Below are 144,179 nucleotides of genomic sequence, written 5' to 3'. Positions count from 1 at the left end.
TTTCCTAGGGCTCTGAGGGTATGAGAGAACAAAAGAAACAGTCTCTTCCGGTCTGAGAGGCTGAGTCCTGAAGTCAGTCTGATGCTCCCACCCATGGGAGGAATTGGGTGTCAGGCCTCTGGGGTCCACTGCCAGAACACCCAACCTAGGGTTAGGGTTTGGTTCTGGGAGAATGGCAGGCCTATGTGACAATGCGAACTTAGGCTTTCCGGAGGACTGAGTTAAGGGCATTGCTCCTGTGGCCCATCAGCTCCGGGATTTTGGTGTGGGGGTCCTCGGAAGGTGTGGGTGACTTTAGGGAGCATGGAGGTTTCTTCCCCTAAGAGGGTTCTGCACAGGGCCACGTGGTCCAGTTTCCTTGTGGGTGGCATCCAGAGTCCTGCGTTGGGAATACGGGGACCCCAGTCTGGAGGGCTAGGGAGCCAGGCCTCTGGGGATGTAATCCTGACACCCAACCTAGGTTTAGGGTTAAGTCTTAGGCGCATGGCAACCCCGATATGCTGGCGCTGTGGTGACACATCCTGAAGCCTGAGTTGAGGGTGCGTGTCTGCAGGATCATGAAAATCCTGGTTCTTGGTCCTTGGAGGTGCTGCAAGTGGGGTGGCCTCAGGGAGGCATGCAGGTTTCTCCTGCTCTGCTGGTTCAACACATTTCTAAATGGCAGGTTTTCCTCCTGTAATCAGGTGCAATTATGGGGTCCAGCTCAGGGGTCTCCATCTGGAGGTTTGGGGGACCAGGCTATGGAGGAGGGATGCCTGAACACACAACCTTGGCTAGGGTTAGTATCAGTGTTACAGTCAGACTTAGCGTTAGTGTTATGTTTTAGGGAGAAGGCATGTTGGATCTGCCAGGACACATATCGGTTCCTCCAAGGGCTGAGTTGAAGGCGGGAATCTGGAGGCACCTCTGGCCTGAGTTTTTGGCCTGGAGGGACAAAGATGGCGGGAATGGCCACAGGGGAGCATGGCCAGTTCCTATGGCTCTGAGGATGTTAGAGTACACCAAATGAAACGATCTCCTCATTGAGAGGCTGAGTCCTGCCATCAGTTTGATGCTCCCATTCATGGGAGGAATTGGGTGTCAGGCCTGTGGGGTCCAGAGCCTAAAGGCCCAACCTAGGGTTAGGGTTTTTCCTGGGATAATGGCAGGCCTGATGTGAAAGTGTGGACTCAGACTCTCCGGGTAGCTGAGTTGAAGGCATCACTCTGTGGGGGAACGAATATATCTCTTGCTCGAAGGCTGGTACACAGATGCAAAAGGCACCATTGGTGCCGGGATGGTCGGGGGACTCATGGCGCGGGATTCAGGGTTCCCCAGTTGAAGGCCCCAAGGGACAGAACCCTGGAAATGGAAGGCTGAGAAAGCAGGTGAGGGTCCGTGCCTGGTTTTCGGCCCCATCTGCCAGCACCAGGGAGAGAAACCCCAGAGGCTGAGGAGCAGGAGGCATTGACATCGCCAGTGCGTGACTCACGGAGGTCTTTCTGGCGGTGTTCGGAACCAAACACTCCCAATCCCGGGCGAGGCCCAGGGGGCTACCTGTGGACTGGGGCACCCGAAGCGAGTGCGTCTGGTCTTTTCCGGCCAAATCTCATGAGCCTTCTGCCCAAATCAGGATATATTTGGGCAGAACACTCGAGAGAATTGGCAGCATTGGGCAGCAGTGGAGACTGCCCTGTTCCCCGTGGCTGAGGGCCTTTCTCGCTCAGGGCATGTCACAACCCCCTGGAAAATGCGCTGAGAGGATGTGGCCCAGCGGAGGGCCACGGCGCAGGGGATATTTCCCAAAGCAGAGTTGATTGAGAGCTTGTGTCTGGGCATCTGCCTCCGACTTTTCAGGCGGCTGAGGTACTCAGGGATGGGGCTGGCCTCTGTAGGGGAATGAATGTATCTCTCCCATGAAGGCTGGTACACAGCTGTGAAAGGCACCGTTTGCGCCGGGACGGTCGGGGGACTCGTGGCGTGGGACTCAAGGTTCCCCAGTTGGAGGCCCCAAGGTGAGCAAGCAGGCGAGGGTCCGTGCCCGGGTTTCGGGGCAGGCCCGGCCCCATCTCCCAGTGCCAGGGAGGGGACCCCCAGAGGCTGAGGAGCAGGAGGCGTTGGCCTCGCCAACACCTGACTCATGGAGGTCTTTCTGGCGGTGGTCGGATGCGACCACTCGGGATCCCAGGCCAGGCCAAGGGGGGCGGTCCTGCAGACGTGTGGCGCCCAAAGCGAGTTTGCTGGGCATTTCCCAGCCAATTATCACGAGCATTCTGCCCAAATTGATCCCGATTTGGGCAGAAAGCTTGTGAGAATAGCCGGCGTTGGGCAGTCCTGGGGACTGCCCTGTTCCCCGGGGCCCAGGGCTCTTTTCGCTTGTGTATGTCACGGCCACCTGGAAAATGCGCCGAGAGGACACGGGCCAGCCGATGGCCCCAGCGCAGAGGAGCTTTCCCAGAGCAGTGTTAAGCTATTTATTGTGGCCTGGTGTCCGTCTCCAATATTTTGGACCTCTGGAGTGCAGGTATTTGTGGCTGACCTCTGTTGGGTCATGTATTTTTCTCTCGTTGTCAGTCTTTTCCTATGCTCTGAAAGGCACCGCTTCCGCTTGGTTGGTCCGTGGACTCGTGGGTTTGGCCTGGAAGTCCCAATCTGCAGGGACATTGTCAATTGGCTTTAGACACCTGGAAGGTTTGGGTAGCTGCAAGAGAAATCTGTAGAAGGCTCGGCAGTGCCGGCTCAAGCCACTGGAGGGCATGGTGAGCTGTGGTGAGCTGTGGTGCCTAAGAGCATGGTTGGGTGCAATGCTGCTTGCCACCACTGGGGGCAGAAGCGAGCTGCCGTGGCAAACACCAGAAGAGGAGCCTGTGCAGCCTGCTGGCTCTGAGAGCCTTGGAGAGGTGCTGGGTGAAAGACCCGGAAACGTGAGGCACTGCACTTGTTTTTCCAGGACAGAATGGTGAGCTGAAGACTTTGTTTCCCCAGGCTCAACAGTTCTGGTAAGAATGGCTGGAGCCGGTCCCCCACTCAGTTGGCACTGTGCCCCATTTCCCCAGGTTGGATGGGAATGTGCTGTCAGGATGGTTCAGGAGGGTCCTCCCGGTGGGGGTCTGGAGATGGGGGACCCAAATTCAACCCATGGTGCCTTTGGAACTGAGGAGTTGAGTGTCTGTTTGGAAGAGTCTATTTGCTTCTCCAGAAAGGACAAGGCGGGCGCCTGGGTGACTCAGTTGGTTAAGCGACTGCCTTCAGCTCAGTTCATGATCTCAGAGTCCTGGGGTTGAGTCCCACATTGCGCTCCCTGCTTCTTGGAGAGTCTGCTTCTCCCTCTGACTTTCTCCCCTCTCATGCTCTCTCTCACTGTCTCTCTCTCAAATAAATAAAATCTTTTTTTATTTTTTTTAATTTTTATTTATTTATTTGACAGAGAGAAATCACAAGAGAGGCAGACAGAGAGAGAGGATGGGAAGCAGGCTCCCCGCTGAGCAGAGAGCCCGATGTGGGACTCGATCCCAGGACCCTGAGATCATGACCTGAGCTGAAGGCAGCAGCTTAACCCACTGAGCCACCCAGGCGCCCAATAAAATCTTTTTTTTTAAAAAAAAGGACAAGGGCATTGCTGGGCTTGAGAAAGAAGTAAATGATCATTTAAGAAACAAGCATGTGCCTCTCCTTCTCCCAGGATTGGAGCAGGTGTGTAGGCTTTAGTTGGGAGGTGCCTACTTAACCGCACCTGACAACACTTCTTCCCTCTGGCTCCAGGAGACCTGAAGTTTGGAAATCAGCATCTGAATCCGTCATGCAGCTTATCCCAGGACGTCGGCATTCAGAGAAAACAGCAGGTCCGTGGGGCACAGTGGCACATACATGCCAGCATAGGAGGTAAAACTCTTTCACCCCAACATCCTGGGTTTTCTCTCATCTCCACTGGAGCCAAAAAGTTACACAAACACAGCTGTCAGCCATGGAGAGTGGGTGCTAGGGTTCCTGAGTTTCCTTGCAGGGAGCACCTGGCAGGGATCTCATTTTCTCACTTCCGTCTAGCTCACTGAGATATTTGGAACATCTCTTTCGTAGGCATCCTTTGAATTGGAAAAGGAAGATGAGATGGACTCGTTGTGTGTTTGGGACCTAGGATGCATTCCTTCCTCGAACAGTGTTGATTCCATGGGTCCTCGGCTCTGGTGGAACGACCCGTATCTAGAGTGAGGTGGCTGTTTGCGGTCAGATAGAGGCCTGGAGGATGGATTCTCCTTTGTCCAAGGGGATGGATCCTAATGGATTCCCCTTTTTTATTCAAAGAGTTCTGATGAGGGCAGAGGGAACATTCTAAAGGATTCCAAGGAGCCTTGGACAATTGAAAAGGGAAGCTTGACTTTCTAGTGTCCCTCAGTTGGACATGTCATTTGTTCTCTGTAGTTTCATGGGTGGTGAAGTCAGAAGGAGAGTCTTTGGGAATTCCCCTGGATAGAGGCATTCTGATGTCTTCCCAGGGCATGGCATCAGGAACGCTAGGGTGAACTTCTGGGGCTGCTTGCCGGACACTGTCTGAGTCATGTTATCTCCCAGGTTTTCTGTTTCCTCCTCAGGAAATTGCTGGCAGGGAATGTTCTTCTACCAGCGGAACCCTCCTGCACTGTCGGTGGGCATGCGGGTTGTTGCAGTTACTCTGGAAAAGAGCATGGTGGTTCCTCTGAAAGCTAAGAACTGAACAACCCTAGGATGCAGCAGTTTCCCTCCAAGGAATTTCCCTAAAGGGCACAAAAAGGCACATTCAATGGGGTACAAGCACCGTGATATGGACAGCAGCACTATCAACCAAAGCAAAACAATGGAGGGAGTCCCAATGTCCATTTGCTGATGCACGTGATATAGATATAAATATAGATATCTATATACATACACATATGTGTATGTGTGTATATATCTATATATCTCTCTCTCTATATATATATAAACGTAGATATCTAATATCCCACATATTCTCGATGGAATAGGATCCAGGTTCAGAACGAATGAGATCTTACAATTTGCAAAGATGTGGATGGATCTAGAGTGGATTTAGCTAAGCAAAATGAGTAAGAAAAGACCAAGAGTATGTAATTTGACTTCTATGGAATTTCAGAAAGAATACATGAATGTAGTGAGGGGAGAAAGATAGGTCAAAGAGGAAAAAGACTCCAATGTAGAGCACCAACCGCGGGTGGCTAGAGAGCAGGGGTGTGGAGGGGAAGGGTTCAATGGGTGACGGCTACTAGGGAGCACACTCGTTGTGATGAGCTCTGGGTATTCTGTGCAGGCAAGGAATCACAAAATCATACCCCTGAAGCAAAGGCATGAACACTGCATGGAAACTAATTGGAATGGAGGTCAAGGAAGGAAAGAAGGAGACCATGTTCTACTTCATGATGAGTGAGGTAAAAAATGGAGTGATTTTCGCTCTCTTGTTCTCTTGATGATCATTTGCATACACACCGTGGTACACTACACGACTTTCGGTTTGCCATGAAGATTCAGATGTCAGAGCATGTCTATATTCCATGGATATGTTGCTCCAGTCTGCCCAGGTACAAAGGTAAGTGGAGAGAAATAAGGCAGAAGAAGAAAGAAGTGTGAAGCAGTCAGGAGGTAGCCTTCCCCAATTGTCAAGAAATCCTTGGGCTGATGTCCATCGAAAAGAAGGAGAGGGGCTCCCAGAGCTTTTAGGCAGGCAGGGGAGGTCCACTTCTGCCTAGAGCTGACAGGAGTCCCTGAGGCGAGCTGAGGTACAGGTGTGGCATGCCCGAACTGCAGGTCTGGAGGTTGGTTCCCTGAAGAGCTGAGTTGAGAATGGCAGTCAAGCAGCTCATTGTGATCCGGGGGGCAGCAGAAATTAGGGGACCACTCATGGGGACATGCAATTTTTCACTGGCTCTGATGTCCCTGTGCAGCTCCAAAGAGAATGGTTACCTGCTAGGTAGGAGGAGGACTCCTACAGTGTGACTTCAGGGCTCCTGAAGCCAGAGAGTTGGCGGGACAGACCCCTGTACAAGGAAGCATGAAAACACAATGTAGCGTTAGGTTTATGGCCTTGGGAAAGGCCGCTCCAATCTGCCAGTGCCAAGCAGGCTCCCCTAGGCGTTGTGTTGAGGAAATGGGTCTCATAGTGTGGCAGAATCTGGTATTCTGGCCAGGAAGAACAATGATGGTGGGAGAGGTTTAAAAACGAGACAAGGATAAGCTGAGACCACATGGCCTGGCCGGGGTCCCAGCGCAGGGGAGCTTTCCTGAAGCAGAGTTTATGGAGGGGTTGTGGCTGGGTGTCCACCTCTGGGTGGCCAAGCAGCCAGGGATGGGGCTGGCCTCTGGCGGGGAACGAAGGGATCTCGAGCTCTTGGCTTGGATGCTGCTGGGAAAGGCACCGTTTGCGCCAGGACGGTTGGAGCACGCGTGGCGCGGGACTCAGGTTTCCCCAGGGGGAGGCCACCGAGCACAGGACCCTGGCAATGGAAGGCTGAGCAATCTAGCATGGGCCCAGGCCTGGCTTTTGGGGCAGGCCCAGCCCCATATGCTAACGCCAGGGAGGGGACCCCCGGAGGCTGAGGAGCGGGAGGGGAGACAAAGATACTTCCGCTCCAAAATCGGGATCAACGTGAAGAGAAAGCTCGGGAGAATTGGCCTGCATTGTGTAGCCCTATAGACCGCCCTGTTCCCCATGGCCGAGGGCCCTTTCTCACTCGGGGCATGTTGCGGCCACCTGGAAAACACGCTGAGATGACGTGGCCCAGCCAGGGGCCCCGGCGAAGGAGAGCGTTCCCAAAGCCGAGTTGATGAAGGGGTTGTGGTCGGGCATCTGCCTTTTTGGTCGGTCAGGGCACCCGGTGCTGGGGCTTGCCTCTGTGGGGGAACCAATGTATCTCTCGCACAACCGCTGGGATGCAGCAGTGAAAGGCACCATTTGCGCCGGGATGGTCAGGTGACTCGTGTCGCAGGACTCAGGGTTCCCCAGGTGGGGACCCCCAGGGGCAGGACCCTGGAAACGAAGGCTGAGGAAGCGGGCCAGTGTCCCGGCCCGGCTTTTCAGGGCAGGCTGGGCCCCATCTGCCAGCACCAGGGAGGGGACCCCCAGAGGCTAAGGAGTAGGAGGTGTCGGCCTTGCCATCGCCTGACTCACAGCGGTCTCCTGGCGGATCTGGGACATGACTCCTCGGGATCCCGGTCCAGGCCCAGGGGGGCGACCCTGCATATGTGCGGCGGCCGAAGTGAGTTCGCCGGGCGTTTTCCGGCCAATTCTCATGAGCGTTCTGCCCAAATTGGGATTGATTTGGGCAGAACGCTCATGAGAATTGACTGAGTTGGGCAGGCCTGGGGACTGCCTCTTGTTCTTTTTTTTGTGGTAATTTTTTCCGCCTTGTCATTTGTCAGGATAAGAGGATATGAAGGATCAAATAAAATACTAAAAGGGTGACAAAGATCCCAGAAAACTGCACTGTAACCAAATCAGAAGAGACCCCAAATTGTGGGCGTGGCGGGAGAAAGGGGATAAAAAGAGGTTCAGGAAAAAAAAAAAAGCAAAAATTTAAAAAATAAAATAAATAGAGAAAAAATAGAAAAAAAGACAGAAAACATATATATTTTAGGTAAACTAGTCAAACAACGTTAAGAAAAGGGTAAAAGTTTTAAAAAAATTAGCAAAAGAAAAAAGAAAGAAAAAAATTTGAAAAAATAATTGAATTAACCGCAAGACTAAAGAATCATGGGGAGAAAGCCATGAGTTTCGTGCTTTGCTTTCTCCTCCTCTGGAATTCCTCTGCTGTCTTAGGTATTGAACCTACTTTCCTTGATAGATGAACTTCATCCTGGCTGGATATTTTGTTGATCTTCTGGGGGAGGGGCCTGTTGTAGTGACTCTCAAGTGTCTTTGACCGAGGCGGAATTGCACCGCTCTTACCGGGGGCCAGACTAAGTAATCCCCTCAGGTTCGCTTTTGGGAGCTTCTGTTCCCTGAATGCTTTCTGTAGAGTTCCGGAGGACGGGAATGAAAATGGCGGCCTCCCAGTCTCCGGCCCAGAGGAGCCGAGAGCCCAGGGCCCCACTCCTCAGTGCACCCCCAAAGAACAGCACCCAATCACTCCCGTATCCCCAGCCTCCAGCTGCGCTCTGAGGTCACCCAGTCCGCGACCAGTTCAAGGTAACCCCGAGCTGAGAGTTCAGTCCTCGGCTCTGTCTCTGCAGCCGGCTTCTCCGTTCTAATACCTGCGAGCTCTGTGACACTCTGACACCCCCGATCCTTCTGTGACCCCGCGTGGGCTTCACCCCCAGTTTAGCCTCTGGAGCAATGTCCCTCAGTGGAACAGACTTTTAAAAGTCCTGATTTTGTGCTCTGTTGCTCTGCCGCTTGTCGGGAGCCAGCCCCTCCCGCCGTGGTCTATCTTCCCATCATTTTAGATTCACTTCTCTGCCAGTCCTACCTTTCAGAAAGTGGTTTATTTTCTGTTTCTAGTATTGCTGTTCTTCTCTTTGATCTCCTATTGGATTTATAGGTGTTTGCAATGTTTATATAAGCTATCGAGCTGATCTCCTCCTACCTGATGTAGTCTCAGCCTGCTACTTCTCAGCCATCTTGACTCCTCCCTCCTGGTTGAGGGTTTTTAATTAATAATGGATTCTTGGGGTGCCTGAGTGGCTCAGTGGATTAAGCCTCTGCCTTCAGCTCAGGTCATGATCCCAGGGTCCTGGGAACAAGCCCCACATCGGGCTCTCTGCTCAGCATGGAGCCTGTTTCCTCCTCTCTCTCTGCCTGCCTGTGATCTCTCTCTCTGTCAAATAAATAAATAAAATCTTAAAAAATAGAAAGGATTCTCTAATTCGTCCAATGTGTTGTGTACCTCTATTGACAGGATTATATGCTTCTCCTTTCTTTTATTAATATGGTGTATGATGTTGACCGATCTGTGAATATTGAACTATCCCTGCATCTCAGGAATAAATCCCACTTCATCTTGGTGAATAATTCTTTTAACGTATTGTTGAATTTGATTTCCTAGTACTTTATTGAGAATTTTTGCACTGGTGTTCATCAGTGATATGATGTTTAATACCATTTAACAGGGTCTATCTCTGCTTCTGGTATCAACGTAATGCTGGCTTAATTGAATGAGTTTGGGAGTTTTCTTTCCATTTCTGTCCCTTAGAGCAGTTGGAGAAGAATAGTTAACTCTTATTTAAACATCTGGTAGAATTCCCTTGAGAAGACATTCAGTTCTGGACTTTTGTTTATTGGGAGATTTTTGATCACTGATTCAATTCCTTTGCTTGTTATGGGTCTGTTCCAATTTTCTATTTCTTCTTGGTTCAATTTTTTGTAGGTTGCAGGTTTCTGGGAATTTGTCTGTTTCTTCTAGGTTTCCCAGTTAGTTGACATAATTTTTCATAGTATTCTCTTATGATCGTTTATATTTCTGTGGCGTTTATTGCCATATCTCCTCTTTCGTTAGTGGTTTTATTCCTTCTTTTTCCTGTTCTCTTTTTTATAAGTATGGCTGAGGGTTACAGATTTTATTAATTCTTTAAAAGAACTAATTCTTCGTTTTGTTAATCTGTTCTATTGTTCCTTGTGTTGTTTTGTTTGCTTCTGTATCATTTATTTCTGCTCTGGCTATATTTTTCCCTTCTTCTAGCTTTAGGCTTTATTTGCCATTCTTTTCCTTATTCCTTTAGGTATAAAGTAAGGCTGTGTGTTTAAGACCTTTCTAAATTCTTGAGGTAGGCCAGTATTGCAATATACTTCCTTTTTACAACTGCTTTGCTGCATACTAAAATTTTTGGACTTTGTGTTTTCATTTTCATTTGCTTCAATTTTTTTTTTATTTCTTCACTAATTTCCTGGTTAGCCCATTCATTCTTTAATAAGATATTCTTTAACCTCCATGTATTTGTGGTTTTGCAATTTTTTTCATGTGGTAAATCTAGGTTTCACAGTGTTGTGATCTTAGAAAATGCATGGTACATCTCAACATTTTGTATATATTGAGGGCTAATTTGTGACCCAGTTTGTGATCTATATTAGAGAATGTTTCATGTGACCTCAAAAAGAATGTATAATCTGCTGTTTTAGGATGTGATGTACTGAATATACCTGTCAAGTCCATCTGGTCCAGTGTGTCATTCAGAGCCATTTTTTTCTTATTGATTTTCTGCATAGATGATCTTTTCGTTGCTGTAAGGGGGTGTTAATATCCCCCACTGTTATCATATTATTATTAGTGAATTTGTTTTTAATTACATTTGATTGATTTATATCCTTGGGTCCAAAAATATTTACAATTGTTAGAACTTCTTGTTAGATAAATCACATAATTATGATATAATACCCTTCTTCATCTCAGTTGCAGTGTTTGGTTTAAAGTCTATTTTGTCTGGTATAAGTATGGTTATTCCAGGTTTCTTTTGATATCCATCATCATGACAAATTATTCTCCATCCCATTACTTTCAACCTGAAATTGTATATACACAGATGTGTGTGTGTGTACACACTATGGATTATTACTCCCCTATAAAAAATGAAATCTTACCTTTTGCAATGACATAGATGTTATGTTAAGTTAAATAAGTCAATCAGAGAATGAGAATTATCCTATGATTTCATTTATATGTGGAAATTAAGAATCAAAATAATGTGTCATAGGGGATGAGAAAGAAAAATAAAATAAGATCAAAACAGAGATGGACATAAACCATAAGAGACTCTTACCTACAGGAAACAAACTGAAGTATGATGTAGAGGAAGTGTGTGGGTGATGGGGTAACTGGATGATGAGCATTAAGGAGGGCACATGATGTAATGAGCACTGGGTGGTATATATAACGAATGAATAACTGAACTATACCTCTGAAACTTATGATACACTATGTTAATTAATTGAATTTAAATATAATAAAAATAAAATATAAAATAAAAAGAATCTCTTCTGGGCAGTATATTCTGACATTCTGTCTTTGGATAATTATTTCATTTACATTCAAAATTAGTATTGATAGGTATGAATTTAGTTCTATTTTGTATTCTGTAGAGTTGGGATTTCTGGTGGTGTTCTCTGGTCCTTTCTTGTCTTCATTCTTGTTTCATTTTGTTTTCTGCCACTCAACTCAAAAAGTCACCTATAAAATTTTTGCTGGTCTACTTTAGTGGTCATGATTTCCTTTAGTATTTTATTGTTTGGGAAACTTTATCTCTCTATTATGAATGACTGCCTTACTGGTAAACAATTCTTAGCTGACATTCAGCATATTGAATATTTCTTCCACTATTTTCAAGGCCTGCCATATTTCTGTGGATAGATCTGCTGCCAACCTGATACTTCTTCCCTGGAAAGCTATTGACTTTTTCATTTGCTGCTTTCAGCATTCTTTCCTTGTCTGTATATCTTGCAAATTTGAATGTGAGGTGCCTTGGTGATGGTCAGCTTGATTTAATGGGCATTCTCAGATTTCGATGTCTGTGTTTTCTCAAGATTAGGGAAGTATCCAGCTATAATTTGTTTAAATAAACTTTCTACCACTTTTTCTCTCTCTTCATCTTCTGAGACACCTATGATATTATATTACTACATTTTAATAAGTCATTGAATTCCCTAAGTTCACCTTTGTGTTCCATGACTTTTGCTTTCCTCTTCTTTTCAGCTTCATTATTTTCCATAATTTTCTCTTCTAGTTTACTGAGTCACCCCTCTGTTTCGTCTATCTTCATTTTTATGGCCTCCACTTGGGATTGAAAGTTAGATATAGCATTTTTAATTTCAGCTTGACTGGATTTTAGTTCTTTTCTCTTTGTAGTAGGAGATTTTATAGTGTCTTCTATGCTTTTCCAAGCCCAACTAGTATACTTATAGTCATTGTTTTAAATTCTATATCAGACAGCTTACTTATATCTGTATTGATTAAATCTCTGGCCATGAGTTCTGCTTCCTCTTCTTTCTTTTGGTAGGAATTTTTCTCTGTCATCATTTGGTCCAGAAAAGAAAATAATAAAGAAATTAAAAGGAAACAAAACCAAAACAACAACAACAACAAAAACAATGGGGAAAATATCTATGTCCTTGGTATGTTTTTATATGTTTGTTAAAAAACTCTAGATCCTGGGGCGCTTGGGTGGCTCAGGGGGTTGAAGCCTCTGCCTCTGGCTCAGGTCCTGAGATGAAGCCCTGCATCGGGCTCTCTGCTCAGCAGGGAGCCTGCTTCCCTTCCTCTCTCTCTGCATGCCTCTCTGCCTACTTGTGATCTCTCTCTGTGTCAAATAAATAAATAAAATCTTTAAAAAATTAGAAAATCTCTATATCCTAACATAAATAATAATGATGATGATGATGTAATAATAAGAAAGTAAATGTAAACAAAAATGCATATATATTCAAAGTGTATATATATATAAATAAAAATAAAGTGAATTTTTAAGAATTTGAAAATAAAAAAATAATACTGAAAAATAAAAAAATAAAAGTAAAATGGCACCTAGATGCTATTTTCCCCTAGAGCTAAAGCTTTGCAGCAATTTATGATAAGTAATCTTCTTGTGAGCAAGTTGTCTGTTGTGGTCTTCAGTAGGAAAGTTCTGCTGTACTGATTCTCATTGGATTTGACCTAATGGAAAAGAACCTCTAGGGCAGAGGGGGTCAGGGCTTGGTGTAAGCATCTCTGGTCTCCACTATGTGGTGCTCTTTTTGTTTGTTTGTTTTTGTTTTTGTTTTGTTTTTGTTTTTCCCTGTTTAATACTGATGGGTGGAATGAATATTGTGGTGCCTTGCTCTTTAGCTTTGTAGATGAAAGTTTGTGCTCCCCCATTCTTCAGAGAGCCCCACATAAGAGCAATCAATCATTACTGTGTTCTCAGTTTCCATTAGAACCCCATGATCACATTGCCTGTGACAGGTTTTTATCTCAGGCATGTGAGTAGGGACTGGCATCATGTGGACCAGTGTTGATCCTTCAGGAGAGGGTTTTTGCCATGATTTTGCTGTTTGTTGAGTTGTCTCAGGAGAAGTGGTCACACCATTGTGTAGCTTCACAGTTTATGACAAAACAGCAGAAATCCAACATAAACACTTACTGTTCTCAGTTGGCTTCCACTCTCTTTTCTATAGGAACATTGCAGTACTCAGGAGCCACCCATTCTTGTAATCCAGGGGATCCTCAGACCATAGTGTCACACCTGTGAGTCCACGTGACTTTGACACCTAAGAACCCATAAGCAGGACACATACCCCACTGCAGTAACCTTATAAAAGTTCAGATTTTGCCCTCCACTGTTTCTAATACTTTTCTATAGCCTCCATAATTAGGATACCTCCTCACTGACTTATCCACAGCTATATCTCTGGTCATTTTTCTACTGGTAGACTTGCAGGGTTTGTTCTTTCAGACCTTCAATTGATTAATTCAGTGTTCAGAATGATTTGACAACTACATAGCTGTGTTCAAGGGATGAGATAAGCTTAAAGTCCCCCTAATTCTCCATCATGGTAAGTCCTCCTTCTACTTGTTTAATATTATGTTAACTGAGTTTTATGACAGAGGAGTGATACATATATTTGCTGAACTTACATTTATTTAGAATGAAAAGAGTTTTAAATACACAGAAACAAAGAAAAAAGGAATAAGTAAAAAAGATGTGTCATAACATGGTGCATAGTATGATGTAACTATTTGGAAGGAGATGGACAGAATGCACATCTTTTTTCAAAGACCTTAACAGTCATGGAAGTTACAAAAAATTAAAGAATAAGTTCTCATGAAAAGGGTTCACTTAAACTAATGTTTTTGGATGTTGTGTGAGAAGGAAGAATAAAATTGTTTTGTGAAAATTGTATTTGGCAAAAATAATTCATTGTATATTTCTGCAGACAAAAGGAGGAAAAACTGATACTTGTTAAAAAGCATGATTTGGGAGCATTTTTGTGCAGAAATCAAAGGACATGAATGAATATCTGCAATAGGACTTCATAGACTACTATAATTTCAGAGATATTGGGCTTAATTATTAAACAAAATTCCTCTCAGAGTCATAAAATGTATTCAAATGAGTCTGTAATTTAATTCATTTATTTTTATTTATAATGCCTACATTTAAAGTGTAACTTCTGACTTTGGTAACAGTTAAATTTATGTAGGAAAATAAAATATACATATCTTATAAAGGCATTATAAAATGCATAATTCTCACAAATTTACAGATTCCTATAAAATAGTTTTTATTTTTTTCTTAAAGATTTTATTTATTTATTTGACAGACAGAGATCACAAGTAGTCAGAGAGGCAGGCAGAGAGAGAGGGGGAAGCAGGCTCCCTACTGAGCAGAAATCCTGAAGCAGGGCTCAATCCCAGGACCCTGGGATCATGCCCTGAGCCGAAGGCAGAGCTTTTAACCCACTGAGCCACCCAGGCGTCCCTATAAAATAGTTTTTAAATATTTAGATATAAATGTCTGCCTCATAAAATTTTATCTATAAGGAAAAAATGTGTTTTTTTTTCAAAATAAGTGTTAACTATTGTTTTTAGATTTTTTTTTTAAAGTACTCATTTGAGAGAGGGAATGAGAGTGCAAGAGGAGAGGGAGGGTCAGCAGAAGAGGGAGAAGAAGACTCTGCACTGATAAAGGAGCCCAATGTGAAGCTTGATCACAGGACCTTGGATCACAACCTGAGCCAAAAGCAGCCTCTTAGCAGACTGAGCCATCTGGGCACCCCGATTATTATTACTATTTTATGTTGCTGTGTATTCTGAATAAATCACAGTGTAATTAAAATAACGAATTAATACGAGTTTATTTTTTACACTTTATATGTGTCTGTCTTTAGGGGAAACTAAATCAATGTCCTGTGGAATGTAATAACCAAGCTTCTACGGATTTCTTCTTATTGGGGTTGTTTCCACCATCAAGAATTGGCTTGTTCTTCTTCATTCTCATTGTTCGTATTTTTTTACTGGCTCTTTTTGGCAACCTGTCCATGATCATCCTCATCCTTATGGATACTCATCTCCACACACCAATGTATTTTCTACTTAGCTCTCCCTCATGGACCTGAACTTCCTCTCCACCATTGCCCAAGATGGCTTTTAATTATCTCTTTGGGAAGAGATTTTATTGGGTGTGGGGTTCACAGCTTATTCTTCCTGACTTTAGTGGGTAGAGAGGGATTATTTTTGGCCTCAATGGCCTATAATCGCTATGTGGCTGTTTGCTTTCCTCTCTACTATCCCATTAATATGAGTAAAACAAACATGTGCTCTGATGTTAATAAGATGTTGGATAATGAGCTCATTCAACTCCTGTGCCCACACTGTATATGCCCTCAATATACCATACAGTCGATCTAGGACCATCAACCATTTCTTCTGTGATGTCCCTGCCATGTTGAATCTGGCCTGTATGGACACCTGGGTCTATGAATACACAGTGTTTAAGAACACCACCCTCTTCCTTGTGTTTCCTTTCATTGGCATTGCAAGTTCCTATGTTTGGGTTCTCCTTATCATTTGCCACGTGTGGTCAACAGAGGGGAGGAAGAAGTCGCATTTAACCTGCACCCACCTAACTGTAGTGATTTCTACCAAGCACCATTTGCTTACATTTATTTATGCCCAAGATCCTTCTGATCTCCCAAAGAGGATAAGGACTTGGCTGTCTTCTACACCATCCTGACCCCAATGCTCAATTCCATCATCTACAGCCTGAGAAACAAGGAGGTAATAGGGGCCCTGAGAAGAGTGATTCAGAGGATGTGCTCTGTACAAATGTAGAGGAAGTTCTCATTAGTCCTGTGGCCTCAGAAGTAGGTTGCTTGCACCTTGTATACCCCTTAGCAATATTATTCCAGGATTGAAGGCAGGGACAAAAATAATTTAGAAGTTTAAAATAATTGAGATTTGAAAAAATGTATATTCTTATCACTCTTCTTGTTTTCATTGTGATAATTTTTGAGTAAACGAAGAGGTTATTATTTCCTCCTAACTTGTGGGAAAAAAGGTTTTGCTAACATGTAGAAGTGATAATGGAAATAATCCAGCTTGATGGTATTATCCAGTATATTACTTTTAATATACATAGTATATATCCTCAAAATAGTTAAAAGAGAACAATGGTATACATGGAATACCATTGCGAGATTGCAATAAAGAAAAATAATATATCTTCTTTATACTTATCAAAATTGATAGAAGAATATTTGTTTTATTTCTATTAAAGTTTATTCTTAAATAGTGAGCACTGGTTCTCCTGATTACCAGTTTTCAGGGAAAATGATAGATATACAGATTAAGGATAAAATTTTTCATAAATTTAGATTATGAGAGGGACCCTGGGGGAATCTAGATGATTCATAAAAAAACAACTTATTACAGGTGCATGAAAATATAAATGATTAGGATTGGGTAGATACAAAATGGATTATTCAAGAATAAGAATCATTGTAAGAAAGGATTGATAGAAGTTACATACAATATAGTGCTGAGTAATTAATCAGAGCCACTTCCAAAACATTCCTTTAAAAACTCAAATTTTACATCCCCCAAAGACATTATTAGCCTTTGTTTAAGAAATTGAAGAAGACACAAAAAGATGGAAGACCCTTCCATGCTCTTGGATCAGAAGAATAAACATTGTTAAAATGTCTATACTGCCTAGAGCAATCTATACTTTTAATGCCGTTCTGATCAAAATTCCACAAGTATTTTTTCAAAGAGCTGGAGCAAATAATCCTAAAATTTGTATGGAATCAGAAGAGACCTCAAATTTCTAAGGAAATTTTGAAAAACAAAAACAAAACTGACAGCACCATGTTACCTGATTTCAAGCTTCACTACAAAGCTGTGATCACCAAGACAGCATGGTACTGGCATAAAAACAGACACAAAGACCAGTGGAACAGAGTGGAGAGCCCAGATATGGACACTCAACTCTATCATCAAATAATCTTGGACAAAATAGGAAAAAATATACATTGGAAAAAAGACAGTCTCTTCAATACATGGTGCTGGGAAAATTGGACAGCTCTATATAGAAGAATGAAACTCAACAATTCTCTTACACTGTACAGAAAGATAAACACGACATGGATAATAGACCTCAGTGTGAGACAGGAATTCATCAATATCCTAGAGGAGAACATAGGTAGTAACTTCTTCGATATCAGCCACAGGAACTTCTTTCAAGATATGTCTCCAAAGGACAAGGAAACAAAAGCAAAAATGAACTTTTGGGACTTGATCAATATCAAAAGCTTCTGCACAGCAAAGGAAAGAGTCAACAAAACAAAGAGGCATCCCACGGAATGGGAGAGGATATTTGCAATTGACGGTAGAGACAAAAGGATGATATCCAGGATCGATAAAGAACTTCTCAAACTCAACACACACAAAACAGATAATCATATCAAAAAATGGGCAGAAGATATGAACAGACACTTCTCCAGTGAAGACATACAAATGGCTATCAGACACATGAAAAAATGTTCATCATCACTAGCCATCAGGGAGATTCAAATTAAAACCACATTGAGATACCACCTGACACCAGTTAGAATGGCCAAAATTAGCAAGAGAGGAAAGAAAATGTGTTGGAGAGGATGTGGAGGAAGGGGAACCCTTTTAGACTGTTGGTGGGAATGCAAGCTGGTGCAGCCACTCTGGAGAACAGTGTAGAGATTCCTCAAGAAATTACAAATAGAGCTTCCCTATGACCCTGCAATTGCACTGCTGGGTATTTACCCCAAAGATACAGATGTAATGGAAAGAAGAGCCATCTGTACTCCAATGTTTATAGCAGCAATGGCTACGGTCGCCATACTGTGGAAAGAACCAAGATGCCCTTCAATGGACGCATGGATAAGGAAGATGTGGTACATATACACGATGGAGTATTATGCCTCCATCAGAAAGGATGAATACCCAACTTTTGTATCAGCATGGATGGAACTGGAGGAGATTATTCTGAGTGAAACAAGCCAAGCAGAGAGAGTCAAGTATCACACGGTTTCACTTATTTGTGGAGCATAACAAATAACATGGAGGACATGGGGAGATGGAGAGGAGAAGGGAGTTGAGGGAAATTGGAAGGGGAGAGGAATCATGAGAGACTATGGACTCTGAAAAACAACCTGAAGGTTTTGAATGTGCGGGGATGGGAGGTTGGGGGAACCAGGTAGTGGGTAATAGGGAGGGCATGTATTTCATGGAGCACTGGGTGTGGTGCACAAACAATGAATACTGTTATTCTGAAAAGAAATAAAAAAAAACACAGGAACATTTAAAATTTAAAAAAAAAGTTGTTACAGATAGTTCATTAGACATTTTATATTCTCATAACTCTAGTCAAAGAGAACTGGGATTATGATTTGGGTCAATCCTTCTGTACCACAATTTTATATATTTTCATTTATATATTAATAAATAAATATAGTTATCTTTATATTTATATGAATGACCATCACTCCTTATGGGATAATTCTGCTATATTCTCTATTTTCTGAGGGAGATATAAATAAGGAAGGTAGAATAAAAATGTAAAAAGCCCTGTATTATCCGAAGCATGACAGCAATTTATGACTAATTCTTTCAAATTGGAAATAAGTATGGAAGATCCACAGTCTACAATGTATATATAATTTTGGATATTTTTATACTAAAACTAAGTGAGCATTTATGAATTTATAAACTATTAACTGATTATGATTTTGATTTGGGAATGGTTTAAGTATGAATTTTTCTAAAATATATAATGGGAAATAGTCTCATCACAAGAAACTATATGATAATATAGTAATATATTTAAAAGTAAGCATTTAGTTAAGATGGAAGACAATTCTTATCACATAGCATAATATTCAAATATGTAAAAAGAAGATATTCACTGCTTAATAACAGGGACCAAATGCTCATTAAAAATTTACAAACAAGATTTTTCAATTAAATTAATTTCGGATTTGAAATACATTTATCAAAACAATGAATTATGTTACGCTGAAAAGAAATTTAAAAAAAAACTTTAAATGGGAAAAAAAAGAAATACGGTTATCTAAGCTTCTTAACTAAAGTGAATTCATTTTTTTTGTTTGTTTGACAGATCACACGTAGGCAGAAAGGCAGGCAGAGAGAGAGGGGGAAACAGGCTCCCTGCTTAGCAGAGAGCCTAATGTGGGGCTTGATCCCAGGACCCTGCGACCATGACCTGAGCCGAAAGCATAGGATTAACCCACTGAGCCACCCAGGCGTCCTGTGAATTCATTTTTTAACAAAAATAAATTCAGTCCAACTTAAGAATAAAATACTATATTAAAAAAGAGTTAAAGATGAGGAGATCAGATGGCACTATAGTAAGAGATCCTAAGTTCACCTATTCTTTGAACACAACTAGGAATCTATCAAATCATCCTGAATACCCTAGAAATTGACTTGAGGACTGACAGAACAAATTTCACAAATAGAAGAAGAGGCCATATTGAGGAAGGTAGGGAGAGCAGAGTTGTGGTTTGGAGGGGAAATGGATAATGAGTGCTATGGAAAGGAGGAAGCCCTGGTCACAGAGAAAAGACAGAGAGGGGGGTACACAGGGAATTGTTCAAGGAAAAGACTTCCCCAAAACCATTACCTGATTAAAGGAGAGGGTTTGAGTTTTTGCCATCAGCTAGGGTTTGAAGACTAAAGTTTAAAGATCTGCAAACTTGGCTGAGACAGAGCCATGCAGGTGCTATTCTACTCATGCAGAGAAGGCAGGCAAACAGGCAGAGGCAGAGATAAAGATCTGAGGACAACCTAGGGCACACGGGGGGAATATTATTCATTCCTAGAAAATCTTCATGAAAGGTAACTTTCATGGAGACACCACTCCGGGGACAAAGGAGCCATCAGGCAACACTTTCCTCCCCTGACCTTCAGCATAAATGCAGAGTCACCTGAACAGGACAGCTCCACCCCAAAACTGGCTGCTGAACCTGCTAGCTCCAAATCTCATGTCCCTGCACTCTGGAACAACTGAACTTCTAAGTCAAACCTGACTCAATCCCATCATAGGAAGACCCTCTCACAGAAAAATACCACAGGTCCCGGCTCATATTGTATTCCTAAAGCCTGTATTTTTGTTTGTTTGCTTTGTTTTGTTTTAACTTATTTATTTTATTTAGAGAGGGAGAAAAAAAGTGAGAAAGATAAAGCAGGGGAGGGGCACAGGAAGAGGGAGAAGCAGCCTTCCCACTGAGCAGAGAGCCTGATGCAGGGCTCAGTCTTGAGACCTGGAGATCATAACCCTAGCCAAAATCAGGAGTCAGAGGATTAATTGATTGATCCAAGTTTTAAAAGTCAGCAAGCTTGGGGAATTGATAAAGAAGATGTGATATATGTATATGTGTGTGGAGATTATCGATGATAGATAGATAGATAGATAGATGATAGATAGATACTACTCAGCCATCAATAAATGAAATCTTTCCATTTGCAATGCTGTTGATGGAAATAGAGGGTATTATGCTAAGAGAAATAAGTCAATAGGGAACAGGAATTATATGATCTCACTGATATGTGGAATTGAAGAAACAGAACAGAGGATCATAGGGGAAGAGAGGAAAAACAAAACAAGACAAAATCAGAGAAAGAGGTAAACTACAAGAGACTCTTAAACATAGGAAACAAAATGAGGGTTGCTGGAGGGGAGGGGATTGGAGGGATAGGGTTCCTGGGTGATGGACATTAAGGAGACATATGATGTAAGGACTAATGGGTATTATGTAAGGCTGAGGGATCATTGACCCCTACCTCTAAACTAATAATATATTATATGCTAATTAATTAAATTTAAATTTAAAAAAATCAGCAAGCTTAACTGAGATAGAGCCTTGAGAGCACTGTGCTGATCATGGAGGGAAGGGACATAAATAAACCAGAGTCGGAGAAGAAGAAATCAGTGATTGAAAAAGTTCTGGGATGCACAAAGGAGAGAAATTTCACTCTTTTAGGAGTACTTCCCTGAGAGCAGCAAACATGGAGACCCCTCTCCCAAGGAAAAGGAGATGGCTGGAACAATTTCCGTACTCCACTCCTGGGGTAGACAACTGAAGGTAAAAACCACAGAGACTGCATTGGCTACCTAACCTGTTTACATTGGGTCCCACATCTCTGCATTCTGGTGATACTACACTTCCTGGTCAAAATAGCCTTGGTCCCAGCATGGCAAACCCCTTTCACACAAAACCAGTGGAGGAACCTGCCCACACAAGGTCTCCTGACCATAGAACTCTTCTACGCTCCAGCTCTAATAGTAATAATACCAGGTCTCATTCAACAATCAGACCAGATCACACCTAGTTAAATTCCCACACTCTGACCAAGGACCAAACTGTCCACTGCAGGCAAGGGCAGCCTCTTCAGATGACTGGCTCAAAGTATACAGCCGCAAAAACACTCCAATAGAGTGCATGGCAGCACACACCAAAAGCACCCCCTGAAGTACCAGATCATGGATACTACATAATTTCTTTATCATAAAGCCATTATTCTCAGGGACAGAAATCAGAACAGGGGGCACTTGGGTGGCTCAGTGGGTTAAGAAACTGCCTTCAGCTCAGGTCATAATCCAGGAATCCTGAGATTGAGTCCCGCATCAGGCTTCCAGCTCCATAAGGAGTCTGCTTCTTTTTTTTTCTTTTAATCTTTTTAAAAAATATTTTATTTATTTAACAGAGAGAAATCACAACTAGGCAGAGAAGCAGGCAGAGAGAGAGGAGGAAGCAGGCTCCCTGCAGAGCAGAGAGCCTGATGTGGGGCTCAATCCCAGGACCCTGGGATCATGACCTGAGCCGAAGGCAGAGGCTTTAACCCACTGAGCCACCCAGGCACCCCGAGGAGTCTGCTTCTTCCTCTGACCTTCTCCTCTGTCGTTCTCTCTCTCACTCTCTGTCAAATAAATAAATAAATCTTAAAAAAAAGAACAGGGTTTTCTAACACAGAGATGAAGACAGAGACATTTACAAAATGCCAAGATAGTGGAATTAATTGCAAATGAAACAATGCAAGGTGAGATACCTGAATGAAACTATGTAAGTAATAAGCCTGATGAAGAATTTAAAGCAACGACCATAAGGACACTCACTGTGTTTGAGAAAAGAATGGAAGGGAGGCCCTTACTGCAGAGATAAAATAGTTAAAAACAAACAAACAATCAAACAGTCAGAAATCAAACTGGGGCACCTGGGTGGCTCTGTAGGTTAAATGTTCAACTCTTGATTTTGTCTCGGGTCACCATTTCAGGGTCCTGAGATCAAGTCCATGCAGGTATTCACAGTCAGTGTGGTATTTGTTTTTCTCTATCTCCCTCTAACTTTCTCCCTGCTTGTGCTCTTCCTCTCTAAAATAAATAATTATATTGAAAAAGAATGAAATAAAAACTGCAATAAGTGAGTTTCAAAACATACTGAATGCAATGAACAGAAGTATGGAAGAAGGAGAGGAATGAATAACTTAAAAATAAAAATAAAATACTAGTAATGAAGCTTAATAACAGAGAGAAAGAAGAATTATAGAACTTGAGAACAGACTTAGGGAACTCAATGTCTCCATCAAGTATAATAGCATTCATAATATAGGAGTCTCAGAGGAAATTAGGGAAAAGGGGTCAGATATTTACTGAGGAAAGTATGGCTGAAAACTTCCCTAATTTGAGGAAGGAAACAGATATCCAGATCCAGAAGGCACAAAGAGCTCCCCTCCAAAAAGCAAGAAAAACAAGCCAAGCCAACACATGCTGTAGTTAAATTTGTGAGATACAATGATAAAGAAAAAAGTGCTAAAACAAAACAAAACAAAACAAAACAAACAAACAAACAAAAAAACAAGTCTCCACCTTACAAGAGAAGACACATACAACTAGCTCTGGATCTCTGAACAGAAACTTGGCAAGCCAGAAAGGAGTGACATGATATAATCATCATGCTGAATGAGTAAAATCTGTAGCCAAGAATATTCTATCCAGGAAGGCTGGATAAATAGGAGTGATAAAGAGTTTACAAGACACACAGTAAACAAATGAGTTTGTAACCACTAAATCAGTCCCACAAGAAATAGCACAGGGAACTCTGAATGGAAAGGCAAGACCGAAAGTGATAAAGACTATATGGAGAAAACCTGCAGAAAAAAGAATGACAAGGCAAATAATAAAATGGCACTAAATATACAACCATCAATAACCACTCTAAATGTAAATGGATTAAGCACTCTAATAAAAAGACAGTGTGTCTTTTCATAATATCCATAAAACAAAACAAAACAAAAATATTGATCTATATGCTGCCTACAAAAGGCTCATTTTAGATCTAAAGACACCTGTGAGATTGAAAGTGAGTGGATGAAAAAAAAATTATTATCATGTAATGGATATATTAAAAAAACAGATTTGCAATACTTCTATCAGATAATCTACATACTAAGCAAAAGACTGTAATAAGATATGAATAAGAACACAATCATAATAAAGTAATTATTCAAGAAGATCTAACAGCCATAAATGTTTATACCCCAAACACGGGGACACCCAAATATATAAAACATTAACAAACATAAACATTGATAATAAAATAATAGTAAGGGACATTCACACCCCGCTTACCTCAATGGACATATCAGCTAAAGAGAAAATCAACATAGTAACAATGACTTAGAAAACAAAGAGGATCAGATAGTCCTAACAGATATATGCAGAACATCAAATCCTCAGGCAGTGGAATACACGTCTTTTCAAATGCATATGAGAAATTCTCCAGAAAAGAATACTAGGTTACAAATCAGACCACAACAAGGAAAAAAAAAAAGTTAGGATCATACAATGCATATTTTCTAACCACAAGGAAATGAAACTTGAAGTCAAGCCCCCCAAAAATAAATTTTGAAAAGTTCATAAATACATGGTGGTTAAACAATATGCTACTAAACAATGAATGGAACAACCAGGAATTCAAAGAAGAAATTAAAAAAAAATACGTAGAAACACATGAAAATAAAAACAATAGTCCAAAAACTTGGGATGCAGCCAAAGTGTCCAGAAGAGGGAATTGTATAGCAATGCAGGCTTAACTCAAAGAGCAACAATAATCTCAAATAAACAACCTTTCTTTACATTTAAAGGAACTAGGATAGGTATAATAAAGTCTAAATCTAGCAGAATATGAGAAATAATAAAGATTACAGCAAAACAAATTGATAAGTTCTTAGCCAGACATATTAAAGGAAGAGAAAAAAGACCAAATAAAGTCACAAATGAGACAGAAGAAATAGCCACCAACACCACCAAAATACAAATGATTATAAAAGAATATTAGGAAACCCTCTACACAAAACAACTGGACAATCTGGAAGAAATGGATAAATTCCTACATACATATCAACTGCCAAAACTGAAGTAAAAAGAAATAGAAAATTTGAAAAAAACTGATAACTAGCAAAGAAAATGAAAGAGTAATCAAAACTCCCCAGAAACAGAAATCTAGGGTCAGATGGCTTTACACAATTCTACCAAACATTTAAAGAAAAGTTAATACCTATCCTCAAATTATTCCAAAAAATCAAAATGGAAGGAAAACTTCCAAATTCATTCTACGAGGTCAGCATTATCTCAGCATTGCCCTGATAATAAAACCACATAGACTCCAGTAACAAAGAGAATGATAGCCCAATATCTCTGATAAATATGGATGCAAAAATTCTCAGTAAAATACTACCAAATATAATCCAACAGTACATTAAAAGAATCGTTCACCATGTGCAAGTGAGATTTATTCCTGGGCTGCAAGGGTGGTTCAATATTGACAAATATGTAAACATAATGCACCACATTAATAAAAGAAAGTATAAGAAACGTATGATCCTTTCAACAAATGCAGAAGAAGCATTTGACAAAGTACAACATCCATTCCTGGCGGGAAAATTGGATGGCCATGTGGAGAGGAATGAAACTGGACCATTTTCTTACACCACACAATGAAAGTGGATCAAAGATCACAATTTGAGACAGAAATCAGCAAAATCTTAGAGAGGAGAGACAGCACCCTCTTTTACCTTAGCCACTGTAACTTCTTGCTAGACACATATCCAAAGGCAAGGGAAACCAAAGCAAATTGAACTATTGGGACTTCATCAAGACATAAAGCTTTTCACAATAAAGAAAACAGTCAACAAAACTAAAACACAATCTACAGAATTGGAAAAGATATTTTCAAATGACATCAGATAAAGGGCTTGTATCCAAAATCTACAAAGAACTTCTCAAATTCAACATCCAAAAACAAAAACAAACAAACAAATAATCCAGTGAAGAAATGGACAGAATGCGTGAACAGACATTTCTTCAAAGAAGACATACAAATGGTCAACAGACACTTGAAAAAATGTTCCACATCACTTAGGATCAGGGAAATACAAATTAAAACCACAAGGAGATACCACCCATCCAGTCAGAATGGCTAAAATTGACAACAAATGTTGGGAAAGATGCGGAGAAAGGAGAACCCTCTTACACTGTTGGTAGGAATGCAACCTGGTGCATCCACTGTGGAAAACAGTATGGTGGCAACACAAAAAGTTAAAAAATAGAACTAGTCTATGACCCAGCAATTTCACTGGTGAGTCCTTATGCAAAGGATACAAAATTTGTGATTTGATGGAGCACAAGCACCCCAATACTTATGGCAGCACTGTCCACAATAGCCAAAATGTGGAAAGAGCCCAGATGTCCATCAAGGGATGAATGGAGAAAGATGTTGTGTATAGACAATCGATTATTATTCAACTCTAAAAAATAATATTGTTATTTGCAACAAAGCAGATGGAAATAGAGGACATTATGCTAAACAAAATAAGTCATTAAAAGACAAATACCATATGATTTCACTGTTATGTTCAACTTAAGAAACAAAACTGGTGAACATAAGGAAAAAGAAGTAAAAATAAAATAGGATAAAATAGAATTAAAAAAAAAAAAACAGAGGGAGAGGGCACCACTGATAAAAAGACCATTTTCATAGAGAAGGGTCAGCACAAACAAGTTTCAGGAGTGTTGGGATCTCACAAAAGAAATAATGAATTTCCCTGGAGACACAGTAAGGGAGACTCAGAGTATAGATAACATGGGTCAAGGCACTGAGAAGTGTGCCCAGCCAAGTGCTAGTAACCATGGAAGCACAGACTGCAGGACACATGAGAACTGCATAATGGAGGGGGTGGCATATAGCTACATAGCGATCATAAGTCATTACTGCCAGAAGAAGACACTCTGCTTGCATAAGAGTCATGAAGAGGAAATGCTGAATTCCATAACCGATATACGAAATGCTGTTTCTTCCAGACAAAAAGTCAATGGCTATCTTGGGAACAAAAGTAGAGCTATAAAATAGATCCATTAGAGCTGACTGAGAAGGAAATACATAGGAGTATGGAGGAGAGAATCAAACCAAATAAGAATCATCAACATAACATTGCCACCAAGGGTTGCAAGGAAAATCAGGAAGATGAGAGTGAAGAGAAACTTGGGGGTCTGAATGTGATGAAACAGCCCCAGAAGAACAAAGTCAGTTCCAGTAGTCCTATTGATCCATCTTTACATTTTATCTTGAATTCATTACCCTGGGTAGAGTTTACAAATATATTTAGACCTACTTTTTATCCATTTTGGTACCATCCTCAGTTTACAATGTGCCAATTTCATTTTATCCCTTAGTCTAGCAATATCAAATATATTCATATAAAACAATTTAAACATGGTCTTTCCCAGTTTTACTTCTGCTGTTATTGAATATTTCCAAAGAATATATGGCATCAGGCACGTGATAAATATATAAATTTGGTAATTAAAATTATTTCTCAATTTTACTACTATATATACTGAATTAAATATGGAAATATGTAATTTTGTAACTTTACTTTCCATTGTGTTGCAAATGCAAGGCTGGTGATGTTGAACAGGATAACTATTCATCTAATCCAAACAGTATTTTGATCATCATAAAGCCTAATATTTAATTAAATTTTTAATATCAAATAAAACTTTTTTCAAATAGTATATAGAAATGATTACCTGTTATTATTTTTTCCTCAAGGTATCACCAGGAAACTATTTACATGAATGGAAGCATTATGCATAAAAGTATCCAGAGTGTTTCAAATTTCCTTGATGTCAGGGCCATACATTACCAACAAATTAAGGAGGTTAAATAGTAACACAAAATCTCTTTACCAAACAGACTTGTGACAATTTAAAATTCTACCTGCACTCCCTTCAGAGTAAATGTCCCTTGTATGCCTCTTTGTTCCCGTAGGTACACAGTAGCACAAGTATTTCATGTTCCATCAAATGCCCCAATTCAACAAGTATGTTCCCTTCAAAATGAACACAAATATAATTCAGTTGCATAAGCATTTATTTATCTGCACCAGATTGAGAATTTAACAGTTGCTGTAGTGAAATTTCAGCTTAAAATTCAGTGATTGTCACTTACAGAAAAAAATTCACTTAGGATCCATAGCAAGAGGACTTTTTTTTTTCTGACTTCACCATGTTTTTAGTGATCTTGCATATGTTTAGTTATATTTCCTTTGACAATTCATGCATAAAAAGAGATGCATGTGTAGAGGTTGGTGAGAATAGAGTTCATTGACTGTAACAATTATTTTTGGATAGTGCCAAATGTACAGGAAATACAAAAAGTTTCAGATGGAATGGAATTTGAACTTTATGAATAAATATTATTAGGAGTATGAATTGCTATATCATACATAATTATATTTTACCTTTTAGTAATATCAAATATCCAAATAAGAAACCTGTATAACAGTTAAGATACATATTTTTTTCACAGAACTAAAACTCAATATAGTTTTTATTTTTATCACGGTACTCACATACAGAATTTGAACTTCGAAAACTTCTAAAAGGGTTATAATAAAAATGACAATAATCTCCTCTCTCTTTGAAGATGACATGATTCTTTAAATGGAAAACCACAAAGACTCCACTCCCAAACTACTAGAACTCATACAGCAATTCAGTAATGTGGCAGGATACAAAGTCAATGTACAGAAATCAGTGGCTTTCTTATACACTAACAATGAAAATACAGAAAGGGAAATTAGAGAATCGATTCCATTTACTATAACACCAAGAACCATAAAATACCTGGGAATAAACCTAACCAAAGAGGTAAAGGATCTGTACTTGAGGAACTACAGAACACTCATGAAAGAAATTGAAGAAGACACAAAAAGATGGAAGACTGTTCCATGCTCTTGGATTGGAAGAATAAACATTGTTAAAATGTCTATATTGCCTAGAGCAATCTATACTTTTAATGCCATTGCGATCAAAATTCCACCGGTATTTTTCAAAGAGCTGGAGCAAATAATCCTAAAATTTGTATGGAATCAGAAGAGACCCCGAATTGCTAAGGAAATGTTGAAAAACAAAAACAAAACTGGCGGCATCACGTTACCCGATTTCAAGCTTTACTACAAAGCTGTGATCACCAAGACAGCGTGGTACTGGCATAAAAACAGACACATAGACCAGTGGAACAGAGTGGAGAGCCCAGATATGGACCCTCAACTCTATGGTGAAATAATCTTCAACAAAACAGGAAAAAATATACATTGGAAAAAAGACTGTCTCTTCAATAAATGGTGCTGGGAAAACTGGACAGCAATATGTAGAAGAATGAAACTCAACCATTCTCTTACACCATACACAAAGATAAACTCGAATTGGATAAAAGACCTCAACGTGAGACAGGAATCTATCAGAATCCTAGAGGAGAACATAGGCAGTAACCTCTTCGATATCAGCCACAGCAACTTCTTTCAAGATATGTCTCCAAAGGCCAAGGAAACAAAAGCGAAAATGAACTTTTGGGACTTCATCAAGATCAAAAGCTTCTGCACAGCAAAGGAAACAGTCAACAAAACAAAAAGGCGACTCACGGGATGGGAGAAGATATTTGCAAATGACAGTACAGACAAAAGGTTGATATCTAGGATCTATAAAGAACTCCTGAAACTCAACACACACAAAACAGATAATCATATCAAAAAATGGGCAGAAGTTATGAACAGACACTTCTCCAACAAAGACATACAAATGGCTATAGACACATGAAAAAAATGTTCATCATCTTTATTCATCAGGGAGATTCAAATTAAAACAACATTGAGATATCACCTGACACCAGTTAGAATGGCCAAAATTAGCAAGACAGGAAGCAACGTGTTTTGGAGAGGATGTGGAGAAAGGGGAACCCTCATCCACTGTTGGTGGGAATGCAAGTTAGTGCAGCCACTTTGGAGAACAGTGTGGAGATTTCTGAAGAAATTAAAAATAGAGCTTCCCTGTGACCCTGCAATTACACTGCTGGGTATTTACCCCAAAGATACAGATGTAGTGAAAAAAGGGGCCATCTGTACCCCAATGTTTACTGCTGCAATGGCCACGGTCGCCAAACTGTGGAAAGAACCACAACGCCCTTCAACGGATGAATGGATAAGGAAGATGTGGTCCATATACACGATGCAGTATTATGCCTCCATCAGAAAGGATGAATACCCAACTTTTGTAGCAACATGGACAGGACTGGAAGAGATTATGCTGAGCGAAATAAGTCAAGCAGAGAGAGTCAAGTATCATATGTTCTCACTTATTTGTGGAGCATAACAAAAAGCATGGAGGACATGTGGAGATGGAGAGAAGAGGGATTTGAGGGAAACTGGAAGGGGAGATGAACCATGAGAGACTATGGACTCTGAAAAACAACCAGAGGGTTTTGAAGAGGTGGGGGGGTGGGAGGTTGAGGAACCAGGTGGTGGGTAATAGCGAGGACACGTACTGCATGGAGCACTGGGTGTGATGCCAAAACAATGAACACTGTTATGTTGTAAATAAACAAATAAAAATAAATAATAAAAAATAAATAAATAAAGTACTTAGAGCTAACCTTGGATGATTGTAAATATTCACAATTCTAAACCTAACTATTTTTCAAAGCCAAATGTTATGGGTACTCATCTTGCCAGTTCAAGTTCCCTGTACCTGTGATACCTGGAGTGAGATCAGCTTTTCTTCCTTCTCCATGCTTATTGTGTTCCTCCCATTTGGGTTTAGTCTTGTTGGGAGTTTGTTTCCTGACTATATTTCTGTCCCTTCTACCTTTTTTTTTTAAAGGTACTACTTAATCTACTTTAGGATTAATTGTGGATAGTCTGTTCTGCCGACATGCAACTCATTTCTGAGTTAGTTGCGTGGATGTGGCTGGTATCTAGGTGTGTTTTTGAGAAAAAGGGAGCTTCGTATCCTTATAACCATCTTCTGTTCTTGATTTCTTACTGATGTAATTAAAATTTTGTAGTAGTTTCTGGCATTTACCTGTTTTCACCTGTACATTCAAATAAGGTTTGCAATGTTTATGAAAGAAAAATATAATGTGTGCACTTTAATAATATATTTTAAGGAAACAATTATTTGATAGATGATTTCCATAGTTTTATGTAGAAAATGGTGATTAAAATACAATAAGCTCACAAATTATGATACATGATCATAAATTAAGAACTGTTACATGGAAATGGTAGCATAATAAAAGCACATGTGGATGTCCACTGTCCTTTCCATTCTTTAGCATTTTTTCCTTCCAAAAACACCACTATATTTACTTTGTAACAGGCTGATAATTTGTACACATTTTTGCAATTGAATATGTGGATTCATATTTATGTAATTCTCTGTATCTGACTTCTTTCATGTAATATTATTTTCCTGAGAGTCATCCATGAGGTTTTGTTTAGAAGTAGTTAACTGAATTTTATTGCTATTTGATATGCTGTTATATAACTACATACATTATATTTAAGCATTCTGTTTGCAATGGATATTTAGGTTGTGACTGGTTGGGGCTTTTGTGAATATTACTGGTGTGAACATTCTAGCAATTGCCTTCTGGAATACACATACATGTATTTCTGATGGGTATTAACTAAGAGTGGAATTATTAAATGATAAACTCTATATTATGGGGAAAAGTTAACTTACAGCTAAATAAAACATATGGAAGTGTAGACATTAAAATAAAAATTATCGGGTGCTTTGGTGGCTCAGTGGGTTAAGCCTTTGCCTTTGGCTCAGGTCGTGATCTCAGAGTCCTGGGATTAAGACCAGCACCTGACTCTCTGCCTTCTCAGTAAGTCTGCTTCCCCCTCTCCGTCTGTCTGCCTCTCTACTTGTGATCTCTGTCAGTCAAATAATAAATAAAATCTTAAAAAAGATGTTCTTTGACTTTAGAAAATAAAAAATAAATAAAGTAAAATTGCAAATCTTATAGCAGAAATGATATACAGATAAGCTATTCTTTGCAAGAAACTGAGAAGCCTAAGTGATAGTATCAGAGAAAAAAAATGAATGTAAGTAAATAAATTTAAAAAAGACAGTTGTATATATAATTCTTATATTATAGAATTTTATTTCTATACATATAAAGTTAATATAATTTCAATTAAACCCCATCAGTTTGAATACATACATGCAAGTTTGGGCAATTCAAGCACAGACCAATGCAATAAACTAGGAAGTCCAGATAGAGATTTGTACTAGATAATTTATGACAAAGTTGCCCATTTAGGTCAATGGAGGAAAAACTGCTCAGTAAAGCTATTGAATGAGCTGCACATTCAGAGGTCAAAAAAAAAAAAAAGTGATCGTTCTTCTAGTCCTTTGTAAATTAAAAGTAATTATAAGTAATTATTAATAATTATAAATTATTAATTTATATATTATCATATATAAGTATTAATATATAAAATATATAATTATAAAAATTATATATAAAATTCTATATATAAAATTCAGATAATATCTATAAATTATAAAATATATAAATATTAATAATTATATATAATTATTAAAATAATTATAAATCTATATGGCTATAGATTTAAATGTTAAATGTAAAACAAAAAATCATAGTTTAGGGGCGCCTGGGTGGCTCAGTGGGTTAAGCCGCTGTCTTCGTCTCAGGTCATGATCTCAGGGTCCTGAGATCGAGTCCCGCATCGGGCTCTCTGCTCAGCAGGGAACCTGCTTCCCTCTCTCTCTCTCTGCCTGCCTCTCTGTCTACTTGTGATCTCTCTCTGTCAAATAAATAAATAAATAAATCTAAAAAAAAAAAGAAGAAAGCATAGTTTAGGAAATGTCAAGAAAATAGTTTAGGAAATTATTTTCATTACCTGGGAGGAAAGAAAAACACTCTTAAATATAAGAAAAACACACTAAGCACAAAGAACAAGATCAATAAATTATACTATAAAAAGCAAAGTTTGGGGGATGCCTGGGTGGCTCAGTGGGTTCAGCTGCTGCCTTTGGCTCAGGTCATGATCTCAGAGTCCTGGGATCGAGTCCCGCATCGGGCTCTCTGCTCAGTGGGGAGCCTGCTTCTCTCTCCACCTCTGCCTGCCTCTCTGCCTGCTTGAGATATCTCTCTCTCTCTCTCTCTCTGACAAATAAATAAATAAAATCTAAAAAAAGCAAAATTTGGTAAAACAGTTCCTTAAACATAATTTTTATTTCATTATCACCTGAATACCTTTTAATAAACTCACCATTGACAATTTCCCTGCAAGAGGATAGCTCTTCTTCAGAAGGTCCAATTTTTACTTTATGTATTTGCAGAATTAGGGAAAATAGATACTTATTGATTGCTTATAGCATCTTAGGTAAGACTATATGTCTCGTACCTGTATCGATTAGTTGAATTCTTAAAAATCACCCACAAATTTAAGTGCTATCATCTGTCAAACTAGAAAGTTAGGAATAAATCTTTGATTAAATAAAGCACCCAATATGTTCCTGTACTCCTATCTGGAGAGAGCAATACAGGCTTCCTCAGTTCACATGAACCACTATAACCCACATAGACCACATGGACCAATGTATGGATCCCTAATGACATACCTCCATTTTTATACCACAGGCACCACTTGAGATTTGATTTTCATATAACCATCCTACATAATTTACTCTTCTTGTTACATAATACACTTTAAATATTTTCTCACAAGATATCAAATGAAAATTAAAAAAAACAATGAATTGATGAACACTATTAAAGCTTATTCAACTTTGGGACACCTGAGTGGCTTGGTTAGTAGATTAGTAGATTAATCTGCTAAACAGGTAGTAGATTGGTTGGTTAAGTACCCAACCCTCAGTTTTGGCTCAGGCCACGATCTCAGGGTCATGGGATCCAGCCCCATATCAGGCTCCACACTCAGTTGGAGGTTTTCTTGAGATTCTCTCTCTCTCCCTCTGTCACTTACCCCAGTTACTCTCTCTCTCTCACTCTCTCTCACATAAATCTTAAAAAAAAAACTTTTTCAACTTAGATCAGAGACAGATTTGAAGCTAAAGAAATGAACATTTGAAGATTCTCACTTACACTGTTTTTCCAAGGACAGATATCAGTTTTGTGATTATATCTCTTTTTGTCATATTTTCCTTAAGTAATCCCCGAAAACTACAGAATTAATGGTTCTCCGCCCTGAAAATAAATTTGTCCTTTGATATTCTAGAAATATTTCCTAATACTTGGACTTAGGCCAGTTTTAACTATCAAACTTACTTATTTTTTATTAAAATCAGATATATTGGAGGGAGAATGGTTAAATGGGTGATGGAGATAAAGGAGTGCACTTGTGTTGAGCACTGGGTGATGTAGAGATTTTTTTTTTCACAATTGTTGAATCACTATATTGTACACCTGAAACTAGTAAAACACTGTATGTCAACTAACTCTAATTAAAAGGAAAACTTTAAGGGCACCTGGGTGGCTCAGTGGGTTAAGCCGCTGCCTTCGGCTCAGGTCATGATCTCAGGGTCCTGGGATCGAGTCCCGCATCGGGCTCTCTGCTCAGCAGCGAGCCTGCTTCCCTCTCTCTCTCTCTGCCTGCCTCTCTGTCTACTTGTAATTTCTCTCTGTCAAGTAAATAAATAAAATCTTAAAAAAAAAAAAAAAAAAAGGAAAACTTTAAAAGCCACAAATAAAGATGTTACTTGAAGGGCACATTATATATATATTAAAAAAAAAAAAAAAACAGATATTTGGATTTAAAAGTGCTTTTGAATCTAAAATTGTCAATTTATAATTTTCTCCTCACTGGAGTTTTCTTTTTGTGGAAATCTTATAAAGTATTTTACAAAAAGGTGATAGAACATACACTGAATTTTAAAAATTGCATGTTGTATTTGGGGAAAATGAAGATAAGATATATGTACTTGAAAGTACATATATTGCACTTTTAACAGATACAGGATATTTTCCTAACAAATGTTCTATACTGATAAGAACAGACTGAACTCAATATGTATATATTTCCTCAAAACTGTAACCTACATTTTGCTTCTTGTTTTTGCCTATATGCATAGCTATATTTACACATAAATATTTATATAATACTACATACATAAATATTCAATAATATTAAAATTTAAGAATCTAAAATACATTTTGTAGTAAAACTTATAATATACAAATATATATTGTTTTTTTTTTCTGAAAAAGAAAGGATTACTCATGTCATCTCATAGAATTAATTATGGAGATTACTAGTTAAGGTTTACTGTGCCTTTAGTATTCCAGGATTAAGTAAATCTTGTTTTAAAAGAATAATGTTAAATGAGTGTCTTGTGATTATCTAACTTCATGTCTTTGATCATGGGCACAATAAACTTAATTAGCTGTGTTAGTATTTAACCTGTGGACCCTCAGAAATGTGACTCTCCTACTTCTATGAACATGCTAATCTTCTTAAGATTTTTTTAATAAGAATATTGCAATATTTAACATAAAACATATCTTGATTCATTTATATCTCCTGGTGTGTGTGTGTGTGTATATATATATAAATATATATATATATATATATATATTTTAAAGGTAAAATAGAATTAAGTGATAATTTTTAAAACCTCTGAGTTAAAAGTTATCTGATTATTTTTCACTTGAACTAAGTTATTTTGAGTATTTACCCTGATCTCAATTTTTTGGTTGTTTTTTATTCACAGATTTCAGAAGCTCCCACAAAAAATCACGAGCAATGAAGACAATAAATTTAATTATCGATTAGAGACCAAGTTTTCCCTAAAGGGTTTATGCAAACAACATAGGAGTTTCTGTCATGAGTAGGCAGTCAACTCATTTAATTTGGCATATTAAAAATTGTATACTATGGTGGAGAGAGTTACTTTTATGTTTAAATTCTTTCTACTGAATTGTTCCCACTAATGATTGAAGGATTATTGGCCCAGGTAATAAATAACAGTAACCTTTCAAATTCATGGTATAGTAATAGTTCCTAAAATGGGTATAATTTTAAATTTTATATATATATATATACGTATATATAATTTATATATATATATACACAGAAATAAATTTTAAAAGAAATTTACACATATAAATAATTATATATTTATAAAAGTATATATATTTATTTTTTAATTTATTTAAATTTATTAATTTAATTTATTATTTTATTTATTTAATAAATAATATATAATATTTATATATGATATATTGCCATATATTATATATAACATATATTAATAATAAATATAAATATTTTAATATATAATAAATAAATATTTATTATTTATTTAAATAAAAATTATTGTATTTATTATTCAATTTACTTTAAAATTAAAATTTAAATTTATATACATAATATATATATATAAATTTCTTTTAAATTTATTTCTCTGTTTATTTGCAGCAATACCACATTACATAGCTCAAATTTCTTTATAACCCTTCCATGTATGTGATCCTCCAGTAATACAATTTTATAAAAATATTATCAAAGAGGGGCATCTGGTTGGCTTAGTCAGTTAAGTGTCTGAATCTTGGTTTCAGCTCAGGTCATTAACTCAGCGTTCTGAGATTGACCTCTGTTCCTGGCTCCATGTTCTATAAATGTATTCCTCATTTTTTCATTAAAATTTTACATTATGTTTAGCAATGATCACATCCCATAATATTTCTGTAATAAAAAAATTCTGAAAATACACAACCTATTTAAAAAATGTAAAAGGGGTGCCTGGGTGGCTCAGTGGGTTAAAGCCTCTGCTTTTGGCTCAGGTCATGCTCCCAGGGTCCTGGGATCCAGAGGCACATTGGACTCTCTGCTCAGCAGGGAGCCTGCTTCCTCCTCTCTCTCTCTCTGCGTGCCTCTCCATCTACTTGTGATCTCTATCTGTCAAAGAAATAAATAAAATTCTTAAAAAATGTAAATACATGTTGAGAAATTTATACAGTTCTATTAAAATAAAATATTCTGTAGGTTGTCCAACTCCATAACAGTGTTAATTATTAGCTATTTAATTTTTCAAAATTTATTTTATTTTTTCCTGATAATATTAAGGATGTATCATGTTTCTTTTACATCCATTGCTTTCTGTTCTACACATTTTTCCAATCTTCATCTCTTGAAATAAGTTAATACATTTAAATATAATCCACATTTTTATTAATAAAACCAGAACTCAAAATTCAAGAGAAAATTGGAGGGCGATCATGCAAAAATATTTGTGGATGATGAAGAGAAACAGAAGAACATATATTTGATAGATATAATTACAAACATAATTGCTTATTGATAAAGTTATTTAAATAAAAATTTGTCACTTTCAGTTTATGGATCTAAGAATAGTAAACTAGTTCTCAACTCTATGATGATGAGTAAAAAATATTATTTCTTCCTATATCTCTGATAAATGTTCTATAATGCACTGTAAGTAGATGTGATTTTAACTTGTTTAACTCAAAATAAAGGTCCTGATCATTAATGCACTGGACTTACATTTAAATCAGTTCCTTCAGGATTATGATTTATTTAAATATATTAGTGAACATAGGATCATAAAACCTGTTAGTACCCAATATATGTATTTTTTAAATTTTTTAAATCACTTTTTAGTGTACCAGAATTCATTGTTTATGCATGACACCCAGTGCTCCGTGCAATAAGTGCCCTCCATAATACCCACAACCAGGCTCACCCAAGTTCCCATCCCCTTTCCCTTCAAAATCCTCAGATTGTTTTTCAGAGTCCATAGTTTCTTATGGTTTATCTCCCCATGCAATTTACCTCAACACCTTTCTCCTCTCCATCTCCCCATGTCCTCCATGTTCTTTGTTATGCTCCACAAATAAATGAAACCATATGATAATTGAATCTCTCTGCTTGGCTTGTTTCACTCAGCATAATCTCTTCCAATCATATCCATGCTGATACAAAAGTTGGGTATTCATCATTTCTGATGGAGGCACAATACTCCATAGTGCATATGGACCACATCTTCCTTATCCATTCATCTATTGAAGGGCATCTTGGTTCTTTCCATGGGTGACCATGGCCATTGCTGCTATAAACATTGAGGTACAGATGGTCATTCTTTTCACTACATCTGTATCTTTGGGGTAAATACCCAGCAGTGCAATTGCAGGGTCATAGGGAAGCTCTATTTTTAATTTCTTGAGGAATCTACACACTGTTCTCCAAAGTGGCTGCACCAACTTGCATTCCCACCAACAGTGTAAGGGGGTTCCTCTTTCTCCACATCCTCTCCAACACACGTTGTTTCCTGTCTTGCTAATTTTGGCCATTCTAACTGGTGTGAGGTGTTATCTCAATGTGGTTTTAATTTGAATCTCCCTGATGGCTAGTGATGATGAACATTTTTTTCATGTGTCTGATAGCTATTTGTATGTCTTCGTTGGAAAATTGTCTGTTCAGGTCTTCTGCCCATTTTTTGACATGATTATCTGTTTTGTGTGTGTCGAGTTTGAGCAGTTCTTTATAGATCCTGAACATCAGGATTTGTCCGTACTGTCCATACTGTCATTTGCAAATGTATTCTCCCATTCCGTGGGTTGCCTTTTTGTTTTGTTGACTGTTTCCTTTGCTGTGAAGAAGCTTTTGATCTTGATGAAGTCCCAAAAGTTCAACTTTGCTTTTGTTTCCTTTGCCTTTCGAGACATATCTTGAAAGAAGTTGCTGTGGCTGATATCGAAGAGGTTGCTGCCTATGTTCTCCCCTAGAATTCTGATGGATTCCTGTCTCGTGTTGAGGTCTTTAATCCATTTCGAGTTTATCTTTGTGTATGGTATAAGAGAATGGTCAAGTTTCATTTTTCTACATTTATCTGTCCAATTTCCCCAGCACCATTAACTGAAGAGACTGTCATTTTTCCACTGTATATTTTTTCCTGCTTGTTGAAGACTATTTGACCATAAATTTGAGGGTCCATATCTGGGACTCTAGTCTGTTTCACTGGTCTATGTGTTTTTTTTTTCTTCCAGTACCATGCTGTCTTTGTGATCACAGCTTTGTAGTAAAGCATAAAACCAGGCAAAGTGATGCCCCCATTTTTGTTTTTCTTTTTTAGCATTTCCTTAGCAATTCGAGGTCTCTTCTGATTCCATCCAAATTTTAGGATTCTTTGCTCCAGTGCTTTGAAAACTACCAGTGGAATTTTGATCAAAATGGCATTAAAAGTATAGATTGCTCTAGGCACTATAGACATTTTAACAATGTTTTTCCTTCAGATCTAAGAGCATGAAATGGTCTTCCATATTTTTGTGTATTCTTCAGTTTCTTTCATGAGTGTTCTGTAGTTTTTGGAGTACAGGACTTTACCTGTTTGGTTAGGTTTATTCCCAGGTTATCTTATGTTTCTTTGTGCTACAGTAAATGGAATCGATTATCTAATTTCCCTTTCTGTGTTTCCATTGTTAATGTATAAGAAAGCCACTGATTTCTGGACATTGTCTTTGTATCCTGCCACATTCCTGAATTGCTCTGAGTTTTAGTAGTTTGGGGGTGTTTGGGGGTTTTCCATATAAAAACTCATGTCATATGTGAAGAGAGAGAGTTTGACTTCTTCATTTCCAATTTGAATACCTCTTACTTCTCTTTGTTGTCTGATTGCTGTTGTTAGGACTTCTAATACTATGTTGAAAAGAGTGGTGAGAGTGGGCATCCTTGCCCTGCTCCTGATATCAATGGGAAGGCTGTCAGCTTTCTCCCATTGAGGATGATATTTGCTGTGGGTCTTTCATAGATAGATTTTATGAAGTTCAGGAATGTTCCCTCTATCTCTATACTTTGAAGTATTTTAATCAGGAATGGATGCTGGATTTTGTCAAATGCTTTTTCTGCATCAATTGAGAGAACCATGTGGTTCTTCTCTCTTCTCCTGTTGATTTGTTCTATCACATTGATTGATTTGCAAATGTTGAACCATCCTTGAAACCCAGGGATGAATCCCACCTGGTCATGGTGGATAATCTTTTTAATGTGCTGCTGTATCCTGTTTGCTAGGATCTTGCTGAGAACCTTAGCATCCATATTCATCGGTGTGATTGGTCTGAAATTCTCCTTTTTGGTGTGGTCTTTGCCTGGTTTGGGGATCAGGGTAATGCTGGCTTCATAAAAAGTGTCTGGATGTTTTCCTTTTGCTTCAATATTTTGAAAGAGCTTCAGGAGAATAGGTATTATTTCTTCTTTGAAAGTTTGGTAGAATTCCCCAGGGAATCCATCAGGTCCTGGGCTCTTATTTTTTGATCACTGCTTCAATCTTGTTTCTAGATATCAGTCTAATCAGGTTGTCAGTTTCTTCCTGGTTCAATTTTGGAAGTTTATAGTTTTCCTGGAATGCATCCATTTCATCTAAGTTGCTTAACTTATTGGCTTATAACTAATGATAATAATTTCTGATGATTGTTTCTATTTTCTTGGTGTTAGTTGTGATTTCTCCCTTTTTATTCATAATTTTACTAATTTGGGTCTTCTCTATTTCTTTTGTATTACATGGGCCAATGGTTTATCCATCTTATTGATTCTTTCACCTTCTTCTAATTCTTTCTTTCTTTCACATTCTTCTAATTTCATTGATGCATCCTACTGTATCTCTAGTTACTATCTCATTGATCTCTGCTCTAATCTTGATTATTTCCCTTCTTATGTGTGGAGTTCGCTTCATTTTTTTTTTGATTCTCCAGTTCTTTAAGGTGTAGAAACAGCAGGTGTATTCTGGATTTTTCAATTTTTTTTTTGAGGGAGTCTTGGATGGCTATGTATTTCCCCCTTAGAACCGCCTTTGCTGTATCCCATAGGTTTTGGACCAAAGTGTCTTCATTCTCATTGGTTTCCATGAATTGTTTAAGTTCTTCTTTGATCTCCTGGTTGATCCAAGCATTCTTAAGCAAGGTGGTCTTTAGCTTTCAGATGTTTGAGTTCCTTCCAAACTTTTCCTTGCGATTGTGCTCCAGTTTCAAAGCATGGTGGTCTGAGAATATGCAGGGAATAATCTCAATCTTTTGGTATCGGTTGAGCCCTGATTTGTGACCCAATGTGGTCTATTCTGCAGAATGTTCCATGTACACTCGAAAAGAGTGAGTATTCTGTTATTTTAGGGTGGAATATTCTGTATATATCTATGAGGTCCATCTGGTCCAATGTTTCATTCAATGCTCTTGTTTCTTTATTGATTTTCTGCTTGGATGATCTGTTTGTTATTGAGAGAAACATGCTAAGATCTCATACTATTAATGTATTCATATCAATATGACTCTTTAACCTGATTAACAGTTTTCTTATGAAATTGACTGCTCCCATATTGGGGGCATAAATATTTACAATTGTTAGATCATCATCGTGGATAGTCCCTTTAAGAATGATGTAGTGTCCTTCTGTATCTCTGACTATAGTCTTTAGTTTAAAATCTAATTTATCTGATATGAGAATCGCTATCCCGGCCTTCTTTTGAGGCCCATTGGCATGAGAGATGCTTCTCCATCCCTTCACTTTCAGTCTGGGTGTATCCTTAGGTTCAAAATGGGTCTCTTGTAGACAACATATGGATGGGACCTGTCGTTTTATCCAATCTGCAACCCTGTGTTTTATTATGGGTGTATTTAAGCCACTGACATTGAGAGTGATGATTGAGACATACGTTTTTATTGACATCGTGTTACCTTTGAAGTATTTCTTTTTGTAGATTGTCCCCATATATTTATGTCCAATGATATATTTAGGATTTTTCCTCTTTTATAACCCCCTTAATATTTCCTGCAGTGTCAGCTTGGTGGTCGTATACTCTTTTAAACCTTGCTGGCCTTGGAAACTCTTTATTTTTCCATCCATTTTGAATGTCAGTCTTGCTGGATAAACTATTCTTGGCTGCATGTTCTTCTCATTTAGTTCCCTGAATATATCTTGCCAGACTTTTCTGTCTTGCCAGGTTTCTGTGGACTGGTATGACATTATTCTGATGGGCTTTCCTCTGCACTTAAGGAACTAACTAACACTTTGTCCTAACTTCTTTTGAGAGCTCCTATCTCCAACTATGATTCATCATTTCACTATCAGGTGTCATGAGGTCTTTCTAGATTCTATGATCCTGGGGGTAGACCTTTCTGCCTCTAGTATACGAACTTTGGTTACATTTGTGAGATTGGGAGCATTTTCATGGAGAATTTGTTCAACTACAGCTTCCAGTCTTCTTTCTTTCTCCTCTCCCTCAGGGATTCCAATAATTCTGACGTTGGAATGTTTCATGGTGTCTTTTATTTCCCTAATTCTGTTTTCATGGTTTCTAAGCTGTTGGTTCCAGGCTTCCTCCTGATCTTTTTTCTCTATCTGTTTGTCCTCCAGACCACTAATTCTATCTTCTGTCTCAGTTACTCTAGCATATAGAGAATTTACATTAGATTGGAACTCATTGAGAATATTGTGAACATCATCCCTTGTGGCTTTCACTTCTCCCCTAATCAATTCCACTTTGCCATCCATGGCTTTCTCCAACTTAGCTACTGCCTGGATATTTGTTAGCCTGAATTCCCTTTCTGACATATTGTCTATATCCATACCCATTATCTATGTTGCAGAAAGGCCAGTCTCTGAATTTTTCTTCTGTTGGGCATTCCTTCTCCTAGTCATCTTGTTGAGATATGGCTGAATGGATGTGTAGCTGAATGTGTCAACTATGGTGCAGGCAAGGTGCACCCTGGAATGCTTCTGAGCAATCAAGTGTCCCAACCCAAAAGAAAGAAAAAAGAAAAAGAAAAACAAAGAAAAAGAGAGAGAGACAGAAAAAAAAAATAAATATTAAATAAAAGAGAAGACCCAGCCCAAATGTGTCCCAAGGTAAGTTTTATGAAGTATACAAAGAAAAACAGACAAACAAAGACTGACAAAGGTAGATGACAAGAGAGAAAAAAAAAAAAAATATATATATATATATATATATATATATATATATATATATATATAATATACTACTACCAGGACAAACACAAATACACAGAAACACTGGTGGAATAAAAAGACGGGAGAATGGTTATAAATTCTCAGTGTGGGCGAGGAAGGTTATTTTGATTCTTCCTGGATGTATCTTGATATCTTTGTTAAAAGACTCAACTTTCCTAAGATAAAGGGGGATTAAAATTGGTTTACCTATAGGGGTAGCATTGAGTGGGGAAAGGGGATTACCTTGAAGCTTAACTCAATATGAATATTAAAAAAAGAATAAACTAAACTAAACTAAAATTTAAAATATTAAAAAATAGAAAAGCAAAAGAAAAACACAGGTATATGTATCAAAATGTTCAGGTTAAAAGGTTATTATGTAATTTGATGTCCTGGACATCTCACTGTGATGGCAAATAGGTTACAATTATATATAATTATATATATATATAATTATATATATATATATATATATCCAGAATTGTGGGAATGAATTAAAAATAAAAGCTGTATCTACGAAATAGTGGTAGTTGTCCTCTTGTCTATTTTTGTTGTTGTTTTTGTTATTGTTTTTGTTGTTGTTATTTTGTTGTTGTTGTTGTTGTTGTTGTTGTTGGCTTTCTGGTGGAGGGTCCTGCTGCATGAGTTTTCAGGCAATGTCCCTTGAGTTAAGTCCTACTGCCCCCATCAAGGGGGTGGGCTCTGAGGAAACCAGTTTTTCAGGCTTTTGTTCTCTGGAGGTTTTGTTTGTTTGTTCCTTTGTTTTCTCTCCCTTTGGCAGCTTTTGATGGTTTTGGAGGTTTAGAGGAAAGCAAACTGCATCCAGATCTCCCTCTCAGAGAGAAGCCTCAGTCTGTTCACCTTTGGGTGCTCCAGAGTACATAAATTCCCCCTTGGCCTCTGGCAGATCAAGATCCCAATCACAGTCTCTGGGGTCACAGGAACTCCCATTTGTACCCAAAACCATGATAGCCATGGCTGTCTGGGCAGCTCCAGACGACCAGAGAGGTCCCAAGCAGGAATAGTGCACTGAGATTTTCCCAATGACCCTGGTTGGGAGTACTCATACTCTCGGAGTCCTAGAGAGTGCTGGCTGGTTCCTGAATAGACCTCTGGGGGATGGGGGAATGGTGTGTGACTCAGATCTGGTCCTAGAGAGCTCTGTCTGGCACCTGCACACACCTCTCTCAGGGTGGTGTGTTGGGCATGACTCAGACTCTGGTAGTGTGGCGCTCTCCTGGAGAGTGCAAAAGGCCGTGGTTCTGCCAGCTGGCACCTGCACACACCTCTCTCAGGGGGGATGTGGGGTGCAAATAAGACTCTGGTCATGGGGCCAGCGCATAGAGTACAAAAGGCGGTGGTTCTGTCAACTGGTGATGTTCCCTCACCCTCTCTGGAGCTGCCACCCAGACAGACACTCTCAGGCATGCTGGCGGCTCAGGGACCAAGACTGGGTTTCTTCACAGCACTCTCTCTGGCTCAGTGCCAGGGGAGGCTGTCCTGGGTCAGGGGACTTAAGCCACTGTCCCTAATTGTCCCAATTTCCACAATTTCCCCCCATGATCCTTTGCACTTTTTGAGTGCTTTCAACCAGACTCCAAGTTGATGCTGGTCCTCAGTTGCAGCTCACTCTCTTATTGGTGTATTACTTTTCAGTGGGTCGCTTCTGGTGGCTCCCTCCCCATTTTTTATCTTCCAATATCAATCCAATGTTCTCATTCCCCTTTACCTGCCCACTGGCATCTTCTGCCCCCATAGAGATACAGAAGTATATAATTCTAACCTCAGGCTGATTTCATGGGTGATCAGAGTTCATTGGTAGGTAATCAGCTCACTTTAGGTACAGGTTGAAATGGTGCCTCCTCCTACTTCCCCACCATCTTGTCCGGACCCACAACAACTTTTATTTTTAAAAATTTCCCAATATTTTCATTATTTTAGTGTGTTTTTTTAACTTCTTTACCATCACCCCAAGAGTTAGATTACAACAAATTCAATAATAGCCTTTTAACTTGAACTTTTTGGATACATATACCTGTGGTTTTCTTTCACTTTCCTATTTTTTATTAATATTCACATAGAGATAAGCTTCAAGGTAATCCTCTTTCCACAAACAATAGTACCCCTATATATAAACCAGTTTTAATCTCCTTTTATCTCAGGAAATTTGAGTTCTTTAACAAAGATATCAAGATTCCCCCAAGAAGAATCAAAATAACCATTCTCCCCACTCTGATGATTTATTACCACCCTCCCAACTTTTTTCTTCTGTCACTGTTTCTGTGTATTTCTTTTTGTTATGGTATTATATAAACCTTATACTTGGGGTTCATTTTGGCTGGGTTCTTTTTTTGTTGTCATTTGCATTTGTCAGTCTTTTTGTTCGTCTGTTCTTCTTTGTATACCTTATAATTTTTAACTATGGGGCCCATTCTGCCTGGGTCTTCTCTCTTTTTTTTATTTTTATTTTTTTTTTTCCTGTCTGTCTTTTTTTTTTTTTTTTTTTTTTTTACTTTCTTTTTGGTGGGAACTCCTGATTGCTTAGAAACATTCCAGGGTGCACCCTGCCTGGATCATGGTTGATACATTCAGCTATACATCCCCTCAGCCATCTCTCACCAAAATGACTAAGAGGTGGAATTCCCATCAGAGGAAAAATTCAGAGACTGCCCTCTCCATCAGAGCTATTGGATATGAACATAAACTGTATGTTGGAAAGGGAGTTCGGTGTAACAATTATCTAGGCAATGGCTTAGTTGGAGAAAGCCTTTGATGAGAAAATGGAATTGATTAAGTCAGAGGTTAAAATCACCAAGGATAAAGTTAACAATGCTCTCAATGAGTTCCAGTCTAATGTAAATTCTCTAAAGCTAGGATAACTGAGGCAGAAGATAGAACTAGTGACCTAGAGGACAAACTGTTACAGAAAAAGGATCCAGAGGAGGCCTGTAACAAATAGCTTAGAAGCCATGAAGACAGAATTAGGGAAATAGTGATGCCTTGAAACATCCCAACATCAGAATTATTGGAATCCCTGACCAGGAGGAGAAAGAAAGAAGAAAAGAAGATACACTTGAACAAATCCTCCATGGAAATTTTCCCAATCTGGGGGATGGAACCAAGGTTCATGTTATAAAGGCAGAAAGGTCTTCACCCATGATCATAGAATCTTGAATGACCTCGAGACATCTGATTGTTAAACTGATCATGAAACAGATGAATCATTATTTAGACAGGACCTCTTGAAAGCAGCTAAGGGGAAGAGATTCCTTACATACAGAGGAAGGTCCAACAGAAAAACATCATATCTGTCCACAGAAACCTGGCAAGCCAAAAAGACCTAGCAAGATGTATTCAGGGCACTAAATGAGAAGAAAAGGCATCAAAGAATATTTTATCCAGCAAAGCTGACATTCAACATGGATGGAGAAATAAAGAGCTTCCAAGACCAGCAAGGTTTAAAAGAGTATGTGACCACCACGCCAGCACTACAAGAAATAATAAGGGGGGTTTCTATAAATGAAGAAAGAACCCAAAAGTGTCATAGAACAGAAATTTATGGAGACAATCTACAGAAACAAGGACTTCACAGGTATAAGATGTCAATAAAAAAAGTATCTCTCAAAAATCACTCTCAACAAGATTGGCCTAAAAACTCCCATAAAACAGCTTAGGGTGGCATATTGGATAAAATGAGAAGACCCATCCATATGTTGTCTACAAGAGATACATTTTGAACCCAAGGATACATCCAGGCTGAAAGTGAAGGGATGGAGAAGCATCTTTCACGCCAATGGGCCTTAAAAGAAAGATGGGGTAGCTATTCTTACATCAGATCATTTAGATTTTAAACTAAAGACTATAGTCAGAGATACAGAAGGATACTACATAATTCTTATAGGGACTATCCACCAAGAAGGTGTAACATTTGTAAATATTTATGCCCCCAATATGGGAGCCCCAACTACATAAGGCAACTCTTAATCATGATAAAGAGTCAAATTTATATGGATACATTAATTGCAGGGGATCTTATCATGCCACTTTCCGTAATAGACAGGTCATCCAAGCATAAAATCAATAAAGAAATAAGAGCATTGAATGACATATTGCACCAGATGGACTTCAGAGATATATACAGTACATACCACCCTAAAACAACAGAATACTCATTCTTCTCAAGTGCACATGGAACGTCCTCTAGTTTAGACCACATACTGCATCACAAATCAGGGCTCAACCGATACCAAAAGACTGAGATTATTCCCTGCATATTATGAAACCACAATACTTTGAAACTGGAACTCAACTACAAGAAAAATTTTAGAAGGAATTCAAACACATGGAAGCTAAAGATCAGCTTACTTAAAAATATTTGGATCATACAGGAAATCATGAATTTAAACAATTCATGGAAACCATTGAGAATGAAGACACTTCAGTCCAAAACCTACGAGATACAGCAAAGAGAGTCCTAAGGGGGAAATACATAGCCATTCAAGTCTCCCTCCAAAAAATTGAAAAATCCTGAATACACCAGATCTCTTTACACCTTAAAGAACTGGACAAGCAACAACAAATTAAGCCAACCCCACACACAATAGGGGGGGTAATCAAGATCAGAGCAGAGCTCAATCAGATAGAAATTATAGATACAGTAGAACTCATCAATAAAAATACAAACTTTTTTTAATAAACAATAAGACCAATAAACCATTAGCCAAAATAATCCAAAAGAAAAGGATGAGCACCCAAAATAATAAAATTATGAATGAACATTGAGAGATCACGACTAACACCAAGGAAACAGAAACAATCATCGGAAATTATTATCAACACTTATATGCCTATAAGTTAAGCAACTTAGAAGAAAAGGATGCATTCCTAGAAACCTATAAACTTCCAAAACTGAACCAGGAGGAAACTGACAACCTAAATAGACTAGATTGAAATGGTGATCAAAAAACCCCCAAACAACAAGAACCCAGGGCATGATGGACTCCTTGGGGAATTCTACCAAACATTCAAAGAAGAAATAATACCTGTTCTTTTTTTTCTTTGAAAAAGTTTTTTTCTTTCTGGTCAGAAATAAAGAATTAATTGTTTTTGCACACAATCAGTGCTCCATTCAATATGTGCCCTCCTTAATACCCACCACCTGGCTACCCCAACCTCCCACCACCATCTGCCCCTTCAAAAACCTCATATTGTTTTTCAGAGTCCATAGTCTCTCATGGTCCACCTCCCCTACCAATTTCCCTCAACTCCCATCTCCTCTCCATCTCCCCAATCCTCCATTACTTGTTAGGCTCCACAAATAAGTGAAACCATATGATACTTGACTCTCTATGCTTGACTTATTTCACTCAGCATAATCTCTTCCAGTTCCTTCCATGCTGCTACAAAAGTTAGGTATTCATCCTTTCTGATGGAGCCATAATACTCCATATTGTATATGGAACACATCTTCCTTATACATTCGTCTGTTGAAGGGTACCTTGGTTCTTTCCAAAGTTTGGCGTCCGTGGTCATTGCTGCTATAAACTTTGGGGTACAGATGGACCTTCTTTTCACTACATCTGCATCTTTGGGGTAAATACCCAGTAGTGCAATTGCAGGGTCATATGGAAGCACTATCATTAATTTCTTGAGGAATCTCCACACTGTTCTCCAAAGTGGCTGCACTAACTTGCATTCCCACCAACAGTGGAAGAGGGTTCCCCTTTCTCCACATCCTCTCCAACACACGTTGTTTCCCGTCTTGCTAATTTTGTCCATTCTAACTGGTGTAAGGTGATATCTCAATGTGGTTTTAATTTGAATCTCCCTGATGGCTAGTGATGATGAACATTTCTTCATGTGTCTGATAGCCATTTGTATGTCATCATTTGAGAAGTGTCTGTTCGTGTCTTCTGCCCATTATATGATATGATTATCTGTTTTGTGTGTGTTGAGTTTGAGAAGTTCTTTATAGATCCTGGATATCAACCTTTTGTCTGTACTGTCATTTGCAAATATCTTCTCCCATTCCGTGGGTTGCCTCTTTGTTTTGTTGACTGCTTCCTTTGCTGTGCAGAAGCTTTTGATCTTGATGAAGTCCCAAAAGTTCATTTTTGCTTTTGTTTCCTTGGCCATTGGAGTCATATCTTGAAAGAAGTTGCTGTGGCTGATATCGAAGAGGTTACTGCCTATGCTCTCCTCCAGGATTCTGATAGATTCCTGTCTCACGTTGAGGTCTTTTATCCATTTCGAGTTTATCTTTGTGTATGGTGTAAGAGAATGTTCGAGTTTCATTCTTCTATATATCGCTGTCCAGTTTTCCCAGCACCATTTATTGAAGAGACTGTCTTTTTTCCATTGAATATTTTTTCCTGTTTTGTCGAAGATTATTTGACCATAGAGTTGAGGGTCCATATCGGGGCTCTCCACTCTGTTCCACTGGTCTATGTGTCTGTTTTTATGCCAGTACCACGCTGTCTTGGTGATCACAGCTTTGTAGTAAAGCTTGAAATCGGGTAATGTGATGCCGCCAGTTTTGTTTTTGTTTTTCAACATTTCCTTAGCAATTCGGGGTCTCTTCTGACTCCATACAAATTTTAGGATTATTTGCTCCAGCTCTTTGAAAAATATCGGTGGAATTTTGATTGGAATGGCATTAAAAGTATAGATTGCTCTAGGCAGTATAGACATTTTAACAATGTTTATTCTTCCAATCCAAGAGCATGGAACAGTCTTCCATCTTTTGGTGTCTTCTTCAATTTCTTTCATGAGTGTTCTGTAGTTCCTCGAGTACAGGTCCTTTACTTCTTTGGTTAGGTTTATGCCCAGGTATCTTATGGTTCTTGGTGCTATAGTAAATGGAATTGATTCCCTAATTTCCCTTTCTGTATTTTCATTGTTAGTGTATAAGAAAGCCGCTGATTTCTGTACATTGACTTTGTATCCTACCACGTTACTGAATTGCTGTATGAGTTCTAGTAGTTTGGGGGTGGAGTCTTTGTGGTTTTCCATATAAAGAATCATGTCATCTGCGAAGAGAGAGAGTTTGTCTTCTTCCTTGCCAATTTTGATACCTTTTATTTCTCTTTGTTGTCTGATTGCCGTTTCTAGAACTTCTAATACTATGTTGAACAAGAGTGGTGAGAGTGGGCATCCTTGTCCTGCTCCTGATCACAATGGGAAGGCTGCAAGCTTTTTCCCATTGAGGATGATATTTGCTGTGGGTCTTTCATAGATAGATTTTATGAAGTTCAGGAATGTTCCCTCTATCCCTATACTTTGAAGCGTTTTCATCAGGAACGGATGCTGGATTTTGTCAAATGCTTTTTCTGCATCAATTGAGAGGACCATGTGGTTCTTTTCTCTTCTCTTATTGATGTGTTCTATCACACTGATTGATTTGCGAATGTTGAACCAACCTTGCAACCCAGGGATGAATCCCACCTGGTCATGGTGGATAATCTTTTGAATGTGCTGCTGGATCCTGTTTGCTAGGATCTCGTTGAGAATCTTTGCATCCATATTCATCAGTGATATTGGTCTGAAATTCTCCTTTTTGGTGTGGTCTTTGCCTGGTTTGGGGATCAGGGTAATGCTGGCTTCCTAAAAAGAGTCTGGAAGTTTTCCTTCTGCTTCAATTTTTTGGAGCAGCTTCAGGAGAATTGGTGTTATTTCTTCTTTGAATGTTTGTTAGAATTCCCCAGGGAATCCGTCAGGTCCTGGGCTCTTGTTTTTTGGGAGGTTTTTGATCACTGCTTCAATCTCATTACTAGATATCGGTCTATTCAGGTTGTCAATTTCTTCCTCTTTCAATTTTGGGAGTTTGTAGCTTTCCAGGAATGCATCCATTTCATCTAGGTTGCTTAGCTTATTGGCATATAACTGTTGGTAATAATTTCTGATGATTGTTTCTATTTCCTTGGTGTTAGTTGTGATCTCTCCCTTTTCATTCATAATTTCATTAATTTGGGCTTAATCTCTTTTCTTTTGGATTAGTGTGGCCAATGGTTTATCGATCTTATTGATTCTTTCAAAAAACCAGCTTCTAGTTTCATTGATACGTTCTACTGTATCTCACGTTTCTACCTCATTGATCTCTGCTCTAATCTTGATTATTTCCCTTCTTGCATGTGGAGTTGGTTTGATTCGTTGTTGATTCTCCAGTTCTTTAAGGTGTAGAGACAGCTGGTGTATTCTGGATTTTTCAATGTTTTTGAGGGAGGCTTGGATGGCTATATATTTCCCCCTTAGAACCGCCTTTGCTGTATCCCATAGGTTTTGGACCGAGGTGTCTTCATTCTCATTGGTTTCCATGAATTGTTTAAGTTCATCTTTGATCTCCTGGTTGATCCAAGCATTCTTAAGCAAGGTGGTCTTTAGCTTCCAGATGTTTGAGTTCCTTCTGAACTTTTCCTTGTGATTGAGCTCTAGTTTCAAAGCATTGTGATCGGAGAATATGCAGGGAATAATGTCAGTCTTTTGGTATCGGTTGAGTCCTGCTATGTGACCCAGTATGTGGTCTCTTCTGGAGAAGGTTCCATGTGCACTTGAGAAGAATGAGTATTCTGTTGTTTTAGGGTGGAATGTTCTGTATACGTCGATGAGGTCCATCTGGTCCAATGTTTCATTTAATGCTCTTATTTCTTTATTAATTTTCTGCTTCGATGATCTGTCTATTTCTGAGAGAGGTGTATTAAGATCTCCTACTATTATTGTATTCATATCAATATGACTCTTTATCTTGATTAATAGTTTTCTTATGTAATTGGGTGTTCCCATATTGGGGGCATAGATATTCACAATTGTTAGATCATCTTGGCGGATAGTCCCTTTAAGAATGATGGAGTGTCCTTCTGTATCTCTGACTAAAGTCTTTAGTTTAAAATCTAATTTATCTGATATGAGAATCACTACCCCGGCCTTCTTTTGAGGCCCATTGGCATGAAAGATGCTTCTCTATGCCTTCACTTTCAGTCTGGGTGTATCCTTAGGTTGAAAATGGGTCTCTTGTAGATAACATACGGATGGGTCCTGTCGTTTTATCCAATCTGCAACCCTGTGTCATTTTATGGGCGCATTTAGGCCATTCACATTGAGAGTGATTATTGAGAGATATGTTTTTATTGACATCGTGTTGCCTTTGAAGTCTTTCTGTCTATAGATTGTTTCTATATTTCTGTTCAATGATATTCTTAGGATTTTTTCTCTTTTATAGGACCTCCCTTAATATTTTCTGCAGTGTCGGCTTGGTGGTTGCATAGTCTTTTAAGCCTTGCTGGTCTTGGAAACTCTTTATCTCTCCCTCCATTTTAAATGTCAGTCTTGCTGGATAGAGTATTCTTGGTTGCATGTTTTTCTCATTTAGTACTCTGAATATATTTTGCCAGCACTTCCTTGCTTTCCAGGTCTCTGTGGAAAGGTCTGATGTTATTCTAATGGGCTTTCCTCTGTATGTAAGAAGCTTCTTTGTCCTAGCTGCTTTTAAGAGGGTCTCTCTTGAAACATAATTCCTCACTCTAACTATAAGGTGCCGTGAGGACTTTTGAGAATCTAAAATCTTGGGAGGAAATCTTTCTGCCTCTAGTACATGAACATTGTTTCCATTCGTGAGATTGGGAAAATTTTCATAGACAACTTCTTCCACTATATCCTCTAGACTTCTTTCTTTTTCTTCCCCTTCAGGGATTCCAATAATTCTGACATTGGAATGTTTCATGGCATAGTTTATTTCCCTGATTCTGTTTTCGTGGCTTCTGAGCTGTTTGTTCCAGGCTTCCTCCTGATCCTTTCTCTCTATCTATTTGTCCTTCAGATCACTAATTCTATCTTCTGTCTCAGTTACCCTAGCTTTTAGAGAATTTAGATTCGATTTGAACTCATTGAGACCATTTTGAACATCATCCCTGGTGGCTTTCAGTTCTGCCCTAACTTTGTGAACATCATCCCTGGTGGCTTTCAGTTCTGCCCTAATCAATTCTGTTTGGTCATCCTTGGCTTTCTCCAACCTAGCTATTGCCTGGATAATTGTTAGTCTGAATTCCTTTTCTGACATATTGTCTATGTCGATAGCCATTAGCTCTGTTGCAGAAGGCCCATCCTCTGTATTTTTCTTCTGTTGGGTATTCCTCCTCCTAGTCATTTTGGTAAGAGATGACTAAACAGATGCATCTGGACTTATTGATTGTGGTGCAGTCAATGTGCACCCTGGAACGCTTCTGTGCAATCAGGATTCCCCACCCAAATGAGAGAAAAAAGAAAAGAAAAAGAAATAGAGAAGAAGAAAGAAAAAAAGGGTAAAGAATAAAGGAAAAAAAAAAGAGAGAGAGAGATAGGAAAAAAAGGGAAGATAAAAGCGAAGGCTCAGCCCAAATGGGCCACAAGGTAAGATTTGTGGAGTATTCAAACAAAAAAAGACAGAGAAAAAGAGTGATAAAAGTATATGACAAGAGAAAAAAATATGTATATATAAGCAAAAAAAAGGATAGAACCTCATCCGAAAGAACCCCAAGTATAAGATTTATATATTATCAGGACAAACACAAATTCACAGAAAGACTGACAGAAGGAAAAATTGGGAGAATGGTTATAGATTCTCAGAGTGGGTGAGGAAGGTTATTTTGATTCTTCCTGAAGGTATCTTGATGTTTTTGTTAAGGGACTCAACTTTCCTAAGTTACAGGGGGATTAGAAACTGGTTTGCCTATAGGGGTAGCATTGATTGGGGAAAGGGGGTTACCTTGAAGTTTAACTCTATATGTATAGTAGAAAATAAAAATTAAAAAAGAATAAACTAGACTAAACTAAGTTAAAATTAAAAAACAATTAAAAAATAGAAAAACAAAAGAAAAACACGGGTGTATGTATCAAAAATTTCAGGTTAGAAGGTTATTAAAGAATTTGATGTACTGGACATCTCAGTGTGATGGTAAATAGGTTAAAAAATTATCTGTATGTATAAAAAAACAGAATATTGGTAAAGAGTTAAAAATAAAGTTGTATTTATGAAGTAGTGGTGATTGTTCTCTTGTAGTCTTTTTTTTTTTCTTCCTTTCTGGTTGGTTTTCTGGGGGAGGGGCCTGCCACGTGGGTTTTCAGACAGTGATGTTCCCTGAGTTAGGTCCTCCCGCTCCCCTCAAGTGGGTGAGCTCTTTTTTTTTTTTCAGGAAACTGTTTTTTCCAGGCTTTTGTTCTCTGGGGGTTTTTATGTTCTTTCATCTGCTTTCTCTCGTCTTGACAGCTTTTGATGGTTTTTGGAGGTTTAGAGGAGAGCAAACAGAACCCCAAACTCCATCTCAGAGAGAAGCCTCAGACTGTTTTGAAAAGCTGCTGGCAGAGTCGGTTCTGAGTCACTGTCCCTGGGGATGCAGGAGCTCTTCGTTGTACCCAAAACCAGGGCAGCGGTGGCTGTCTAGGCAGCTCCAGACCGCCCGAGAGGTTCCGAGCAGAGATCGCACACTGAGATTTTCCCGCTGTCCCGGGCTGGGAATGTCTGGTTTTTCCGGCTGCCAGAGCTCCACGCTAGCGCCTATGAGCACGTATCCCAAGGGAGGGTGTGGGACGGGCGCATTTCAGGATTGCCATCTGGCCAGACTCCCAGCCCCTCACGGGAGCCAGACCCCACTCGTTCTCGGGCGCTGGCATTCAGGTGCACTGGCGGCTCAGGGACAGAGACCTGATTTCTCCGCCGCACTCTCTCTGGCTCAGATCCAGGGGAGGCTGTCCTGGGTCCGGGGACTTAGGTCCCTGACCCTAACCGCCCAGGTTCCCACTATTTCCCCCCTCCGCGATCCTTTGCTGTTTGTTTTTTGAGTGCTTTCAACAAGACTCCAAGTTAATGCTGGTCCCCAGACGCAGGGCACTCTCGTGTTGGGGTGTTACTATCCAATCGGTCACCTCTGGTGGCTCCCTCCCCCTTTTGTTTACCTTCCGATATCAGTCCGATGCTCCCAGTCTGCTTTACCTGCCACTGGCGTCTTCTGTCCCAGTAGAGATCCAGACGTGTTTAATTCTGATCTCAGTCTGATTTCATGGGTGGTCGGAGTTCTTTGGTAGGTAATCAGCTCACTTTAGTGTACAGGTTGAAATGGTGCCTCCTCCTACTTCCCCGCCATCTTGACTCCCCCTATTTGTTTTATTTTTTTAATTTTTTTCTTTTTTTTCTGAACCTCTATTTATCCCCTTTCTCCCCCCCACAATTAGGGGTCTCTTCTCATTTTGTTACAGAGCATTTTTCTGGGGTCTTTGCCACCCTTTAATATTTTATTTGCTCCTTCATATCCTCTTATCTGGACAAAATGGCAAGGCGGAAAAAATCACCACAAACAAAAGAACAAGAGCCAGTAACGACGGCTAGGGACCTAATCAACACAGACATTGGTAATATGTCAGAACAAGAGTTCAGAATGATGATTCTGAACATTCTAGCTGGGCTTGAAAAAGGCATGGAAGATATTAGAGAAACCCTCTCTGGAGATATTAAAGCCATTTCTGGAGAAATTAAAGAACTAAAATCTAACCAAGTTGAAATAAAAAAAGGTATTAATGAGGTGCAATCAAAATGGAGGCTCTCACTGCTAGGATCAATGGGGCAGAAGAAAGAATTAGTGATATAGAAGAACAAATGACAGAGAATAAAGAAGCCGAGCAAAAGAGGGACAAACAGCTATTGGACCACGAGGGGAGATTTCGAGAGATAAGTGACACCATAAGACGAAACAACATTAGAATAATTGGGATTCCAGAAGAAGAAGAAACAGAGAGGGGAGCAGAAGGTCTATTGGAGAGAATTATTGGAGAGAATTTCCCTAATATGGCAAAGGGAACATGAATCAAAATCCAGAAGATGCAGAGAACCCCCCTCAAAGTCAACAAGAATAGGTCCACACCCCGTCACCTAATAGTAAAATTGACAAGTCTTAGTGACAAAGAGAAAATCCTGAAAGCAGCCCAAGAGAAGAAGTCTGTAACATACAATGGTAAAAATATTAGATTGGCGGCAGACTTATCCACAGAGACCTGGCAGGCCAGGAAGAGCTGGCATGATATATTCAGAGCACTAAACGAGAAAAACATGCAGCCAAGAATACTCTATCCAGCTAGGCTATCATTGAAAACAGGAGAGATCAAAAGCTTTCAGAACAAACAAAAACTGAAAGAATTTGCAAACACCAAACCAGCTCTATAGGAAATATTGAAAGGTGTCCTCTAGGCAAAGAGAGAGCCTAAAAGTAATAGATCAGAAAGGTACAGAGACCATATACAGTAACAGTCACCTTACAGACTAATAATGGCACTAAATTAATATCTTTCAATAGTTACCCTGAATGTTAATGGGCTAAATGCCCCAATCAAAAGACACAGGGTATCAGAATGGATTAAAAAAACAAAACCCATCAGTATGTTGCCTACAAGACACTCATTTAAAACGTGAAGACACCTCCAGATTTAAAGTGAGGGGGTGGAAAACAATTTACCATGCTAATGGGCATCAGAAGAAAGCTGGGGTGGCAATCCTTATATCAGATCAATTAGATTTTAAGCCAAAGACTATAATAAGCGATGAGGAAGGACACTATATCCTATTCAAAGGGTCTGTCAAACAAGAAGATCTAACAATTTTCAATATCTATGCCCCTGACGTGGGAGCAGCCAACTATATCAACCAGTTAATAACAAAATCAAAGAAATACATCAATAATAATACAATAATAGTAGGGGACTTTAACACTCCCCTCACTGAAATGGACAGATCATCCAAGCAAAAGATCAACAAGGAAATAAAGGCCTTAAATGACACTCTGGACCAGATGGACATCACAGATATATTCAGAACATTTCATCCCAAAGCAACAGAATACACATTCTTCTCTAGTGCACATGGAACCTTCTCCAGAATAGATCACATCCTGGGTCACAAATCAGGTCTCAACCGGTATCAAAAGATTACGATCATTCCCTGCATATTTTGAGACCACAATGCTCTGAAGCTAGAACTCAATCACAAGAGGAAAGCTGGAAAGAACCCAAATACATGGAGACTAAACAGCATCCTTCTAAAGAATGAATGGGTCAACCAGGAAATGAAAGAAGAATTGAAAAAATTCATGGAAACAAATGATAATGAAAATACAACAGTTCAAAATCTGTGGGACACAGCAAAGGCAGTCCTGAGAGGAAAATATATAGCGGTACATGCCTTTCTCAAGAAACAAGAAAGGTCTCAAGTACACAACCTAACACTACACGTAAAGGAGCTGGAGAAAGAACAAGAAAGAAACCCTAAACCCAGCAGGAGAAGAGAAATCATAAAGACCAGAGCAGAAATCAATGAAACAAACAAACAAACAAACAAAAAACAATGAAACTAGGAGCTGGTTCTTTGAAAGAATCAATAAGATTGATAAACACCTGGCCAGACTCATCAAAAAGAAAAGAGAAAGGACACAAATAAATAAAATCATGAACGAAAGAGGAGAGATCACAACACCAAAGAAATACAGACAATTATAAGAACATACTATGAGCAACTCTACGCCAACAAATTTGACAATCTGGAGGAAATGGATGCAGTCCTAGAGATATATAAACTCCCACAACTGAACCAGGAAGAAATAGAACCCTGAACAGGCCCATAACCAGTAAGGAGATTGAAACAGTCATCAAAAATCTCAAAACAAACAAAAGCCCAGGGCCAGACGGCTTCCCAGGGGAATTCTACCAAACATTTAAAGAAGAAAGAATTCCTATTCTCCTGAGACTGTTCCAAAAAATAGAAATGGGAGGGAAACTTCCAAACTCATTTTATGAGGCCAGCATCACCTTGATCCCAAAACCAGACAAGTTCCCACCAAAAAAGAGAACTATAGACCAATATCCTTGATGAACACAGACGCAAAAATTCTCGCCAAAATACTAGCCAATAGGATTCAACGGTACATTAAAAGGATTATTCACCAAAATCAAGTGGGATTTATTCCAGGGCTGCAGGGCTGGTTCAACATTCGCAAATCAGTCAATGTGATAGAACACATTAATAAAAGAAAGAACAAGAACCATATGATACTCTCAATAGATGCGGAAAAAGCATTTGACAAAGTACAGCATCCCTTCCTGATCAAAACTCTTCAAAGTGTAGGCATAGAGGGCACATACCTCAATATTATCAAAGCCATCTATGAAAAACCCACCGCAAATATCATTCTCAATGGAGAAAAACTGAAAGCTTTTCCGTTAAGGTCAGGAACATGGCAGGGATGTCCATTATCACCACTGCTAGTCAACATAGTACTAGAAGTCCTAGCCTCAGCAATCAGACAACAAAAAGAACTTAAAGGCATCCAAATCGGCAAAGAAGAAGGCAAACTATCACTCTTCACAGATGATATGATACTATATGTGGAAAACCCAAAAGACTCCACTCCAAAACTGCTATAACTTGTACAGGAATTCAGTAAAGTGTCAGGATATAAAATCAATGCACAGAAATCAGTTGCATTTCTGTACACCAACAACAAGACAGAAGAAAGAGAAATTAAGGAGTCAATCTCATTTATAATTGTACCCAAAACTATAAGATACCTAGGAATAAACCTAACCAATGAGGCTAAGAATCTATACACAGAAAATTATAAAGTACTGATGAAAGAAATTGAGGAAGACACAAAGAAATGGAAAAATGTTCCATGCTCCTGGATTGGAAGAATAAATATTCTGAAAATGTCCATGCTACCTAAAGCAATCTACACATTTAATGAAATCCCTATCAAAATACCATCCATTTTTTTCAAAGAAATGGAACAAATAATCCTCAAATTTATATGGAACCACAAAAGACCTCGAATAGCCAAAGGAATATTGAAAAACAAAGCCAAAGTTGGTGGCATCACAATTCCGTAATTCAAGCTCTATTACAAAGATGTCATCATCAAGACAGCATGGTACTGGCACAAAAACAGGCACATAGATCAGTGGAACAGAGTAAAGAGCCCAGAAATAGACCCTCAACTCTATGGTCAACTCATCTTCGACAAAGCACGAAAGAATGTCCAATGGAAAAAAGACAGCCTCTTCAATAAATGGTGCTGGGAAAACTGGACAGCCACATGCAGAAACATGAAATTGGACCACTTCCTTACACCACACACGAAAATAGACTCCAAATGGATGAAAGACCTCAATGTGAGAAAGGAATCCATCAAAATCCTTGAGGAGAATGCAGGCAGCAACCTCTTCGACCTCAGCCGTAGCAACATCTTCCTAGGATCATCGCCAAAGGCAAGGGAAGCAAGGGCAAAAATGTACTATTGGGATTTCATCAAGATCAAAAGCTTTTGCTCAACAAAGGAAACAGTTAACAAAACCAAAAGACAACTGACAGAATGGGAGAAGATATTTGCAAACGACATATCAGATAAAGGGCTAGTATCCAAAATCTATAAGCAACTTAACAAACTGAACACCCAAAGAACAAACAATCCAATCAAGAAATGGGCAGAGGACATGAACAGACATTTCTGCAAAGAAGACATCCAGATGGCGAACAGACACATGAAAAAGTGCTCCACATCACTCGGCATCAGGGAAATACAAATCAAAACCACAATGAGATATCACCTCACACCAGTCAGAATTGCTAAAATTAACAAGTCAGGAAATGACAGACGCTGGCGAGGATGCGGAGAAAGGGGAACCCTCCTACACTGTTGGTGGGAATGCAAGCTGGTGCAACCACTCTGGAAAACAGCATGGAGGTTCCTCAAATGTTGAAAATAGAACTACCCTATGACCCAGCAATTGCACTACTGGGTATTTACCCTAAAGATGCAAACATAGTGATCCGAAGGGACACGTGTACCCGAATGTTTATAGCAGCAAAGTCTACAATAGCCAAACTATGGAAGGAAACTAGATGTCCATCAGCAGATGAATGGATAAAGAAGATGTGGTATATATACACAATGGAATACTATGCAGCCATCAAAAGAAATGAAATCTTGCCATTTGCGACGATGTGGATGGAACTAGAGCGTATCATGCTTAGTGAAATAAGTCAATCGGAGAAAGACAACTATCATATGATCTCCCTGATATGAGGACATGGAGAAGCAACATGGGGGGGTAGGAGATAGGAGAAGAATAAATGAAACAAGATGGATCTGGGAGGGAGACAACCATACATGACTCTTAATCTCACAAAACAAACTGAGGGTTGCTGGGGGAGGTGGGATTGGGAGAGGGGGAGGGGCTATGGACATTGGGAAGGGTATGTACTATCGTGAGTGCTGTGAAGTGTGTAAACCTGGCAATTCACTGACCTGTACCCCTGGGGATAAAAATACATTATATGTTTATTTAAAAAAAAAAATTTGGAAGGGGAGGCGAACCATAAGAGACTATGGACTCTGAAAAACAACCTGAGGGTTTTGAAGGGTCAGGGGTGGGAGGTTGGGGGAACAGGTGGTGGGTAATTGGGAGGGCACGTTTTGCATGGAGCACTGGGTGTTGTGCAAAAACAATGAATACTGTTACGCTGAAAAAATAAATAAAATGGGGAAAAAAATAAACAAGTAAACAAAACCCTCCAAAGAACAAAAGCCTAAAAAACCAGGTTCCTCAGAGCCCAGGCCCTTGATAGGGAGCAGGAGGACTCAACTCTAGAAAGGCTACCTGAAAAACATGGGACAGGCCCCTCCCCCAGAAAGTTAGCCAAAAAACTAAAAAAACAAAAGACAAAAACAGAACAGACAAAAAACACAAGAGGAAACCCACCACTACTTCAGAGCTACTTTTATTTTTAATTCGTTCCCACTATTTTCATTCTTTTCAATTTTTTAATAATTTTAACGTATTTACCATCACAATGAGAAGTTCAGTACCACAAATTCCATATTAAACTTTAAATTTGAACTTATTTGATACATAAACCTGTGTTTTTCTTTTGCTTTTCTATTTTTAAATTATTTTATTTTATTATTATTATTATTTTTAGTATTCATATAGAGATGAGCTTCAAGGTAACCCCTTTCTCCAATCAATGCACCCCTGTATATAAACCAGTTTGAATCCCCCTTTATCTCAGGAAAGTTGAGTCCTTTAACATAGATATCAAGATACATCCACAAAAAATCAAAATAATCTTCCTCACCCACACTGAGAATTTATAACCACACTCCCATCTTTTTCTTCTGTCAGTGTTTCTGTGTATTTGATTTTGTTCTGGTAGTATATAAATCTTATACTTGGGGTTCAATTTGGCTGGGTTCTTTTTTTGTTGTTTTTGTTTTTCTTGTCATTTACTTTTGTTGGTCTTTTTGTTTGTTTTTGTTTGTATACTTTATAATTCTTACCTTTGGGGCACATTCTGGCTGGGTCTTTTATTTTTTCTTTTGTCTCTCCCTCATTTCTTTTCTTTTCTTTTTTTTTTCTTTTTTTGTGGGAACTCTTGATTGCTCAGAAGCATTCCAGAGTGTACCTTGTCTGTACCAGGGTTGGTACATTCAACTACACATCCCTTCAGCCATATCTCACCAAAATGACTAGGAGGAGGAATGCCCAATGGAGGAAAAATTCAGAGACTGTGCCTTTTCCATCAGAGCAAATGGATATGGACATAAACAGTATGTCAGAAAGGGAATTCAGGCTAACAATTATACAGGTAATGGCTATTTTGGAGAAAACCTTTAATGACAAAATGCAATTGATTAGGGAAGAAGTGAAAGCCACCAGGGGTGATGGTAACAATGCTCTCTGTAACAGTAACTGAGGCAGAAGACAGAACTAGTGATCTAGAGGACAAACTAATAGAGAAAAAGTATCAGGAGGAAGCCTGGAAAGCAGCTTATAAGCCATGAAGACAGAGTGAGGAAAATAAAGGACACCATGAAATGTTCTAAAGTCAGAATTCGTACAATCCCTTAGGGGGAGGAGAAATAAAGAAGACTAGATGATATAGTTGAACAAAAAAAAAAAATTCTCCATGAAAATCTGGGTAATAGAACCAGTATTCGTGTCCTAGAAGCATAAATATTTCTTCCGAAGATCATAGAATCTAGAAAGACCTTGAGACACCTGATAGTGAAAATGTTGAATCATTGTTTTAGACAGGAATTCTTGAAAGCAGCTACGGGGAAGAGATTCCTTACATACTGAGGAAAGCCCATCAGAATAACCTCAGACCTGTCCACAGAAACCTGGCAAGCCAGAAAGGGCTGGCAAGATGTATTCAAGGAAATAAATTAAAAGAACATGCAGCCAAGAACACTTTATCCAGCAAGACTGATAAATCAAAATGGATCGAGAGATAATGATCATCCAAGACGGGCAAGGTTTAAAAGAGTATGTGAACACCAAGCCGGCACTGCTAGAAATATTAATGGGGGTTCTATAAAAGAGGAAAAAAATTCAAGAATATCTTGAACAGAAATATATGGAGACAATCTATAGAAACAAGGACTTCACAGGTATCACTATGTCAATAAAAATGTGTCTCTAAATAATCACTCTCAATGTGAATGGCCTAAATGCACACATAAAACAGCACAGGGATGTAGATTGGATAAAACGACAGGACCCATCCATATGTTGTCTATAAGAGACCAATTTTGAACCCAAGGATACATCCAAACTGAAAGTGAAGGGATGGAGTAGCATCTTTCATGCCAACGGAGCCTCAAGAGAAGGGTGGGGTAGTGATTCTCATATCAGAAATATTAGATTATAATCTGAAGTCTATAGTCAGAGATAAAGAAAGACACTACATCATTCGTAAAGGGTCTATCCACCAAGAGGAACTAACAATTGTAAATATTTTTGCCCCCAATATGGGAGCAGCCAATTATATAAGAAAATTGTTAATCAAGATAAAGAATCATATTGATATGAATAAATTAATAGTGGGGGATCTTAACATGCCTCTCTCAATAATAGACAGATCATCCAAGAAGAAAATCAGTAAAGAAACAAGAGCATTGAATGACACATTGGACCAGATGGACCTCATAGATATATACCCAACATTCCACCCTAAAACAACAGAATACTCATTCTTCTTGACTACACATGGAACCTTCTCCAGAATAGACCACATATGGGTCACAAATCAGGGCTCAACTGATACCAAAAGACTGAGATTGTTCCCTGCATATTCTCAGAGCACAATGCTTTGAAACTGGAATTCAACCACAAGAAAACATTTGGAAGGAATTCAAACACCGGGGAGCTAAAGAGCACCTTTCTTAAGAATGCTTGGAACAACCATGAAATCAAAGAACTTAAACAATTCAAGGAAACTAATGAGAATTAAGACTCTTCTGTCCAAATCACTGCGTTTGTGTCTTTAGGGTAAATACCCAGTAGTGCAATTGCTGGGTCATAGGGTAGTTCTATTTTCAACATTTTGAGGAACCTCCATGCTGTTTTCCAGAGTGGTTGCACCAGCTTCCACAAACAGTGTAGGAGGGTTCCCCTTTCTCAGCATCCTCACCAGCATCTATCATTTAATGACTTGTTCATTTTAGCCATTCTGACTGGTGTGAGGTCATATCTCATTGTGGTTTTGATTTGTATTTCTCTGATGCCAAGTGATGTGGAGCACTTTTTCATGTGTCTGTTGGCCATCTGGATGTCTTCTTTAAAGAAATGTCTGTTCATGACCTCTGCCCATTTCTTGATTGGATTGTTTGTTCTTTGGGTGTTGAGTTTGCTAAGTTCCTTATAGATTTTGGATACTAGCCCTTTATCTGATATGTCGTTTGCAAATATCTTCTCCCATTCTGTCAGTTGTCTTTTGGTTTTGTTAACTGTTTCCTTTGCTGTGCAAAAGCTTTTGATCTTGATGAAATCCCAAAAGTTCATTTTTGCCTTTGCTTCCCTTGCCTTTGCTGATGTTCCTAGGAAGATGTTGCTGTGGCTGAGGTCAAAGAGGTTGCTGCCTGCGTTCTCCTCAAGGATTTTGATGGATTCCTTTCTCACATTGAGGTCCTTCATCCATTTGGAGTCTATTTTCATGTGTGGTGTAAGGAAGTGGTCCAATTTCATTTTTCTGCATGTGGCTGTCCAATTTTCCCAGCACCATTTATTGAAGAGGCTGTCTTTTTTCCATTGGACATTCTTTCCTGCTTTGTCGAAGATGAGTTGACCATAGAGTTGAGGGTCTATTTCTGGGCTCTCTATTCTGTTCCATTGATCTATGTGTCTGTTTTTGTGCCAGTACCATGCTGTCTTGATGATGACAGCTTTGAAATAGAGCTTGAATTACGGAATTGTGTTGCCACCAACTTTGGCTTTCTTTTTCAATACTTATTTGGCTATTCAAGGTCTTTTCTGGTTCCATATAAATTTGAGGATTATTTGTTCCATTTCTTTGAAAAAAATGAATGGTATTTTGATAGGGATTGCATTAAATGTGTAGATTGCTTTAGGTAGCATGGACATTTTCAGAATATTTATTCTTCCAATCCAGGAGCATGGAACATTTTTCCATTTCTTTGTGTCTTCCTCAATTTCTTTCATGAGTACTTTATAGTTTTCTGTGTATAGATTCTTAGCCTCTTTGGTTACGTTTATTCATAGGTATCTTATAGTTTTGGGTGCAATTGGAAATGGGATTGATTCCTTGATTTCTCTTTCTTCTGTCTTGTTTGTGTAGAGAAATGCAACTGATTTCTGTGCATTGATTTTATATCCTGACACTTTACTGAGTTCCTGTACAAGTTCTAGCAGTTTTGCAGTGGAGTCTTTTGGGTTTACCACATATAGTATCACATCATCTGTGAAGAGTGATAGTTTGCCTTCTTCTTTGCTGATTTGGATGCCTTTAATTTCTCTTTGTTCTCTGATTGCTGAAGCTAGGACTTCTAGTACTATGTTGAATAGCAGTGCTGATAATGGACATCCCTGCCGTGTTCCTGACCTTAGCGGAAAAGATTTCAGTTTTTCTCCATTGAGAATGATATTTGCAGTGGGATTTTCATAGATGGCTTTGATAATATTGCAGTATGTGCCCTCTATCCCTACACATTGAAGAGTTTTGATCAGGAAGCGATGCTGTACTTTGTCAAATGCTTTTTCAGCATCTATTGAGAGTATCATGTGGTTCTTGTTCTTTCTTTTACTAATGTGTTCTATCACATTGATTGATTTGCGGATGTTGAACCAACCCTGCAGCCCTGGAATAAATCCCACTTGATCATGGTGAATAATCCTTTTAATGTACTGTTGAATCCTATTGGCTAGTATTTTGGTGAGAATTTTTTCGTCTGTGTTCTTCAAGGATATTGGTCTGTAGTTCTCTTTTTTGGTGGGATCCTTGTCTGGTTTTGGGATCAAGGTGATGCTGGCCTCATAAAATGAGTTTGGAAGTTTTCCTTCCATTTCTATTTTTTTGGAACAGTTTCAGGAGAATAGGAATTCTTTCTTCTTTAAATGTTTGGTAGAATTCCCCTGGGAAGCCGTCTGGCCTTGGGCTTTTGTTTGTTTGAAGATTTTTGATGACTGTTTCAATCTTCTTACTGGTTATGGGCCTCTTCAGGTTTTCTATTTCTTCCTGGTTCAGTTGTGGGAGTTTATATGTCTCTTAGGAATGCATCCATTTCTTCCAGATTGTCAAGTTTGTTGGCGTAGAGTTGCTCATAGTATTTTCTTATAATTGTCTGTATTTCTTTGGTGTTAGTTGTGATCTCTCCTCTTTCATTCATGATTTTCTTTATTTGTGTCCTTTCTCTTTTCTTTTTGATGAGTCTGGCCAGGTGTTTATCAATCTTAATGATTCTTTCAAAGAACCAGCTCCTAGTTTCATTGACTTTTTCTATTGTATTTTTTTTGTTTGCTTTGTTTTGTTTTGTTTTTTGGGTTTTTTTCTTGTTTGTTTGTTTCTATTTCATTGATTTCTGCTCTGATCTTTATGATTTCTCTTCTCCTGCTGGGTTTAGTGTTTCTTTCTTGTTCTTTCTCCAGCTCCTTTACGTGTAGGTTTAGGTTGTGTACTTGAGACCGTTCTTATTTCTTGAGAAAGGCTTGTACCGCTATATCTTTTCCTCTCTGGACTGCCTTTGCTGTGTCCCACAGATTTTGAACCATTCTGTTTTCATTATCATTTGTTTCCATGAATTTTTTCCATTCTTCTTTAACTTCCTGGTTGACCCATTCATTCTGTAGAAGGATGCTGTTTAGTCTCCATGTATTTAGGTTCTTTCCAAATTCCCTCTTGTGATTGAGTTCTAGCTTCAGAGCATTGTGGTCTCAAAATATGCAGGGAATGATCCTAATCTTTTGATACCGGTTGAGACCTGATTTGTGACCCAGGATGTGATCTATTCTGGAGAATGTTCCACGTGCACTAGAGAAGAATGTGTATTCTGTTGTTTTGCGTTGAAATGTTCTGAATATATCTGTGATGTCCATCTGGTGCAGTGTGTCATTTAAGGCCTTTATTTCCTTGTTGATATTTTGCTTGGATGATTTGTCCATTTCAGTGAGTGGAGTGTTAATGTCCCCTACTATTATTGTATTATTATTGATCTATTTCTTTGATTTTGTTATTAATTGGTTGATATAGTTGGCTGCTTCCACATTAGGGGCATAGATATTTAAAATTGTTAGATCTTCTTGTTGGACAGACCCTTTGAGTAGGATATAGTGTCCTTCCTCATCTCTTATTATAGTCTTTGGCTTAAAATCCAATTGATCTGATATAAGGATTGCCCCCCCCCCAGCATTCTTTTGATGTCCATTAGCATGGTAAATTGTTTTCCACCCCCCTCACATTAAATCTGGTGGTGTCTTCGAGTCTAAAATGAGTTTCTTGTAGGCAACATACTGATGGGTTTTGTTTTTTTATCCATTCTGATACCCTGTGTCTTTTGATTGGGGCATTTAGCCCATTAACATTCAGGGTAACTATTGAGAGATATGAATTTAGTGCCATTATTAGCCTGTAAGGTGACTGTTCCTGTATATTGTCTCTGTACCTTTCTGATCTACTACTTTTAGGCTCTCTCTTTGCTTAGAGGACCCCTTTCAATACTTCCTGTAGAGCTGGTTTGGTGTTTGCAAATTCTTTCAGTTTTTGTTTGTCCTGGAAGCTTTTGATCTCTCCTTCTGTTTTCAATGATAGCCTAGCTGGATAGAGTATTCTTGGCTGCATGTTTTTCTCGTTTAGTGCTCTGAATATATCATGTCAGCTCTTTCTGGCCTGCCAGGTCTCTGTGGATAAGTCTGCTGCCAATCTAATATTTTTACCATTGTATTTTACAGACTTCTTTTCCCAGGCTGCTTTCAGCATTTTCTCTTTTTCACTAAGACTTGTAAATTTTACTATTGGGTGACGGGGTGTGGACCTATTCTTGTTGACTTTGAGAGGGTTTCTCTGCACCTCCTGGATTTTGATGCTTGTTCTCTTTGCCATATTAGGGAAATTCTCTCCAATTATTCTCTCCAATAGACCTTCTGCTCCCTTCTCTCTTTCTTCTTCTTCTGGAATCCCAATTATTCTAATGTTGTTTCGTCTTATGGTGTCACTTATCTCTCGAATTCTCCCCTCGTGGTCCAGTAGCTATTTGTCCCTCTTTTGCTTGGCTTCTTTATTCTCTGTCATTTGGTCTTCTATATCACTAATTCTTTCTTCTGCCTCATTGATCCTAGCAGTGAGAGCCTCCATTTTTGATTGCACCTCATTAATAGCTTTTTTGATTTCAACTTGGTTAGATTTTAGTTCTTTAATTTCTCCAGAAAGGGCTTTTATACCTCCAGAGCGGGTTTCTCTAATATCTTCCATGCCTTTTTCGAGCCCGGCTAGAACATTCAGTATCGTCATTCTGAACTCTTGATCTTACATATTACCATTGTCTCTGTTGATTAGGTCCCTAGCCTTCGTTACTGCCTCTTGTTCTTTTGTTTGTGGTGATTTTTTTCCTCCTTGTCATTTTGTCCAGATAAGAAGATATGGAGGATCAAATAAAATACTAAAAGGGTGGCAAAGACCCAAGAAAAGTGCGCTGTAAACAAATCAGAAGAGACCCCAAATTGTGGGGGGAGAGAAAGGCTATTAAAAAGAGGTTCAGAAAAAGAAAAAAAGAAAAAAAATTTAAAAATAAAACAAATAAAGAAAAAATATAAAAAAGAATGAAAAATATATATTTAGATAAACTAGTCAAAAAACGTTAAAAAATAAAAGGGTAAAAGTTTTCAAAAAATTTAGGGGAAGAAGAAAAAATAAAGAAAAAATTTGAAAAAAGAAAAATAAAATTGAATTAACCGCAGGACTAAAGAATCATGGGGAGAAAGCCATGCGTTCTGTGCTTTGCTTTCTCCTCCTCTGGAATTGCGCTGCTCTCTTAAGAATTGAACCTACTTTCCTTGATAGATGAACTTCATCTTGCCTGGATATTTTGTTGATCTTCTGGGGGAGGGGTCTGTTGTAGTGACTCTCAAGTGTCTTTGCCTGAGGCAGAATTGCACTGCCCTTTTCGATGGCCGGACTAAATAATCGGCTCGGGTTCGCTTTTGGGAGCTTCTGTTCCCTGAACGCTTTCTGTAGAGTTCCAGAGGACTGGGATGAAAATGGCAGCCTCCTAGTCTCTGCCCCGGAGGAGCCGAGAGCCTGGGACCCCACTCCTCAGTGCGCCCCCAGAGGATAGCACCCAATCACTCCCATATCCCCAGCCTCTAGCCCCGCTCCGAGCTCACCCAGTCTGCCCCCTGTTCAAGGTAACCCCGAGCTGAGAGTTCAGTCCTGAGCTCTGTCTCTGTAGCCTGGTTCTCTGTTCTAATACCTGCGAGCTCTGCCACACTCCGACACCCCCAATCCATCTGTGACCCTGCGGGACCTGAGGCCACGCTGACCCTGCATGGGCTTCACCCCGGTTTAGCCTCTGGAGCAATGTCCCTCAGTGGAACAGACTTTTAAAAGTCCTGATTTTGTGCTCCGTTGCTCTGCCGCTTGCCGGGAGCCAGCCCCTCCCCTGCTGTCTATCTTCCCCTCGTTTTAGATTCACTTCTCTGCCAGTCCTACCTTTCATAAAGTGGTTGATTTTCTGTTTGTAGAATTGTTGTTCTTCTCTTCAATCTCCCATTGGATTTGTAGGTGTTTGCAACGTTTAGATAAGCTATCGAGCTGATCTCCTGCTACCTGATATAGTCTCAGCCTGCTACTTCTCCGCCATCTTCCGCAGCTAACCATAGCAAGTGTTTTTAATGTTGTCCTGTTATAAGGAGGACAGATTCTTATAGAACTTATGCAAATGACCAATTGCCATGGAAGAAAGAATACTTGCTGATACCTTTTGAGTTTTAGAGGGTTCAGAAAAAAAGATAAGTTGAATGCTTTGGTTTGTTTATAAATGAATATTTTTACATCTCTGCAACCTACAGATAACCCAAGAAGAAGTTTTTCTAGTCTGATAGAGCAAACCTCAGTTTGTCTAGTCCCACGTTACTAATTCTGGTTTAGTCTGAATGTAGCTTTTACTTCTGGAGATTTTTACCCATTTCAGTTTTAAGATTTTTAACATATCAAATACCTGAATTTGTCCTGAATGTCCTTTATATGAATCTCCTTTAAGATAAAACTTATTTTACAAGATAATTGAAACAATTATAAGTGACAAAAACTCAGAATAGATATGGTTTTACAGTTTAACTGGCAAGAAAATTAGGTTACTTCTGTGACACATAGCATTTCAGTAATTACAATATCAAGTGATGGCCTTATCAAAAGGTTAAAACTTTAGGAAATAGATAGAATTTCTATAATAGTTATAGCATTTACCCAAATATAACCCAAGGTTTATCATTGGTTTAGCAGCACTTTCTGAGTAACTTTGCTTACCAAGGAAAAACTTTCTGAGTAAAAGAGATCTCATTTATAATTTAAATCATATTTGTGTAATCTTTAATTCATATATGTTTTATTGCTTTCAAAGTATAGGTGTTTCACTGCCTTGTTTAAATACATTCCTAGGTATTTTATGATTTTTGGTGAAATCACAAATGCAATTTTTTTTCTTAATTTTTGCTTCCTTCTTACTTGTTATTAGTTTATGGGAATGAAATGGATGTTTGTGTGGTTATTTTGTGTCCTACAAATTTCTTGAATTCTTTTATCATTTTTTGTGATGTTTAGTGATTTTATAGTGATGTTTTGCTGAGGTCAATATGACTGTCTATGTAATTATGTCTCCAGAAAATGTTTAATGTTTTACTCTTTCCTTACTAATTTTGATGCCTTTATTTATTTTTCTTCTCTCATTGCTGTGTCTAGGGCTTCAAGTCTTGCATTGAATCAAAGTGTTTAGAGTGGATTTCTTTGTCTTATTCCTGATTGTAGGGTAAAAGCTCTCAGTTTTTCAGTAGAGTATGATATTAGCTGTGTTTTTATTTGTTATTTTATTTTCTTTTTTCATATACAATCTTTATTAACTACTATTATGTTTCCTCAAAACCTCCTTTGTTCGGGGTGATTTTTTGTCCAACACTTTTCCTGCATCTATTGAAATAAACAGAGGGCTTTTTCCTTTCTTACTTATGTAATGTATCACACTGAGTGATATGAAACCATTGTACTGCTTTTGCGGTTTTCAAATAAATCCAACTTGATAGTGATGAATTCGTTTTTAGATGTATTTTTAGATTCTCTTCACTAATATTTTCTTGAGGATTTTTGCATATATGTTCATCAGAATCATTGTCCTCTAGATCAATCTCTCTTTCTCTCTCTCTCACTTTTTTAAAATTTATTTTTAATTTTCTACTGTGTCTTCATCTGGTTTTGGTATCAAGGTAATGATGGCCTCATATAATGAATGTGGACATTTCATTTCCTCTTGTATTTCTGGCATAGTTTTAGAAGACTATGTATTAAGTTTTCTTTAAGTGCTGGTAGAATTCACCTGTGAAGCCATATGGTCCTGGACTTTTGTTGTTTGTGAGTTTCTTGATTCCTCATTCAATTTTATTGCTAGTAATCAGTCTGTCAATTTTTCTAATTCATCCCTATTCAGTTTTGGAAGGTTTTGTCTCTTTAGGAATTTATCCATTTCTTCTGGTTGTCCAACTTCTTGGTATATAATTTTTCATTATATTCTCTTGTTACCCTTTGTATATTTGTGATGTCAGTTTTTATTTCTTCTCTTTCATTTATGATTTCATTCATTTGAGTCCTTTTATAATTTTTTTTTTTGAGTTTGGTAAAGATTTTTCAATTTTGTTGTTCTTTTCAAAGTACTACTCACTAATTTTGCTGTTCTGTCCCATATTTTCCTTTCTTAAATTTTACTTTGTCTTTTTTTCTGTTCTAATCCATTTATTTCTCTTTTACATTTATATATATATATATATATATATATTTAAATATTTTATTTATTTATTTATTTGAGAGGCAGAGATTACAACTAGGCAGAGAGAGAGAGAGAGGGAAAGCATGCTCTCCACTGAGCAGCGAGCCTGATGTGGGGCTCCATCCTAGGACCCTGAGATCATGACCTGAGCTAAAGCCAGAGGCCTAACCCACCGAGCCAGCCAGGTATCTCCTTTTATTTCTTTCCACTGTTATTTAGTTGTTTGTTTTGCTCTTTTACCTCCTTCATATGTAAGGTTATCTTTTGTACTTGAGATTTATTCATGCTATATGATGTAGGCCTGTATTGCTATATATACTTTCCACTTAGAACAGTTTTTCTACCCCCCAAAGATTTTGGACCATTATGTTTTCATTTTCATTTGTTGTCATGCATTTTATGACTTCCTCCTTGATTTCTTGGTAACACCATTCATTGTTTAGAATCACATTATTAAATCTCCGTTTACTTGAGCTCTTCCTAGAATTATTCTTTGCTTGATTTTTAGTAGTCTTAAATGTTCCATGGTATAACTTTGATCTTTTTAAAATTTTGGAGATAATGTTTTGTGGCATAACATGTGATCACTTCTGGAGACTATTCCGTATGCTCTTGAAAATAATGTGCACTCTGCTGTTTTAGGATGTAAAGTTCTGAATATATATGTTAAATCTGTCTAGTCCAAAAATAAAACCTACTGGTTCCTTGTACATTTTTCTGTTTGAATGATCTATCCTCTGATGTAAATGGGCATTTAATGTCCGCAGTATTATTGTGTTACTCTTCGTTGCTTATTTATGTTTGCTATTAATTACTTTAAGTATTTGGTAAGCCCATGTTGAGTACATGAATGTTTACAGTTTTTTTTATCTTCTCGTTGGATTGTTCCTTTAATAATTATATAGTTTCCTTCTATCCCTCTTTTTACAGTTTTTCTTTTATACCCTTTGTCCTTATAACTATTGCCAACATTGCTTTCTTTTAACACACATTTTCATAGTAAATAATTCTTAATCCCTACAGTTTAAATTTGCATGAATCTTTAGATCTAAAATCAGGCTGTTATAAGCAGCAAATAGATGAGTTTTCTTATTTTAAAAATCCATTCCATCACCATATGTTTTTTGACTGAAGCATTTAGTTCATTTAAATTCAAAGTAATTATTGATAGATACATGTTTATTGCCATTTTGTTAATTGCTTTGTGGTTGTATTTGTAGTACTGTTCCTTTTTTAAATTGCTTTGTGGCTGTATTTGTAGTACTCTTCATTTTTTAAGTTTCATTTAAATTTTGGTTAGTTAATAAACAGTGTAATTTGTTTAAGGTGTGCAATACAGGATTTGAAAGCTTCCATAAAACACCCAGTGTTGTGTGTGGTGCATAAACAATGAATCTTGGAACAGTGAAAGAATAAATTAAAATTTAAAAAAAAAAACAGTATTCATCACAGCAAGTATATTCACTATTCTCTATCACCTGTGTTTACCATTACATGACACAACTCCCTTCTGCTATCTATTCACTAACAGTTAAGAGTCTGTTTCTTGGCTTTTCCTCTCTCTCTCTCTTTCTCTCTCTCTCTCCAGTTTGCTCATTTTCCCCTTAAATTCTCCATATGAGTGAAATGGTATGATAGTTGCTATCCTCTGACTGACTTATTTGCTTAACATTATACTCTCTAGCTCCATGGTTACATGGGAGACTGTAAATTCAGTTGTAAATGGAAAGACGTCTTTCTTTTTATAGTGAGTAATATCCCTCTATATGACATATTATTTGTACATTCGCCAGTCAGTGGACAGGTGGGCTATCTCTAGAATTTGGTTAACAGTAGATAATGATGTCATAAATTTCTTGATGACTGTATTCCCTTGAATTAGTACTTTTGTATTCTTGCGTAAGCACCTAGTAGTTCAATTATTGGATAGTAGGGCCATGCTAATTTTAACTTTTTAAGGAACCTCCGTAGTTTTCATGATTGCTTGCAACAATAAACTGTGTCAAGCTTAGTGGCGCTAGGGATACTATAGTGGAGAAGTAAGACAGAGGCCAGGGATTGCACTGTGTGGTCTGAAGTATCCTGGGTCACAACAGGAGACATAACTCCCCTTCTTAGTGTGCATTTGAGAGGGGTGGGACTTCTCCAGTGACAAAATAGCCAACAGACACCATTGAGCTGCCCAGTCTAATAACACAGTAATAAAAGCAGCTACTGGGGGCAGCTAAACTGGATACAAGCTTTTTCCTCTGCTTTACCATAAAGTTTAAGCCCCTGTATGTTCATATGACTGCACTTCTGGGAAAAACTGGCACATGTCAGAGCACGATAAGACCCTCCCCAAGAGGATCAGCATGGATCCTCACCATGGTGGGTCCCTCAAACTTGGAGGGTAAATCCATCCAGAAAACCTGAGATAAAACATGGTAACACTGGACCACTGGATGGGTAGTAATTTGGTACACAGGCAGGAATTTGAGGGAAGCCTGGGAGAAACAAGGTGAGATTGTTCACTCTTCTGTGAGGCCTTCCTGAATAGCAGGGTTCACAAACACCCCTCTCTAGGGACAATATAGCTGGGTAATGCCATTTTTACCCTTATGTATCAGTAGGACAGACTTCAGGGAGCAGCACAGCACACACATTGGAGGCTTGGGTCCCTTATAACAAGCCCTTCCCCCTTGTGGTCTGCAGGAGCATTTTTACTAGCCAAGTGTGCCTAAGAGTCAGAGTAGCAGTAGGCCCCACCTAAGAAGAAGAACACAACACCCCCCTCCACCCTGGTACCATGTGTACTGACCAAGACTGCTGTGTGAGCTGTGGCTCTAGGGTAAAGAGGATCTAATGTCTCTTAGCAGGAAGACCAAAACACACTTAGTTAAAACTTGCCACAGTCAAACACTTCTGAATATAGGAAGGAGGAATTCTGAAGAGGACTGACCTGAGGGAAAGAGAAATCAAAACACAGAAACAGCATGCACACAGCATACACCAGAAATATTGGAGTCACCAGTGTCAGGTCCTAGACAGTATATGACCTCTTCTTTATATAAGTATTATTCACAGAGCTGGAAACATAATACATTATCCTAAAACAGAGAAGAAGACAGATCCCTGTACAAAATTACAAGATGGAAGAATTCATCCCAATAGAAAGAATACAAGGTCATGGACAGGGATCTAAACAAAATAAACGTAAGTTATATGTGTGAAGCAGAATTTAAAGGAACAATCATAAGCATATAATCTGGCTTTATAAAAGCATAGAAGATACCAAGAGGCCCTTATTACATAACTATAAGACTCAAAAATAAGTCAGGCTGTAATAAAAATGTTGTAACTCACATGCAAAGCTGACGGGATGTAACAAACACATGGATTGAAAAAGATAAGTAAAAGAAAACTGATACATAAGATAACATTGTGGAAAACATGAAGCTGAAAAGCTGAAAAGAAGAGGCAAAAACAAAATGTATTGTGAAGGTAAAGTTAGAGAACTCAGCAACTCCATAAAAATCATTAATACTTGTATGATAAGAGTCCCAAAAGAAGAAGTGGGGGGAGAAAGGATAGGTTTATTTGAGGAAATTATAGCTGAAAACCTCTCTAATCTAGGAAGAGGAAGACATCCCAATCCAAGAGGCAGAGATCTCCCATCAGATTCAACAAAAGAAAGCCAACACCAAGATGATATTCTAGTAAAATTTACAAAATACAGAGATAAGGAAAGTAGCAAGACAGAAGAGGCCCCAAACTCATAAAGGAAAACCAGTAAAGGTAGCAACAGGTCTGTCCACATAAACTCGGCAGGCCAAGAGAGAGTGACCTAATCTATCCAACATGCTGAAGGGGAAAAATATACAGCCAGGAATATCTTATCCAACAATTTTGTCACTCAGAATAGTATAATAGATAAAGAGACAATTACAATGGAGTTTAGGACTACTAAATCAGTCATGTAAGTAAGAGTAAAAGCGACTCTTTGAGTGGGAAAGAAAAACCAAAGGTAACAAAGGTCAGAAAGAAACAAAGAAAATCTCTAGAAACAATAAATTTGCAGGTAATACAATCTTATAAAATTCATATCTATTAATAATCAGCCTGAATGGAAATGGATGAATTTCCAATCAAAGACATAGTGTGTCAGAATAGATATAAAAGCAGGACCCATTTAAAATGCTGCTTGGAAGAGAGTCCTTTTAGAGCCAAATAGAACTGCAAAATGAATGTGAAGGAATAGGGAACAATTTATCATGCTAATGCATGTCAAAGGAAAGCTGGAATAGCCATACCTATTTTGGAAAAACTAGATTTTAAATGAAAGAGCATAAAGAGATGAAAAAGGGCACTATTCGTAATTAAGGGGCCTATCCAATGAGAAGATCTAACAATTATAAATATTTATGATCCAACTAGGGAGCTCCCAAATTTAAAAAAATTAATTACAAATGTAATTAAAGTCCTGGATCAAAATACAATAGCAGTTAGGGGACTTTAAAACCCCACTTATAACAACTGAAAGATAATCTAAGCATAAAGTCAACAAGGAAATGCTTGTTTGACTGACACATTGGAACAGATGGACTCATAAGACACGTTCAGAACATTTCTTCCTAAAGAGAATACATGTTCTTTTCCAGTGTACATGGGACATTCTCCAGAATAGATTGCACAGTCAATCACAAATCATTTCTCAATAAGTAAAAAAAAAAATATTAAGATCATACCATGCATATTATCAGACCAGAACACTATGAAATATAAGATCAACCACAAGACCACAAATAAATGAGCCTCAAAGGAAGTGGTACAAAAGAATGAATGAATTAACCAGGAAATTAAGAAGAAATAAACAAAAAATTGGGATGCCTGGGTGGCTCAGATCATTAAGGGTCTAACTTTGGCTGGGGTTATGATCCCAGAGTCCTGTGTTTGAGTCCCACATCAGGCTCCTTGCTCAACAGAGAACCTGCTGCTCCCTCTGTTTGTGCTCTCTCTGATGAATGAAGGAATGAATGAATGAATGATATCTTTAAAGGATTACACTTTAAAAAATTAAAGAGGAAAATTCAACACCCCTAAATATTTGGGATGCAGCAAGAGTGGTCCAAGGAACGAAGTATATTGCAATGCAGGCTTACCTGAAGAAGCAAGAAAAGACTCAAATACAAAATTTCAACTTATACCTCAAGGAACTAGAAAAAAAAAAAAACAGCAAATGAAGCCTATATCCAGGAGAAGGAAGAAAAAAATAAAGAATACAACAGGAATAAATGAAAGAAAAACATAAAATAGAGAATGACAAATCAATGAAACTATGAGCTAGTTAGTTGAAAAAGTTAATACAATTAATAAAACCCAGCCAGATTTATCAAAAAGAAAAAAAAAGGACTCAGATAAATAGTCATGTATGAAAGAGGAGAGATCACTGCCAACAGCACAGAAACAAAAAAAAAAAAATCAAATAGAACATTAGGAAAAAATTTTGCCAACAAATTGGGTAATCTGGAAGAAATGGATAGAATCCTAAAAATACATAAACTATTAAAACTGAAAGAGGAAGAAATAGAAAATTTGAACAGGCCATAACCAGCAAATAAATTGAAGCAGTAATCAAAAATCTCTGATCAAACGAAAGTCCAGGGCCAGAGATTTACCAGGAGAATTCTACCAAACACTGAAAGAGGACTGAATAACTATTCTTCCCAAATAGTTTTAAAATACAGAAATGGATAAGCTTCTGAACTCATTGTGTGAAGCCAGCATTACTTTCATTCCCAAAGCAGACAAAGATCCCACTAAAAAGGAAAATTACAGACCAGTATCCCTGAAGAACACCAATGCAAAAATTCTCAAAAAGACACTAGCAAATTACGTCAAAGAGTAAAATTAAATATTTATTCATCATGCTCAAGTGGGATATATTCCTGGACTCTAAGTGTCATTCAATATTGGTAAATCAAATAATGTAATAAGCCACATTAATTTTTTAAAAAACGATAAGAATGACATGATCCATGCAGAAAAATGTGTGAAATATTACAGCATTGATTCTTGATAAAAACCTTCCAAAAGTAGAGATAGAGGGAATATACCTCAACATCACAAAGGCTATATATGAAAAATTCATAACTAAATTCCTCTTCAGCGGGGAAACTTTACGGTCTTTTTCTCTACAGTCCAGAACAACACTGGGATGCCCACTATCACCATTGTTTAGCATATTACTGATATCCTAACTTCAGATATCAGACAAAAATGGTATAAATTGCCTTGAATTGGGAAGAATGAAGTCAAAGATTCACTATGCACATATGACAAGTTACTCTATGTGGATAACCCAAATGTCACCACCAAACAATTGCTAGAACTAACACATGAATTCAGCAAAGTCATGGGACACAAAATCAATGCACGGAAATCTGTTCTTTATCTATTCACCAATAATGAAGCAGCAAACCGAGAAATTAAGGATTCATTCCCATTTACATTTGTAACAAAAACCATAAGAAACCTAGAAATAAATCTACCCAAACAGGTAAAAACTTTGTACTCTAAAACTATAGAACAATCATGAAAGAAATTGAAGATGACACAAAGAAATGAAAAAAAAATCCCATATTCATGGAAGAAAAAATATTATTAAAATGTTCTATATTACCAAAACTCAGCAATACTTTTAATAAAGTCCCTGTCAGATTACCAATATCAGTTTTCCCTAAAGATAGAAGAAACATTGCTAAAACTTGTGTGGAACTACTAAAGACCACTAACAGTGAAAGCAACATTAAGAAGAAAAATGAAGCTGGAGGCATTGAGATTCCAGACTTCAAGATATATCACAAAGCTGTAGTCACTAAAGCAGTATGGTACTTGCACAAAAGCAGACACATAGATCAATGGAACAGAACGTAAAACCCACAAATGGACCCATGACTCTATGGTCAACTAATTTATGAAAGCACAGAAAAGACTACCCAATGGAAATAAGACAGTCTCTTCAACAAACGGTGTTGGGAAAACTGGACAGCACCATGCTGAAGAATGAAACTGGACCATTTTCTTGGGGAGCCTGATTAGCTCAGTCACTTGTGCATCTAACTCTTGGCTTTGGCTCAGGTTATGATCTTGAGATCAAGCCCTGCATCAGGCATTCTGCACAGCGCAGAGTGTACTGGTCCTTCTCCTCTTCTCCTCCTCCTGCACTCTCTCTCTCTCTCAAATACATTAATCAATTATACATTAAAACAAAACAACAAAAAAAACTTGGGATGGCTAGGTGGCCCTTTTGGTTAAGTGTCTGCCTTTTGGCTCAGGCCATGATCCCAGGGTCCTGTAATTGAGCCCTGCTTTGGGTTCCTTACTTAGCAGGGAGCCTGCTTCACCCTGTGTCTACTCCTATCCCTGCTTGTGCTCTCTCTCTGTCAAATAAATATATAAAATCCTCAAACAAAAAAGAAACTGGACCACTTTCCTACAGCATACACAAAAATAAATTCAAAGTGGAGGAAAGGCATAAATATGCAACAGGAAACCATCAAAGGAGAGCAAAGAGAGCAACATTTTTAACATTGACCATAGCAACTCTCACTAGACACATCTCCGGAGGCAAGGGAAACCAAATCAGAAATCATCTATTGAAAGTTCTTCAGAAAACAAAACAAAACTAAACAAAACAAAACAAACAACAACAACAACAAAAATACATGGCTGTACAGCAAAGGAAGCAATCAACAAAACTTCATGGCAATCTACAGAATGGGAGAAGACATTCACAAATGACATACCTGATAAAGGGTTAGTATCCACAATCTATAAAGAACTTATAAAACTCAACAGTCCCCCCAAAATAATCCAAATGAGAAATGGGCAAAGGACATGAATAGACATTTTTGCAAAGAAGACATCCAGATATCTTAAGACCCATGAAAAGATAGTCAACATCACTCATCATCATGGGAATACAAATGAAAACTACAATGAGATACCACCTCACACCTGTCAGAATGGCGAAAATGAACAACACAATAAACAACAGATATTGGCAAGGATGCAGAGAAAAGGGAACCATGTTACTCCGTTGGTGTGAATGCAAAGTGGCTTTTCCACTCTGAAGAACAGTATGAAGGTTCCTCAGACAGTTAAAAACAGAACTACCCTGAAATCCAACAATTGCACTACTAGGTATTTACCCAAAAATACAGATTCAAATGTGTCCATGTACCCCGATGTTTATAGCAGCATTATCAAAAATAGCCAAATTATGGAGAAAGCCCAAATGTCCTTCATCCGATGAATGGTTAAGGAAGATGTGGTGTATATGTACACAATGAAATCTTACTCAGCCATCAAAAAAAAAAAAAACAAAAACCGAAAGAAATCTTGCCATTTGCAACAACATGGATGGAGCTGGAGTGTGTTATGCTAAGTGAAATAGAAAGATAAATACATAGGATCTCATCCATATGTGTAATTTAAGAAAGAAAAAGATGAACATAGGGGTGGTGTAAAAAAAAAAAGACAGACTTAACTATAGAGAACATACTGAGAGTTTCTGGAAAGGAGGTGGGCAGGAGATATGCCAAGTGTAGAAGAGGTTATTAGGGAGGGCACATTTTGTTATGAACATTGCGTGCAAAATATAAGGGATGAATTACTAAATTCTACTCTTAAAACCAATATTACATTGTATGTTAACTAACTAGAATTTCAATAAAATCTTGAGAAAGCAAAAAGAATTTTAGTGCTTCCTATGTATGAGCATGGAGTATCTTTCCAATTCTTTGTGTTTTCTTCAATTTCCTTCATCAGTGTTTTATAGTTTTCAGAGTACAGGTATTTCACCCTGTCAGTTAAGGTTATTCTTGTGTATCTTATGGTTTTTGGTGCCATCATATACAGTTGTGTGTTTTGTGAACGCTGCTATTTTGTTTTGGCTGATCCATCCTTCAGACCAGTCATCTCCAGAGGATCTCCTTGTCTGTGATGGGCTGTGTTTGGTACTGGGACTGAATGTGGTGAGTTTTAATTAGGTGTGCCCTTGTCCACTTGGGAGATGAGAACTGACACCACTTCCTTAAAAACTGAGGAACTGAGGAACTCTGTTGTAAAGAAACATGGTGTGGGCAGGAGCATGGGCTTGTCTTCTTCTTGAGGAGCAATGATGCTGAAACTGAGAAAAACAGGACAAAGATTAGTATCAGAGCAGAACACAAGGGTGTGGAGCTTAGTGTAAGAAAGTTAGGCAACCTGTTTTGGGGATTCATTGCTTCTTGAAGTTGCTCTGTGTTTATGTGAGGGTCGTGCCAGGAAGCTCCTTTGTTCCTGGAGAGGCATCTCTGTGAATGTTGCCTCTCAGTCTGTTTGTCCTATGCTGTTTGCCTACCTTCCTTTGAGGGGCAGTCCAGTGCCCTCAGGGCTCCATCCCAGCCAAGCCCACTGACCTTTAAAACTCCAGGCTTAAGTCTTGCTGGTTGAAGGAAATTAAGGTATTCAGTCCCTCTCATTTTGCAAGCCAGAGCCTTGGGGGAAATATTTCTGTGAGTTATCCTGTGAGCGCCTCTCTCACCTTTCTTTATGATCATAGGTTCCTTTCCTACACTGCACTCAGGATCCACTTCTCCACCAAACAATGTCTGATGTTTCCTCTGTCCTTTTAGACATGGATTTTGTTTTCTCAGTCTTCATGTCTATTTCTGGGGTGTTTATGATGATTTTATAGTTATCTTTGTGTTTCCTGGAACAAAGCAAGTTTAGTGTCTTCTGACTCCACTGTCATCTTATATTTTTGCAGTTCTTTTCCGATCTTTTTCTTTTGCTCCTTTCACAGTTTGCTGGTTTTCTTCAGTGGATCCATTTTCTCTATTTTTAATATATTAATTATTGTCTTTTTATATGTGGTTACCATTTGGTTTTTCTCTAACTTGTTCAGCATATAACAGTCTATGTGAAGGTGAGATAATGCAGGTAAATACATTATTTACTTCCTATCCATCTACAGATTAGGTGTATGGGGTCATATTTTACATTCTTTAACTTTCTGAGGCTGCGGACTGATATTTTGAAATAAACTTATTTTTTTGTGCTTTTGTGCTTTCTACTTTTCTTACTTTTAATTACAATTTTTCATTCCCATTCAGTAGGTTCCCATTAACTTTTCTGGTAGGGTTATTTCAGTGGTCATTGATTCCTTTAAATTTACTTGTCTGGGAACTATTTATCTCTCCTTGTCATCCGAATGATACCCTTCATGGTTACAGTATTCTTGGCTATATTTTTCCTCCTTTCTGCTCTTTGAATGTATCAGGCCATTCCCTTCTGGACAACAATTTTTCTGCTGAAATATCAACTGATAGCCTGATGAGGTGTCTCCTGGGTGTAACCGCTTTCTTTCTTCTTACTGCTATTTATTTATTTATTTTTTCTACTTATTTGTTTGGTTCAAATTTTTATTTAAATTTTAGTTGGTTAATATACAATGCAATATTGATTTCATTAATATGATTTAGTGAGCCATCACTAACACATACATCACATAGCAATTACTGCATTTAAAATTCTCTATCACTACTTTTTGACATTTAATTATTAATTTTTACTACTTTTTCCAATTTTAATACCACATTTCTTTTTTTTAATATTTTATTTATTTATTTGACAGACAGACATCACAAGTAGGCTGAGAGGCAGGCAGAGAGAGAGAGGCAGAAGCAGACTCCCCAAGGAGAAGCAGGCCCGATCCAGGGCTCAATTTCAGGACCCTGGGTTCATGACCTGAGCCAAAGGCCTTAACCCACTGAGCCACTCAGGTGCCCCATTAATACCTCATTTCTTACTGTGGACATTTGGGGGATGATTTTGTTAGGTGCTCTTTGTGCCTCCTGCATCTGGATTTGTTTTCTTTCCCTTATTTGGGAAATTGTTACCTATTATTTCATCAAATACATTTTCTGTCACTTCCTTATATTCTTATTCTGAGATCCCCATAATGAAGATGTTATTACACTTGGTATCGCTGAGTTCCCTAGGTTTATTCTAAAGCATTTTTTAAAAATTTTTAAGTATATATTTATTTGATAGAGACTGAGGGAGAGAGCGATCAGGGGAGGGACAAAAGGAGAGGAATAAGGAGAGAAGCAGATTCCCCACTGATCAGGGAACAAAACTTGGAGCTTGATCCCAAGATTCTGAGATTAGGACCTGAGATTAAATAAAGATTTGAGTGCTTCATAGACTAAGCCACCCTGGAGCCCCTAAGTCTGTTCTCATTTTGCATTTTTTTCTCTCACCTCCTCAGTTTTATTAATTTCTATTCTTTTTCCTCCAGGTAGCTTGATTTCATTTTTCTTCTTCTTGCCTGCTATTTATTCCATCTATTGTATTTTAAGTATCATTTATTTTGTCCTTTATCACTAAGTAGTTCTCTATTTTTTCTGTTTTTTTTTTCTCTGTTTGTTGAGGGTCTTACTGATATCCTCTACTCTTCTCTCAAGGGTCATGAATATCTTTATGATCACTACTTTAAATTATTTATCAGGCATATTAGTTAACTTGGTTTCATTTTGGTGTCTGGGTGATTCTTTTCTGATTTTCATTTGGGATGCATTTCTTTGTCTCCTCATTTTATTCCACTCTCTGTGTTTGTTTCTGGGTGTTATGACTGTCATCGATGTCTCCTTTTCTTGCAATTAGTGACCTTATAAAGAAGAGCTTCTGTAATGCCTTGCAGTGCAATGTGGCCATTTCACCATCAGCTGATGCTTCAAACATGTCCGCTGTGTGTGTTGTGAGCAGCTAGTATTGTGGTTAAGCCACTTTTACCTTCAATTTAGTTGTCTGAAGTGGCTCCCTTTCCAGTTGTGGGCACTGTTTGGTCTCTCCGTTGTTAGTGGCCAAGTGTGGGTCTTCCTTGGGTTTGAATTGAAATATATCAGACTTTTCAGAGAGATGAAGTAATACCAAACTACACCAAACTATTTTAACTGCACTTTCCTCTGAGAAGCCTTCATTGACGGGTGGGGCCCATAGTCAGAACAACTCTAAGGAACCAGTCCACTACTGAGGCACCTGCCATCAATCTACCTTAGCTATGTCATTATCATTCCCTGTCTCAGGGCAGGAGTTACTTGGAATTTGTGCTGGCAACTGTCCTGAATGCTTGCATACTGCCAGGCTACTGGTAACATTTTGAATGGGCTTCAGGCAAAAGCATATTGGCAGTTCCTCATTTCCTAGAGATTAAAGATAAGACTTCTCTTGCATGTGTGCTCACCTGGGGAAGTCCATAGAGACTTGAATATTGTAATTTAAGCCACAAATAGTTCAATATCGTCCCAGGGCAAGATGGGAAAGGAGTTCTTATAATTTATTTACAAGTTTTCAGAGATGTATTAAGGGTCAATTTAGTGAGAAGCCAAATACGTGTTTTTCAGATTCATGAGGGGGGCATCTCATCTTGATTTTAATTCACATTTCCCTAATGATGAATGATGTTCAGCATCTTTTCATGTCTGTTGGCCCTCGGGATGCCTTCCATTGGGAAAAAAAAAAAAGTCCGTTCATGTCTTCTGCTCATTTTTATTTAAGTTATTCTTTAATGGGTATTGAGTTTTATAAGTTCATTATATTTTTGGATACTAACTTTTTATCAAATATGTCATTTTCAATTATGTCCTCCGATTCCATAGTTTGCTTTTAGTATTGTGGATTGTTTCTTTAGTGCAGAAACTTTCTGTTTGAATGAAGTACCAATTATTTACTTTTGCCTTTGTATTCCTTGTCTCAGGAGATATAGATATGTAAGATGTTTCTAAGTCTGACATCAAAGAGATTACTGCCTTGTATTCCTCTAGGACTTTTAAAGTTCCCTGTGTTTCATATGGGTCTTTATTCCATTTTGAATTCATTTTTGTCTGTGGTGTAAGGAAGTTGTCCAGTTTCATTCTTTTGCATGTTGCTGTCTAGTTTCTGACCCACATTTATTGAAATACTGTCTGCTTTTTCCCCATTTGGTATTCTTTCCTGCTTTGTCAAAATTAGCTTACTATATACTTTTGGGTTCATTTATTAGGTTTCTATTATGTTCCATTGATCTATGTGTCTGTTTTTGTGCCAGTACCATACATACTGTCTTGATAACTACAATTTTGTAAAATAACTGGAAGTCTGGAATGTGATACCTACATCATTACTTTTCTGTTCAAGTTTGCTTTTGCTATTCATGGTCTTCTACGGCTCCATATAAATTTTAGGATTCTTTATTCTATCTCTGTGAAAAAATTCTGGCATATTTTGATAGGGATTGCATTCAACATGTCAATTACTTTGGATGATACAGATATTTTAATTATATTTGTTTTTCTAATCCATGAGTGTGAAATGTTTTTCTGTTTCTTTTTGCCATCTTTAATGTCTTTCACCAGCATTTTATACTTTTCAGAGTATAAGTCTTTTACCTCTTTGGGTACATGTATTTCTAGGTATCTTAATGTTTCTGATATAATTGGAAATGGGATTTGTTCCTTGATTTATCTTTCTGTTGTTTCATTATTGGTGTATAGAAATATTTTTCTTTATGTTGATTTTTGTATCCTGTTTCTTTACTGAATTTGTGTATCATTTTCAGCAATTTTTTGGTGATGTCTTTTGGGTGTTCTACATAGAGTAATATGTCTTGTGAAAACATTGAAAATTTTACTTCCTCTTTCACTATTTGGATGCCTAGTATTTATTTGTGTTTTCTGATTGCTGTGTACAAGAATTGCAATACTATGTTAAATAACAGTGAAAGGAATGGGCATCCCTCTCTTCTTTCTGATCATAGAAGAAAAGGTCTCACTCATTCTCCCTTGAGTATGATATTCATTGTGGATTTTTCATATCTGAGATATATTATGTTGAAGTGTTTTCCCTCTAAATCTAGTTTGTTGAGCATTTTTTATCATTGGTGGATGTCATACTTTGTCAATTAAGTTTTCTACATTATTTTAAAGGTTCATATGGTTCTCCTCTTTGTGTTTATTAATGTGGTGTATCATATCCATTGATTTCCAAATATTGATCCAACCTTGCAATGCAGGAATGAATTCCACTTTGTTGTAGTGAATGGTTCTTTGAATATAGAGTTGGATTCAGTATTTTCCTAAGAATTTTTGCATCCAACTTCATGACGGATATTGCCTGCAGTTCTCTTTTTTCGTGCTGTCTTTGTTGAGTTTTGGTATCAGGGTAATGGTGGCCTCATAGAATGAAATTGGAAGCTTTCTTGCTCTTGTTTTTTTCTGGAATAGTTTCAGTAGTATAGGTATTAAATCTTCTTTATATTTGGTAGAATTCATCTGTGAAGCCACCTGGACCTGGACTTTTTTGTTGTTGTTGTTGGGAGACTTGTGATTGCTGACTCAATTTCCTTCCTGGTTATCAGTCTGTTCCAGCATTATATTTCTTTATGTTTCAATTTTGGTTATTCATGTGGCTCTAATAATTTACCATTTCCCCCAAGTTTTCCAATTTGTTGCCATATAATTTTTCATAATATTCTCTTATAATTGTATTTCTTTATACATTTTACTCCTCTCTCATTTGTGATTTTATTTATTTGGATGTTTTCTTCTCTCATTTGTTGAGTTTGACTAGGGAATTATCAATTTCATTAATCATTCCAAAGAACCAACTGCTGTTTTTATTGATCTGTGGTATTGTCTCTTGTTTTTTAGTTTTTTTTTAATCATTTATTTTTGCTCTAATATTTATTATCTCCTTCCTTCTGCTGGCTTTAGGTTTAATTTTCAAGCTGTTTAGGTATAAGATTAGGTTGTTTATTTGAACATTTTCTTGCTTCTTAAGTTAATCTGTATTCCTATATATTACCCTGTTAGGACCATTAAGGTTTCCATATCAATTGCTTTGGGCCTTTCTGTTTCCATTTTCATTTTTTTGATGTATTTTTATTTATTTTTTTATTTCTTTAAACATATATCACTTTATTTTTTTTCTTTTCAGCATAACAGTGTTCATTGGTTTTGCACCAAACACAGTGCTCCATGTGTGGTGCAAAAACAATGAACACGTGCCCTCACTAATACCCACCACCCCCAAACTCCCACCCTGCACCACTTCTAGACCCTCATGTTGTTTTTCAGAGTCCATAGTCTCTCATGGTTCACCTCCTCCTCCAATTTCCCTCAACTCCCTCTTCCTTTCCATATCCCCATGTACTCCATGTTATTTGTTATGCTCCAAAAATAAGTGAAACCATATGATAATTGACTCTCTCTGCTTGACTTATTTCACTCAGCATAATCTCTTCCAGTCCCGTCCATGTTGCAACAAAAGTTGGGTATTCATCTTTTCTGATAGAGGCATAATACTCCATTGTGCATATGGACCGATCTTCCTTATCCATTTGCCCGTTGAAGGGCATCTTGGTTCTTTCCACACTTTGGTGACCGTGGCCAATGCTGCTATAAACATTGGGGTACAGATGGCCTTTCTTTTCACTACATCTGTATCTTTGGGGTAAATACACAGTAGTGCAATTGCAGGGTCATAGGGAGGCTCTATTTATAATTTCTTGAGGAATCTCTACACTGTTCTCCAAAGCAGCTGCACCAACTTGCATTCCCACCAACAGTGGAAGAGGGTTCCCCTTTCTCCACATCCACTCCAATACATGTTGTTTCCTGTCTTGCTAATTTTGGACATTCTAACTGGTGTAAGGTGGTATCTCAATGTGGTTTTAATTTGAATCTCCCTGCTGGCTAGTGATGATGAACATTTTTTCATGTGTTTGATAGCCATTTGTATGTCTTTATTGGAAAAGTGTCTGTTAATAACTTCTGCCCATTTTTTGATATGATTACCTGTTTTATGTGTGTTGAGTTTGAGGAGTTCTTTATAGATACTAGATATCAACATTTGGCAGTACTGTCATTTGCAAATAACTTCTCCCATTCTGATGGTCGCCTCTTTGTTTTGTTGACTGTTTCCCTTGCTGTACAGAAGATTTTGATCTTGATGAAGTCCCAAAAGTTTATTTTCGCTTTTGTTTCCTTTGCTCTTGGAGACATATCTTGGAAGAAGTTGCTGTGGCTGATACCGAAGAGGTTACTGCCTATGTTCTCCTGTAGGATTCTGATGGATTCCTGTCTCACGTTGAGGTCTTTTATCCATTTTGAGTTTATCTTTGTGTACGGTGTAAGAGAATGGTCAAGTTTCATTCTTCTACATATAGCTGTCCAGTTTCCACAAGCACCACTTATTGAAGAGACTGTCTTTTTCCACTGTATATTTTTTCCTGTTTTGTCAAAGATTTTTTAACCATAGATTTGAGGGTCCATATTTGGGCTCTTTACTCTATTCCACTGGTCTATGTGTCTATTTTTATGCCAGTACCACGCTGTCTTGGTGATCACAGCTTTGTAGTAAAGCTTAAAATCAGGTAACGTGTTGCCGCCAGTTTTGTTCTTTTTTTTCAGCATTTCCTTAGCAATTCGGGGTCTCTTCTGATTCCATACAAATTTTAGGATTCTTTGCTCCAGCTCTTTGAAAAATACCGGTGGAATTTTGATCGGAATGGCATTAAAAGTGGGTGATGGGGAGGGCACGTTTTGCATGGAGCACTGGGTGTTGTGCAAAAAGAATGAATACTGTTACGCTGAAAAAATTAATAAAAAGGGAAAAAAAATCTTAAAAAAAAAAAAAAAAGTATAGATTGCCCTAGGCAGTATAGGCATTTTAACAACGTTTATTCTTCCGATCCAAGAGCATGGAATGGTCTTCCATCTTTTTGTGTCTTCTTCACTTTCTTTCATGAGTGTTCTGTAGTTCTTTGAGTACAGGTACTTTACCTCTTTGTTTAGGTTTATTCCCAGGTATCTTATTGTTCTTGGTGTTATAGTAAATGGAATCGATTCTCTAATTTCCATTTTCTGTATTTTCATTGTTAGTGTATAAGAAAGCCACTGATTTCTGTCCATTGAATTTGTATCCTGCCACATTACTGAATTGCTGTATGAGTTCTAGTAGCTTGTGGGTGGAGTCTTTTGGGTTTTCCATATAAAGAATCATGTCATCTACGAAGAGAGAGAGTTTGACTTCTTCTTTGCCAATTTGGATACCTTTTATTTCTCTTTGTTGTCTGATTGCTGTTGCTAGGACTTCTAATACTATGTTGAAAAAGAGTGGTGAGAGGGGGCATCCTTGTCTTGTTCCTGATCTCAACGGGAAGGCTGAAAGGTTTTTCCCATTCAGGATGGTATTTGCTGTCTGTCTTCACAGATAGATTTTATGAAGTTCAAGAAGGTTCCCTCTATCCCTATACACTGACGCGTTTTAATTATGAACGGATGCTGGATTTTGTCAAATGCTTTTTCTGCATCAATTGAGAGGACCATGTGGTTTTTATCTCTTCTCTTATTGATTTGTTCTATCACATTGATTGATTTGCAAATGTTGAACCATCCTTATAACCCAGGGTAGAATCCCACCTGGTCATGGTGGATAATCTTTTAAATGTACTGTTGGGTCCTGTTTGCTAGGATCTTGTTGAGAATCTTTGCATCCATATTCATCAGTGATATTGGTCTGAAATTATCCTTTTTGGTATGGTCTTTGCCTGGTTTGGGGATTAGGGTAGTGCTGGCTTCATAAAAAGAGACTGGAAATTTTTCTTCTGCTTCAAGTTTTTGAAACAGCTTCAGGAGAATAGGTTTTATTTCTTCTTTTAAAGTTTGATAGAATTCCCCATGGAAATGTCAGGTCCTGGGCTCTTGTTTTTTGGGAGGTTTTTGATCACTTCTTCAATCTTGTTACTAGATATCGGTCTATTCAGGTTGTCAATTTCTTCTTGGATCAATTTTGGGAGTTTATAATTTTCCTGGAATGCATCCATTTCATCTAGGTTGCTTAGTTTATTGGCATATAATTGTTGATAATAACTTGTATTGATTGTTTCTACTTCCTTGGTGTTAGTTGTGATCTCTCCCTTTTCATTCATAATTTTATTAATTTGGGCTTTCTCTCTTTTCTTTTGGTTTAGTGTGGCCAATTGTTTATCGATCTTATTGAGTCTTTCAAAAAACCAGCTTCTAGTTTCATTGATACGTTCTACTGTATCTCTCGTTTCTACCTCATTGATCTCTGCTCTAATCTTGATTATTTCCCTTCTTGTGTGTGGAGTTTGTCTGATTTGTTGGATTTGTTTTGTTTGATTCTCCAGTTCGTTAAGGTGTAAAGACAGCTGGTGTATTTTGGATTTTTAATTTTTTTTGATGGAGGTTTGAATGGCTATGTACTTCCCCCTTATTACTGCCTTTGCTGTGTCCCATAGGTTTTGGACGAAAGTGTCCTCATTCTCATTGAATTCTATGAATTGTTTAAGTTCTTCTTTGATCTCCTGGCTGATCCAAGCATTCTTATGCAAGGTGGTCTTTAGCTTCCAGGTGTTTGAGTTCCTTCCAAACTTTTCCTTGCAATTGAGCTCCAGTTTCAAAGCATTGTGTTCTGAGAATATGCAGGAATTAATTTCAGTGTTTTGGTATCGGTTAAGCCCTGATTTGTGACCCAGTATTTGGACTATTCTGGAGCAGGTTCCATGTGCACTTCGAATGAGTATCCTGTTGTTTTAGTGTGGAATGTTCTGTATATATCTATGAGGTACATCTGGTCCAATTTGTCATTCAATGCTCTTGTTTCTTTATTGATTTTCTGCTTGGATGAACTGCCTATTACTGAGTGTGGCATGTTAAGATCTACTATTAATGTATTCATATCAATATGACTCTTTATCTTGATTAATAGTTTTCTTATGTAATTGGCTGCTCCCATATTGGGGGCATAGATATGTACAATTGTTAGATCATCTTGGTGGAGAGTCCCTTTAAGAATTGTGTAGTGTCCTTGTGCATCTCTGACTACAGTCTTTAGTTTAAAATTTAATTTATCTGATATTAGAATCGCTACCCCAGCCTTCTTTTGAGGCCCATTGGCATTAAAGATGCTTCTCCATCATTCCACTTTCAATCTGGGTGAGGTTCAAAGTGGGTCTCTTTTTTTTTTTTTTCCATTTTATTTATTTTTTCAGCGTAACAGTATTCATTCTTTTTGCACAACACCCAGTGCTCCATGCAAAACGTGCCCTCCCCATTACCCACCACCTGTTCCCCCAACCTCCCACCCCTGACCCTTCAAAACCCTCAGGTTGTTTTTCAGAGTCCATAGTCTCTTATGGTTCGCCTCCCCTCCCCAATGTCCATAGCCCGCTCCCCCTCTCCCAATCCCACCTCCCCCCAGCAACCCCCAGTTTGTTTTGTGAGATTAAGAGTCATTTATGGTTTGTCTCCCTCCCAATCCCATCTTGTTTCATTTATTCTTCTCCTATCCCCCTACCCCCCCCATGTTGCTTCTCCATGTCCTCATATCAGTGGGTCTCTTGTAAACAACATATGGATGGGTCCTGTCGTTTTATCCAATCTGCAACCCTGTGTCGCTTTATGGGCACATTTAGGTCATTCACATTGAGAGTGATTATTGATAGATACATTTTTATTGACATCGTGTTACCTTTGAAGTCTTTCTTTCTGTAGATTGTCTCCATGTTTCTGTTCAATGATATTTTTAGGATTTTTTCTCTTTTATAGAACCCCCCTTAACAAGTCAGGAAATGACAGATGCTGGAGAGGATGTGGAGAAAGGGGAACCCTCCTCCACTGTTGGTGGGAATGCAAGCTGGTGCAACCACTCTGGAAAACAGCATGGAGGTTCCTCAAAATGTTGAAAATAGAACTACCCTATGACCCAGCAATTGCACTACTGGGTATTTACCCTAAAGATACAAATGTAGTGATCCGAAGGGGCACGTGTACCCGAATGTTTATAGCAGCAATGTCTACAATAGCCAGACTATGGAAAGAACCTAGATGTCCATCAACAGATGAATGGATAAAGAAGATGTGGTATATATACACAATGGAATACTATGCAGCCATCAAAAGAAATGAAATCTTGCCATTTGCGACGACGTGGATGGAACTAGAGCGTATCATGCTTAGTGAAATAAGTCAATCGGAGAAAGACAACTATCATATGATCTCCCTGATGTGAGGACATGGAGAAGCAACATGGGGGGGTAGGAGATAGGAGGAGAATAAATGAAACAAGATGGGATTGGGAGGGAGACAAACCATAAATGACTCTTAATCTCACAAAACAAACTGGGGGTTGCTGCGGGGAGGTGGGATTGGGGGAGGGGGAGCGGGCTATGGACATTGGGGAGGGGAAGCGAACCATAAGAGACTATGGACTCTGAAAAACAACCTGAGGGTTTTGAAGGGTCAGGGGTGGGAGGTTGGGGCAACCTGAGGGTTTTGAAGGGTCAGGGGTGGGAGGTTGGGGGAACAGGTGGTGGGTAATGGAGAGGGCACGTTTTGCATGGAGCACTGGGTGTTGTGCAAAAAGAATGAATACTGTTACACTGAAAAAATAAATAAAATGAGAAAAAAAAAAAAAAAGAAACACACACAAAAAAAAAAAAAAAAATTTCTTGCAGTGTCAGCTTGGTGGTTGCATAGTCGTTTAAGCCTTGCCAGTCTTGGAAACTCTTTATCTCTCCATCCATTTTGAATGTCACTCTTGCTGGATAAAGTATTCTTGGCTGCATGTTCTTCTCATTTAGTACCCTGAATATATCTTTCCATCCCTTTCTGGCTTGCCAGGTCTCTGTGGACAGCTCTGACGTTCTTCTGATGGGCTTTCCTCTGTAGGTAAGGAGCCTCTTTTTCCTAGCAGCTTTCAAGAGATTGTATCTACATTTATGATTTTTCAATTTTACTATCAGGTGCGTAGATTTTTTTAGAATCTATAATCTTGGGGTGAGACCTTTCTGCCTCTAGTATAAAAATGCTGGTTCCTTTCCTGAGATTGGGAAAATTTTCATTTAGAACTTGTTCCACAATGTCTTCTAGACTTCTTTCATTCTCCTCCCCTTCAGGGATTCCAAGAATTCTGACGTTGGAGCGTTTTATTGAATCAATTATTTCCCTGATTCTGTTTTCATTGGATTCTAAGCTGTTTGTTCCAGGCTTCCTCCTGATCCTTTCTCTCTATCTGTTTGTCCTCGAGATCACTAATTCTATCTTCTGTCTCAGTTACCCTAGCTTTTAGAGAATTTAGATTCGATTGGAACTCATTGAGAGCATTTTGAACATCACCATGTTGGCTTTCAGTTCTGCCCTAACATTGTGAACATCATCCCTGGTGGCTTTTGGTTCTGCCCTAATCAATTCCATTTGGTCATCCATGGCTTTCTCCAACCTAGCTATTGCCTGGATAATTGTTAGCCTGAATTCCTTTTCCGATATATTGTCTATGTTGATAGCCCTTAGCTCTGTTGCAGAAGGTCCATCCTCTGTATTTTTCTTCTGTTGGGTATTCCTCCTCCTAGTCATTTTGGTGAGAGTTGACTGAATGGATGTACCTGGATGTATCGACTGTGGTGCAGTCAAGGTGCACCCTGGAATGCTTCTGAGCAATCAGGATTCCCCACACAAATCATAGAAGAAAGAAAAGAAAAAGAGAGAGAGAGAGAGAGAGAGGAAAAAAAGGGAAGATAAAAGAAAAGGCTCAGCCCAAATGGGCTCCAAGGTAAGATTTATGAAATATACAAACAAAAACAGACAAACAAAAAGACTGATAAAAGTAGATGACAAGAGGAAAAAAATATGTAAATAAATTAAAAAAAAGGGGGGGGGAAGACCCTCGTCAAAAAGAACTCCAAGTATAGGATTTATATACTATCAGGACAAACACAAATACACAGAAACACTGGTGGAAGAAAAAGGTGGGAGAGTGGTTATAAATTCTCAGTGTGACCAGGGAAGGTTATTTTGATTCTTTCTGGATGTATTTGGATATCTTTGTTAAAGGACACAACTTTCCTAAGATAAAGAGGGATTAAAAATTGGTTTACCTATAGGGGTAGCATTCATTGGGGAAAGGGGGTTACCTTGAAGTTGCACTCTATATGAATATTAGAAAATAAAAATATAAAAAAGTATAAACTAAACTAAAATTTCTTTAAAATTAAAAAAATAGAAAAGCAAAAGAAAAACACGGGTGTATGTATCAAAAAGTTCAGGTGAGAAGGTTATTATGGAATTCAATATACTGGACATCTCACTGTGATGGTAAATAGGTTAAAAAATTATCTATATGTAAAAATTTAAAAAAATGAACCAGAATATTGGGAATGAATTAAAAATAGAAGCTGTATCTATGAAGTAGTGGTGGTTGTTCTCTTGTCCTCTTTTTTTTTTTTTTTTCCTTCCTGGTTGGTTTTCTGGGGGAGGGGCCTGCCACGTAGGTTTTCAGTCAATGATGTTCCCTGAGTTAAGTCTTCCCACCCCACTCAAGGGAGTGGGCTCTGAGGAAATGGGTTTTTCAGACTTTGTTCTCTGGAGGTTTTTATGTTTGTTTGTTCGTTTTTTGTTTATTTTTTTTATCTTGCCTTGACAGTTTTTGATGGTTTTGGGGGGTTTAGAGGAAAGCAAACTGCACCCCAACCTCCCTTTCAGAGAGAAGCCTCAGATTGCTCTCTTCCCCCTCTGCTGCCACTCTGTCTACTTGTGATCTCTCATACTGTTAAATAAATAAATAAAATCTTAAAAAAATTTTTGAGGAAATAATAGCTGAAAAATGCCTTAACCTGAGGAAAGAAACAGACACCCAAAGCAAGGAGCCACATCAAACTCTCCAAAAAATAAAATACTACTACTAATAATAGCAATTTTAAAAATTTAACAAAGCAGGCTAATACCAACACATATTGCAAGTAGGGTCCCTGCTGGGCAGAGAGCCCAGTGTGGGGCTTGATCCCAAGACCCTGAGATCATGATCTGAGTCAAATAAAGAGGCTTAAAATGCTGAGCTACCCAGGCAACCCATTCTCAAATAAATTTTCTGTCCCCATTTCTCACTTTTACTTCTGGGACTCTTATTTTTTTTTTAACCATTAATTTCATGTTTTAAATTATTTTAAATTTTGATTCTGGTGTAGTTAACATACAGTGTAATATTAGTTTGAGGTGTACAATATAGTGATGCAACACTTCTATAGCTCACCCAGTGTTAGTCAGGACAAGTGCACTTCTTAATCCCCATCACCTACTTCACCCATGTCCCCCAAATGTCCTTTGGTAACCGTCAGTTTGTTCTCTAGAGTAAAGAGTTGGTATCTGCTTTGTTTCTCTCTCTTTTTTATTCCTTTGCTCATTTGTTTTGTTTCTTAAATCCGTCATATGAGTGAAATCATATGGCATTTGTCTTTCTCTGATTGACTTATGTCACTTAGCAATACATTCTGTAGCTCCATCCATGTCATAGCAATGGGAAGATTTCATTCTTTATTATGGCTGACTAGTATTTCATTGTATGTGTAATTATAATACACCTTCTTTAACCATTCATCCATTAATGGATTCTTGGGCTTCTTCTATAATTTATCTATTGTAAATAATGTTGTTAGAAATATAGGAGCATGTATCCCTTTGAATTAATGTGTTTGTACTTTAGAGGTGGTTACCTATGCAATAATGTGATTCCTGGATCATAATGTAGTTCTAGTTTTATTTAATTAATTAATTTATTTATTTACACCTGATTTGTTATTTTTTATTATGTTTGTTACCATAGGGTACAGAACACTACGGTACAGTAATGTTTCAAGAATCCTTATTTACTTATAACACCCAGTGCTCCATGCAATACATATTGTCCTTAATACCCTCACCAGTTGAACCCATCTCCCCACCTACCTCCCCTCTAAAACCTTCCATTGTTACTACTGAGACTTATTATACAAATTTTATTACATTTAATGGAAACACTGAGTTTGGGATGTCTATTCTTTTGTTATATGATTCTTCATTCTCTCTTCTGTTCAGCTTCAATATTTTCCATTATTTTCTGTTCTGTATCAGTCATTATTTTCTCTCTTTCTTTCAGTCTTCTGTTCATTGCATCAGGCATGTTTCTAATCACAGTTATTGAATATTCACTTATGACTGATAAGTTTTTAACTCATTTATCTCTATGGTAATGGTCTCTCTGAAGTCTTTCATTCTTTTTCTCTAACCCAGTATGTACCCTTATGATTGTTGCTTTAAATTCTCCATCAGGCATGTCTCTTAAAACTGTTTCTCTAAATTCTCTGGGTGTGGCCTTATCTTGTTCTTTCATTTGGCATGAATTCCTGTTTCTTGACATTATGTCTAAGTCTTTGCCTTCTTTGTGTTAGAAAAGTCCTTTATGTTTCCTGCTTTGAGTAAAAGCTTTATGAAGGCAAGGTCATATAGTTTCCAGGACCTGATGCTCAATGAGCATTTAGTCACTGATTTTTTTTATAGTATACTTACTCTTTATTTTCATTTTATTTTATTTTTTATAAACATAGAATGTATTATTAGCCCCAGGGGTACTGGCTTGTGAATCATCAGGCGTACACACTTCACAGCACTCACCATAACACTTACCCTCCACAATGTCCAAACCCAAGCACCATCCCCCTAAACCCCTGTCCCCAACAACCCTGTTTGTTTTATGAGATTAAGAGTCTCTTATGGTTTGTTTCCCTCCTGATCCCATTTTGATTCATTTTTTTTCCTTCCCTACATCCCAAACCCCTCACTTTGCCTCTCAAATTCCTCATATCAGGGAGATCATATAATAATTATATTTCTCTGATTGACTTATTTCGTTCAGCATAATACCTCTAGTTCCATCCACATCATTGTAAATGTTTGGATTTCATTTCTTTTGATGACTGCTTAGTATTCCTTTGTGGTCCTTGATATTAAGCAATTTCTTATTCTCTTTTTTCCCCCAAATTTGAAGTTGCAGTTATATGATATGAGATAAAATTTTCAAATTAAACAAACATTTCCTTTTTGAAAATATGCCTGCATTATCATACAATTTCAGTTTTAAGAAAGTTTATTTATTTATTTGACAGAGAAAGACACAGTGAGAGAGGGATCACCAGCAGGGGGAGTGGGAGAGGAAGAACAAGGCTTCCTGCTGTGCAGTGAGCCCCATGTGCAGCTCAGTCCCAGGACCCTGGTATCATGACATGAGCTGAGTGTTGAATGCTTAACAACTGGGCCAGCTAGGTGTCCCTATCATACAGTTTCTTGTGAAGAGAAAATTCCCCATCATATATTAGAAGATAAGTCATACTTATACCATTCAAAAATCATCCTTTTAAAAAGTAAAAGAAAAAGTTAATAATCAATAAATCTGTAAATACATGTTTAGTTTTGGTATACACATACACAAACTCATAGTATAATCTTCAAACATGTGGATCTTCTATTGTGGGGAAAAAATACCATTTTCCAATTCTAATATAGTAGTCATCCATCACTGTGATGCTTTAGATGATTCAATGTTTCTTACATGTTTACTCTAGTTTCCCGAATTACATCTGATTTCATTAAAAAAAAAGAATATAGGATAATTATACCATAAACATGATGGCCATTCATCCATGGTCTTCAGGTTTAAGCCAAGCTAAAGGTAACGGAAAGATTTTTGAAAGCTAGTATCTAAACACATATATCTGTTAAAAAATAGTGGTTCAGAGAAGTTCACACCAAACCAACCTCCCAAATGTGGTACAAAAGTGTGTTATAATAACACTAAATTTGTGATGAAATGCCCATAACAAAAATTAACTTATTAAATGGTAATAGTGGCTTTTGGGGATGTAAAATTGAGAGTTTTGAGGGGTGATTAGGGAGTGGCTCAGATTTATTAATATGCACTGAATGGAATGTAATTCCCATTGATCCTTTTGGAAAATGGCTCTTGTTCTTCCATAGTCTATTTTGCGCCTCCCCAATCAAAATTATTTATCCTGCCAAGCTAGACCTATGATAATTTGCTTGCTTTCTTAGGGTTCATATAGATTTCCTAACAACTATATGGTCAACTAATCTTCAACAAAGCAGGAAAGACTACCCAGTGGAAAAAAAGACAGTCTCTTATACAAATGATATTCGGATAACTGGACAACAACTTATAAGAGAATAAAACTGGACCACTCTTATACAACATAAACAAAAAGACCCTCAAAATGAAAGAAAGACCTAAATGTGTCATAGGGAACCAATAAAATCCTAGAAGACAACACAGGTAACATCCTTTTTGACCCAGCAGAAGAAATTGAGCAACTTCTGAATAGACACATAAGCAGGGGCAAGGAAAATAAAACAAATATGAACTAATGGGACTTCATCAAGATAAAAAGGTTCTGCACAGTGAAGGAAATGATACCAAAACCTGAAAGACAGCCTATGGAGTTGAAAAGTTGTTTTCAAATGAGAAGTCTGATAAAGACTTAGTATCCAAAATTTATAAAGGACTTATAAAACTCAACACACACATACACACACAAAAAACAAGTAATCCGTTTAAGAAATGGGAAGAAGACAGGAACAGATATTTTTCCAAAAAAGACAACAAAAGGCCTTATAGACTCATGAAAAGATGTTCAACATCATTCATCATCAGGGAAATTCAAATGAAAACCAAAATGAGATACCAGTTCACATCTGTCAGGATGCTGAAAATGAACAACATAGGAAACAACAGATGTTGGTGAGGATGCAGAGAAAGGGGGGCACTCTTGCACCGTTGGTGGGAATGCAAACTGGTGTTGCCATTCTGGAGAACAGTATGGAGGTTCCTCAAAAAATTAAAAAGAGAACTACCCTGTAATGCAGCAATTGCAAGACTATGTATCCATTCAAATGATTGAAAAATACAGATTCAAAGAGGCTCATGCACCCTGATGTTTATAACACTGTTATCAACAATGGCCAAAGTATGGAGAAAGTCCAAATGTCCTTCAACTGATGAAGAGATAATGAAGATGTGGTATGTATGTACACATTGGAATATTACTCAGCCACCAAAAAAAAAAGAAACTTTGCATTTGCAACATCCATTTGAAACAGCATGGATAGCCCTACACTGCATTATGCTAAGCAAAATAAGTTAGACTGGGGTGCTTGTGTGGCTCAGTTGCTAAGCATCTGCCTTTGGCTCAGGTCATGGTCCCAGTGTTCTGGTATTGAGCCCTGCATTGGGTTACCTTCTTGGCAGGAAGACTGTTTCTCCCATTCCCACTCAACCCTGTTTGTGTTGTTCCCTCTCTTGTTGTGTCTCTCTGTGTCAAATCAATAAATAAAATTAAAAAAAAAAGAAATGTCAAATTATAGAGAGGAAAATACCATATGGTCTCACTTATATGTGGGATTTAAAAAAGAAAACAGATGAAACTTTAGGAACACGAAAAAGGAAAAAAAAATCAAGAAAAGGAGCCATAAGAGACTCTCTCTCCTCTCTCTCTCTCTCTCTCTCTCTCTCTATCTCTCAATGAGAGTTAGAGTATAAGCAGGTCGAGCATCAGGGATGAGAGAATCTTAAGCAGCTTCTTACTCAGCACAGGACTCAACCTCACGACCTGAGATCATGACCAAAGTTGAAATCAAGATTCAGATATTTAGCTGACTGAGCCACACAGGCATGCCATCATAAGAGACTCTTAAAAGATGAGAACAAACTGAGGATTGATGGAGGTGGTGGGGGGGGGAAATAGGCCGGATGGGTGATGGGTATTAAGGAGGGCACTTGTTATGATGAGCACTGAATGTTGTTTGTAAGAGATGAATCACCAAATCCTACCCCTGAAATTAATATCACATTGCATGTTAACGAACTACAATTTAAATTAAGAAAAATGAAATAAAAAGAAAATAAGAGATAAACTGAATATGAGATTGAAGAATCTTGGTTGGAGTTTGAATACTTGTAGTTACCAGAAAAATGATGAGATCAAGCTAAGATATTCTTACAAGAACAAGAAAGGAAAGGTTTAAATGGGTTGGATTGAAGACTGGAGAATGTGAATTAAGATTTTCAGTCCAGAGTATGATGATCAATCCATTCTGATTACCTTCATTTTGTATCATTTCCTGGCCAATGAATTTATTTTTTTTTCCCAAGGACTCCGTTGGCTGTATTTTTTTATACTATCTTCTTTAGATGTTTCAGAGGTAGAACTTAAGGAATGATTCATCAGTTGTGTTTAACACCCACTGCTCATTGCTTCAAGTGCCCTCCTCAAAACCCATCAACAAGTATCCTTCTCAACACCCACCTCCCCTCATGAAACCCTCAGTTTGTTTCTAAGAGTTCAGTGTCCCTTATGATCACATAGGGACTTATGCCACTCTCAATTTTCATCTTATTTTTCCTTCCCTTACCCTATGTTTATCCGTTTTGTTTCTTAAATGCCACATATGAGTGAAATCATATGATATTTGCCTTTCAATGACTGACACATTTGACTTAGTATAATACCCTGTAGTTCCAGGCATTTCAGTGCAAATGGCAGTATTTAATTTTTTGGATGTCTAAGTAATATACCATTATTGTTTGTTTATATATATATATACACATACACACAACACATCTTCTTTATCCATTCATCTTTCTACTAACATATGGGTTCTTTCTATATTTTGATTACTGTGGTCTAATGTACTGCATTGCTTAAGTGCTTGCATTTTTGAGAACATCTGCAGCCTTTAGCTTTCAACATACAGTTAACAAATTATTTGTAACCAAAGGAGAAATGAAAAAAAAATTACCACAAGAAAGTGATTGAGAATACCTAATTATTTTATCAAATCTCTATTATTTTAATTTTCTAGACTAATGTAATCCTGTCTTTAGTCCTGGAATGCCAGTGTTCATAAGGCATGTACAGGTGAAATTAATGTACCTTTAAGCAGTAGGAATAGAGAGAACTGTTATACCCTTGCAGAGCAGATCCTCAGAATACCTCTGCTCAATGCCCCCATCACCTCCTTGTTTCTACCACTATAGATGATGGGATTGAGCAAGGGTGTCAAAATGGTGTAGACAGCCAGGACTTGTCCTCTGTTGGAGATCAGAAGGATCTTGGGCACAAATAATTGTAAGCAAAGGGTGCATATTAGAAAGTCACCACAGTCACCACCACAGTAGAAAGTCACCACAGGGTGTTACAGATAGAACAGGACTTCTTCCTCCATTCTCTTGATTGTATGTAGCAGAGAGCAAGGAGATACTGGCCATAGAAACATGAAATGCCAATAAAAGGAAACAGTAGGGAGAGGGAAGTACTTACAAATGCTGGGTATTCATAAACTCATGTGTCCATGCAGCCCAGAGTCAACATGGTTGGAACATCACAGAAGAAATGATTGAAGTTCCTGGATTGACAATAAGGTATATTGAGGGCATCTGCAGTGTGAGCACAGGATTTGACTGAGCCCATGATCCAAGATCCTGTTATCATCAGCACACAAACTCTTGCTCATATGAATGGGATAGTGGAGATGAAAGCAAATAGCCATACAGCAATCATAGACCATAGAGGCCAATATTAATCCTTTTGCACCAGCTAAAGCAAGGAAGAAGAAGCATTTAACTACACACGTGATGAAAGAAATAGATTTATTTCCAAGGAGATAATCAGAAGTCATCTTGGGGACAATGGTGGTGACATAGCTCCAGTCCATGAAGGAGACCTAAGTAGAAAATACAAAAGAGAAAATTGAGAATGAAGAAAAACAGGCCAATTATTGATGATGGGAAGAAACCCAATAAGAAGAATTCAGTAGATGTTTCATTAATATTTTCCATGGGACATTAATGTCTCCTAAAGATAGACACATATTAAGTGTAGAAAAATAAACTATTATTAATTCATTATGTTAGTTCCACGTTAATTCATTCAGGACACATTGGGGCTGTTAAAAAATGTAGCACAGACTTTGAAAAAAAGTCAATTTTTACATCATAGATAAAATCTTAGTGACACATTCATCTGTCTCTAAAATATTTCATGGAAATGGGTAAATTTGTATGGATAATATATTTCTATGAATTTATTATGATACATATATTCTATTATGCAGATTTAGTTATTATCAACATCAGAACTTATACTTTTTATGGGTGCATTTTGTGTCAGTGTAAATGCATGAATTACATACTCATACTAGAATACATTTTATTACCCTTAGGCACTGTTTGTTTGTTTGTTTGTTTGTTTTCATTTTGTAATTAAACCCTAATATTGTGAAACTATAGTCATCTATCAGGTCATGCTATTTGTTCATTTGTTTATTTTTCTTAAAAAGCTTGCCCAATCAAACTTTTTAGGTGCCAAGTATTTTTCCCCAGATTATTAAAATGAATAGTTTTGACAAATATAATTTATATCAAGCATATTTCTCTTTCCTCTACACTCAATATTCAAGTGCATTAGTTTAAAGAAACTATTTTCCTGATAACTAAATCTAAAATTTTATTAGAGATCCATGACTCTGTTCAAGTTCTGAAAAGACTTGTATTGTGTTCACCTACATCTCACTAATATAAGAATATGCATTGCTTTATGGAACCTTTACTTATTCTGTTTTACATCTTGCTTTTATTTATTTAAAACTCTTTCCATTTTTGGACAAGTGTGAGAGTTTTGTCCTAAATATATCACCTCCTTGTCACAAAACTCAACTAACATAATAAGAAAGAAGCCATTCTGCATAAATTTAAAGAATGTGAAAGGGGGGGGAGACAAAATGGCGGGGAAGTAGGAGGAGGCACCCTATCAACCTGTACCCTAAAGTGAGCTGATTACCTACCAAAAAACTCCGATCACCCATGAAATCAGCCTGAGATCAGAATTATATATGTCTGGATCTATACGGAAACAGAAGACACCAGTGGGCAGGTAAAGTGGAGTGGGAACGTGGGACTGATATTAGAAGATAAACCAAAAGGGGAGGGAGCCACCAGAGGTGACTGATTGGAAAATAATACCCCAATACGAGAGTGCCCTGTGACTGGGGACAAGCATTAACTTGGAGTCTGTTTGGAAGCACTCAAAAAGGGCAAAGGATCACGGGGGAACATTGTGGGAATTGGGGCGGTTAGGGAAAGGGGCTTATGTCCCTGGGACCAGGACAGACTCCCCTGGCGCTAAGCCAGAGAGAGTGCGGCAGAGAAACAAGGTCATGGTCCCTGAGCCACCAGCACGCCTGAGAATGCGTGGGGTCCAGCTCCTGTGATTCGCTGGGAGCCTCGCCAGATAGCAGAACCTGAGAAGTGTGCAACCCACACCCTCCCCTGGGAGAGGTGCACACCAGCCCGGCACTCTTAGACCTGGTGTGCACCAACCGGAGCACTCAGACAGAAAAGACCATGCACTCCCAGCCCATGAAAGCAGGAAAATCTCAGTGTGTGATCACTCCTTGGAACCTCTCTGGTAGTCTGGAGCTGCCCAGACAGCTGCCGCTGCCACCATGGTTTTGGGTACAAGGAAGAGATCTGCATCCCCAAGGACCAAGACTCAGAACCTGCTCTGACAACATCTCTGCAACAGCCATGGGGAGCAATCTGAGGCTTCACTCCAAAAGGGAGGTTGGGGTGCAGTTTGCTTTCCTCTCAACCCCCCAAAACTATCAAAAACTGTCAAGGCAAGAGAAAAAAAATAAAAAAAAAAAAGAAACGAACAAACAAACATAAAAACCTCCAGAGAACAAGAGCCTGAAAAACCGATTTCCTCAGGCCCACCCGCTTGAGTGGGGTGGGAAGACCTAACTCAGGGGACATCATTGACTGAAAACCTACGTGGCAGGCCCCTCCCCCAAAAAACAAACCAGGAAGGGGAAACAAATAAATAAATAAAAGAGGACAAGAGAAAAACCACAGCTACTTCATAGATACAACTTTTATTTTTAACTCGTTCCCACTATTCTGGTTCATTATTTTTTTTATTTTAATTTGTTTATTTTCAGCATAACAGTGTTCATTGTTTTTGCACCACACCCAGTGCTCCATGCAGTACATTCCCCCCCTATTATGCACCACCTGGTTCCTCAACCTCCCACTCCCTCACCCCTTCAAAACCCTCTGGTTGTTTTTCAGAGTCCATAGTCTCTCATGGTTCATCTCCCATTCCAGTTTCCCTCAAATCCCTCTCCTCTCCATCTCCCCATGTCCTCCGTGTTCTTTGTTATGCTCCAGAAATAAGTGACACCATATGATACTTGACTCTCTCTGCTTGACTTATTTCACTCAGCATAATCTCTTCCAGTCCCATCCATGTTGCTACAAAAGTTGGGTATTCATCCTTTCTGATGGAGGCATAATACTCCATCGTGAATAAGGACCACATCTTCCTTATCCATTCATCCGTTGAAGGGCATCTTGGTTCTTTCCACAGTATGGCGACCTTGGCCATTGCTGCTATAAACATTGGGGTACAGATGGCTCTTCTTTTCACTACATATGTATCTTTGGGGTAAATAACCAGTAGTGCAATTGCAGGGTCATAGGGAAGCTCTATTTTTAATTTCTTGAGGAATCTCCACACTGTTCTCCAAAAGTGGCTGCACTAACTTGCATTCCCACCAACAGTGTAAAAGGGTTCCCCTTTCTCCAAATCCTCTCCAACACACCTTGTTTCCTGTCTTGTTATTTTGGCCATTCTAACTGGTGTGAGGTGGTATCTCAATGTGGTTTTAATTTGAATCTCCCTGATGGCTAGTGATGATGAACATTTTTTCATGTGTCTGATAACCATTTGTATGTCTTCGTTGGAGAAATGTCTGTTCATATCTTCTGCCCATTTTTTGATATGATTATCTGTTTTGTGTGTGTTGAGTTTGAGAAGTTCTTTATAGATCCTGGATATCAACCTATTGTCTGTACTGTCATTTGCAAATATTTTCTTCTGTGGGTTGCCTTTTTATTTTGTTGACTATTAACTTTGCTGTGCAGAAGCTTGTGATCATGATGAAGTCCCAAAAGTTTATTTTCGCTTTTGTTTCCTTGGCCTTTGGAGACATATCATGAAAGAAGTTGCTGTGGCTGATATCGAAGAGGTTACTGCCTATGTTTTCCTCTAGGATTCTGATGGATTCCTGTCTCACGTTGAGGTCTTTTATCCATTTCGAGTTTATCTTTGTGTACGGTGTAAGAGAATGGTCGAGTTTCATTCTTCTACATATCGCTGTCCAGTTTTCCCAGCACCATTGATTGAAGAGACTGTCTTTTTTCCATTGTATATTTTTTCCTGTTTTGTCAAAGATTATTTGACCATAGAGTTGAGGGTCCATATCTGGGCTCTCCACTCTGTTCCACTGGTCTATGTGTCTGTTTTTATGCCAGTACCATGCTGTATTGGTGATCACAACTTTGTAGTAAAACTTGAAATCGGGTAACGTGATGCCACCAGTTTTGTTTTTGTTTTTCAACATTTCCTTAGGAATTCGGGGTCTCTTCTGATTCCATACAAATTTTAGGATTCTTTGCTCCGGCTCTTTGAAAAATACCGGTGGAATTTTGATCGGAATGGCATTAAAAGTATAGATTGCTCTAGGCAGTATAGACATTTTAACAATATTTATTCTTCCAATCCAAGAGCATGGAATGGTCTTCCATCTTTTTGTGTCTTCTTTAATATCTTTCATGAGTGTTCTGTAGTTCTTTGAGCACAGGTCCTTTACCTCTTTGGTTAGGTTTATTCCCAGGTATCTTATGGTACTTGGTGTTATAGTAAATGGAATCGATTCTCTAATTTCCCTTTCTGTATTTTCATTATTAGTGTATAAGAAAGCCACTGATTTCTGTACATTGACTTTGTATCCTGCCACATTACTGAATTGCTTTATGAGTTCTAGTTTTTTGGGGGTGGAGTCTTTGGGGTTTTCCATATAAAGAATCATGTCATCTGCGAAGAGAGAGAGTTTGACTTCTTCCTTGCCAATTTGGATACCTTTTATTTCTCTTTGTTGTCTGATTGCCGTTGCTAGGACATCTAATACTATGTTGAACAAGAGTGGTGAGAGTGGGCATCCTTTTTGTGTTCCTGATCTCACCGGGAAGGCTGCAAGCTTTCTCCCATTGAGGATGATATATGCTGTGGATCTTTCATAGGTAGATTTTATGAAGTTATGGAATGTTCCCTATCTCCCTATACTTTGAAGCATTTTCATCAGGAATGGATGCTGGATTTTGTCAAATACTTTTTCTGCATCAATTGAGAGGACCATGTGGTTCTTCTCTCTTCTCTTATTGATTTGTTCTATCACATTGATTGATTTGTGAGTGTTGAACCAACCTTGCAACTCAGGGATGAATCCCACCTGGTCATGGTGGATAATCTTTTTAATGTGTTGCTGGATCCTGTTTGCTAGGATCTTGTTGAGATTCTTTGCCTCCATATTTATTAGTGATAGTGGTCTGAAATTCTCCTTATTGGTAGGGTCTTTGACTGGTTTGAGTATTAGGATAATGCTGGCTTCATAACAAGGGTCTGGAAATTTTCCTTCTGCTTCAGTTTTTTGGAACAGCTTCAGGAGAATTGGTGTTATTTCTTCTTTGAAAGTTTGGTAGAATTCCCCAGAGAATCCGTCAGGTCCTGGGCTCTTGTTTTTTGGGAGGTTTTTGATCACTGCTTCAATCTCATTACTAGATATCAGTCTATTCAGGTTGTCAATTTCTTCCTGGTTCAATTTTGGGAGTTCGTAGCTTTCCAGAAATGCATCTATTTCATCTAGGTTGCTTAGCTTATTGGAATATAACTGTTGGTAATAATTTCTGATGATTGTTTCTATTTTCTTGCTGTTAGTTGTGATCTCTCCCTTTTCATTTCATATTTTATTAAATCATTTCATAATTTTATTAATTTGGGCTTTCTCTCTTCTCTTTTGGATTAGTCCTGCTTCGTGACCCAGTATGTGGTCTATTCTAGAGAAGGTTCCATGTGCACTTGAGAAGAATGAGTATTCTATTGTTTTAGCGTGGAATGTTCTGTATATGTCTATGAGATCCATCTGGTCCAATGTTTCATTCAATGCTCTTTTTTCTTTCCTTATTATTTTATTTTATTTTATTTATTTATTTATTTATTTTCTTTATTAATTTTCTGCTCGATGATCTGTCTATTTCTGAGAGAGGCATATTAAGATCTACGATTATTTTACTCATATCAATATGACTCTTTATCTTGATTAATAGTTTTCTTATGTAAGTAGGTGCTCCCGTATTGGGGGCACAGATATTCACAATTGTTAGATCATCTTGGTGGATAGTCCCTTTAAGAATTATGTAGTGTCCTTCTGTATCTCTGACTACAGTCTTTAGTTTAAAATCTAATTTATCTGATATGAGAACAGGTACCCCAGCCTTATTTTGAGGCCCAGTGGCATAAAAGATGCTTTTCCATCCCTTCACTTTCAGTCTCGGTGTATCCTTAGGTTCAAAATAGGTCTCTTGTAGACAACATATGGATGGGTCCTGTCATTTTATCCAACCTGTGTTGGATAAACTCTGAATGTATTTTTCCAGCCCTTCCTGGCTTGCCAGGTCTCTGTGGAAAGGCCTGACATTATTCTAATGGGCTTTACTCTATATGTAAGTAGCTTCTTTGTCCTAGCTGCTTTTAAGAGGGTCTGTCGTGAAACTTAATTCCTCATTTTAACTGTAAGGTGTTGTGAGGACTTTCAAGAATCTAAAATCTTGGGAGAAAATCTCTCTGCCTCTAGTACATGAACATTGTTTCCATTTGTGAGATTGGGAAAATTTTCATAGACAACTTCTTCCACTATATCTTCTAGACTTCTTTCTTTTTCCTCCCCTTCAGGGATTCCAATAATTCTGACGTTGGAATGTATCATGGCATCATTTATTTCCCTGATTCTATTTTCGTGGCCTCTGAGCTGTTTGTTCCAGGCTTCCTCCTGATCCTTTCTCTCTATCTGTTTGTCCTCCAGATCACTAATTCTATCTTCTGTCTCAGTTACCCTAGCTTTTAGAGTATTTAGATTAGATTGGAACTCATTGAGAGCATTTTGAACATCATCCCTGGTGGCTTTCAGTTCTGCCCTAACATTGTGAACATCATCCCTGGTGGCTTTTAGTTCTGCCCTAATCAATTCCATTTGGTCATCCATGGCTTTCTCCAACCTAGCTATTGCCTGGATAATTGTTAATCTGAATTCCTTTTCCGACATATTGTCTATGTCGATAGCCATTAGCTCTGTTGCAGAAGGTCCATCCTCTGTATTATTCTTCTGTTGGGTATTCCTCCTCCTAGTCATTTTGGTAAGAGATGACTGAACAGATGCAGCTGGATTTATCGATTGTGGTGCAGTCAATGTGCACCCTGGAACGCTTCTGTGCAATCAGGGTTCCCCATCCAAATGAGAGAAAAAAAGAAAGGAGAAATAAATAGAGAAGAAGAAAGAAAAAAAAAAAAGGAAAAAAAAAGCGAGGGAGAGAGAGACAGGAAAAAAAGGGAAGATAAAAGAGAAGGCTCTGCCCAAATGGTCCCCAAGGTAAGATTTATGAAGTATACAAACAAAAAGAGACAAACAAAAAGACTGATAAAAGTATATGACAAGAGGAAAAAAATATAAATATAAGCAAAAAAAAAAAAGGGAAGAACCTCATCAGAAAGAACCCCAAATATAAGATTTATATACTATCAGGAAAAACAGAAATTCACAGAAACACTGACAGAAGGAAAAATTGGGAGAGTGGTTATAAATTCTCAGTGTGGGCGAGTAAGTTTATTTTGAGTCTTCCTGAAGGTATCTTGATGTTTTTGTTAAGGGATTCAACTTTCCTAAGTTACAGGGGGATTAGAAACTGGTTTGCCTATAGGGGTAGCATTGATTGGGGAAAGGGGATTACCTTGAAGTTTAACTCTATATGTATAGTAGAAAATAAAAATTAAAAAGGAATAAACTAGACTAAACTAAGTTAAAATTAAAAAAGAATTAAAAAAAATAGAAAAGCAAAAAAAAAATGGGTGTATGTATCCAAAAGTTCAGGTTAGAAGGTTATTAAAGAATTTGATGTACTGGACATCTCAGTGTGAACGTAAAGAGGTTAAAAATTATCTGTATGTATTAAAAAAAAGAACCAGAATATTGGTAAAGAGTTAAAAATAAAAGTTGTATTTATGAAATAGTGGTTGTTGTTCTCTTGTAGTCTTCTTTTTTTTTTTTCTTTCTTCCTTCTTCGTTGCTTTTCTGGGGGAGGGGCCTGCCACGTGGGTTTTCAGATAATGATGTTCCCTGAGTTAGTTCCTCCCGCTCCCCTCAATGGGGTGGGATCTGAGGAAACTGTTTTATTTTCAGGCTTTTGTTCTCTGGGGGTTTTTATGCTCTTTCATCTGTTTTCTCTCGCCTTGACAGCTTTGAATGGTTTTTGGAGTTTTAGAGGAGAGCAAACTGCACCCCTTCCTTCCTCTCAGAGAGAAGCCTCAGAATGCTCTGCAGAGCTGCTGGCAGAGTCAGTTCTGAGTCACTGTCCCTGGGGATGCAGGAGCTCCTCGTTGTACCCAATACCAGGGTAGTGGTGGCTGCCTAGGCAGCTCCAGACCACCAGAGAACTTCTGAGCAGAGATCGCACACTGAGATTTTCCTGCTGTCCTGGGCTGGGAATGTCTGGTTTTGCTGGATGCCAGAGCTCCAGGCTAGCACCTATGAGCGCCTCTCCCAAGGGAGGGTGTGGGACTCCCGCATTTCAGGATTGCCCTCTGGCCAGGCTCCCAGCCCCTCAGGGGAGCCAGACCCCACTCGTTCTTGGGTGCGCTGGCATTCAGGCGCACTGGTGGCTCAGGGACAGAGACGTGATTTCTCGGCCGCACTCTCTCTGGCTCAGCACCAGGGGAATCTGTCCTGGGTCTGGGGACTTAGGTCCCTGACTCTAACCGCCCAGGTTCCCATATTACCCCCTGAGATCCTTTGCTCTTTGTTTTTTGAGTACTTTCAACCAGACTCCAAGTTAATGCTGGTCCCCAGATGCAGAGCACTCTCGTGTTGGGGTATTACTTTCCAATCGGTCACCTCTGGTGGCTCCCTCCCCCTTTTTGTTTATCTTCCAATATCAGTCTGATGTTCCCACTCTGCTTTACTTGCCACTGGTGTCTTCTGCTCCTGTAGAGATCCAGACGTGTATAATTCTGATCTCAGGCTGATTTCATGGGTGGTCGGAGTTCTTTGGTAGGTAATCAGCTCACTTTAGGGTACAGGTTGAAACGGTGCCTCCTCCTACTTCCCCGCCATGTTGACTGAACATCTGAACCTTTCATCTTTAGCATGAGATGTTTTTTTCTAAGCGCTCTTGTAGCTGCATTTTTCACAAATTTGGATATGTTGTGTTTTCATTTTCTTTTAGTTCAAAATGTTTTTCACTTTCCCTGTAATTTCTTCTTATACCCATGATTATTTTATTGTGCTATTTAATTTCCAAAAATTTCTGGACTCTCCCAATGCTTTTCTGTTATTAATTGCTATTTTAATACTCGTGTCATTGGAAAACATACTCTGTATGATTTCTTCAAATTACTAGGATTCTGAATCTTTAGATCAATCAGGGTAGAACTCATATTTTAATCATTCTGAGTCTTCCAACTCAACATGAACAAAATTGATGTCTCATTTATTTAGATATTCTTTATTTTTCCTCAGAAACATTTTATCATTTTTGGTGTACTCATATTTTACATATTTTATCATATTTACCAATAAGCATTTCATATTAACTGTTATTTGTAAACAGAGTTTTTTTTTAAGAGTTTGTTGCCTGTATGCAGAAATACAGCTGGTTGTTGTTCTTTGTATGTTTTCTATCCTGCACCTTTGCAAAACTCACTTAGTACTGTTAGTAGATTTTTTTTTTTTGCTTGTTCGATTGAACTTTCTACACAGATGATCATGTTGTCTGTAAATAAGGATAGTTCTACTTCTTCGTTCCAATTTGGATTCCTTTTATTTCCCAAATTTTCCTGATTTCTCTGGCCGAAGCCTAAATACATTGTGGAAAAGAAGTGGTGATGGTAAACATCACTCTCCTACCCTTGATACTAAGAGGACAGGGGAAATTCCCTTCTATTCCTAGCCTGCTGAATTTATCACAAATACTGAATTTTGTCAGATTTGTTTTTCATTGTCAATTGAAATAACCATAAGATTTTTTTTATCTTTAAATTGTTAATATGTGAATTATGTTCATTGGTTTTAGAATGTTGAATGTAGAATGTTTTAGAATGTTGAAGCAACCCTGCATTATTGAGATCAACCGCACTTGGTAATGACATAACATCCTTTTTCATGTATTGTTGAATTCAATTTGCCAAAGCGTATTTTTAGAATTTTGGCATCTGTATTCCTGAGGGATACTGGTCTGTAGTTTTCTTTTCTTATAATGTCTTTGTCTATCTCTGGTAATCAGATTAATACCAGCTTCTATGAATGAGTTGTTGTTTCTTCCCTTTAGGTTTATGGAGCAGTTTATGTAGATTTAGGGTTTTTTTTTTTTTCCTTTTGTCCTTTCTTCCTTTTTTCACCTTCCTTCCTTCCTTCCTTCCTTCCTTCCTTCCTTCCTTCCTTCCTTTTTGCTTTAGAATTCACCTGTGATTGCTGCATGGGCTTTGAGATTTATTTTGTGGGAAGGCTTTAACTATATACTCAATGTCCTTTATAGGACTATTCAGGTTATTTGATTGTTTTTGAGTAAACTGTGGTAGATTGCATAGCTTATGGATTTTTTCCAATGTTTAAACATTGTCAAATTTATAGCCATATAATTATTCATAATACTTCCTTATTGTCCTGTTAATATATATAGAATTTGTAGCCATATTTTGTCACAAACTTTTTTTTTAAGATTTATTTATTTGACAGAGAGAAATCACAAGAGAGGCAGGCAGAGAGAGAGGAAGGGAAGCAGGCTCTGCTGAGCAGATAGCCCGATGTGGGACTCGATCCCAGGACCCCGAGATCATGACCTGAGCTGAAGGCAGCGGCCTAACCCACTGAGCCACCCAGGCGCCCCTGTCACAAACTTTTGATAGTAGTAATTCTAATATTAGTATATTATATAAAGTACTGTTAGTATCTTTTTTTCTTTAATGGTTGGCCAAACTGCCAAAGGTTTAATAGTTTTTTTTAATATTTCATTTCATTTATTTGTTTGAGAGAGAGAGAGAGAGAGAGAGAATGAGCAGGGTGGAGGGGCAGAATGAAAAGAAGCAGACTCCTTACTGACCAGGGAACCCAACTCAGAGCTTGATCATGAAACCCAGAGATCATGACCTGAGCCTAAGGCAGACACTTAGGATCCCAAAAGGTTGAGATTATTCCCTCCAGATTATCAGAGCACAATGCTTTGAAACTGGAACTCACCCACAAGAAAATTAATGGAAACCGATGAGAATGCAGACACATTGCTCTAAACCTATGAGATAAGGCAAAGGCAGTTCTTAGTCCTAAATCTGAAAGGGGAAATACATAGCCACCCAAGGCTCACTCAAAAGAAAAAAAAATGAAAAACTCCAAAGACACCAACTCCCTTTATACCTTAAAGAACTAGAAAATCAACAACAAATTAAGTCGAACCGACCTGTTGCCAGCTTTTTCCTGTGTGCCCCTTTGGTTGGTGTTCAGTCCCAGGCCACACACTCTTCTTCTCTTCATGGTCCACATGGGGAAGCCCATCTGCTCTCATTTTTTGAGAGTACCTCTCTGTTCATTTTATTCTCTCCTCTGAGCTCTAGAGCCTATGTATCTTCACAGGGATGAGAGGGCTCCATCTGACAGCTCACTCGTTCAACAAGTACTTTATGGGAACTTCCTATGTGCTGGTGGGGAAGAGCTACGGAATACCCCAGAAAACATTCTTTTTTTTTTTTAAGTTTCAGGGGTGCAATTTAGTGATGCATCAGTTGGATATAATTTGTGGTGCTCATTTCATCAAATGCCGTCCGTAATGCCCACAATCCAGTTACCCCATGTCCCAGCTTACCTCCTCTCCAGCAACCCTCAGTTTGTTCCCTAGTGTTGAGTCTCTTATGGTTTGCCTCCCTCTCTATATGCATCTTGTTTTATTTTTTCTCCCCTTTCCCTATGTTATTGGTTTTGTTTCTTATTTTACACTTATGATAGAAATCATATGGCATTTGGATTTTTGTGACTGACTTCTTTCCCTTAGCATTATAGCCTCTGGTTCCATCCTCATCCTGACAAATGACAAAATGTCAGTGTTTTGGTGGCTGAGTAATATAACATTGTATCTTGGTACCACCTCTTCATTATCCAGACTTGAAAGAGTTCTGCTTTTGCACCCAGCTGTTTATATTACTCTGTGGTATCTTCCTGAAACAGACTGCCTCTCCTCCATGGTATCATCAGCTATACTACACCCAATTCAAATCTCCATCCTCCTTCCTTCCCAATGGAGGTCATGTTTCTACTTGTATCCTCAAAGCAAGTATATGATCACACCTTTGATTGATTTCTTGAGTGTACAGAATGATTCAAAATGTATGAACTTGTATTTGAGGGAGGAGAACAATGTAATTCTTCCCCCGAGAACACATGGTGGTGACATCACATGAAGAAGGCATTTTGATGTCCCAGGGCAGTTATAAAGGCTTGGCAACAGCCCAGGCTGCAGTGAGGAGAGAGATGGTGGTTCGCTCACAGCTCTTTCTGCTCTTCCTCACTTCTATGTTCTGTTCCCTGGCCCTGCCCATGGCAAGCCCCCTGCCCACTCCTCTTGCCCTGGGCATCTCTCCAATATGCTACACACCACCTTCATGTTAGCACCTATGTTTGTGCCCCTCTGTGGTCCAGAGAGTCCCTGAACCTGTACACGGCAACTCACTGATGCATTTCACACTCGGAGGCTGGCCCAGGTCCTCAGAGAGACATTCTCATTTGGAACGTGAGAGTGGGCCACTGACTACCAGAGTATCATGGATTCTCATCCAGCTGGGCCCCACACCTCTGGGATCACAGGCGTGTGCAGTACAGGAAAGCTGGGTCCACTTCCTGAGGGAACACTGGGCACACTACTACTCTGGAGCCTTCCAACCTGGCCCAGCACAGGGCACATGAATGCTCTGAACATCCAGCCGACATTCCATGCACAGTGCATGGAATTTCTAGAGACACCAGGCAGAGAGGGAATTTTATGAAACAAGTAGGTACTGGGAAAAGGAGTCACCACATCTCTGTATGCAGTGTTAGTCATTACAACAGTGGCCCTCTGTCCGTAGACTGTCTGAAACAGCTCAGCAGTGGACAAAATAATTCCCCAGAAACCTGGATAACCCAGAGCCTACAGACCATCAATCCTCAAACACAGCCTAAGAAAGAGAAAATCAGGCCTCAGAACAGAGCTCTTGCCAAGAACCCAGAGACTGGGAGGCTTCTGATCCCATTTGACACTGGGCTGATGAGTCCCACAGACTCTTGGTGGACAAGTAGCCTCCATACCTCAAGTTGGCCAGCCCAATGTAGTGTGGGGGCAGGCCAGGCCAGCTAGATGGAGACCGCCAATCAGTGGGGCATGCATATATTTACTGAGGTGAGTTGCAATCCCATTGGCCACCTGTGTGTGGGCCGGGCACAACCACCTCTATAAAGGTTGGTCTGTGAGGCTGTGGGGGGGGGGGGGTAGCAGGAGGATTTAGAGTAGCCAGTAGCAGGATCCATTAGAGTAGCCATTAGGGGAGCCATTGGGAGCTGTTAGGGTAGTGGTAGGAGTGGTAGTGTGGGGTTGTGGAGAGTGACAGCGCCCTTTTCATCATTGGGAGCATCGGGAGTGGCATTGCTGGGAGCCTCGCCACCCTGAGCAATGGTCTCACCATCTGGTGCAGCAGCGCCGTCACTAGATGGTCGAGGAGCGGCCTCGTCAGGAGTGGCCTCATCCCAGGGAGTGGCCCTGTCTGGAGCAGCCTCATCGGTAGTGGCCTCGTCCCGGGGAGTGGCCTCATCTGCAGCGGCCTCGCCGCCCCGAGCAGAGGCGCCACCTCAAGCGGCCTCGCTGCCCAAGCAGTGGCGCTGTCACTAGACAGTTGGGGAGTGGCCTTGTCTGGAGCGCCTGTGGTACTGAGGGTGAGGCAGGGAGCCTCCAGGAGGAACCCCAGGGCAAGGAGGCAGTGGCCCCCAGCAAGGCTCAGGCACCCACCGGTCAGTTTGATTTCTAATGCATGGGGCTCGGCCACCTACTGGTCAGTTTCCTTTCTGATGCATGGCGCAAAATAAAGCTTTGCTTGATTTTCGCTTTGTGTCAGTCTCGTTCCTTTGATTGTGGACCCTAACAGTAGCACAAGGCAAGTAAGCCCCGAGAACAAGTTTGCCAAGTGCCATGAAACCATGATTCCTGCATCCCAGCACTGTATCGGGAAAGTGATTCAACTCAACAGAAGCATGACCATGGGCCTTTGTACCCAGGGTACAAAAAATCAGCTCTCCCCTAGGCCAAGCAGGCACCTGGACAGCCCACTCAACAGGTGCTCTTGGACCAGGGGACCAACAACTGAGCTGTCTGATAAGCTAACTAGGCACCTTGACAATGGGCTCCCATGTACGCTTGGCCATGGACCCCAACAACTCATCTCTTTGCTTTGTCAAGCAGGCACCATGAAGGTGGGCTCACTATGTGCCAACTGATCTGGAGAGCCACAGCTCAGCAATCTGATAGTCTGAGGAGTCACCTTGACACTGGGCTCAACATGTGTTCTTGGTCCTTGAGACCAACAAATCAGCTCTTTTTGTGGCCAAAGAAGCAACTTGACAGCAGGCTCACCATTTGCCCATGGACCTGGAGACCAACAACTGAGCTGTCTAGAAACCTCAGCAGGCACTTTGAGAGTGGGCTCACAATGGGCCCTTGGATACTGAGCTCAAAAAAGGAGCTCTGGGCCAGGCCAAGCGGACAACTGGACTTGAGGCTCACCATGTTCCCTTGGACCTGGCAACCAACAATGCATCTCATTGCTTGACCAAACAGGCACCATGACAGTGGGCTCACCATGTGCCCTTGGACCTGGAGACCAACAATGCAGCTCCATGATAAGCCAGGCAGGCTACTTCACAGCTGGATAACTGTGGACACATGGACCTGGAAACCTAAACATCATCTCTAATAGGCCAACCATGCACCTGGACAGCTGGCTCACTATGTGCCCGTGGACATGGAGACCAACAAAGGATCTCTGGGCTAAGTCAAGCAGACCTCTAGACATGTGGCTTACCATGTGCCCTAGAACCCTGAGACCAACAACTCAGCTCTTTGCCTGGCCAAGGGGGCACCTTGACAAAAGGCTTACCAAGTGCCGTGGACCTGGAGACCAAAAACTGAACTGTCTGGTGGCTTAAGCAGGCACCATGATAGTGGGCTAAATGCGCACCCTTGGACCTTGAGCCCAAGCAATCGGATCTGGGCTAGGACAAGCAGACACCAAGATAGGAGGCTCACCATGTACCCCTGGACTGGGAGACCAGCAACTCAGCTCTTGGCTTGGCCATGTGGCCACCCTGACAACAGGCTTCCCATGTGTCCTTAGACCTGGAGAACAGCAACTGCATTGTCTAATGGGATAAGCAGGCATTTTGACTGTCAGTATGCCTGGTTCCCTTCAACCTGGAGACCGACAATCAACCTCTGTGACCAGCCAAGGAGGCAGCTTCACAGCTGGCTCACCATGGATGCATGGACATGGAAACCACAAAATCAGGTCTATTGTAGGCCAAGCAGGCACCTGGATAGCAGGCTCACCATGTGCCCTTGGACCTGGAGACCAACAAAGCAGCTCTGCACTATGCCAAGAAGGCACCAGGACAGCGAGTTCAGCATGTTTCCATGGACACACATCCTTCTTTCTCCCCAGAGGACAGGGCACTCAAACACTGAGCTTTCCAGCTGTCGTCAGATTAGCAGACCTGCAAACCTGCTCAGCATTGCACCGATTTGTACAATGCAGCCGTGGAGACCTGGGAGCTTCCAAACCATGAGCCCTCCATCCCAGGACAGCACGGGACTAAGAAGATACTGGCACACCAACTTGACCCCCGAATCAACTACTGCATGCTTTTCACCTCTGCAGGGAAGGGAGCATTCGAGTCTCTTCTCACTTTCAATGTCCTTCAGCCTAAGGTCCTTGTGGCCTGCTATCTCTGCATTATTCATTTTGTGGGGAGGTCTCCTCCTGATGAGAAAACTAAGCCATACCGTAGAAGGTGAAACAGGCCAATGGTTTCAAGACTTTGTTTTTGAATTCATGGCAGGAAATGAAGAGGGGCAATGGGAGGAAGTAGTGCAGGAGAACCAGGCACTGAACTATGTGGAGTCATTGGCAGAAATCCTCCAGTTGAAGGAGCAGTGTTCCATCCTCAAGGGAGAGGTGCAGGCTTTAAAGCAAGAAGCCAAGCAGTGCACTGAGAGGCTGGCTCAGCTCCATGAGGTGGAAAGCTTCCTTATTCAAATGAAGGTCTTCCTCGATGTTTCTGCCTTACACGCAGTGCCCAAGGGTTAATGTTTGTGCACCCACCCACTATGGCATTGAAGGGGAGTTGGGAAATAGGTGTTCATCTACCCAATTGATGATATGTTATGAATTTAAATATTAGGCAAATAAAGCATTTAAAATAAAAATTAAAAAAAAAACAACCAAAATTGATTATTTCTATATAACTGATTTACAGAAAACAAACCCTGGGTGATTATAAAGGGCAGCCTGGCCTGTCTTAGAGTCACTACTCTCCCTTAACATCCATTGCATTCTTCTGAGGTTGGGGTGTCCATGGCCCTGATAGTATGTTGATTAAGTATGCAGAGATGGCATTGAGCATAACCTGCCTGTCCACATCAACACGTTCAGACATACTGAACTCTAGAAGCAAATCAGAGGACCTAAGTTCAGCAGCATTCTGATTGGAAGGAATAGCGAATCTGTGTGTCTCTTCACAGGTATTTCAGCCTAAAGTATTGGCAAAGACAAATTTCTAAGATTTTTGCTAAGTTAGAGGTAAGCCCCTGATGTGATGGCTTCCGACTGTTTCCAGGAAAACAGCTGTTGGTCGGGGACAGATTCGTCTATGATGCAGTCCTTGGAAGAACAAATGTGACAAGACCAGGCAGGAAGGGTATAGTGACTCCAGAGGTGAGGGACCATGCCCTGTCTCTGGGTTAGTAGGTTTGGGGTCAGAGCAGGAAGCAGAATGGTGGCCAGGCTGGTGGGCTTCATTCTGACCAAAGAGGCACTGCAGGAATTGGGGGGACATGTGGGATTCACTTTGGGTGCTTTAGGTGCATGCGGGTTTGCCCAGAATAAGGCCCAGTGGGACAGAGGTGGAACAGGGGCACTTTGGAGACTCTAAGTTCTGCTCAGGTATGAGGAATGGAGACACTCCAAAGAGTTAGTGCTGACCTTCTGATAAATTGGACATTGGGGGTCAGATGGAGTTGGAAGTTGAGACTCCTGGCTGACTCCTCCTGGGCTATGCTCCATCTTAACTACAAGGATGTGGAGTGGGAATGCAGGTGGGGTGCAAATACCAGTAATCTGGCATCTACATTTGACTCCAACTGAAATTGTAGGGGAAGTGCCTAGAGCCGTGGCTCCTGGGCTAAGCTCACTAATGACAGTGTGCTCATAGCACCTGGGCATACACAGATGGGAACCATGAGGATGTTTACTCTGGGGATTGAAATGAACTTCAAGGGAACTTGGAAAGTGGGAGACTTGCAATCATAAGATGGATGATGTCTGGGCTGATTGGAGGGGGCTGCTTCCAGGAGCCTGTATGAAGACTGGTTGAGTCCAGGTCACTTAAATGTAAGGGAGGTATGGGTTGCTTCTGTGATGCTAGCCCTCGGAATCTCCTGTGATTAGCTGCTCAGATCATGCTCACCAAACCGATGGTTCCACAAACATCAGGCTCCTGGGTGCGCTGGCACCCCAGAGTTGCTTACCTCTTCAGTCCCTCTTCCTTCATATGAAAAATGAGGGTGAATTTTGTAGGAGGTGATTGTGTGAGCAGGAGGCAGAAGAGGGCAGGTTTGGGGAGGGGATATACAAGGGCAGGGACAAATGCAGTCCAGAGGAGGGAGGGAAGAGGGCATAGTACACTGTGAGATGCATCCTTTTCCTGGCCTTTTCTCCCCAAAGGCAAAATATCAGGTTTGGGAAGGTAGTGCGTGAGATGACTGTCCCATATCCAACCTTTGCTTCTCCTTTAGGCTATAGGGCATCACAGCACAGCATCTGCCAAGTCACAGACCAGCACCAGACCCACCCTGCCTCCTTCACTGTTGCTTGACAACTGCACTTTAAGGTTCTGGGACCCTCAGGGACTTTTCCAACTCCAGTGAGCCAGAGTGGGACTACTAGGTTTAGGGATGTGCTGACAGGTAGAGCACTACTACATATAGGAAGGGGGAGGTAGAGAGGTAGATTTCTAGATTCCCAAAAGCCACAGGTATTTCAGAAGTTCCCTTCACAGAGGCAATCTTCACTCATTTTGTCTGCTTCCATTCTTTTCAGCAGCTACAAATGAATCTGAAATGAAAATTTGTGCTTCGTGTTTCAAATCTCAAATTTTCATTTTCTGAGTTCAGAAAAGTCCTTGCTAGGTTACCGGGTTTAGGTTTTTTTGTTTTGTTTGTTTTATTTTCTTTAAAGATTATTTATTTATTTGACAGAGATCACAAGTAGGTAGAGAGGCAGGCAGAGAGAGAGGGGGAAGCAGCCTCCCTGCTGAGAAGAGAGCCCGATGCGGGGCTCAATCCCAGGACCCTGAGATCATGACCTGAGCTGAAGGCAGAGTCTTAACCCACTGAGCCACCCAGGCACCCCCGAGTTTAGGTTTTCTGTAGAACCCATCACATGGTCTTACCAGAACGGCTCTTCCATTGACCTTTCCACCTTCAAAGTAGGAGAGCTGGCTCTTCCAACATTTGATATTTGAACTGTGTTTTATATTACCCAACTAACCTAAAAGGCGGGTAGGACTGATAAGTCAATCAGGTTTGCAGTTGCATTTTTCTCATGGCTAGAGTGATTGAACATTTTTTTTCCTTATGCTTTATGTGAAATCTGCATGTTCTTTTTGATGTAATGTCTGTCCATATCTTTCTGTCCATTTTCTGTTTAGATAGTTTGTTTTTTTCCTATTAAATACTGAGAGTTCTTCACATGCACTCCATAGAAATTCTTTGTCAGATATGTGGTTTGCCAATATGTTCACCTAGTCTATGACTTGTATTTTTGTGAACCTAATAGGAACAAAGTTCTTAGTAGTGTAAAAGTTATTGATATTGATAAAGTCCTTTTTATCAAATGTTTCCTTTTATGCAGCATGCTTTTAGTGGCAGATAGAGATCACAAGTGGGCAGAGAGGCAGGGGTGGGGAGCAGGTTCCCTGCTGAGGATAAAGTCCAATGTGGGGCTCAATCCCAGGACCCTGGGATCATGACTTGATCCAAAGGCAGAGGCTTAACGATTGAGCCACCCAGGTGCCCCCTTTTTGTTGTTCTACACGCAGCATCATGTCTTCTCATGAGAACAGAAGAGTAAAAATGTTAATTCCTTCATTGCTGATTTGGTCGCCTCTTATTTCCTTTTCTTGTCTAATTGTTTATGATAGGATTTCCAGTACAATGTGGAACAGTAGTGTTGAGAGTGGACATTCCCTTTGTGTTCCTGACCTTAGTAGAAAAGTTCTAAGTGTTTTCTCATTGGAAATTATATCCCCTCTCAGCCTTTCCTCTGTTACTTAGGATATTGAGGTGTTTTCCCTCTATTCCAACACAGAGTGGGATCTTTTCAAGAAAGATGCTGTGTGCTTTTTTAAGTGCCATTTCAACATCGATGGAGAGGATCATATGGTTGTTGTTCTTCTTATGTTAATGTGGTATATCACGTAGATCGGCTTGCAGATATTGAAATATTTCTGCAGAAATGCAGGAATTAATCCTTCTTGGTCCTGTTGAAGAATCCTTCTAATGTACTTTTGGATCATCTTGGCTAGTATCTTTGTGAAAAGTTCTACACCCATATTCATCAGGGAGATTGGCCTATAATGCTCCTTTCTGGTGGAGTATTCATCTGCTTTGGGGATCCAAGTTATGCTGGCCTCTTAGAATGACTTTGGAAGGTTTATTGGCCCCAAATTGGTCATCATACGCTCTTACAATTGTTTCTATTATTTTGGGCTTGGTTGTGATGTCTTCTCTTCCATTCCTGATTTTGGTTTCTCAATCTTGTTAATTCTTTCAAAGAACCAGCTCTTTGTTTCAGTGATATATTTTTTAATGTCTATATATTGTATAGTGCTTTAATCTTTATCATTTATCTCCACCTAATGGATTTTGGCTTTCTTTGCTGTCATTTTTCCTGCTCCCTTATGTAATATTGCGTATTTCAGACTTGTTTTGTTAATAAAAGAAGGCTTGTACTGCTGTATACTTCCCTCTTGGACAGACTTTGCTGCACCCAAAAGATTTTGCACTGTCGTGGTATTCCTTTTCATTTCCTTCTGAGTATTTGTCTTCTTAATTTCCTGATTGTCCCATTCATTCTATAGTAAGATGTTCTTTGGCTTCCATGTATTTGTGGCCCTTCTACATGTTTCCTTTTGGTTGATTTCAGGTATCTATGCCATGTGGTCTGAAAATGCTTGGGTATGATCTCAATCTTTGTGAATCAGAGGAGAACTTATTTTTGACTTGGTATGTGATCTATTCTTGAGAACATTCCTTATGCCCTCAATAAGGAGGTATATTCCTTTGCTTTAGGGTGAAATTCTCTGAACATCTCTCTGACATTCATCTGGTCCAAAGTGTCATTTAAAGCCCTTTTTCGATTGGCCATCTGCTTAGACAACATGTCCCTTGCTGTGAGTGGGGTGTTAAAGTACTGGACTATTCTTGTATTATTATCAATGTGTGTCTTTAATTTAGTTATTAATCAGTTTATATTTTTGTCTGCTCTCAAGATAGGGGCATCAATAACTGTAATTGAGATATCTTCTTATTTCATAGAAACCTTTATTATTATAATTTTTTTATTTGTTTATTTACAGCATAACAGTTTTCATTGCTTTGGCATAACAACCAGTGCTCCATGCAGTACGTGCCCTCCCTATTACCCACCACCTGGTTCCTCAACCTCCAACCCCCCCGCCCCTTCAAAACCCTCTGGTTGTTTTTCAGAATCCATAGTCTCTCATGGTTCATCTCCCCTTCCAGTTTCCCTCAACTCCCTCTCCTCTCCATCTCCCCATGTCCTCCATGTTCTTTGTTATGCTCCAGAAATAAGAGAGACCATATACTTGACTCTCTCTGCTTGACTTATTTCGCTCAGCATCATCTCTTCCACTCCCGTCCATGTTGCTACAAAAGTTGGGTATTCATCCTTTCTGATGGAGGCATAATACTCCATTGGGTATATGGACCACATCTTCCTTATCCATTCATCCGTTGAAGGGCATCTTGGTTCTTTCCACAGTGTGGCAACCGTAGCCATTGCTGCAATAAACATTGGGGTACAGATGGCCCTTCTTTTCACTACATCTGTATCTTTGGGGTAAATACCCAGCAGTGCAATTGCAGGGTCATAGGGAAGCTCTATTCTTAATTTCTTCAGGAATCTCCACACTGTTCTCCAAAGTGGCTGCACTAACTTGCATTCCCACCAACAGTGGAAGAGGGTTCCCCATTCTCCACATCCTCTCCAACACACGTTGTTTAATGTCTTGCTAATTTTGCCCATTCTAACTGGTGTCAGGTGGTATCTCAATGTTGTTTTAATTTGAATCTCCCTGATGGCTAGTGATGATGAACATTTTTTCATGTGTCCGATAGCCATTTGTATGTCTTCATTGGAGAAGTGTCTGTTCATATCTTCTGCCCATTTTTTGATATGATTATCTGTTTTGTGTGTGTTGATTTTGAGGAGTTCTTTATATATCCTGGATATCAACCTTTTGTCTGTACTGTCATTTGCAAATATCTTCTCCCATTCCGTGGGTTGCCTTTTTCTTTTGTTGTTTTGCAGAAGCTTTTGATCTTGATGAGGTCCCAAAAGTTCATTTTTCCTTTTGTTTCCTTGGCCTTTGGAGACTTATCTTGAAAGAAGTTGCTGTGGCTGATATCGAAGAGGTTACTGCCTATGTTCTCCTCTAGGATTCTGATAGATTCCTGTCTCACGTTGAGGTCTTTTATCCATTTCGAGTTTATCTTTGTGAACGGTGTAAGAGAATGGTCGAGTTTCATTCTTCTACATATCGCTGTCCAGTTTTCCCAGCACCATTTATTGAAGAGACTGTCTTTTTTCCATTGAATATTTTTTCCTGTTTTGTCGAAGATTATTTGACCATAGAGTTGAGGGTCCATATCGGGGCTCTCCACTCTGTTCCACTGGTCTATGTGTCTGTTTTTATGCCAGTACCACGCTGTCTTGGTGATCACAGCTTTGTAGTAAAGCTTGAAATCGGGGTAACGTGATGCCGCCAGTTTTGTTTTTGTTTTTCAACATTTCCTTAGCAATTCGGGGTCTCTTCTGACTCCATACAAATTTTAGGATTATTTGCTCCAGCTCTTTGAAAAATATCGGTGGAATTTTGATTGGAATGGCATTAAAAGTATAGATTGCTCTAGGCAGTATAGACATTTTAACAATGTTTATTCTTCCAATCCAAGAGCATGGAACAGTCTTCCATCTTTTTGTGTCTTCTTCAATTTCTTTCATGAGTGTTCTGTAGTTCCTCGAGTACAGGTCCTTTACTTCTTTGGTTAGGTTTATGCCCAGGAATCTTATGGTTCTTGGTGCTATAGTAAATGGAATCAATTCTCTAATTTCCCTTTCTGTATTTTCATTGTTAGTGTATAAGAAAGCCACTGATTTCTGTACATTGACTTTGTATCCTGCCACGTTACTGAATTGCTGTATGAGTTCTAGTAGTTTGGGGGTGGAGTCTTTGGGGTTTTCCATATAAAGAATCATGTCATCTGCGAAGAGAGAGAGTTTGACTTCTTCCTTGCCAATTTGGATACCTTTTATTTCTCTTTGTTGTCTGATTGCCGTTGCTAGAACTTCTAATACTATGTTGAACAAGAGTGGTGAGAGTGGGCATCCTTGTCGTGTTCCTGATCTCAACGGGAAGGCTGTGAGCTTTTTCCCATTGAGGATGATATTTGCTGTGGGTCTTTCATAGATAGATTTTATGAAGTTCAGGAATGTTCCCTCTATCCCTATACTTTGAAGCGTTTTCATCAGGAACGGATGCTGGATTTTGTCAAATGCTTTTTCTGCATCAATTGAGAGGACCATGTGGTTCTTCTCTCTTCTCTTATTGATGTGTTCTATCACACTGATTGATTTGCGAATGTTGAACCAAACTTGCAACCCAGGGATGAATCCCATCTGGTCATGGTGGATAATCTTTTGAATGTGCTGCTGGATCCTGTTTGCTAGGATCTTGTTGAGAATCTTTGCATCCATATTCATCAGTGATATTGGTCTGAAATTCTCCTTTTTGGTAGGGTCTTTGCCTGGTTTGGGTATCAGGGTAATGCTGGCTTCATAAAAAGAGTCTGGAAGTTTTCCTTCTGCTTCAATTTTTTGGAACAGCTTCAGGAGAATTGGTGTTATTTCTTCTTTGAAAGTTTGGTAGAATTCCCCCAGGGAATCTGTCAGGTCCTGGGCTCTTGTTTTTTTGGGAGATTTTTGATCACTGCTTCAATCTCATTACTAGATATTGGTCTATTCAGGTTGTCAATTTCTTCCTGGTTCAATTTTGGGAGTTTGTAGCTTTCCAGGAATGCATCCATTTCATCTAGGTTGCTTAGCTTATTGGCATATAACTGTTGGTAATAATTTCTGATGATTGTTTCTATTTCCTTGGTGTTAGTTGTGATCTCTCCCTTTTCATTCATAATTTTATTAATTTGGGCTTTCTCTCTTTTCTTTTGGATTAGTGTGGCCAATGGTTTATCGATCTTATTAATTCTTTCAAAAAAACAGCTTCTAGTTTCATTGATACGTTCTACTGTATCTCTCGTTTCTACCTCATTGATCTCTGCTCTAATCTTGATTATTTCCCTTCTTGCATGTGGAGTTGGTTTGATTTGTTGCTGATTCTCCAGTTCTTTAAGGTGTAGTGAGAGCTGGTGTATTCTGGATTTTTCAATGTTTTTGAGGGAGGCTTGGATGGCTATGTATTTCCCCCTTAGAACCGCCTTTGCTGTATCCCATAAGTTTTGGACAGAGGTGTCTTCATTCTCATTGGTTTCCATGAATTGTTTAAGTTCATCATTGATCTTCTGCTCTTAAGCAAGGTGGTCTTTAGCTTCCAGGTGTTTGAGTTCCTTCTGAACTTTTCCTTGTGATTGAGCTCCAGTTTCAAAGCATTGTGATCGGAGAATATGCAGGGAATAATGTCAGTCTTTTGGTATCGGTTGAGTCCTGCTTTGTGACCCAGTATGTGGTCTATTCTGGAGAAGGTTCCATGTGCATTTGAGAAGAATGAGTATTCTGTTGTTTTAAGGTGGAATGTTCTGTATATGTCTATGAGGCCCATCTGGTCCAATGTTTCATTCAATGCTCTTATTTCTTTATTAATTTTCTGCTTCGATGACCTGTCTATTTCTGAGAGAGGCGTATTAAGATCTCCTACTATTATTGTATTCATATCAATATGGCTCTTTATCTTGATTAATAGTTTTCTTACGTAATTGGGTGTTCCCATATTGGGGGCATAGATATTCAAAATTGTTAGATCATCTTGGCGGATAGTACCTTTAAGAATTATGTAGTGTCCTTCTGTATCTCTGACTACAGTCTTTAGTTTAAAATCTAATTTATCTGATATGAGAATTGCTACTCCGGCCTTCTTTTGAGGCCCATTGGCATGAAAGATGCTTCTCCATCCCTTCACTTTCAGTCTGGGTGTATCCTTAGGTTCAAAATGGGTCTCTTGTAGACAACATATGGATGGGTCCTGTCGTTTTATCCAATCTGCAACCCTGTGTCGTTTTATGGGCGCATTTAGGCCATTCACATTGAGAGTGATTATTGAGAGATAGGTTTTTACTGACATCGTGTTGCCTTTGAAGTCTTTCTGTCTATAGATTGTTTCTATATTTCTGTTCAATGATATTCTTAGGATTTTTTCTCTTTTATAGGACCCCCCTTAATATTTCCTGCAGTGTCGGCTTGGTGGTTGCATAGTCTTTTAAGCCTTGCCGGTCTTGGAAACTCTTTATCTCTCCATCCATTTTAAATGTCAGTCTTGCTGGATAGAGTATTCTTGGTTGCATGTTCTTCTCATTTAGTACTCTGAATATATTTTGCCAGCCCTTCCTGACTTTCCAGGTCTCTGTGGAAAGGTCTGACGTTATTCTAATGGGCTTTCCTCTGTATGTAAGAAGCTTCTTTGTCCTAGCTGCTTTTAAGAGGGTCTCTCTTGAAACATAATTCCCCATTTTAACTATAAGGTGCCGTGAGGACTTTCGAGATTCTAAAATCTTGGGAGGAGATCTTTCTGCCTCTAGTACATGAACATTGTTTCCATTCGTGAGATTGGGAAAATTTTCATAGACAACTTCTTCCACTATATCTTCTAGACTTCTTTCTTTTTCTTCCCCTTCAGGGATTCCAATAATTCTGATGTTGGAACGTTTCATGGCATCGTTTATTTCCCTGATTCTGTTTTCGTGGCTTCTGAGCTGTTTGTTCCAAGCTTCCTCCTGATCCTTTCTCTCTATCTGTTTGTCCTCCAGATCACTAATTCTATCTTCTGTCTCAGTTACCCTAGCTTTTAGAGAATTTAGATTGGACTGGAACTCATTGAGAGCATTTTGAACATCATCCCTGGTGACTTTCAGTTCTGCCCTAACATTGTGAACATCATCCCTGGTGGCTTTCAGTTCTGCCCTAATCAATTCTGTTTGGTCATCCATGGCTTTCTCCAACCTAGCTATTGCCTGGATAATTGTTAGTCTGAATTCCTTTTCTGACATATTGTCTATGTCGATAGCCATTAGTTCTGTTGCAGAAGGCCCATCCTCTGTATTTTTCTTCTGTTGGGTATTCCTCCTCCTAGTCATTTTGGTAAGAGATGACTAAACAGATGCAGCTGGACTTATCGATTGTGGTGCAGTCAATGTGCACCCTGGAACGCTTCTGTGCAATCAGGATTACCCACCCAAATGAGAGAAAAAAGAAAAGAAAAAGAAATAGAGAAGAAGAAAGAAAAAAAAGGGGAAAGAAAAAAGGAAGAAAAAAAAAAGAGAGAGAGATAGGAAAAAAAAGGGAAGATACAAGAGAAGGATCAGCCCAAATGGGCCACAAGGTAAGATTTGTGGAGTATACAAACAAAAACAGACAGACAAAAAGAGTGATAAAAGTATATGACAAGAGAAAAAAATATGTATATATAAGCAAAAAAAGGGAAAAACCTTCTCAGAAAGAACCCCAAGTATAAGATTTATATATTGTCAGGACAGACACAAATTCACAGAATCACTGACAGAAGGAAAAATTGGGAGAATGGTTATAGATTCTCAGAGTGGGTGAGGAAGGTTATTTTGATTCTTCCTGAAGGTATCTTGATGTTTTTGTTAAGGGACTCAACTTTCCTAAGTTACAGGGGGATTAGAAACTGGTTTGCCTATAGGGGTAGCATTGATTGGGGAAAGGGGGTTACCTTGAAGTTTAACTCTATATGTATAGTAGAAAATAAAAATTAAAAAAAGAAAAAACTAAACTAAACTAAGTTAAAATTTAAAAAGAATTAAAAAAATAGAAAAACAAAAGAAAAACACGGGTGTATGTATCAAAAATTTCAGGTTAGAAGGTTATTAAAGAATTTGATGTACTGGACGTCTCAGTGTGATGGTAAATAGGTTAAAAATTATCTGTATGTATAAAAAAAAAAGAACCAGAATATTGGTAAAGAGTTAAAAATAAAAGTTGTATTTATGAAGTAGTGGTGGTTGTTCTCTTGTAGTCTTTTATTTTTCCTTCCTTCCTGGTTGGTTTTCTGGGGGAGGGGCCTGCCACGTGGGTTTTCAGACAATGATCTTCCCTGAGTTAGGTCCTCCCACTCCCCTCAAGGGGGTGAGCTCTTTTTTTTTTCAGGAAACTGTTTTTTTTTCAGCTTTTTGTTCTCTGGGGGTTTTTATGTTCTTTCATCTGCTTTCTCTCGCCTTGACAGCTTTTGATGGTTTTTGGAGGTTTAGAGGAGAGCAAACAGCACCCCAACCTCCCTCTCAAAGAGATGCTTCAGACTGTTTTGCAAAAGCTGCTGGCAGAGTTGGTTCTGGGTCACTGTCCCTGGGGATGCAGGAGCTCCTCATTGTGCCCAAAACCAGGGCAGCGGTGGCTGTCTAGGCAGCTCCAGACCGCCCGAGAGGTTCCGAGCAGAGATCGCACACTGAGATTTTCCCGCTGTCCCGGGCTGGGAATGTCTGGTTTTTCCTGCTGCCAGAGCTCCAGGCTAGCGCCTATGAGTACCTATCCCAAGGGAGGGTGTGGGACGTGCACGTTTCAGGATTGCCGTCAGGCCAGGCTCCCAGCCCCTCATGGGAGACAGACCCCACTCGTTCTCGGGCACGCTGGCGTTCAGGTGCACTGGCGGCTCAGGGACGGAGACCTGATTTCTCCGCCGCACTCTCTCTGGCTCCGTGCCAGGGGAGGCTGTCCTGGGTCCGGGGACTTAGGTCCCTGACCCTAACCGCCCAGGTTCCCACTATTACCCCCCCCCACCGTGATCCTTTGCTGTTTGTTTTTTGAGTGCTTTCAACCAGACTCCAAGTTAATGCTGGTCCCCAGACGCAGAGCACTCTCGTGTTGGGTGTTACTTTCCAATCGGTCACCTCTGGTGGCTCCCTCCCCCTTTTGTTTATCTTCTGATATCAGTCAGATGCTCCCAGTCTGCTTTACCTTCCACTGGCGTCTTCTGCTCCTGTAGAGATCCAGACGTGTATAATTCTGATCTCAGGCTGATTTCATGGGTGGTCGGAGTTCTTTGGTAGGTAATCAGCTCACTTTACGGTGCAGGTTGAAATGGTGCCTCCTCCTACTTCCCCGCCATCTTGCTCCGAAGCCTATCCTGAACTACTTTTTATCCCATTCTCCCCCCCACGATTTGGGGTCTCTTCTGATTTGGTTAAAGTACACTTTCCTGGCGTCTTTGCCACCCTTTTAGTACTTTATTTGATCCTTCATATCCTATTATCTGGACGAAATGACAAGGCGGAAAAAATCACCACAAATAAAAGAACAAGAGGCAGTACCGAAGGCTAGGGACCTAATCAATGCAGACATTGGTAATATGTCAAATCGAGAGTTCAGAATGACGATTCTGAACGTTCTAGCTGGGCTCGAAAAAGGCATGGAACATATTAGAGAAACCATCGCTGGAGAGTTAAAAGCCCTTTCTGGACAAATAAAAGAACTAAAATCTAACCAAGTTGAAATAAAAAAAAAAACTATTAATGTGGTTCAATAAAAAATGGAGGCTCTCCCTGCTAGGATAAATGAGGCAGAAGAAAGAATTAGTGATATAGAAGAGCAAATGACAGAGAATAAAGAAGCCAAGCAAAAGAGGGACAAACAGCTACTGGAATATGAGGGGAGAATTCGAGAGATAAGTGACACCATAAGACGAAACAACATTAGAATAATTGGGATTCCATAAGAAGAAGAAACAGAGAGGGGAGCAGAATGTCTATTGGAGAGAATTATTGGAGAAAATTTCCCTAATATGGCAAAGGGAACAAGCATCAAAATCCAGGAGTTGCAAAGAACCCCCCTCAAAATCAATAAGAACAGGTCCACACCCTATCACCAAATAGTAAAATTTACAAGTTTTAGTGACAAAGAGAAAATCCTGAAAGCAGCCCGGGAAAGAAGTCTGTAACATACAATGGTAAAAATATAAGAATTGAAGCGGAATTTTCCACACAGACCTGGTAGGACAGAAAGAGCTGGCACAATATTTTCAGAGCACTAAATGAGAAAAACATGCATCCAAGAATGCTATATCCAGCTAGGCTATCATTGAAAATAGTAGGAGAGAGAAAAACCTTCCAGGACAAACAAACACAGAAAGAATTTTCCAACACCAAAACAGCTCCTCGGGAAATATTGAAAGGGGTCCACTAAGCAAAGAGAGAGCCTACAAGTAGTAGATCAGAAAGGAACAGAGACAATATACAGTAAAAGTCACCTTACAGGCAGTGCAATAGCACTAACTTCATATCTCTCAGTAGTTACCCTGAATGTTAATGGGATAAATACCCCAATCAATAGACACAGGGTATCAGAATGGATTAAAAAAATCAATATGTTGCCTACAAGAAATTCATTATAGACCCGAAGACACCTCCAGATTGAACGTGAGGTGGTGGAAACAATTTACCATGCTAATGGACATCAGAAGAAAGCTGGAGTGGCAATCCTTATATCAGATCAATTCGATTTTAAGCCAAAGACTATAATAAGAGATGAGGGAGGACACTATATCATACTCAAAGTGTCTGTCCAACAAGAAGATCTAACAATTTTAAATATCTATTCCCCTAATGTGGGAGCAGCCAAATATATAAACCAATTAATAACAAAATCAGAGAAACACATCAACAATAATAAAATAATAGTAGGGGATTTTAACCCTCTTCTCACTGAAATGGACAGATCATCCAAGCAAAAGATCAACAAGGAAATAAAGGCCTTAAATGACACACTAGACCAGATGGACATCACAGATATATTCAGAACATTTCATCCCTAAGAAACAGAATATACATTCTTCTCTAGTGCACATGGCACATTCTCCAGAATAGACCACATTCTGGGTCATAAATCAGGTATCAACCAGTATCAAAGGTTGGGATCATTCCCTGCATATTTTCAGAACATGATGCTCTGAAGCTAGAACTCATTCACAAGATGAAATTTGGAAAGAACCCAAATACATGGAGAGTAAACAGCATCCTTATAAAGAATGAATGGGTCAACCAGGAAATGAAAGAAGAATTGAAAAAATTCATGGAAACAAATGATAATGAAAACACAATGGTTCAAAATTTGTGGGACACAGCAAAGGCAGTCCTGAGAGGAAAATATATAGTGGTACAAGTCTTTCTCAAGAAATAAGAAAAGTGAAAGGTCTCAAATACATAACCTAACCCTACACCTAAAGGAGCTGGAGAAAGAACAAGAAAGAAAGCCTAAACTCAGCAGGAGAAGAGAAATCATAAAGATCAGAGCAGAAATCAATGAAATAGAAACACAAAAAATATATTATAAATTAATGAGCTTCCCTATGACCCTGCAATTGCACTGCTGGGTATTTACCCAAAGATACAGAGGTAGTGAAAAGAAGGGCCATCTGTACCCCAATGTTTATTGCAGCAATGGCTACGGTCACCAAACTGTGGAAAGAACCAAGATGCCCTTCAACGGATAAATGGATAAGGGAGATGTGGTCCATATACACAATGGAGTATTAAGCCTCCATCAGAAAGGACGAATACCCAACTTTTGTAGCAACATGGACGGGACTGGAAGAGATTATGCTGAGCGAAATAAGTCAAGCAGAGAGAGTCAAGTATCATATGGTCTCACTTATTTGTGGAGCATAACAAATAACATGGAGGACATGGGGAGATGGAGAGGAGAGGGAGTTGAGGGAAACTGGAAGGGGAGATGAACCATGAGAGACTATGGACTCTGAAAAACAACCAGAGGGTTATGAAGGGGTGGCGGGGGTGGGGGTGGGGGTGGGGTGGGAGGTTGAGGAACCAGGTGGTGGGTAATAGGGAGGGCACATACTACATGGAGCACTGGGTGTGATGCCAAAACAATGAACACTGTTATGCTGTAAATAAACAAATAAAAATAAATTTAAAAAATATATTTAAAAAAATTAATGAAACTAGGAGCTGGTTCTTTGACAGAATTAATAAGATTGATAAAACCCTGGTGAGACTTATCAAAAAGAAAAGAGAAATGACCCAAATCAATAAAATTATGAATGTAAGAGGAGAGATCAGAACTAACACCAAAGAAATACAGACAATTATAAGAACATACTATGAGCAACTCTACGCCAACAAATTTGACAATCTGGAAGAAATGGATGCATTCCTAGAGACATATAAACTACCACAACTGAATCCGGAAGAAATAGAAAACGTGAACAGACCATAACCAGTAAGGTGATTGAAACAGTCATCAAAAGTCTCCAAACAACAAAAGCCCAGGGCCAGACGGCTTCCCAGGGGAATTCTACCAGACATTTAAAGAAGAATGAATTCCTATTCTCCTGAAACTGTTCCAAAAAATAGAAATTGAAAGTAAACTTCCAAACTCATTTTATGAGGCCAGCATCACCTTGATCCCAAAACCAGACAAGGATCCCATCAAAAAAGAGAATTACAGACCAATATCCTTGATGAACACAGATGTGAAAATTCTCACAAAAATACTAACCAATAGGATTCAACAGTACATTAAAAGGATTATTCACCACGAACAAGTGGATTTATACCAGGGCTGCAAGTTTGGTTCAATACCTGCAAATCAATCAATGTGGTACAACACATTAATAAAAGAAAAAACAAGAACCGTATGATACTCTCAATAGGTGCTAAAAATGCATTTGACAAAGTACAGCATCCCTTCCTGATCAAAACGCTTCAATGTGTATGGATAGATGGCACATGCCTTAATATCATCAAATTCATTTATGAAAAACCCACTGTAAATATCATTCTCAATGGAGAAAAACTGAAAGCTATTCCTCTAAGGTCAGGAACACAGAAGGGATGTCCATTATCACCAGTGCTATTCAACATAGTACTAGAAGCCCTAGCCTCTGCAATGAGACAACAAAAAGAAATTAAAGTCATCCAAATCGAAAGAGAAGAAGTCAAACTATCACTCTTGGCAGATGTTATGATACTATATGTGGAAAATCCAAAAGACTCCACTCCAAAAATGCTAGAACTTGTACAGGGATTCAGTAATGTGTCAGGATATAAATTCAATGCACAGAAATCAGTTGCATTTCTTTACACCAACAACAATACAATTGAACCCAAAGCCATAAGATACCTAGGAATAAAGCTAACCAAAGAAGCAAAGAATCTATACTCTGAAAACTATAAAGTTCTCATGAAAGAAATTGAGGAAGATGCAATAAATGGAAAAATGTTTCATGCTCCTGGATTGGAAGAACAAATATTGTGAAAATGTTTATTCTATCTAAAGGAATCTACACATTTACTGCAATTCCTATTAAATTCCATCCATTTTTTCAAAGAAATGGAATAAATCATCCTAAAATTTATATGAAACCAGAAAAGACCTCGAATAACCAAAGGAATATTGAAAAAGAAAGCCAAAGTGGGTGGCATCACAATTCCAGGCTTCAAGCTCTATTGCAAAGCTGTCATCATCAAGACAGCATGGTACTGGCACAAAAACAGACACCTAGATCAATGGAACAGAATTGTGAGCCCGGAAATAGACCCTCAACTGTATGGTCAACTAATCTTTGACAAAGCAGGAATGAATGTCCAGTGGAAAAAATACAGCCTCTTTAATAAATGGTGTTAGGAAAATTCTACAGCCACATGCAGAAAAAATGAAATTGGACCATTTCCTTACACCACACAAGAAAATAGACTCAAAATGGATGAAGGACCTCAATGTGAGAAAGGAATCCATCAAAATCCTTGAGGAGAACACAGGCAGCAACCTTTTTGACCTCAGCTGCAGTAAATTCTTCCTATGAACATCGCCAACGGCAAGAGAAGCAAGGGCAAAAATGAACTATTGGGATATCATCAAGATCACAATATTTTTCACAGCAAAGGAAACAGTTAACAAAACCAAAAGACAACTGACAGAATGGGAGAAGATACTTGGAAATGACATATCAGATAAAGGTCTATTGTCCAAAATTTATAAAGAACTTATCAAACTCAACACCCAAAGAACAAATGATCCAATCAAGAAATGGGCAGAAGACATGAACAGATATTTCTGCAAAGAAGACATCCAGATGGCCAACAGACACATGAAAAAGTGCTACACATCACTCGGCATCACTGAAATACAAATCAAAACCACAATGAGATATGACCTCACACCAGTCAGAATGGCTAAAATTAACAAGTCAGGAAATGACAGATGCTGGCGAGGATGCGGAGAAAGGGGAACCCTCCTCCACTGTTGGTGGGAATGCAAGCTGATGCAACCACTCTGGAAAACAGCATGGAGGTTCCCCAAAATGTTGAAAATAGAACTACCCCATGACCCAGCAATTGGGTATTTACCATTTCCCATTTACTACTGGGTATTTACCATAAAGATACAAACATAGTTATCTGAAGGGGCATGTGACCTGAATGTTTATAGCAGCAATGTCTATGATAGCCAAACTATGGAAAGAAACTAGATGTCCATTAACAGATGAATGGATAAAAATGATGTGGTATATATACACAATGGAATACTATGCAGCCATCACAAGAAATGAAATCTTGCCATTTGTGATGATGTGAATGGAACTAGAGGGTATCATGCTTAGTGAAATAAGTCAATTGGAGAAAGACAAATATCATATGATCTCCCTGATATGAGGAAGTGGAGATGCAATATGGGGGGTTAAGGGAGTAGGAGAAGAATAAACGAAACAAGATGGGATTGGGAGGGAGACAAACCATAAGTGACTCTTAATCTCACAAAACAAACTGAGGGTTCCTGGGGGGAGGGAAGTCAGGAGAGGTGGAGTAGGGTTATGGACAGTGGGGAGGGTATGTGCTATGGTGAGTGTTGTGAAGTGTTTAAACCTAGCGATTCACAGACCTGTACCCCTGGGGATAAAAATACATTATATGTTTACTAAAAATTAATTAATTAATTAATTAATTAATTAAAAATTATAGAGTCTGTGTGAAATTATGGGATTCAAAAACTTACCTTGAAATTTCAACTCCACTTTTTTCATAAGTTACACTTACATGCATTTTTTAATAAAGAACTTATATGTAACAATATTTCATAAAATAATATAATCTGTTCGGGCCTCTGGGTGGCTCAGTCCTTTAGTATCTACCTTTAGCTTTTGACTTGATCCCAGCGTCCTGGGATTGAGGCCCACATCAGACTCTCTGCTTAGCAGGGAGCCTGCTCCCTGCCCCCTCTTCTTGCCTCTCTGCCTGCTTGTGATCTGTCTGTCAAATAAATAAATAAAATCTTTAAAAAAAAAGAATGTAATCTGTTAACATTAGTCACTAAAAGGAGGGTCGCAAAAGGGTGTCAGTAGTGAATGAAATTGTATATTTGCACTAATTATGACATAACTGTAGTTAATTAAGTTACTAATGTCAGTTTTTAGACAGTCCATTAAAGTATAAGATTCTGTCTACTGGCATCTCAAGATAGTATCCTTTGCCTTTGGCACACTGACAAATTTCCTAAGACTCTTCATGGCTCCATTCACTTCCTTGTTCCTCAGACTGTAGATTAATAGATTCAAAGCAAGATTGAAGACAGCATAAAATAAGGAGATTAATTTATCACCCTCAGCTGAATATATAGATTTGGGCCTCATGTACATGAACATACCTGTCCCATAATAAATGGTCACCACACTCAGGTGAGAGCTACAGACAGAGAAAACCTTTTTCCTACCCTCTGCTGAATGCATCTTCATCACAGCCACCATCATGTGGAGATAGGATAGAGTAATAAGAAGGAAGGGGAGCAAGAGTGTACCAGATGCACCTATCACCATCAGGGTCACAGCCACCATCATGTGGAGATAGGATAGAGTAATAAGAAGGAAGGGGAGCAAGAGTGTACCAGATACACCTATAACCATCAGGGTTTCTTGCAGGGATGTGTCAGCACAGAATATATGAAGAAGAACAGGTGCTTCACAAAAAATATTGTCAACAATGTAAGGGCTACACAAGGGAAGTATGGTTAAGTAGAGGGTTACCACTGAGGCAAAGAAACTGATGGTCTATGCCCCTACAGCAAGCTGCACACACACAGACCAGTTCATGATGAGCAGGTGTCGTAGAGGGTAACAAACGGCCACATAATGGTCCAGAGCCATGATGGCCAGAATAATGCACTCAACTGCTTCCATTAACAAGGAGATGTAGGTCTGGGCAAGGCAGAGTTCATATGAGATAATTTTCTTGGGAGCAAGGAGGTTGAAGAGAATCTTGGGGACCACAGCTGTGGTGTAAAATATGTTGAGAAAGGCCAAGTGTCAGTGGAAAAAATACATGGGTGTCTGGAGACAGGGATCAATTATCACCAAGATGATAATAGCTGTGTTTCTGAAGAGATTGACCAGGTAGACCCCAGAGAAGTGGAAGAAGAGAGGGATCTCAGCCTGAGAATGATAAGAAAATCCAACAAGGACCAACTCAATTATGATGCTGGAATTTTCCTGAGCCATGTTGGGTGCTAGTGATAAGCTAATGATACAAGCAGGAGAAGAATAATGTTCTTTAAGGACATAGAATCATAGTGAAATATCAAAGAAATAATGTTTCTTTAACATTAAAATGCTATTAAGGAGATTATATTCAGTAACTTCCCAGACTAAATTTTCTTTTTTCTTTTTTTTGAAAACTTTCTTTAAATGAAATTTTAAAAATGCAATCACGTATACTAGAATAAAATAAATTTCAATTTGATTGTTTTTTTCAGAGAAAAACAAATTCCAATTTTAATTCCAAATTATGTATAAACACACATAAATGTACATATGCACATATTGGTTAAATCTGCAATATCAATATGTGGCAGAGATGGACGTAGAACTCGGATAATTCTGATAATATGATTGTGATCCCAATATTTGGCGCTTCTCATGTTTCTATTTAGAAGTGAGAGGCTCATTAGAATGCACACATTTGTTCATTCATCAAGGTGTGTTGTGTAGCTTTGATATTTAGAGAATTTAGTTACATATTACTTTAGACTTATTTGTAATCTTATCTCCACCACCAAATTACAAATATAGGTATGAGGAATAAGCTCTTCCAATTATGTTAATCTTCACTAGTTTATATTTTTTTCACTAGTTTGTATTTTTAAAGCAATGAATCTCAGGCAGGAATAAAAACTTTCTGCCTCAGATAATGGGCTATCCAGTCTCTTCCAAAAATGTGTACACAGATTATTTTTTCTTTAACAAACTCGTTTTCCCTCTTCTCAGAGTTGTATAAATATAGAACATGTGCCACACCAGCTCACACCCAATCCCTGCTTTGCTTTCATGTAATTCCCTTGTGTTTTTAATTGTGGGAATCTATAACCTAATAAGTATTCATGGTATAATAAGGTAAATCCATTCTTGTGAAGCCAGTTCATCTTGACATATAGTAAGGACAGTACTAATGACATAGCAGCATATCTAACAGTTGTATTTTCTATTTTGGGCAGTGTTATTAAAGTTTATTTGGATTATTTCATCTGCACTATGAGGTGACCTTCTGGGATGGGTTTTAGGTTCATCCTCATTCTGTAATGAAAAAAAAATAATACTGTGCTACAAAGAATATACAAGTATACAAAACTAGGGTCGATGACACTGAGCCAAAGCAAGGGGACATGATTTTGATTCACACTCTTAATCCATAGCTTTCTTGAATATCAGCCATTTATACAACTTACATTAACAGAGATCACAGCAAAATAACTGCATCATCACTATTGACTCTTCTGTCACTTCACTCTTAGCAGTTATGGGCACTTGTTCACAAATACAAGCAATGACATTTCTAGACATGGCAATATCATATAGCTTTCATCCCTTCCTCAGGATCGAAAACAACAACAATAAATGTGTATTCACATGCTTACAGAAGGAAGAAAATTCAGAAAGACTTGTCCAAAATCTAGGAAGAAAATTACTGTTTGGAGATTAGAGTCTGCCCTGACATCTAGTTAAAGATATTTCATACAGAAGATAATGTGAGCCATCAAAGAGAATGAATAAAAAATACATAAAGATCTATTTCTTAAGTAGTCCCATTCACCTATATGTCATTATTCAGGATTGGCTTGATGTCCTGACTTCACCATTCTCTGCACAAACTTCACTGAAGAGAGGACTGTGCCATGGCTCATGCTGGAGTCAATGATGTCTGGGCTCCATTTTTTCTGCCTTGTACTATAACCACCTTTGCTGACTCCTTCTTCCTTTGAAGTACAGTAGGGGTTTGGGTGAGATGATGCAGAAATAAGTGGAAATCCTGGCGTATCATATAGAGTTCAGAGTATTTCACACATCTCTGTATTTTAATATGTCAACAAAAAATTAAATTCCCAGTCCCTAGGGAGACTTTTTAGCTTTAAGAATATGTGCTGGGTTCCGGGAAGGGTGAGGAAGGGAGAGAAAAACACAATTAGGTGGAGCTCAAATGAGGAAAAGTCAACATTTCAATTCCAGTGTGTATGTCTACGTCACTTTGAATTCTCTTTTTGTCTATATCTATTTTAAGTATATGAAACAAACCTAATATTTTACAGACTATTTTCATGAGCTGGATTGCTCACCTATATTTACTCTATAAGTTTGGTATCTTGACCATACCTGAAATAATGGCATGCACTGGTGTTTGTAAGCAGGATTACAGACACAGTGCTGGGCAAGCTTTAGGAAACTGAGGTAAAAATTAATAGATATTTGGTATTCATGGATGAGAAACACATAAACCTGCTGATAAAATGTTTGAATAGGATTAAGTTTAAATTTCTTAGAAACTGTCAGATGGCTTTCCAAAATAGCTGTACCACATTCCCAGCAGCAATGAATGAGAATGGTGACTGTTGTTACACATCCTCATCTGCAATAGGTAATTTTAGGGTGTTTTTTGTGTTGTTGTTGTTGTTGTTTGTTTGTTTTGTTTGGATCTTACCCATTCTAAAAGGGCGGCAGGAGAGTGGTTTTGATTTCCATTTACATAGCAACCATAGATGTTAAGCATCTTTTGTTTGTTTATTTATTTATTTATTTATTTACTTAATCTGTATTTTATTTATTTACTTGACAGAGACAGAGATCACAAGTAGGCAGAGAGGCAGGCAGAGAGAGAGGAGAAAGCAGATTCACTGTTAAGCAGAGAGCCCAATTCGGGGCTCGATCCCAGGACCCTTGTATGTTGAACTGAGACAAAGGCAGAGGATTTAACCCACTGAGACACCTAGGCACCCCCTGTTTATGTTTGTTATTGCATTTCTATTTTTTTTTATTTGTTCATTTTCTTTTTTTTTTAAAGATTTTATTTATTTATTTGACAGAGAGGGATCACAAGCAGGCAGAGAGGCAGGCAGAGAGAGAGGAGGAAGCAGGCTCCCTGCCGAGCAGAGAGCCCGATGTGGGACTAGATCCCAGGACCCTGAGATCATGACCTGAGCCGAAGGCAGCGGCTTAATCCACTGAGCCACCCAGGCGCCCTATTTGTTCATTTTCAGCATAGCAGTGTTCATTGTTTTTGCACCACACCCAGTCCTCCATGCAGTACATGCCCTCCCTATTACCCACCACCTGGTTCCTCAACCTCCCCCCCGCCCCTTCAAAACCCTCTGGTTGTTTTCCAGAGTCCACAGTCTCTCATGGTTCATCTCCCCTTCCAGTTTCCCTCCGCTCCCTCTCCTCTCCATCTCCCCATGTCCACCGTGATTTTTGTTATGCTCCACAAATAAGTGAGACCATATGATACTTGACTCTCTCTGCTTGACTTATTTCACTCAACATAATTCTTCCAGTCCCGTCCATGTTGCTACAAAAGTTGGGTATGCATCCTTTCTGATGGAGGCATAATACTCCATTGTGTATATGGACCACATCTTCCTTATCCATTCATCCGTTGAAGGGCATCTTGGTTCTTTCCACAGTTTGGCGACCGTGGCCATTGCTGCAATAAACATTGGAGTACAGATGGCTCTTCTTTTCACTACATCTGTATCTTTGGGGTAAATACCCAGCAGTGCAATTGCAGGGTCATAGGGAAGCTCTATTTTTAATTTCTTGAGGAAGCTCCACACTGTTCTCCAAAGTGGCTGCACCAAATTGCATTCCCACCAACAGTGTAAGAGGGTTCCCCTTTCTCCACATCTTCTCCAATACATGTTGTTTCCTGTCTTGCTAATTTTGGCCATTCTATCTGGTGTAAGGTAGTATCTCAATGTACTTTTAATTTGAAACTCCCTGATGGCTAGTGATGATGAACACTTTTTCATGTGTCTGATAGCCAATTGTATGTCTTCATTGGAGAAGTGTCTGTTCATGTCTTCTGCCCATTTTTTGATAGGATTATCTGTTTTGTGTGTGTTGAGTTTGAAGAGATATTTATAGATCCTGGTTATCAACCTTTTGTCTGTGCTGTCATTTGTAAATATATTCTCCCATTCCGTGGGTTGCCTCTTTGTTTTGTGAATTGTTTCCTTTGCTGTGCAGAAGCTTTTGATCTTGATGAAGTCCCAAAAGTTCATTTTCACTTTTGTTTCCTTTGCCTTTGGAGACATATCTTGAACGAAGTAGCTGTGACTGATATCGAAGAGGTTACTGCCTATGTTCTCCTCTAGGATTCTGATGGATTCCTGTCTTATGTTGAGGTCTTTTATTCATTTTGAGTTTATCTTTGTGTATGTTGCAAGAGAATGGTCGAGTTTCATTCTTCTACATATCACTGTCCAGTTTTCCTAGCACCATTTATTGAAGAGACTGTCTTTTTTATTGTATATTTTTTCCTGCTTTGTCCAAGATTATTTGACCATAGAGTTGAGGGTCCATATCTGGGCTCACCACTCTGTTCCAATGGTCAATGTGTCTGTTTTTATGCCAGTACCACGCTGTCTTGGTGATCACAGCTTTGTAGTAAAGCTTGAAACCGGGTAACGTGATGCTGCCAGTTTTGTTTTTGTTTTTCAACATTTCCTTAGCAATTCTGGGTCTCTTCTGATTCCATACAAATTTTAGGATTATTTGTTCCAGCTCTTTGAAAAATACCGGTGGAATTTTGATCAGAATGGCATTAAAGGTATAGGTTGCTCTAGGCTGTATGGACATTTTAACAATGTTTATTCTTCCAATCCAAGAGCATGGAACGGTCTTCCATCTTTTTGTGTCTTCTTCAATTTCTTTCATGAGTGTTATGTATTTCCTCGAGTATAGGTCCTTTACCACTTTGGTTAGGTTTATTCCCGGTATCTTATAGTTCTTGGTGCTACAGTAAATGGAATTGATTCTCTAAATTCCCTTTCTGTATTTTTATTGTTAGTGTATAAGAAAGCCACTGATTTCTGTACATTGATTTTGTATCCTGCCACATTACTGAGTTGCTGTATGAAACATGGGGAGGGAATCTTTTGGGTTTTCCATATAAAGAATCATCATTTGTGAAGAGAGAGATTTTGACTTCTTCCTTGCCAATTTGGATACTTTTATTTCTGTTTGTTGTGTGATTGCTATTGCTAGGACTTCTAATACTATGTTGAACAAGAGTGGTGAGAGCAGGCATCCTTGTCGTGTTCCTGATTTCAATGCGAAGGCTGCAAGATTTTTCCCATTGAGGATGATATTTGCTGTGGGTCTTTCATAGATAGATTTTATGAAGTTCAGGAGTGTTCCTTCTATCCCTATACTTTGAAGCTTTTTAATCAGGAATGGATGCTGGATTTTGTCAAATGCTTTTTCTGCATCAATTGAGAGGACCATGTGGATCTCTCTCTTCTCTTATTGATTTGTTCTATCACATTGATTGATTTGCAAATGTTGAACAAAACTTGTAACACAGGGAAGAACCCACCTGGTCATGGTGGATAATCTTTTTAATGTGCTGCTGGATCCTATTTGCTAGGATCTTGTTGAGGATCTTAGCATCCATATTCATCAGTGATATTGGTCTGAAATTCTCCTTTTTGGTAGGGTTTTGCCTGGTTTGGGGATCAGGTTAATGCTAGCTTCATAAAAAGCGTCTGGAAGTTTTCCTTCTGCTTCAATTTTTTGGAACAGCTTCAGGAGAATTGGTGTTATTTCTTCTTTTACAGTTTGGTAGAATTCCCCAGGTGATCCTTCAGGTCCTGGGCTCTTGTTTTTTGGGAGGTTTTTATCACTGCTTCAATCTCATTACGAGATATTGATCTATTCAAGATGACAATTTTTTCCTGATTCAATTTTGGAAGTTTATACTTTCCCAGGAATGCATCCATTTCATCTAGGTTGCTTAGCTTATTGGCATATAACTGTTGGTAATAATTTCTGATGATTGTTTCTATTTGCTTGGTGTTAGTTGTGATCTCTCCCTTTTCATTCATAATTTTATTAATTTGGACTTTATCTCTTTTCTTTTTGATTAGTGTGGCCAATGGTTTATCCATCTTATTGATTCTTTCAAAAAACCAGCTTCTAGTTTCATTATTATGTTCTACTGTATCTCTGGTTTCTACCTCATTGATCTCTGCTCTAATCTTGATTATTTCCCTTCTTGCATGTGGAGTTATTTTGATTTGTTGTTCATTCTCCAGTTCTTTAAGGTGTAGAGACAGCTGGGGTAATCTGGATTTTTCAATTTTTCTGAGGGAGGCTTGGATGGTTATGTATTTTCCCCTTAGAACCTCCTTTGCTGTATCCCATAGGTTTTGGACTGAAGTGTCTTCATTCTCATTGGTTTCCATGAATTGTTTAAGTTAAGATAAAGTTGTTAAGTTTATCTTTGATCTCCTGGTTAATCCAAGCATTCTTAAGCAAGGTGGTCTTTAGCTTCCACTTTCAAAGCATTGTGATCTGAGAATATGCAGGGAATAATGTCAGTCTTTTGGTATCGGTTGAGTCCTGCTTTGTGACCCAGTATTTGGTCTATTCTGGAGAAGATTCCATGTGCACTTGAGAATAATGTTTATTCGGTATTTTTAGGGTGGAATGTTCTGTATATGTCTATGTATATGTCTATGAGGTCCATCTGGTCCAATGTTTCATTCAAAGCTCTTATTTCTTTATTAATTTTCTGCTTCGATGATCTGTCTATTTCTGAGAGAGGCATATTAAGTTCTCGTACTATTATTGTATTCATATCAATATGACTTTTTATCTTCATTAATAGTTTTCTTATGTCATTGGGTGCTTCCATATTGGGGGCATAGATATTTATAATTGTTAGATCTTATTGGTGGAGAGTCCCTTTAAGAATTATGTAGTGTCGAGAATAGAGAAGCCGGCTACAGAGACAGAGCTGAGGACTGAACTCTCAGCTCGGGGTTACCTTGAACTGGTCGCTGGCTGGGTGAGCTCGGAGCACGGCTAGAGACTAGGGATACGGGAGTGATTGGGTGCTGTCCTCTGGGGGCGCACAGTGGAGTGGGGCCCCAGGCTGTCGGCTCCTCTGGGCCGGAGACTAGGAGGCCGCCATTTTCATTCCCGTCCTCTGGAACTCTACAGAAAGCATTCAGGGAACAGAAGCTCCCAAAAGCGAACCCGAGCCGATTACTTAGTCCGGCCCCAGGTAACGGCGGTGCAATCCCGCCTCGGGCAAAGACACTTGAGAATCACTACAACAGGCCCCTCCTCCAGAAGATCAACAAAATATCCAGCCAGGACGAAGTTCATCTATCAAGGAAAGCAGGTTCAATTCCTAAGACAGCAGCGCAATTCCAGAGGAGGAGAAAGCAAATCACAGAACTCATGGCTTTCTCCCCATGATTGTTTACTCGTATGGCTAATTCAATCTTTTTTTCTTTTCAATTTTTTTTCCTTTTTTCTTTTTTCTTCTTCTGCTAATTTTTTTTAAAACATTTACTCTTTTGTTTTTTATCATTTTTTGACTGGTTTATCTAAATATATATATATTCTTTCTTTTTTATATATTATCTTTATTTGTTTTTTTTTGTTTTTTAATTTTTTTCCATTTCTTTCTGAACCTCTTTTTATCCCCTTTCTCCGCTCCACAATTTGGGGTCTCTTCTGATTTGGTTACAGCGCATTTTTCTGGGGTCTTTGTCACCATTTTAGTATTTTATTTGATCCTTCATATCCTCTTATCTGGACAAAATCACAAGACGGAAAAAATCACCACAAACAAAAGAACAAGAGACAGTACTGAAGGCTAGGGACCTAATTAACACTGACATTGGTAATATGTCAGATCAACAGTTCAGAATGACGATTCTGAACGTTCTACCCAGGCTCGAAAAAGGCATGGAAGATATTAGAGAAACCCTCTCTGGAGATATAAAAGCCCTTTCTGGAGAAATTAAAGAAATAAAAGCTAACCAAGTAGAGATCAAAAAAGCTATTAATGAGGTGCAATCAAAAATGGAGTCTCTCACTGCTAGGATCAATGAGGCAGAAGAAAGATATAGTGATATAGAAGACCAAATGACAGAGAATAAAGAATCTGAACAAAAGAGGGACAAACAGCTATTGGACCACGAGGGGAGAATTCGAGAGATAAGTGACACCATAAGACGAAACAACATTAGAATAATTGGGATTCCAGAAGAAGAAGAAAGAAAGAGGGGAGTAGAAGGACTATTGGAGAGAATTATTGGAGAGAATTTCCCTAATATGGCAAAGGGAACAAGCATCAAAATCCAGGAGATGCAGAGAACCCCCCTCAAATTCAACAAGAATAGGTCCACACCCGTCACCTAATAGTAAACTTTAAAAGTCTTAGTGACAAAGAGAAAATCCTGAAAGCAGCCCGGGGAAAAGAAGTCTGTAATATACAATGGTAAAAATATTAGATTGGCAGCAGACTTAGCCACAGAGACCTGGCAGGCCAGAAAGAGCTGGCATGATACATTCAGAGCACTAAACGAGAAAAACATGCAGCCAAGAATACTCTATCCAGCTAGGCTATCATTGAAAATAGAAGGAGAGATAAAAAAGCTTCCAGGACAAACAAAAACTGAAAGAATTTGCAAACACCAAACCAGCTCTACAGGAAATATTGAAAGGGGTCCTCTAAGCAAAGAGAGAGCCTAAAAGTAGTAGATCAGAAAGGTACAGAGACAATATACAGGAACAGCCATCTTCTAGGCTAATAATGGCACTAAATTCATATCTCTCAATAGTTACCCTGAATGTTAATGGGCTAAATGCCCCAATCAAAAGACACAGGGTATCATAATGTTGCCTACAGTATGTTGCCTACAAGAAACTCATTTTAGACACAAAGACACCTCCAGATTTAAAGCGAGGGGGTGGAAAACAATTTGCCATGCTAATGGGCATCAGAAGAAAGCTGGGGTGGCAATCCTTATATCAGATCAATTAGATTTTAAGCCAAAGACTATAATAAGAGATGAGGAAGGACACTATATCCTACTCAAAGGGTCTGTCCAACATGAAGATCTAACAATTTTCAATATCTATGCCCCTAACATGGGAGCAGCCAACTATATAAACCAATTAATAGCAAAATCAAAGAAACACATCAATAATAAAACAATAATAGTAGGGGAATTTAACACTCCCCTCACTAAAATGATCATCCAAGCAAAAGATCAACAAGGAAATAAAGGCCTTAAATGACACACTGGACCAGAGGGACATCCAGATATATTCAGAATATT

The sequence above is a fragment of the Meles meles genome, unplaced genomic scaffold, assembly GCF_922984935.1.
Source record: "Meles meles unplaced genomic scaffold, mMelMel3.1 paternal haplotype, whole genome shotgun sequence".
In the NCBI taxonomy this organism is placed as follows: Eukaryota; Metazoa; Chordata; class Mammalia; order Carnivora; family Mustelidae; genus Meles; species Meles meles.
The sequence above is the reverse complement of the archived record's forward strand: the minus strand, read 5'-3'. Positions refer to the sequence as shown.